We start from the raw sequence: 127,229 nt of genomic DNA, 5'->3' as shown, positions 1-127,229 counted from the left end.
ACAAACAAACACATCTCTCATTGTGATGTGGAAGGCGGCGGTTCTTGGAGAGGTGTCAGTTCTTCGCAGGGGAGCCGTGGGCTGGAGGGGCTGGACAGAGTGCTGTGAAACATGGTTTGCCTGTGCCTCGTTGGCTGAAGGGAGGATGAAATTCAGGCAAGGACCCATCTCAGGAGCAGATTTCAGCATGGAAATCATTACCCTGCTGATAAGCAGGAGTGGCTGTGGCTCAAGTCCCATGTTGGTTGTCTGGGGCAGCTGAGCCAAGCTTGCCTTGCCCTTGGGCTTTTTCCTTCTGACTCTGCAGTGTTACCACCCTTCCTTGGGTTGTTCTTAATCCGCTTATTCCGGAGAAATCCTATCTGCCTATTATTGTGCCCCAAATGCAAAAAGACTTTCTGTCTTTCCCAGGGTGGAAAAAAAATGTTTTCAAAATCCCCTACAAATGTTGTTGCCCTGCAACAGTTTTCTTCAGTCCCACAGAGGATGTTTTAATCAGAATTTTTGTCAGTGCTTGAGGCCGTCACAGGAACATGCCTGAACGCTGGTGGATGCTGGAGAGTTGGGGATGAATGGTGGATTTTGGGCAAGGAAGACCAGCTGGTTGGCCTGGCTCAGACTCTGATTTCAGCCACTGAGTGCCAAGGTCTGTGGAGATACCCCCTGTCTCGGCTTGTCGATTCAAGTGCCTTTTACTGACCCATGGTGCAAAGGCCCCCTTATGCCCTGGGTGTGAACACTGCAGGACCGGCTCCTGCGGGTCAGAGGATCTAGTAAATATATTGAACATGCTTAAAAAATCTTTAAAAGTAGCCAAACCTTAGCTAAACCTTGGCCTTTATTTCACTTAGCTTTTCTTCCACTGTTTCTGAAGCCCTTCAGAAGGGATGGGCTCAGCCCCGAGTCAGGCCAGCTGTGTCTGCCCACCTTTGCGGGGTTGTTTTGGCTGGCTGCCTTATCTCCCTTGTGACACCACATGCCCTTTCCTTCCCCCTTCAAGCTGCAGGGCCCTCTCAGAGCAGGGAATGGGTGATGATGTTAAGCAAGCCCTGTGTAGGCAGCCTGGCTATGGGGAACTGCTGCAGAGGCAGCAGAAGTGAAGCTGGGTGGAAAAACCCCTCTGTGCTTGTTGTCCAACTTCTAAACCCCACGTAGTTTTAGCTTAGCCTTCAAAATTAAATTATTAAATTTCCCTCAAAGCCAAAGGTATCAGAATGTCTGACACTTGGGAGTATCAGGGGGCAAATTTGATCTGCTGTGACACTGTTCACTGGCTGTAGAGATGGTCAGTGACTGCCACCATGTGCAGAGCTGACAGGCACCTCTGGTTGGGGCAGCACTCCCTGTTGTCGGCTCTTTTGTCTCAGTGTTTCCCTTCTTTCCACATCTCCAGACTGGGATCACTGCCGTGGGTGTGGATAGACACACCTGGGCTGATGTGCCCAGCCTGAACTCCCTGTGGGTGCTCACCCAAAGCCTTTTGGGACTCCCTTTGTGTCCCTTCCTGGCAGACAAGGCTGGGCTGCGGGTGAGCAAAACTCAGGCATTTCAGTTTTGCTTATCAGACTGCTTTGGGTCAGGTAACCTGATTCCAAAGCACTGCAAGGCTGCTTCAGAGGGTCTGTGCTGTGTATCCCACAGCCCTCACACTGTGGACACACTTCATGGTGTGGTGAGTACGTCCTTGTCCCCATGTAAGCTGAGGCGGCTCTTAACATGCCCTGGCGGGATCCTCCTGGATATGCTGGAGAACTCTCCTGGTTTCCATGTGCTGTAGAAAGAAAAAAAGAAAAATCCAGGCTGCTTGATTCTCATTCAGAAATAAGCAATAGCACAGTGGAGCATGGACAGACAAGGGCACACCACTGACCCCAGAGCATTGCTCTCTGCACCCAGTCCAACTTCTTGCTTCTCTTGGGCCAAGGACAAGCACTGGGGTGCTGATGGCCCCTGCTCTGGGTGTCTTTAAACACTGGGGATTTAAGCATGTGGACTGTCCATACAATGTGCTGATGCTTTTAGGTGTGAGGAACTGCAGAGGAGTGGGCTGGTGGGGAGTAGAACCTGCAGCTCCTTAATGTGGGATGACTGAGAATCACTTTCTGGGGCTGTTGGATGGCAATAAGTTGCTGATATAACCACGTACCAAAGTGCTGCTTGTCCACCAAACAGAGCCTGGGCTGCCCTCAGTTGGCCCCTGGAGTGGAGGGGACTTGTGCTGCTCACATCCAGTGGAAAATCTTCTAGAGTAAATCCTGCAGGTTGCAAAGTTGCTGTTGTTTAGATGGATGTGAGATAGTTCAGCCTGGAGCCAAGTTCAGCCCTGGGCTCTGCAAGTCTAAGGCACACAAACGCTGCTGAAGAGTTAATGGGAAACAGAGTGTGGAGCAAAACAAAGAAAGACCTTTTGAGGTCTCAGCTGCTCAGGGTAATATTTAGGTTTGGTGACTCTCTGTATCTTAGAGATGGGAATGCAGCAAAGCTCTTTCAGTCCAGAGTATACATGGAGCCCAACAAGACTGTGGACTAATATCAACAAACCTTTTGGAAAAGCAGATCCTGTCTGCTTCAGCAAAGCCGCAGTGTTATTTTTCTTTCAACAAATGTATTGAGACAATAATAATGCTGTGCAGATTGGTTGTCCCTGGCCTACATGATTTATTAGGAAGCAGAAACAACTGGAGTTGCTCAGAAAAAAACAAGCTTTGGACATGGGTATTTTTCTCTTCTTTTTATTTTCATTTTTTCCCCTTGATTTCCTCATGAACCAAAAAAGGGCCACCTAGTCTGGTCCCAGGAGAGAGGTTGCCTCCTTCCTTGCATTTCTTACTGGACCACCAACCCTGGGCTTCCTGCTTAGATCCTTCAGTGCTGGGGAGGAGGGGGCAGTGAAACTGTGCTGGAGGGGAGGCTGAGAGAAGGTGATACAGCCACAGAACAACATTCCCAGGCAGGAAAACAGAGCAGGCCTGGAGGAGGAGACCTGCAATCTGTTTCTAGCTGTCGGTGACTCAGGGACAAGTTGTTTCCTCTCTCTGAGCCTCCCTTTCCCTCTGTTTATCCTGTTTATTTAGTGCTAAAGCCATCCAGAGTGGTGGTGCTGGCCATGCCCCTGGAGCTCAGCTCAGACCTGCAGGTGCAATCAGAGCACAGGGGCTGGGTGTGGTGGCAGGTCCCGCACTGGTGGCCTCAGCTCCTGCTCCTTGCCTTGAGCAGAGAACATCTTTGCTTTAGAGTGGTTTATTTGCTGGCCAGGGAGCTGGGGGAAGCTCTCCAGCCTTGAGGAGAGGCAGCTGGAGGACGAGGCTGTTCCTCCACCACAAAAACCCTGATAAGTGGGGGATTCTGCTTGGGATGGGTGGGAGCATCTCCCCCCCATGGAGCCCCACCATGCTGGGGCTGAGCTCAGTTGCAGGTGGTCCCACTTGCACCCACGGCCCTGCACATCATCTTCACATCTTTCTTTTCTGGAAAGAAACCTGTGAGTTTGGTTAATAAAGTGTAAGGGGCTCCCTCACAGCATTTTGAGGCAGCAGGACCAGGTGCTCTGGCAGCAAACTGCCCGACTGAGTGTCTGCATGAGTAAGTGATATCATCAGGGTTTGCTTTGCGTTCAGAAATGACTAAAAAGATTTTCTCTGGTTTCTAGCTGACCCCGTGGCTCCCTGTTGGTGATGGGAGCAGGCTGTTTAGGTTTGAGTTAATGGTGCCACAGCCAGCCCCAAATCAGCCTCAAAAGCTGGAGATGGATTTGGCAGGTAGAGGGAGGGGGAAAAGCTGCATCCACTGCACCCAGCTCTCGCTGTTATTAAATCAGGGATTGCTGAGAATCATCTCTGATTCATGCTCCAGCTCAAACACACGTATTTCACATTTGTCTGAAGGGATTAAGTTTTTAAAGCTCCTGTCCTTCAGGCTGTGCTTTCCTCCTAGGGGTTAGTTAGTCCCAGCTCCCAGTTTTTGAGAAAGGCTGGAGGATTGGGGGTGATTTTCCTTTGTGATCTTCTTGTTTCATGCCTGGAGTCAGCACAAAAAGGAGTCAATGCAAATTAGCTATATTTGATTATTGCAGGGGGCTAGAGGAGCCCTGGATAATTGCTACATTTGGCTCCTTTTCTCTGGGGTTTCACTGACATTTCAGAGAGTAAACGAGTGGTTCCTTCCCCCTACAGATGTTTTCTGTTGGTTATAGCTGGGAAGAGACCATAGACGATAAATCCTTGTGCTTCTGTTGTGTTTTTTTCTGGGCTTGTTGAAATCAGTGTGGGGCACAGGGCTTGCTCAGCTCTGGATGCTCCTGCCATCGGGGTGAGCGACAGTGGGGCCTCCCTCCCTTTCTCCCAACCCCGTTTGCACAAGAGAGGAGGGAGAGAAAAAGTGAATCGTGGTAGCCTGACCCTCCCAATATTTTTGAATTTTCTGTGGCTGCAGGATGCCAGGTCCTGTCCGTCCTCAGCCCAGCTCCTGCCAGATGGGCTGAAGCACAGCCTGCCTGGATGAGCACAGTGGGCTCATGCTGGAGAGATGCCAGGAGGAATGGCATGGGTCTGGTCATAACCACCCAGCGTGCTTTTCACCCTCAAACTCTTTCTGTCAGCATTGGAAAACTGCAGGCACGGGGCCGTGTGGTTGAGAAGAAAAATCTCACAGGTGCTCCCCAGGCTGCTGGGCTCCTCCAGAGCTGGGAGTGGAGCTGTGTCATGGGGCCAGGGCTGCCTGTGCTCTCACTGCCCTTGCAAGAGACAAACCTGCACATCTGCCATGGCCTTGAGCTCTGCTTCACCCCTGGATCAGTGTTAAACACCAGCCAAACCTGCGTTCCAGACTGAGGGAAGGGAAATTCAGCTCTTTTTGTTGGCCCTGGGCAATTCCTCTCTTAATCCAGGCACATGCACATGTTTTGGGTACATCACAGGATATGCCTGGGCTCCTGTTTTTTTCCTGAGCTTCTGCCAGCAGCCTCCATGAAGCATCCATGCTTAAGGACATGGACAAAGTCGGAGCCTCAGCTGCATTTTTGGGAGAAAGGTTATGTCAAAATTGCCTACAGGTTTGTCTTGGATCCATGGAGAAGGTGCACAACCTTCACTGATGCTCTCTGGAGACAAAGGACCAACCAAAAGCACATGAGACATAAATGCTCTCTGAGTAAGGTCCGGCTTCCTCTGCACCACAATACAAAGGAAGAGGAGAATCCACAAGATCTTAAAATCTTTAAACACTGATGTTTTATAATAAATAAAGTCTAGATTTTACTGAACAATCTCCAAGTGATGAAGACTTACTTTGCCTTTGACAATGCAATTGGAATGGAGGGTAGCCGTGAGGCTGTTGCAGCCATTTGATGGTTTGCCCAAAGCCAGGAGCCTCTGCAGGCTGCAGCCCCACTCTCATACGCATTTTTCATGAGAAGGAAGCAGCCTGCAGAGGCTCCACGACCCAGGCCTGGTAGTGCTGTACAGCTTTGAGACCCTCAGCCAGATTGGAGGGGCCTTAAACCCCCAAAACAACCCAGTGGGGAGACAAGGAGTCTTTGAAGCTCCTCCAATCTGCCCAAGCCACAGAGTGGGGTTGTGAACCTTGTCTGTCCTTCTCTGTGAGAATGTTGCTTTTACAATTAAAACCCACGCAAACCCCCAGCCCTTGCTACTGCTTGTTACCCCAGTGAAATATCTGACATTTGAGACATAATGGGAAGTCAAAGAATGTGAGGAATTTGGTGACTCAACATAGAGTTTATTATAGCAGCCCCACCGTTTAAGCCCATGTAATGTAAAATTGTTTTACGGCATGTGGCACGGTTCTGTGGGTTAATTTATAAGCAAACAATTACTATTCAAATAGGGATTTTTTTTTTTTTCTGTGCCTACATAAACTTGTTATCTGTTTGGCAGTGGGGGATGCTGCGAAGAAATGCACATTTACATTTTTTGCTTTGATGTGATTTGCTTTTCCTGGAGCAGCTCAATGGTGCATTGATGACCAGGGCTCACTGCTGAACTTGACCTGGGAGTGGCGTGGAGATAAGCCAAATGTTAAGAGAAAAGGAGCCCTTTGTGTGAAGATGCCAGGATATTAGGTCTCACTTTTAGGTCACACACTTGTTAGGGGTTCCTTTAAAGTGATGGATTCTTCTGCTAAAATTTAATGATGTCCGTTAAATCACAGGGTCATGAACTGATGCATGTGCTGAAAATGGTTTGCCAAGGGACCATGAAGACAAGGCCTTGTGTCAGGAGACTTCCAAAGCAAATTGGATTTTCCACACAGCAATGGCCACGTTTGAAGGTCTGTCAGTGGCCTGTAAAATTCTCCACTAGTGATAACAAGACAGAATTGCCAAGCACTGAAGCAATGCCATGAGCATTTTAGAACAAATCACTCCCCTCTCAGGGCATAATAGCTTCTTGATCATCAGTCAAAGGAAGAACTATCCCAACCAGCAAACGGGCTGGAGGAAGCTGCTCCTGCTCTTCCAGGAGATTATTCCAGAGCTCCTGTGTTAAGTCTGCTGCGGAGAGCCTGGGGGTTCGTGAGAACATCAGTCTGGAGCTGAGCAGCTGGGTAGGTGGATTTTAGGCTGGGTACACAGAAAAAGATGGAGCAACTAGATGTTGACTTGTATGGGGCCATCCAGCTGGCCCTGCTGGTGTCCAGCCCCAGGACAAGCCCTGCTCAGACATGTCTGTGCTGAAGGAAAAGTGAACCCGTTGGGAGATCCTGTGTTTCTCTCCCTGCCTTCACATCATAGCTCAATTTTGTCCCATTTCACATTCCACTAATTTGAGTTGATTTTACAGGTAATCAAGCTAAGGCAAGCTGTTGGGACAGCAACCTGAATCATTCCAAGTAAATCCACAGACTAGCTGCCTGTGCATTACTGCTGCTGGTCCCAAGGCTGGTTTCTATCCAGTCTCACACTGGTTTGGCTGAACTGGTTTTAAAAGCAGTTTGGAGCTAAACTGCCTGTGCTGACAGTGTTCTGTGCTCCCCTGTGCCCTCCCTGAGCTGCAGCTTGTCTTGCCACCTCTGAAAGCAGAGGGAAGTTAAGCCCCATGCTCATCTGGTCTGACCTTTCAGCCGAGATCACTGTGAAAGGGGGCACTTCCTGATTTCTCACCAAGGGAAGCTGCAGGCAGACAAGTATCAGAGAATTTAGACAAATGAATGGCAGCTTTCTCATTCCAATGTTAGGAGAGGCAAGAGCTCCCACATGGGCCATTCACACGGGCACTGCTTCTCTTGGACCCATGCTGGACCAGGGAACGTGTTGGTCAGAACATGCTGACCACTGGCTTCTCCAGCCTGAGCCTGGATTGAGTGATGGAGGAGGCAGTTCTGGTTCCACCCAGTCTCTGAAGGATTTGATATATTGTACTGCCAAAAGAAAACAGCATAAATCATTCTGGAGTGCTCTGGCGCCCTTGGAAGGAAAGTGCAGTGAGGGTGGAGCAAGAGGACACGAGGGTGAATGCTGCCTTAGACTGGAGTGGTACAAAAATCCCCTCCAAGCTGCCTTCAGAGCTTGAAAGGTGGGTGGCTCTGTCGTGGTCACACCAAGTGTCTTGGAAGAGAGGGTGCCTGGGGAGTGCTGCTGGGGTGGTGCTGCATAGAGCCCAGGATGGCCCAGGGGTTCATCCTGTTTCCAGTGAGATGTGTGTGCATGTTTATGAAATCTAACTCCCTGGGTGATGTCAGGATGTGATGAGAAACTGGGTTATAAATTAAAGGAAGAAAAAAAAGTAGACCCCACTGTGGGTCAGATGATGGCAATAAATTCAGATAACAGCTCATCAGTGCCTCTTCCCTTGTTCTTGTATGTGTTTGCATTTTTTTTTCCAGTTGGGAGAAGATCTGGTGAGAAGCAGCTGTTTTTTATTCGTTCTCCATCCACATCTGATTAGATAGTCCTCCTTCTGCCCACTGAGACGTGCTCAGGAACTCTCCCACCCCCTCTGCTCACTCACTTTCTGGGGCACCAAGGAGTTTGGGACTGTTGGAACTTTTTTTCACAGGCTCACAGCATTTCAGAGGTACAAAGGACTCCTTCATGATCATGAGGCTCAGGTCCCACTTGGCCAAAGGGCATGGCCAGATCCTACAGTGGGGCTGTTTATGAGGTGCTGTGGGATTGGGCCTGGGAAGGCAGCGGTGGGGACATGCTTCTCTCCCTGACATTAATCTATTAATTTGATTTTGGGCAGTTCTGGGGCTCTGCAGCCCAAGAGGAGAAACATATCTCTCCAGGCTCTGTGAATGTGTTTACCACTGGGCCTGATGGAGAGGGAGCTGTGCTGAAAGGAAGAAAGTGGGTTGCAGTTTTGGACCAGTGGGAGAAGACAACCTAATGGTGAGGTGGGTAGTATGGGAGCAGGGAGAGACCAAGAGGCAGGGGCATGGGAACCCCTGAATGTATGGCTTCCTAAAGCCTAAACAAGAATATGGCAAGTTTCTGGCTTGTTGAAGCTAGGATGGAAACTCCCACTGGTGCCACTGAACTCCAAATCAAACCTTTCCAGGCCAAGCCTATAAGGTTTCTTCACACCACGCTACTGGGGGGCTCCCATCAAAGCGTTTTGCAGGCAGTTGTCTTCTTTCAGGAGACATGTGCAAGTGTTTCACTCAGGGCAGGGAGACTGTTCTGGTCCTGTCCTGTCTTTGCCTTCTCTTCCCCTCACTACACAACTGCTTGGCAAGATTTAGATGTCTGGTGCTTCTCTCTTCCTTCTGCAGCTGCTGGTGGTGTCCAGACCCTCAGTGCAGACACAAACCATTGGCAAGGGTGGTTGGTCATGGGATGGGTGAGCTCTTCACCAAAACAAAACAGAACCAGAGCTTCTCTGGTCAGCAGCCCCCCCGAGCACAAGGGAGCCTGAGAACTTTTCCTCCTTCTTTGCTGGGTGCTAGGTGGGAAGGGGATCTCCCGTGGCAAGTCTGAAGATGCGGTGTCGAGCTCCCGGTGCTGTGCCCGGGCAAGTCCCGGCCAGGCTCCCGTCTCTGCTGAGCAGTGAAATGCAGCTCATGTAACCCTCACCTGTTCACCTATGGCTCTGTGGATTTCCCTCAGGTACCCAAGTGAATTTCTGGGAGTCCCAGGTGAACTGGGGATTACAGATGAGTGGGGATTACAGAGCCCCCACAGCTGAAGTTCCTGGAGAAGAAGGGGATGTGACCCTCCCGTATGTCAAACGCAAACATGGAAATAATAAGGTGGGAAATGTTCTTGAACTTATCTCAGAAATGAGTTTTCTGTGGGTCAGCTTAAATTTCTGGCAAAAAAATTCACAGCTGATTTTATTCCAGACTTGTTTCCCCATTCCCTTTAATCCATGCAGCTCGCATGCTAAGAGCCACAGAGACAGTTGGAGCCCGTGCAAAGGATCAGCCAAAGTCCACGTGCCCCTCAGGTGTGTGCTGAGCCCTGGAGGGAGGGCAGGGGGGGAGAGCAAGGGGGGAGTCCCCCTGCCCAGGTGCTGGAGATGACAAAACTTGGCCGTGTTGCTGCTGCTCTGGCCTGCAGTGACCACGTAGATGCAAAACCTTTATCTGACTCTGTATCAACAAGCTCAGTTTCAAAAAGAAGGATGACTTGCTTTATTTTACCAAAGCTTTGCAAGACAGGGAGGTTTCTGGATAGGATCTGCAATGCTCAGGCTCAGGTATCAGTTGCATAATTTCCTGTGTTATTTCAATGCTCTTGTCTTTGTCCTTTTTTTTCTTCCTTTTTTCTTTTTTTTTTTTCCTTTTTCTTTCTTTCTTTTTTTTTTTCATGAGCTTCTTTGCATACTGGGTAAGTCTTATATAAGCATATGCTGGGCTGGAAAATTTTTTTTTTCTGAGTATTTTTTTTGGCAGGGAGCTCCTGGCACATGATACAGCACTCAGAGCCATCAACTGTAGCTGTGATACAGATGTTCATTGCCTGTATAATCTTTCTCATATCAAGCAATTACCCTCAGCCAATTTCTTTATTTTAAGCACCTTGTTGTGGGAACAGAGCTGTAAATGCATGGATTGCTGAGTTCCCTTATACCTTTTTACAGTAGACAAACAAAAAAAATCAGCACAGGGCCTCAGTGAAAATCAAACATGAGGGCTGTTCTAGATAAGAAAAGACAGACACTAACTGAGAGTTTAAAAAAAAAGTCCCTCTCAAAAGATACTCTGGAGAAGTGCCAATAGCACATAACTGCATGGAGACTAAATAAAACCAGGTGAGTTTCCTGCCATTGTGGAGTATCAAATGTGATTTCCATTTGTGATGGACGTGCTGTTTCTGCCAAGATCATCTGGAGGTTTTCATTTTAGGACTTATTATTTTTGTTGGCCTAATATAGAGCTACAGCCCAGAGTGCTAAAAGGGAACATTGCAGCAATGACATTCACAGCAGATGAGGAAAATGCCATTACCAGACCGAAGGGCTCTTCCTGGGAGATTTTTCTATCTCAAGTGCAGATTTTAGGATTGCTTTGAATGCAAAACAAATGGGAGAATATGATGAGAGGAAGCATTAGCACTGATCCTCACTGCAGAGGCACCAGGTAATACCCTTTCCAATTAAGAATCTGGCTCACTCCAAAAATATCATTGAAAAAATAGGTGTGAACCAGAAATGTAGATCAGGCTGTTTTGCACTTCTGAAGTGATTACAGGGAGGTTGGCAAGCTGCCCCACAGCAACAACAAAAAAAACCCCAATCAGAGAGGGTTTCACTCTCCCAGAGCAATGTGTAGGGCAGAGCAGGGCTGCAGGGTGTCAGGACATGGGGATCTGCCCTGGGTCCAGAGGAGGGCAACAAGGCTGCTGAAGGGCCTGGAACACAAGCTGAGGGATCTGGGATTGTTTAGCCTGGAAAAAAGGAGGCTCAGGGAGACCTTATCACACTCTACAACTCCCTGGAAGGTGTGGCTGTAGCCAGGTGGGGATCGGGCTCTTCTCCCAGGCAACCACTGACAGAACGAGGGGACACAGCCTTAAGCTGCACCAGCAGAGGTTTAGGTCAGACACCGGGAAAAAATTCTTCACTGAAAGAGTGATTGGGCACTGGGATGGGCTGCCCAGGGAGGGGGTGGAGTCACCATCCCTGGAGGTGTTTAGGAAAAGCCTGGATGTGGCACTCAGTGCCGTGGTTTGGTTGATGAGGAGGTGTCGGGTCATAGGTTGGACTCGATGATCTCAAAGGTCTTTTCCAACCTGGTTCATTCTGTGGTTCTGTGGGTCAGCAGAGCTGATGGCAGCACTAGTCCCATTCTCCTCCAGCTCAGCAGCCCCAGGATCTCTGTGCAGTCGCACTCTGAGGCTGTGCCCAGTGGCTGTGGGTCTGTGTTCAGGGAAGCCAACCAGTCCAGCTGTGCAGCTCGTGCTAAGTGAGCATCACTTGCAGGAATTTTGGGAGCAGCTCTTTGCTGTGGCTTGGACTGCGCTGAGTTCACTTGAACAAATGCTCAGGGGCTGCCTGGAGCCAGGCCCAAAGGGGATCCACTTACATGAGTAACAGGAATATGCAGTAAAAATAGTTAATGCTAATGGTGTTCTGAAAGGGGTATTAAACTTTCTACTTCAGGGCTAAGCAGTCTGGCTCTAAGAGGCCAGAATTAAACATAACTTGCTGGAAAATGAGTGCAGATCTGCTACTGGGTCAGGTGGTGGGAGCCCTGAGACATAATATTCTCCTGGAATCATGAATTTGGCATTTTCCAGGCTTTTGCAGATGGACTGGAGCTGATTTCTAAGCAGCAGTTGTTTACTTGTAAAAGTGTCATGTAACTGAATGACAACTTTCTTAAAAGAGATCTTTTAGAGCGGAGAGCTCGAAAGCAGGGGAGCCTCCCACAAAATCCATACCCTTTTTGGAAAATGTACAGGCACTCACATACCTGCCACCCCAGAAGCGTGTATGTCTCTGGTCTGTGTCTGCAGGTGTTGTCCTACTCCCACTGTTATGGCTCAACAGGAGTGAAACCACTTTCTTGAGCAAAGCCTGAGGCCATCTCAAGACTGCAGCACTGCTGGGCTCCCTGAGCCTGAGCCAGGAGGGCAGGTGCTGCAGGAGCAAGGACAGGAATGGTGACCATGGCCACGATGCCATAGCAGATCTGGTGGGACACTGGTTCTGGGGCTGGCCAAGGGGAAAGGGATCATCCCAGGAGAGCCATGGCTGCAGCAGTGTGCTTTGCACCCACCCCAGCACATCTGGGATCTCAGCACCCTCCCACCAGGCTGTTGCTGGGCCCAGGATCAAGAGGGATTATTTAGGTATTTGCTTGCTGCTCTGAAGTGGTTCAATTGTTTCTGGAATAGCTGAGTCTGAGCTGGGATTTTGTAGGGATTTTGCAAGAGCCTCTGTAATGGACAGAAATTCTCAAATGGTCCCGAGAAGGTTCTTCTGTCAACCATTGTCGACGGTGTTGCTTGGCACCACTTCCTCCCTTTGACAGATCGTGCTCTCTCTTCCAGAACTTCCACTTACAGGAGTCTCTGGCAGCCTGATGCTTCCTAGATAGAAACTCCAACAAGCAGCCTGTTCCATCTCCTCACCAGACTCATAATGTCATTTCTTCAGAGACGGGATCTCATCTGTTGCTCCGTCTTGGTTTAAGTTTGCAGATTTCTTTCTCCACTTCTTCACCAAACCATTCTTTTCTGCCCCTTTTGTTGGGAGATGTTTAAAGATTCTCTATGCTTCTTTCCTAAAGAGATGGTAGGAAATAGATACATTTGGAAATGTGGGTCTGATGGCTCTGATTTTGATTTTGTTTTCTTTCCCCTGAAAAGGAAGAACTACAAGGCAGGCTCAAAGCCAGAGGCAGGCTCAAAGCAAGCCAAAGGTAAAACATCCACAGCCCTCCCAAAATTAATTTCAGGAGAGAAATGAATGGATGTAGAGCAAGTATGAATTTGGCTTCTTGTTTCACAGGAATGCAAGAAATCGCATAGCTTAAGAAGGCCAGACAATGCAAACCTCACATAAATCTGGGGAGAAATTTAACCCCAAATGCTTGCTGACCTTCACTGATGTTCCCCTTCATCTCACCAGAATTTTATCCTTCTGAAACCCAGCCCCACCACTGGCAAATCTTCAGAGAAGTCAGTTCTTGCACAAACAGGAAAGCAGACTCCCTTCCCACTAATTTAGGTGGCATTTCCAGTCCATGGCCAGAGGACACAGGGGCAGGGAGGTGTGCTTGCCTTCAGGACCAGGCTTGAGGCTGGTCTGGAGTGGATTAATTTCTCAAGTGGGCAGCTCTAGCGCTTCCTGTGTGTCCAGTTCAGAGCCAGATCAGGGGTGAATTCAGAAATTTCATCTGGTTGTCCTGTGGGGAACTGATTTATGGTCCTGAGTGCTTCACTCCATGCCACATCCAGTGTTGTCCAAGGGCTGGACCCTGCCACTGACCTTTCTTACTGTATTTCTCAGAGACTGACTGGATGTAACTCAATCCCATTTCAATTTAATGATGTGAAATTAAACACAATGATATCTGGGGCCACCCACCCTCGATCTTCTCCTCTCTTGTGACTGTCACAGCTCCTGCAGCAGCATCTGAGATGATCAAAACTTGGGGATCACCGCTGCCTTTGATTTTTTTCTTGTGCAGCCAAGATGTAAATTGGTGGAGGCCATGCCGTAGGCAGGAGGAAAAGGTGAACTTATTTCACTTCTACGAGTTGGACAAGCAGGACAAGAAGGTGATTTTAGGCAAATAAGTAACCTGTAGGGATGGGGTGAGGACAAAGGCTGGAAGATGCTGATCAGGACTGAGGTGGGATGGTAATGGAGGCGAGAGTGATCGGAGGGACCTTTCCAGAAGCAGCCAAGGTGTCTGATGTGCTTCTGTAGCACTTTGCCAAACAGTCAAAAGGGAGCCAAAGCAAAAAGGAGCATCTGCTGCCCTCACACAGTCAAGCTGGCAAACTGGGCAAGCTGATGTGGAAGTCACAGGGGTGTCTTGGAGGTCCATTTTTACCTCAAGCCTTGACAATTAGGCTGTGCAATCCCAATTCTGTGGAGAGGCAGAAAGCAGAGCTTGTGCCCAGGAAATGGGCTGGAAAAGCTGAAAAAGGGACCAGTAGTGCCAGCTTGTTAATCTGAGGTGAGCTTAAATACAGGGTGGTGAAGGGGGCCTGGCACAGGAGCTGGGGGGCTGGGGGCAGGGAGCTGCCCTCCAGAGCAGGGCAGAGCATGTGCTAGCAGGGTATGGTGGGAAAGAGCCCTTCCCAATGTGGCTGACCTTGGCCAGTTCAGTGAGAATAAGCACTGGAATTACAGCAAAGAATTGGTCCTGATGGACCAAAAAAGCCTTTGGAGATGTTTTGTCCATGGAAGGAGTGCTTGTTCCCATTATAACCTACAGTACTTCTCCTAGGTGTAGGCCTTGCTGGTAATGTGCAGGTACATTATTCCTTTAATAAAGGCAAATGAGCACAAGGAATGTGTCTGTTTAATCTTCAGCTTGTGGAACCTGCAGAGAGTGAAATGGAAAAACGCTCAACTGATGCTCCAGACATCAGACAACAGATTTTCTCCACGTGGATCTGGTGCACACACCCAGCCCTGATATGCTTCCAAGAATCCCTGTCTGAGTCCTGGAAAAAAACTCCAACCACTCCGTGTTGGGAGAGGCCAGTTGAAGACCCAGGGCATGCAGCCTGTGCTGTTCACAGCTCCAGGTTCTGAATCATTTCCTCTATTCACGTGGTTATCTCTCCCCATCTGGGTTTGGGCCTGTCCAGCTCTCTGATCCCTTCACTTCCTGAGCCATGCAGGCTTCGAGTGCTGCCCTGGCTGTGCTGCTGTGGCCGGAGATGAGTCCTTGGGGGACTGCCAGCAGAAACATCCCTGGGTTTGGGAGAAGTTGGCTGTCCTGGCTGGATCCCTTGGGGCAGGGTTGGTGGAGGGTCTCCAGAGAGCCATCATGTACAACTCCATTTGGGAGAACAGAGAAACCTCCTCCCTCAGTGCTGGGTTTATCCCAAGGTGACCCCTCCAACTGCATGTATAATCTCTCTGACCCTGGCATACCTCTTCCTGCAGCTCCTGGACCCATGAGATGGACATAGCTCTGGGTGCAGAGGTGGGACAAGGTGGTGAATCCCCCAGCAAGGGGCAAGTGAGTGCTGGCCTGGCCCTGGAAACGGGGCTGTCTCCAACCCTTGCATAGCTGGCAATGCTCTTGCTGTTGGAATACAGACTACAAGTGGCTCGGGCTGGGATTTATCTGTTTCCTTCCAAGTCCTTTCCTCTGCTCACACCCTGGAGAGCTGTGAGGGCAGTAGGTGCACACATCCTGCAGACCCAAAAATACTCTGGCCGATGCCAGGAGGAAGAACTATTTTTTACAACTGATCAGCTGCCAGAAATCCTCTTCAGCTTCTCTGGCCTCCTCCTGTGTTGTCCAACATACTAGATGTATTTTGGACCATCTGGGTCTTCACTAGACATAAACAATCAGACCTTTGAGAACTGAGGTATCTCAGGAGCCAACCTGCCCTTGGCTGAGAAGAAAATGTTTGCACAAGGGAAAGTGAAAACAACATGCAAAAAGGTGAAATCACAGACTTCGGGGAAATTTGTCATTAACATCTTTGGGCTGCCTGGCAGTAATTAGCGAAGTGGCACAACCACACGGGTGATAGCTCTGCTGTGTTAGAGGTGAAAAATGGGCTGCTTGGGGGAAACTGAAATACACTCATTTCTTGAAACTGTTGGGTGGCGTGTGGAACAGGAGTTGCCCGCACCCACCTGGCAGGACCTGCCCCGCTGGGCTTATCGCCCTGAGCAGCAGCAGCACCACCAGTCCCCGGGCCAAGGGCGATTTTGGCTTGGCCAAAACAAATGGCAATTTCCCTTCTCTTTGCGAGTTTTAAAACATAGGTTGTCATGCAAAGGAAATTGTGCACGATGATGATGAATGGTTGTGAAATACCATTTGCCAGAAATATTTCTGGATTCTGCAATTTAGTTGCAAATTATAGAACATCGAGTGCAGCCTTATGGGGAGGATAAAACCAACCTTCCCCTGCTGTGCTGGGAGAATATTTATGACTATACCCTTCTTTTCCTTCTCCCACCTCGCTCCACAAAGACATTTTTAGCTCCGAGGCGTTCAGCCTCCAACAGCATGGCCGGGTCCTTGCTGGGATGAGCTGTGGTAGAGGAGCTCTGACAGCTCACATCTGCCGGCGGTCTGGCCCCACACCCCTTCTGAGCTATTTCAAGATGAGCAAAATGGAGTGGTTGGAAATTGTGGGTTTGTTCAGCAGTCTTGGCTATCACGCTGGATGGTGCTGAAGTAGGCATAGCAACAGGAAAGGAATGTTCCCTGTAAAAAGATAACCGTGCTTTGCCGAGGACGTGGAACAGTAAAGTTTGTTAAAGCAATCAGTATGTGTCATAATGTTTATTTAACTGAGAGCAGGGACGATGGAAAAGCGTTGCAGCTGTGGAGAAGCCCAAGAGTGCTGAGAGGGATGGGGAGCACAGATTTAGTAGCTGTCTTCCCTTGGAAAAAGAAAACAAGCTGTGCTATCAGGCAATCGATGGGGCAGACAGGGGGAGAGCACACAAGGTAGCTCCGGACTGCTGGCTCTTCTGTAGGGGTGAGGTTAGAGTTTTATTATCTGAAGTTCACTTTCAGGTTAACAGCTTTGAGGATGTGGTTGCAACTCTAAAGGGAACAAATTTTAATTCTTTTCTAAACATGAGCTATTTCTGTTTGAGGCAGATAACCTTTTTGGCTGTGTTCTTTGCCAGTGGTAGATAGAAAGATTGGAGCAGCAGAGTGACGCTTGAATTCCTCCAGCAAACAAAAGGGGAGAACTTGACACCACAGAGTCAGTGTGGGGCCAAATTCTGTTTTAGCCCATTTCCTGGGGAGCCCTTGCAAAGAGCAACTCTGGTGTGACTCCTTCTGCAGAAGGCCAGAGCAGGGCAGGAACAGGACACTTGGTAACTGGTATAGCAAGAGATGAAATCAAATACTAGGCCAGTGCTCTGGCAGTGGGATCTGTTAAGCTGCAGAGCAGTGCCAGGGGAGCCAGCAAACTCACTGGACCTGCTGCAAGACATAGACTTCCCCTGCTTCACCCCACTCCAAAACAGAAGCAGAAAATTTTGCCCCTTTTTTCTAACAAAATTAAGATTTCTTTTGGTCAAAATTGGAAATTATGTGAGTTTGGGGGTTTTGTTTTTCTTGCAAAGATTCAAACCCATTTTGGGAAACACAAGCCTTTCCTTCACTCTGAAAACTGAATTTTAATTGAAGGCAACATTTCCTATCAATGAGGGGAAAATATTGCCTTGGTTGTTCTCAAGCCAATTGAGCCTTAGTCAGCTGAATACTTGCAATATTCTGAACAGAAATAAGGCTGCATTGGCTGCCCAGGCACGAGCCACCCTCTTCCCACCCAGGTCTCATCAGTGTATAAATGGAGCCTTGCAGAGGCCCCCATTCCAGAGGCAGGACAGTGGCTCCTTCCAAACCTTCTCTCCTCCTTCCTCCAAACACACAGCCCCTGTGAGAGCCACCACTCAGCTCTCCCTTCATGGTGGAGCTGGCACGGATGCGTTTCCTCCAGGGATCTGCTGGAGCAGCTCTGTAATGCTCATTGCTTTCCTCCTGCTCCTCTCTGCCGGCTCAACATCTACCTCTGTAACAAACTCCAGGCTTCCTGGGTTGCCCACCAGAAAAAAACCATAAAGCCCATTCCAGAGACCAAATTGCCCATAATTTACATGCCTCTCCTCACTTTGAAACGCAAGACGGCTGATGATAACATCGGGAGTGACAGAAGTGGTATCTGTTGCTAATTACAAGCTGACATTATGGTCAAGCAGAGCCATGGGCCCCATCAAAAGCTTATTCAAAGTTGCTTTTTTCCCACTTCAAACACAGGCTGGACACAATGCCCGGCATTTTCCACCTTCAGAAAGAGCAATCCCTCTGAATTGGCCTGGCAGCTGCTTCTTCAGGAGAAAAATTGCTCCGAGAAGGACTAAAGGTTACAACAACCTGGTCTTCACATCGACTGAGCTCATCCTTTAATGGTGAAATTTGTTCATCTTTCATGGAGAAGAACAGTGACCATTTCAGTTCTAAAACACCTTTCCTTTCACAGGTCCTTTCCAGCTGTCCTAAGGACTCACCTGGAAATGGTCACCACATCCAGGTGTTTAACTGAGGCATGAAAGTGCTGTGGGGACCTGAGGCTGCTCCCTGTTGGAGCTGTACAGTGACTCCTGCAGTGATAACCCAGAGTCATGGGCAGGGAGCTCCGGCCTGTTGCTTTTCCCAGGTAAAAAGTGACAGAACGAGAGTAAGTGGCCTTAAGCTGTTCTGGAGGAGGTTTAGATTTGATGCTAGGAGAAAATTCTTTGTGGAAAGAGCTGTCAAGCACTGGAAAAGGCTGCCCAGGGAGGTGGTGGAGTCATTATCTCTGGAGGGATTTAAAAGATGAGTAGATGTGGCACTGGGGGACATGGTTTAGTTGTGGGCTTGGCAGTGCTGGGTTAATGGTTGGGCTTGATCATCTTAAGGGTCTTTTCCAGCCTTAATGATTCTATGATTCTATGATTCTATGATTCTATGATTCTATGATTCTTCTGCCTTGTGCGACCTGTAGCAAATCCCATTAAAAGTGGTGATTAAACTCCCATTAAACCTTCCCACTGTGCTTTCCGGGCTTTGCCACAGTCCAAAATGATTTTCTTCTTTCATCCTAAGGACAAACACACAATTGTCCCACCAGGCCCAGTGGCACTCATGGTCTCTGGTACAACCTTCTATTTTTTCTTGCATCCATTGGCCACGGCTGGATGCTGCTGTGTAGGCAGCAAAAATTCATCCTGATCATATTTCTACAGTGCCATTACGTGGAGTTTCATGGAGCTCCCCTTTGGGACTTTTCTGTTACCTACCATGGAAAAAGTGTCTTCACCCCCAGCCTATGAAAAACGGGTCCAAAAATAAGGCTTAGGAGACACAACAGTCAATGAGCAAACAGGTCCTGCACTGCAAACCTGGTTCTTGTAAAAACTAAAGGAGTTTCCAACCGAAACGTTGCACTGCCCCAACTCCACTGCGGGGAGCAGGGCAGCACAGAGACCTCTCTGCACCTTGCCTGGCCAGGGTAAACAGAACTCCTCGTGGAAAGACTGGAATTCTAATGCATTCATCTGCTTCTTAGATTCCTTGAAAACAGAAGCTGATACAATTTTCAGAGAAGAACAAGTACAGCAGAGGTTTAACCGGAGTAATCAAGTTTACTTGGCTTGAGAGCAGCCAGGCCTGGGCAGGAGCCCTGGGGCTGCCCTCTTGGAGGGCGCTGGCTTTCAAAGATGCAGTTTAATCATGTAAGAGCTGTCTCTGTGGGGAGGGCCAGAGTGATGCTGGCAGTCAAACTGGCACCTTGGAACAGCTTTCCTTTGCCTGTAGGCTTCTCTCCCCTGAAGCTGTGGGATAAAAGGGAGAATTCAGGCAGATAAGGACAAAGTAGCTCAGTGCTTTGTTTTGGTTTTTATGTTTTGTTTACATGTTGCTGGAACTTGTGACTTGCCGGGTACTGAAAATGCTGAGATTTTCCTAGAATGTGGCCAGTGTGAAGCAACTCTTGCTGTCCTGCCTTTCCTTAACCCAGAGCCCTGCTGTGGGTGATGGGAAGAGGCAGGAGCAGCAAGGAAAGGTTCGTGGTTATCTCTTACCTGGTTTAGGGCTGCAGGGAACGTGGGTGAAGGCAGTCAGCTTTGTGAGGAAGCAGCTGCCCTTTGCTGGCTTTGTCCTTGTCCCCAAGTGCTACAGACCCTCACAGGGTACAAAGCAAACCTCAGAGGCTGGAGACCTACAGCCACCCCTGGGAGAGAGAAAAGAAGTGATGAGTGTTTGCTCTCTTCTGATGCTACTCTTCTGGGTGATCTCTGGAAGCAAATCCCCTCTTTTTCTGCCTCTGAAGCATTTTTAGCAAGTACCAAACTTGTGTTTCCGCTGTTGCTTTTGGGAGAACAATGATGAACCGAGGCATCTCCGGTAGAGATTTTGGAGTGTTTAAAGAAGGGCAATGAAAATGGTGAAGGATCTGGAGAACAAGTCATGTGAGGAGACTCTGAGGCAGCTGGGCTTGTTTATCTTGGAGAATAGGAGGCTATCTGAAAGGTCATAAGGAGGTGGGACTGATGTCTTTTCCCAGGCAGCAAGCAATAGGACAAGAAGAAAGAAACAGTCTCAAGTTGCTCCGGGGAAGGTTTAGATTGGTTATTAGGGGAAAAAGGGCTATCAGCACTAGAACAGGCTGCCTAAAAGTGGTGGAGTCACCATCCCTGGAGGGATTTAAAAGACAGGTGGATGTGGCACTTAGGGACACAGCTTAGAGGTAGGTTGGCAGTGCTGGGTTAATGGCTGGACTCCATGATCTTAAGGGTCTTTTCCAACTTGACTGATTCTGGGATTCTAAAGGGAAATATTAATGGTGTTTGCTGTCCTGGGCTTTGGGAGCTCCCACCACAAAGCACCCCACTGTATGTGGAAAAACTGGGGGGTGTTTTATGTTGACCTGTACAACACCTAATGAGTGATCAGTGCTCAGCCCCACAGTGGAATTGCTCTGTACGGGACTGGTGGGTGCTCAGAAAAAACCACAGGCAGAGGGAAGTGCTTGGCTGGAGCACTGGCTGCTCCCTGTTGCTGCAGGGATGGTCACTCCATGGTGTGGGCAGAGCTGCCAGGGGAGCCCCTGCTGCACCAGGTCCCTTTGGGCTGGCTTGGCTCTGCAGCTGGCTTCGTGGGAGTGCTCTGGTGCAGGTCTCTGCACGTCATTCCCTCTCCATGACCACAAAAGCAGTTCTCAGCCATCCCTGGCCCCTGTGGCAGCAAACCCTGGTGCATACATGTGTGTGCACATGCTCTAGCCCAGAGCAGTGCTGGGAGCTCAGCTGCAGAGTCCTGTGATGGGCCACTGCTCTGCTGGGGAGGGGCTGGCCCAGGCTTGAGCTGATTCTGCAGCAGTGCAGAGATGCAGCACCTTGGCAAGGCAAGAGGTGCAAACTGTAAAACCCGGTGACCCCCTGACTGAGGGTTGCAGGAGGAGCTGCTGCTCTGTGGCAGGAGATGCTGCAGCCAGCTCAGGCAGCTGAGAAAAGCTCTTCTCAGCTCTGGTTTTGACTCAGTGGCTGAGTGAGAGAGGCAGGCTGGGCCTTGGTTAGCCTGTTTTTAGAACGGGGGAGATGCCACACAGCAAAAGGAAGTGTCAGTCCCTTTCTTGCAGGCTGTGGAGCCTCAGCCTCAGGATGCTTTGAGAAGTGTGGTGCACTTCACAGGCTGTGGAGTGGGGCTGCTGCAGGGCAGGATGGGTCCCTTCCAGTCCAGGTGATTTGAATGGCTCTGCTTTATGTCCTGAAAAGTATCTCTAGCTGTGGTTTATCCTTTCCCTGCCCCAACCCCATCCAGCTTGTCAGGCTGGGAATTTTGCTCTGTGAACATCTCTGCTGGATGTTTGAGAAAGCTGAAATGTCAGATTGACCTTTTGAGGTTTTTTTTTTCTCAAGGAAGAAGGTTTCTATACAATTCATGTCATGAATCAATCCAAAGGGATGCATTTTTCTGCAGCAGTTAAATAAAAGATCATTAAACCTAACAAATGTTTCCCAGCCTGCCGGCACTTTCACGAGCGTTCAGCTATAAATATGGCCTGTGCTTATAACAACATAAACAACATGCTCCTCAAAAGCAGGACAGGCTATATACCTCTTTTCTTTTTATTTTTAAGCTGCCCAAGAAATATATACACACATTCCTAATATGCTTACTTAAGCAGGAAGCAGACGAATAGTTTAAGATAATGTTTCAGTCTATTGTGAGTTATACATGCCCCAAAGATTGTTTCCTTTATGTAGTAATTTTTCAACCACAGAGAGAAAAAGCTGAAAAATCTTGTCAATTCCTTAACTGTAGGGAAGATTTGCAGGAATTTCCACTGTTTTTCCCTCTCAAAGGGATATTTGAGACCACTGATAAGGGGAAAAGGAGATTAAATAGTCCTAATTCTTTTCATGTACTATGGAGACTAATTCCTCTTGCTCTCACCACCATGTCCAGCAGACTGGCTAGCTGCTGATTTCCCCTGCTTGTGGGGAGATCTGAGAAGTGATATGAGTTTGAGGGCCTGGAGAAGGAGGGGATCAGTTTAAAGAAGGAAGATGCTTAATTTGTATGCAAAGTTTATTCTGGATTCGATCACACTGTAAGCTTCTGCTGGGCTCTTTTCCCCTCCTCTGCTGAAATATCTTTTGGCTGACATCACCAGCAGAATGCGACATCAGAGTGGGTTTAAAATGCTGCAGAACTTGGATGCTGGAAGCTGATGAAGCCTCATCTCTGGCAGAGTGATCAGTGGTCTGCAGGCACAGCCGAGGGAGACTGAGGGAACCTTCCTGTGGCATGTGGAGATGGGCTGGTTGAAGATTCTCTGTCTTTGAAAACCACCCCAGGTCGGACAAATTACTTGTTCTGTTCAAGTCAGCCTGCAAAGGAGAGGGTGACAGGAGCTGTCCCATGCATGCCTGTCCCTGGCTGGAGGGATGGGTCTCCATTGCCACGTCCTTCCCATGGTTGTGAGGTGAGGTCTAGAGAAATCCTCTTCCCATGCCTCCCCAGGGCTCTTTTGTGTTTTGTGCTTCCCAGGGTGCGAGAAATTCCCCCATGGGTTTCTGAGGCTCCTGCTGCACCCCAGCCCTTGGCACAAATCCTTGCCCTACCCCTGCCTGCAGCAAGGGCCGAGATGAAGACTTCATGCCAAAAGTTGCAAAATGAAAACCAGCCAACGGGCAGCTCGTTGGAGCCAAATTCTGCCCTTGGCCACGCTTGAGCACCCGTGTTGAATTTTATTTTTGTCTCCAGGTCAGTCAGGACAATTATTTAGCCTTTTGTGCACTGTGAGTGCTGCCCTGGTGGCTGGGGGAGCCCCCTGAGCTCGATGGGTGCTGGGACCAGGGGGAAGAAAGACAAACTGTTTAACTTGTGAGATGCTTAGATGGGCTACAAATAGCTTGGCTGGTGTGTATTCTTCCCTCTCATCACCACTGCGTGTCTGGCCCGGTGCCATGGGAACCCAGAGGGACAATCGTCTGCGCCCATGGCAACGCTCCTCGGGTGTCACTCGCCCTCAGCCCCTGGTGCTGAGCTGTTGTGGTGGCTGCAGACGGCAATGAAGGCAAAGAGGAGAAGCTTGGGACTCCTGGTGTCAGGAGTAAATTAAAGCTGGGTGAAGAATGAGGATCTGATGGTGGTTTCCCCAGCCTGGGATCCTGTCCTGAGTCAATGGGGACACTCAAAGCCTGAGGAGCAGCTTTGTGGGGTGTCCTAAATCTGATAGACAGCTCTCTGATAGGCAGATAAAAGGCAAGGATATATAAAGAAATAATTGCAACAGAGCTGCAGTCTAATTAAAATGGTGATTGTTGGTCAAAAGTGAGAAGAAAAATGCAGCCTGAGAAAAGGCACATGTGAGCAAACAGACAGGAGGAACTCTGATCCTCCAGCTGAGAGGGAAAAGGGGGTGATGGCCATCTCTGCACCCTTCCAGGACCCTGGGATTGGGTGGGTCCTGGAGGCTTATAGGCAGGACCGTGCAACCTACAGCTCACCCTTTGGAGCAGGGTTGTCCTTGGGGTCCGCCTTCAGCAGCGTGTGAAGGTGCCCACTCAGACCTCTCATAAGCAGGGAAAAATTGATTTGGGAAAGTGCTCCAGTGCCCAGCAGGGTCCATTTGGGATGCAGATGGGGATGCAGACTGGGGTCAGTGGGATTAGGGGTGCTCCAAAGACTGCAGAGCTTGCTTGCCCAGCTCTGTGGGTGGAGTTCTTTTAGGCTGCTACTCTTACAGCTTCCTTAGGACCCGCTGACCCCTCAGTGTACGGACACCTGAAGTGCCCCTGCAAGGGCTGAACCCAGCCTGAGGTGCTTGATGAAATGCCCCAGCCTTGTCCTCCCATCCAAACATCATCTTAAGTTAGAAAACAGCTTTATCTGTGTCCCTGGCACTGCACCACTCTGGATGTAGAGCCAGGCAGCGTCGTTTCTCAACCCTTTGATGTGGCGTAAACACAGCAGTGGGTGCAGTGACCCCAGCTCGGCTGGAGCCTCAGCAGGTTTGGCACATGCACTGTCCCCCAGCCAGGAGGGTCTGCTGGGAGGGACTGGGAGCTGCGAGGGACGTGGGACATGTCCTGCTCCCCATTTCCTTGGCGCTGACCCTGCTGAGGGCTTGGGGCTGCTCCCGGGAGCCGAGTAGCTGACACAGGGAGCAGCAACTGCACAGCCACTCTCATTAGGGCTGTTTGCTTTCCACAGTGAACTGTGTGTCACACTGAAAACTGATACTGCCGAGGGAAAACAGTGTCCTCTCTTCCCCCACCCCCTCGTGAAGGGACAGCTTATATTTACTTGTAAAGAGATACGGGTGATTTGGTGAAATAATAAAGAAGTTGTTAAAGAAGCGAAAAGTCCCAAGTAGGGAGAAAAAGTAGAGCTTTTATTCTTTTCATCACATTTTGTTTTAAGCACAAATACAAGCCCAGCAGCAAGGGACTCGTTGCTGAGGTGCCTGAAGGGTCTTGTGACCCTTGAGAGGAGGTGGCACAGGCAGCACGGGGCTGAGTCTGGCTGTCCTGGTGTGTGGATAAGTGAGTTGTACTCAGTTGTAATCCCATTGCAATTCCAGTGAGTGGACAGAGAGACGTTGAGATGTGGTTAGGATAAGTATCCAAACTCCCTGATCCTTACAGGAACATTAGAGCTGGTAAGGGGTGTTTAGCAATAAGTGGGCCATCTCTGAGGGTTTCTGATGCCTCGTGCTACTCCTCTGACAGGAAAGGGCAGGGGTTGGGACACTGGAAACCACTGGCAGCTCTGTTTGCATTTCATTCTTCACTTGTAAATGCTCTCCACAGAGCTTTGTTTGGAATCCTCCTATATTCAAGCCAAATTTTGCACAACAACAGTACCAGGACAAATTGAAATTGAGATGAAATTAAACACAGGAGTGACCTACAGCAAGCTGAAAAGACTTAGCTGAGCTGCACTTTTCCTCAAGGGTGGGTATGTCCAGCACCCTGGCACAGTGAGACAGGGCAGTGTGTGTGTCTTTATACATCTCTGTCTTTTTTTGCACTCATGTTATTCCAGTGCCTGTCTTCTGCTGATATCCTTTGGGTTAAGTGCACTGTGTTTGCAGTCAGCAACAAAGCTCAAAGGGAGCTCCAAGCCCTCTGTCCTTGTTTTGGTTTAGTCTAATTCACTCTAAAAGGCTATTTTGGTTGAATTTCCCTCTCCATGCCCTACCTACCCTCCCCTCTGCTGCTTCTGTCTGCTGTGCTCAGAGGTGCCGCCAGTGCTATCTCGGGAAGGAGCTGGAGTCAGTGCTCTGGTAAATTATCTCATGTTTGTTCAGTGTGAAGCATTGCACTGTTTCCAGCTGTATTGTTGTTCTTGGCTTGGAAGTTTCTCTCTGTTTTTTAATTTGAACCCAAGCCCTGGTTCCCTGACGACTGCAGTGGTCTGCCCGTGCACAGCCCAGCGTGTGCCAGCCACACAGGGACCTTGGTCCCGGCCAGAGGGCTGCAGAGAGGGTCTTTTGTCCTTGCTTGGAGTCATGAGGACACATGGTTTTGGTCAGATGGCCAAGCTACATGGCAAGGGACCGATGGATGAGATTTTGTCACGTGGTTCTGGCTCTGCAATGGACATCCTGCATGTGTGTGCTGTGCTTCAGAGGCTGTGATGTAAGGCAGGATGAGGATAAGCCCAACCTGTTATGTCAGAATCATGCAATGGAGAGGGGATTATTTCTCAGCAGTGCTAGAACTTTTTCATTTTCCACTGATTTTTCTTTTAATTTCCCCTCCCAAATCTTCTACATGGGTATAAATGCACAGAGAAGGCATTTAAGTATTGGGCTAAACAAACCATAAATCCACACCTTGAAGTGGAACCAATAAGTTAGTCACATCAGAAGGGTTTTAAACATATTTTGAAACTCAGTAAAGGAAAAAATTGTAGGAAGATTGTGCTGCCTTCAGCAGTGACACCTGCCAGCCCATGGGATGGGCACAGCAGAGTCCAGCAGAGCTCTGCATATGGAGGGGCTCAGGGAAGGAAAACTACTTGGTTTCTCACATCCAGCATCTAAATATAATGCACTTGGAATGATCCTCCTGCTGGGCTTTACAGATACAGGAATGAGAGCCCAAATGAGAAAAACATCGGGGTGGAGGTGGTGGGGAATTCTTGACTTAGGTTTAGTGAGGGAAAACTCTGGAATAAGAAAGGACTGTGCCTTTGCAGCAGCTGATTCAGCCTGGTATCCAGCCTGGAAGAGGATCATGGGTTGATTCCAGTACCTGGTTGTTAAAATGACAGATTTTTCCCTGGAACGCATTGCTCCTGACTGTCCCATTCACAGTTTATTTTACTCATTCATCAGTTCCAGGTGAACCCAGGTTTTTCCATAGTAGCTGGCCAGAATGGATTTTCTGAGGACTTGTTGAGATTATTTGATGTGAAGAAAACTGGATTTGACCCTAGTTGAAAGCAGATGGGACTGTATATTGATGGAGCAAACTAGCAAAAATTACAGGTATCAACAGCCACAGACAGATTCATTAAATCTTCTCAACTCAGATAAACACACCAAATTATTGGGATTTCAGAGGTGCTGGAATTAATGTTGGATTCAAAGCAGTATTGTCTCTGGAAAATAAGTTTAGCTTTGACTGTGAAGTAATCATGGGGTGCAGGTTCGACACAAGTGTTAATATTTTAAAAAATATTTCATTTGTTAGGAGCTCTTTGTTTCTCTTCTGGAAATGTGCTTGTCCTGTGCTGGCTCCAGGACAGCCCTGGAGTGAACCTGCACCCACTGACACCTGTTTGTCCTGGGTGATCTGCATGTCAGAACCCACCCTGGGCCTTCCTACAGGTTCCCAAAGTTCACTCTGGATTTATGCCAGAAAGATACACTTAATCCTCGGATTTCATTGGGGTTTCTAGTCAAGGCAGTGATGAACCCAGGCATGTAGAACTACTGTGGTGTCATCCCCGATGAAAGGCCTATCTGATTTTATACTAAATAAAAAGGTATTTTAATTCTTAGTGTTAAATGGCACAGGGGTGGGAGTGAAATTTATACAGTATCTTATATAAATCACCATTTGGCTTTCTCAGGCCTCTGCAGTCAGTGCTTGTGAGCTACCACTGCTCCCACAGCTACGCTGATGTCACTGGTGTTGCATATACAGGGACACAAGCAAAAGCCAGTTCATGATGAATTCCACCCGAGGACACAGCGAGAGCAGTGCCTGCCAACCAGAGGATGAGGTCATTGCAGGAATTCTTTACATTCTGCCTTCTGCACAGGGTGCCCGAGCAACGAGAGTAAAACTATAACAATAACCAACACATGGGAAGCTCTAAATGGCACTGGGGCGGTTTTTACTCCCCGTGATCTGCTCCCCAGAAGAAAATGGAGAGAATAAACTATTAAATTAGGTCCTGCCTTGGTGGAGACCATATAAACCCTTCAGAAAGCTCTGTTGCTCATTAGGAGTGCGTACACAGGGGGCTGCAGGGGCTCTGGCCCCAGCTTCATCCACACTCCCAGTGGTATCCACACTGCAGGCTGTGTGATGGAGGGGCTTGTGAACTGCTTTGAAGCTCTGCCATCCGTGCTGTGGCTTATTAGCCATAAATAAAAGTAATTCTGTGAGTTCTGAAACTCCTAGGGCTCAGTTTACCATTGATTGGTGTCTAGTGGCTCGTTGGAGTTTTATTAATTGTATTAAAACTATGGCATGAGCTCTGTTGTCCTTAGAAGTCAGAAAATCCAGGCCAGTATGAAATGTTGCTGGAATAGGTTCCTCAGGGTATGAAAATCCTGACCAGAGGTTTTCCCTCCCCAAGGTGGGGGGGCCTAACCTCCTCCCCTGCTCCCAGAGGTTTTTCCTGGTGTGCAAAGGATTGATTTTTATGCTACTGCCTTTCTTTCACTGGGGATATCAATCGAGCTCTCTTTCCTTCTACCCACTTACTTTCTTTTGCCAGAACTGAAGTAAGTTAATATCCCAGACCTGCACTCCTTGTTGGACGTGGATGACAGGCCCGAACACTGGATAGGACGGAGCAAGTGTGCAGTGTGACTCCATAAACCTTGCTTCATTTGGAAAGTGGGAGAAAAGACCTCAGTAATGAATCCGAATCCTTGTGATTAATGAACAGAGCCAAAGAGCCTTCATTTTGCTCACGGCTGTTCTGTGGGTGAAGGCTGTCCGTGTTTGACAATTTTATTATTTGCTGCTGTTTATTCTTTTATTTCTGGGGCAGGAGGCTTCGTAGCTCTTTCCATAGGTTTTGGAACCAAAAGAGACTTTAAATCATCCAGGCTGTGACCTCCTGTATAGCACAGGCCAGAGAATTTCAACCCTTATTGAACCCCATAACTTGCATTTGACAAAAGCGCATCTTCCAAAAACCCATCCAGCCTTGATTTAAAGGCAAGACGTGGTAGCAGCTTTGGGAATTGCCTAGAAAAATATGGCTTCTGCAGCTGCCTTGGTGTTTAATGTTATTCTGAGGAGAGGAGAGGAGTGGGAGGGGTAACAACCCTTGCTAGTTTTAATGCCTTGGCAGCTCTAGTTTATGACCTCGTGCTGCTGGTATTATTCTGCAGCTTTTAGCAGTGTTTCCCTGACCAGCCTTTGCTCTGGGTGTTTGTTATTCTGGGCACTGACATGTTTTGGGAGATGCCAGGTAAGTAAAAGCGTGGTGGGTCTGGATAGGTTGTTCAGTGAAGGTCTGACTTTTCCTTCTGTCTGGAATGGGCACTGAAAGAGCTGTGTGAACACCTTCTCACTGCGACACTCAAACCTACAGAAAGTCCATCGTTTCTCTTGTTCTCCAGGAAAAAATTAAGGCTCTGTCCTGCTCCCTGTCCTTGCAGGACTCTTATCTGCTTGGATCTGAGCTGAGGCCATGACTCCTTTTAGGGAGGTTCCTCCAACAGCTGCCAGATGAAAATTGCTTCAGTTCCTCCAATTGGGTTGGTTTTGAACCACTGACAACAGGGTAATAACTGCCTATTCCTATTCTTCCACCCAGCCAAATCCTGAGCTGGGCTTTCTTCCTTCCTTGTCCAAATGTTTGAATAAATGAAGCCAAGTTTTCTTTTTTTTTTTCTTTCTTTTTTTTTTATGAAATAATATTGCCTTGATTCATGTAGATGTTAAATAAACATGTAAAATAAACGGACTGAAGCGCGCCTGGATGTAAAGCTGAATTCCCATGGTCCTTGGCTTCAAGGATCTGCTCTCCTGACCTCTGTGGCAGGAGAGGATGCCTTGGTGCTCTGTGTATTTCAAATGGTCAGCCTGCTCTCTCCTTCCTTCTTCCATGATTTGTCTGGGAAGGGCTTCAGGACAAACAAGACCAGAAAAGAAATCCAGGAACCGGAGAGCTCCTGAAGCCAAATGGTCCCATGTCATTCATGTTTTTGGACCTTTACTTTTCAATGCTGTGGAGGTAGAAATGGCTTTTGCAACATCTCTCCTGCAGCCTTTGCCCCTGTTGTTTGTTCCTTTGGGAATAAGTCCTTTGTCTCTTGTCACAGCTCTCTTATGATCGCGCACTTCTCTGTTTCCCCTTGCTCTCTTCTCTCTTAAAACCAGGGAACCCAGGGAACAGCAATTTTTGGGGAAGTGCAGCTGATAAACAGACAGAAGCTTGGAAAAACCTCTCTCACCTCTACCCCAGACCTGCCATGGTGACCCTGGGCAGGTTCTTCCATCTTGGTTTGGTTCTTTTATTTTTGTCCACTGATCTGTGGTTATGGTCTCCGTGATTCCTTCTCTGCATGCTGGACTTTGCTTTCCGTGGGACGTTTCGTATTCAAATAAGTAATTTTATTTTCTTTTCACATTTTTTGGCACCACTCCCTTCTTTCTCTGAACTCATAAATAAAGCCTGCAAAGATTAAAGAGCCTGAGCTGACAGTGAAATAAGGAGCTGCATCACTTTTCCATGCTGGCCTATTGCTCACTTCTCCTTCCTGTACCTCTGCCTGCCCTCAGTTGGGGTTCCATGTAGCGCTCTGCTCTTTTTCCTCTTTGGAGAAATGTTCATATCTCCATGTGCTTCCCAAAGCCCCAGGCTGTGAGGGTGCTTTAAAAATAAATCATTCTATCACCCAATTGCTGTAGTGTTTAATTACCCCCTACTTGATGGAGATGTCTGGAAACATAAACAGAAGGGATTCCAGCAGCTCTCCCGGTGGCTGGATGTTTGAACCACATTGTGTGTTTCGTTCTCTGTGCTTTGCCACCCGTCCAACATCTGTGTGTCTCACTTCCAGCACAGGATTGCTCTCTGCACGCTCAGTTCTGCTGCAGTCTGGGTCTGCTGAGGACCTCCAACCCAGAAAGGTGGCAAAGCAGAAGGGGACTCTATGCACTTGCTGATCACTGCGCTGCTGAAGAGGGATGGGATTAGAAAGCACAGTGTCACCTCCAAGGGTAAGGGAGTTTCAAGCTCTCGGATATTTAGCTCTTCACACACTTAAATTTATTAATACCTTTTATCCCTTATTTTGCATGATACCTGAGTCTTTTTGCCCTCACCTGTGCTGTGCAAGTATTGTGTCCTCCTGCAGCTGACTGTGCTTCAGGCAATGGGCAGGAACAGGCATGCTTCATTTCATGACCTCACACAAACCAATTACCCCATTTACAAGCAGCATTATGCTGTGCTGAGTCAAAAGCCAGTTTTACAGCATTTTAACACCAGGAGTTAATGTTTCTTTTCTTTCCCTTTTAAGAAAGGAGCTGTCATTCATCTTTTCCCTTCTTTAAGCCTGGTAGATAAATCTGGTTTGACTTTTCTGGTGTGCCTTGGTGAACTCCTCTGCAGGTTTAGGCTGGTATATAATGAGAGAATTGGGGTTACCTTTCTTTCCCATAAGTTTAGTAAAAACACGTGTGGGGTTTTTTTTTTCTTTCTTTTTTTTAATTTTAATGCAAGTCATGGGCATGCAATGGTTATTGCATCTCTAATACTTGTGCTGATCCAGGAACGCTGCACTCTGAAGCATCTTCCAAAGTTCCAGATAGTATATTTGACTGTTTCCCTGAGACATTTGAGAGTTCAGAGGATTATTCAGAGTTTATCCAAACTCATTAGAAGCTCTTGGTCCAGACTGAGTTCTGGAAATTTCACAAAATTAGAAGCAACTAGTATGAGGTTTCCACTGCTCCTTGATTTTGCCAGAATGGAGCATGAAGAGATCAGCTTCTCTTGCAGTATTATGGCTTCAGGTACCTGCCAAAGCCAACAAAATACAGAGATGTGCAAAAATGCTGAAATAAAGCATGACAAAAAAATACGCTAGCTTGATGTTTTCTAACCTCAGTAGAGGGTTGGCTTGAGTCTGGCTGGTTCAGCTTTGGGCTGGTTGCTTCTTTTGCTGAATCCAAAACCAGAGGCCCTGGTGGACACCAGGAACCAAACCCTGATCATTGTGTGTCTGCTGCGAGCAGTGGCAGCGCCTCAGAAGCTGTGACGAGGACCTTCCTCTCCTCCTGTGAGGGAGGAACAGGAGATGACCTTGTCCAAATCATAAGGTCAGACCCAAATTTGGAGCTTGTTTTGTTTGGGTGTTTCTGCTTCCACCCTTCCAGCAGAACAAGGGAAGTGGGGCCGGGCTCCTCCTGGAGCACGTGTGCAGTGGTTGTGTTGGCTCTCTGGGGTACTTCAGCCCCCCAGATCACCTCTGTGGCAGCAGTGAACCCTCACACCAGGCCTTGCTTGCCTTGGCCAAAAGGGAGGGCTCCCAGAGCAGCCTCAGAAAGCCCCAGCTGTTTCTGCAGCCTGAGGAAAGTGTGCTGATGAGCACTCGATCAAATTATTGTCCTTTGGCCAGGGGTTGTCGTTCCAGCGTTTCTGCAGGCTTGCTCCATTCACCACGTTCTTGGCGCGATGGTAGCGGAGGTTGGAGGAGGAAGGAAAGGGATGCAGCAGCAAATCTCCTGGGATGTGTGGCAGGCCAAGGAAAACTCTTTTTTTCCATGTGCAATATTAAAGGTGGATCATTAACCCATTAGCCCTTGGCTGGCAGCTGTGGAGCTGTCACTTCCTTCCCTCCTCTGTCAGATGAGGAGTTCATGTGGAATGAGCATGCGTGGCTGGCAGGATTCCTCAGCTGGAGGTGGCGACTGGGCTGTTGGCGAACTGGGAAGTTATTTTTGACTCTGTCCTGCAGCTTGATTTTCTTTTCTGTTTGGTGTCAGGAGACTTTTGGTTTATTTAGCTATTCTCATTTCATTGTGTTTTGGGTGATGGCCAATTGCTCCCAGCTGGGAACAAACCAAGGTTTTCCTAAGCAAACCGAAGAAGGAGCATCAACTCGGACCTGCCACCTTCTACAGTGCATGCTCTGTTTTCCTCTTGCTCTCCATCTGGAGATTCCAGAAGTCTTTTCCACCTACACAAGCTGTGTCTGAGGGAAGCTCAAAAAGGAGAATTGATGCACAAAAAGTTGAAGCTGCTCCAGATGCAAGGCTCAGTGTTCATGCAGTGGAGGAGACAACCACACTCCACAGTGCCGTGGTGATAAGGGGGTTCTACCAAAAAGAAGGCAAAGTACCTATTAAAGCCAGTGGAAAATTTTATGGGGTATGGGATTGCTGAGTTTGACCCCATAAATATTCGTACTGCTGGCTTTGTGGTTTGATCCATGGATCCTCTTAAAAAAATTAGAACTTTCTTGAACAAGAGCTCCCTTTTTTCCTGCTCTGTTTGGTCTCTTCAGCTCCAGGGAATAGTTCTTGGCTTGCCTGAGCCTTCCTCCCCACTGTGGCATGGCACAACTCCCCTGTCAGCAGCACGCTGTTCTCATTGACTTTTATTATTCCATGGTCTAAATTACTGTGTGCTTTGATCTCCCGCTGGACTTGCTGCTTGGAAAGGGAGGGGAAAGGTGGATTTTTAATTTTTTTTTTCCCCACTCACATAGAAAGATCAGGCTACTGAAAGAGATATAATGGCAGGGAGAGACTGTGTGGTTTTGGAAGTCTTTTTGTAAAGAAAATGCTATAGATATGTAAGTCTCACAGAAGGATTAACTACTAGATTTTATCTGACCCCATGTCACAGTACCACACATCCTTGTGAGATGGGTGCCATGCTGCTGCCATGGGTGCTGTCAGTGCTGAGCAGAGAAGACAAATAAGATTTGGAAAGAGTCAAGGCTCTTTGTGGGTGGTAGGGGATGGACACCACTGTCACAGAATCCCAAAAGGGTTTGGGTTGGAAGAGACCTTAAAGATCATCCTATTCCACCCCCACCATGGGCAGGGACACCTTCCACTACCCCAGGTTGCTCTGAGCCCTGTCCAGCCTGCCTTGGACACTTCCAGGGATGGGGCAGCCACAGCCGCTCTGGGCACCCTGTGCCAGGGCCTCACCAACCTCACATTAAATAATTTTTTCCTGATATCTAGTCTAAATCTTCTCTCTGTCAGTTTGAAGCCATTCCCCTTGTCCTGTCACTGCAGGCCCTTGTAAGGAGTCTCTCTCCATCTTTTCTATAGGCTCCCTTTGGGTATTGGAAGGTTACAGTTTGGTCACCCCAAAGCCTTCCCTTCTCCAGGCTGAACAACCCCAGCTCTCCCAGCCTTTCCTCACAGCAGAGCTGCTCCACCCCTCTGATCATCCTGGTGCCTCTTTTGGACTCACTTTTGCAGCTCCATGTCCTTCCAGTGCTGGAACCCCAGGGCTGGAGGCAGCTCTACAGGTGGGGTCTCACCTGAGGGAAGCAGAGGGGCAGAATCCCCAGGGTGAGATTCACCCTGCCCTTAGACTGAAACTTGTCCTATGGGATGTGCTGAGTTGCTTGTGGGGATATTCTGGCAGAAGGTCTGGCTTTTCTCTGGCAGAAGGTCTGGCTTTGCTCTGGCAGGTCCTTTTGAGCTCTGCTCCTACCTTGTCTTGTTTTTCTCCCACCCCCACACCTGTATATGGTGGCTGCTCATAGCTTTTGCTTCCTGATGCTCTCAACAGGCAGGTGCCACCTCTTCCCTCTGCCCTGCCTGTGCCACTGGTGGTGGCACAGCTGCCATTGCTGTTGTGGCAGGGCAAGAATGGAGTTGGGAAAGACTTCACTGAGGTGACCCTTGGCAAAAGCAATGCTGGGGATGGATACTGCTGTCTCCACTACAGGGACCATCTCTGAGCCTGGGAGGCATTCCCTTGGCCTGCTGAGATAGTTTTTCACTGGAGGGACTGGCCAGGGCAGAATTGGTGCAGGAGGAAGGTTGGGAAAAGCACCTCACTTTCACACTTCCTTAATGTTCAAGGTGTTACATCCATACTGCCCTTGGGTGTTAACTTTTGTGAAGCAACTGAGCTGCTGAGGTTGCGTAAAGCTGACAGGGCTTTTGGGGGAAGATGTCTGAGCATGTGGAAGGAGGTGGTGTGTGTATGAATAATGAGCTCTGGTCTTGGGACTGGTAAAATTCACACGTGGTCCACATTGCCAAGGGCTCTGCTAGGAGAGCTCCCCAAATGCAGTCCTTGCACTGCTGCTGCACTTCCAAAGCAGTCGTGGTGGTGGGCAGTGCAGCTGGGGGGAGCGCTGCTCAGGGTGTTGGAAAAATGGCTTTGGGCTTGGCCAAGAGCTTCAATGTGTCTTGGAGAAAGGAGAGGAAGGATAGACCCCAAAGGATGTGTTTCTATGACCACAGCAACTTCCTCTGACCCCTGCCTGCTCATCAGCAGGCTAGGATGGTTTGAACCAGTGAGAATCACTCCAGTACTGCACGTGATGTCATTGACCCCTCCAGAGGCTCAGCACCACTCCACACCCTTTTCATCTCCTTGTGTCAGTACAGGAGCAGAAAAGCTTGAAGAAAGTTTGTACATTATCACATTGTAGAGCAGCTCCTCAAAAGCTGAGGTCCTAAAAGCAGGTAAGCCTTCCCAGGCTGGTCCAAAGGAGACATTTTTAAGCCTCAAGTAAAACAATGGGTCAGCACAGTAACGTGTCCCTCAATAAACCTCTGGTGTCCTGATACTGCTCTTCTGGAAGAATGAACATGTTTTCCTTATTTCAAGGATCCCACCATCCTCATCAGTCATGTCAAGCTTAGCCTGAGAGAGAAGTGGTAGTAACCTAAAAGGAGATGGCACCTCTTGCCTGGTTTGGATTCCCTGACTTTAGGTTGAATTCAGAGACTATGATCAAACCCCATGACAGAACTCTATGGACTGTTTTGAAAACAAACCAGGCTTTATATCTTGACTGTTCAAGAGTAGAAGCTAAACCAGTCTCTGGGCACTGCACTGCTGTTTGCAGGTCTGATCCCTGGAAGAACTAAATTTTCTTTATAAAACCTGGATTTGTGTATCACACAAATGCAGGGTCCTGTTCATTCTACAGCCCTGCAAGCAGAACCTGGGGCAATATTCACCAGAGCTGTCTCCATGCAGAGTTCCACCTCACCAGGAAGGAGAGATCCTGCATGTAGAGACATGAGTTGCTATATGAGATCACTCCTGAGTAAGGCCAATTAGAGAACTGACTGAGGTTGCTCTTTTCATCAATCTCCAAGGAAATGGCCAAGTACTGGAGATGGAAGAGGGATTCTTGTGCCTGGAGAACCAAGAAGGCTATGAATATGTGCCCACTGTGTGGAGAAACACCTTTTCAGAGAATCCCCATGTCTCTTCACATCTCAGCTACCAGCTGACGTCTTGGATTTCTTTTCACATAGTTTGTTGTCTTTGTGTATTTACTCAGCAGATTTTACTTCTTCAAACTCATGTGAGCAGTTCTCTACATGTTCAAGCACCTTTTAATGTAAGAGAACTGATCAGAGCCTCAAGCACGGGATTTACCCTACCATGGTGCCTTCCCACGCTCGTGTCCTTGAAGAGGGCTCAGTGGAAAACTGTTCCTCTTCACTCTTGACTTTTAATGTTCTTTTTCTCTTCTTGTGTTAGTGTCTGGTTGCTGTTCTCAGTGCTGTGCTGCTGAAGTGTCTGACAAAGGAAATGACACTGATGTTCATGTTAACTCTCCGAAGGTGTAAAAATAGATGGGTTGAAATTCTGCCCCCAAGAGCAATTCCTGTCCCAGTTTAGTGCACCCTTCTTCTGAGGAGACAAAACACATAATAATTATAAAAAGAAAGAAAATGTGTTGTTTTCCTGGACTTTGAAAGCTTTTGACCTTTGAGAAGAACGCTCTATTTATAGCAGCAGGACTGTGTATTTTTAAAAGCCTTGAGACACACATGTACTAAGGAGCCAGAGACGTTCTTTGGCTCCAACTTATTTTTTGACCTCTGCTAGATTAGTGAAGATATAATTTGCAACATGACCTCAAGAATCGAAAGTCTCTTTTTATTAAAAACTTCAGGAATAACCTCACTAGGGAGTTAGAACCGATGAATGCATAGATAAGAAATCCTCTACTGAAGCTCCTTTTGAGAATTAATACACAGAACAGATGAGGATGTGGATGTATTTGGGACAAAACTCATTCATTAGGCTGTACAGCTAGACAACTAAAAAGAAATGAGTTATTACTCACTTCTAAAAGATGTTTAAATAGTGTTCGTCCTGTATCTGTCTAAATTAGAACTATTGAGCAAAGTGTTTCAGCACATGCTCAAGTGAATACTCAAGCATTTTCGTGGTTTTGTGCAATTTAGGTCCAAAAGTGCCTATTCCAGTCACCTAGTTATATTTGCTCCCAGCATTGGCCAAAGAAATTTACCTCCTGGTTTTGTCATCTCCTACTTTGGTATATATATTAGAGAGACCCAGCCTCAGCTGCTGGAGATGGTGGTGTTGATCACCTTCCTGTTTTGGGCAGTTGGGGTCATACCACCTAAAAAAATCATTACTAAAAATAATTGTTTTGGTTTCTTTCCTCTTGCCTCCCACACTTGTTGCTCTGTGCTGGGAATTGTTTGGTGGCAAGGGAACTTGCTGATTCATTGCTTTTACTCCTGCAGCTGTACCTGACTTAATTAAGGTTCTAGTGCAGACAACTAAGCGGACAAACCTCACAGTGGAGGAGGGACGATGTTTTGTTTGCTCCCACCGTCACCACAGGTCTGTTAGCACTGATGGGTTTAGCTGGTCCCTCCTGGGCACGTGGCGCTGTGGTTTGCTGCAAGAAACCTTCGAGTGCCAAAGCAAAAGGGCAGAGTGATGCTTGCAAGGATCCGGAGAGCATCTGCAAAACCTAACAAGTTTGTGACCATTTACTGGAACGAAAATAGTGAGTCACTGTGGTAAGTCAGAAAATGGTTTTTGGACTCAAGCGCTGTTCCTTTGGAGCTTCTGAAGTTTTATAGGGAGCCAGGATTGAGAGTTGCTGTAAAAAGAACTGCACAATGCTGTGCATGCTGCATCTGTGGGTGTGTTCCAGGCCAGATTGGACAGGGCTTGGAGCAACCTGGTCTAGTGAAAGGTGTCCCTGCCCAAGGCTGGGGGGTGGAACTGTATGAACTTTAAGGTTCCTTCCATCTCAAACCCTTCTATGAAAGAAATGAAATGCAACATTTGGAGCTCACCTGAGTAATTTATGAAGCTTTGGCCACCTTGTCTTCAGGTGAACAAGGAAACATAGAAATAACTTTGAATGGGTCATATTTTTACTTTTCTATTAAGCAATGCTGTTAAATTAAGAATTTCTTAGTGCCAGCCACTTTGAACTGGAGACAGTCTTTCACTGTGTTGCTGCCTGGCCAAGACCCCACCCTAAATGAGCAGTTTGCACTGTTAGAGGCAGGGCAGCTACCTGATGGTGACGGCTCCTGCTGAGCCCTTGTGCATGTCTGCCGTGCAGCTGTTTGCCTGAAAAAAAAAGAAAAAAACCCCTGGTGCTGGAATGATACTATTCAACATGAGAACTTGGCAGCTGGGCATACCACCCACTTGGAGAGCTGGATGTGCAGCACTTGGAGTCCTCGGAAGTTGTGAAGGGCTGGGACTGAAGTGCTTCTCCGGGCCTGCGCTGATCCTCTCCTGGAGATGAGAGTTTCGCCGAAACTGAGAAGGGAGAGGGAGCACGAGGTGCCTTGGCCACACCAGCTTTTCCTGGCGGGATGTGCTCTTAGACTAAACTACCGGAGGCACTGTGGAACAGCGAGGAATCCTGGCGGGGGAACCTGAGCTTTACAAACCGAGGGCACAGCGCAGAGCAGTTGCCAAGCGTGTAATCTCTCCTTATTATCTCCCTAATATGCATCATCTGATTCACTGCCAGCTCTTGCTTCCGCCCCTCCGTCTCGCTACGCCCCCCCTTCCTGCTTGTGCAGAGATAAAATGTGTTGTTATAACTGTGAACGGGGCCCCTGGGACTGCTCCTGAAACCTTGGCAGTAAATCGCCCTTCATCTCTGCAGATTGCCTTTGACATCCTCGGAGTTTAAAACGTAAAATAAATAAATTATATTTATCTTTTATATATATAGATATATATATACACACACACATAAAATGTATAAAAATAATATAAATGTCACATTGCAAATCCAAACAAAAGTATTCAATGTTTTATGTTGACCATATGGCTTAGCAACACTGCGTCAGGGTTTCCTGTGTGTGCTTTTTACTATTTCCTCTCCACACTTTCTGTAATCTCTCCAAGACCTCTGGAAGCTCACATAAATGGAGATTTATCTCCTGGGACAATGTCAGTTGGTCCCAATTTTTGTTTCTGTTGTGGGTCATAGTGACAGAAGTACTGAGTGGGTTTTTGGGGTGGGTTTTAAATTTATCTATTTTTCTGCCTCCATCTGCAGACAGGTGTTCAAGGATGGGGCTGTGTGTGCACCACCCTTCCCTACTTCTATAATCCTGGGGAAGTGCTTGAAGTTGTGGCTTTTGGATCCAGGAGGCAGGTACCCAGAAGCAGCAGTGCTCATGAAATGCTGCAGGAATCCTGCCTTGTCCCTGGACATTAGGGGTGTCCTGGGGGGAGCTGGAAAAGAGCCTTATTGCTGAGTGTGGGGGCACGAGGCTGAATGGAAAACTGCTGTCATCTCTCTCAACCAAAGTGAGAAAAGCAATGCTGTGGTCTTGGACAAAACTGAAATGCACTGACCAGGGGAGAAATTCTGAAACTCACACCCCGGTAAGAGGAACAGCTTCACCTCCCTGTGCAGCACCATTCAGCATCACTGCAGAAAGAGGCCAAGCCACGAGAGAACCAAGGGCATGACGGGGTGTCCCTGCCCTTTCCTTTACTCCACAGTGTCCTTTCTGCTGCAATGAGCCTCTAGAAACCACAGAAAGTTGCAGAAACAGAAAATACAGAAGTATTGTTAAAAGCTACACCCCTGGTCCTGGTAGGTGGCGGCTGCTCTGCATTTCTACGTGGGGCAGACCAGCTCTAAGTGGTCCCTTTTGGCTTTGGTTTATAGCTCTGAGAACGCCTCACAGCATGCACTGCAGGGCCTGTCTCTACTCGATAACGGGGCCCTGTGAAAGAGTCATAAATCAAACCTGAAATCTGGCAGGTTTAATAATAAATCCCAAACTTGTGCCAGGTCTGTGAACTTTTCAGTGTTATGGAGGTGCTCTGAGAGTGAACCTGAGAAGTCTGGTGGTTGCAAGAGGAAAACAGGCAGAACTTGTCAGTTTTGACCCCAAATCAAGGAAAATGTTGTGGTTTTGGATAAGTGGGGCTTTGTGGTTTTTGTTAACCTGAGGCTCAAAGCAAATGTGTGGTTGTGAGAGGGAGAGGGGGAAAAAGAGCATGAATTTAAATGGGAATGCCTTTTTGTCATGTTTCTCACTGCTCTCACTTGGAAGAGGGTAATGCAAGGAAGTGGTGGTTTATCTCTGCATCAGGAGCGTAAATAATGCCATGGAAAGCCTATTTTGTTACTGTGAAGTTCACGTACAGATTCCAAATCCCACACAGCCCAACAGCTGATCCTTTCTGATCACTTTTGCTCCCCTCCCCCAGAGTCCCTTTGCACCACATCTCTGCTAAAGAGAAACAATTGATTCCGTGATGTGAGTTCAGATGGAGATTAGTCAGGGGCAGGAGGGTTCCTTGATATTTCTGGACTAATTTTGGGAAAAAGGCTATGTTTCCTGCTTGGACAACACCAGTGCTTTTGGGTGCAAAGTTCCCAGGGAAAATGCTGCTCCTGTGCTTTTTCTGTACCTCTTACAGCACTGCTGAACAAGCAGTCCCCACTGACGCCCCCAGACACGTCCTGTGAGCTTAGCAGAAGCCCCACAGGTTACAAGTTGAGGGAAAAATTGTTCCTGTGTTGTCTGATTTTTGATCTCTCAAAGCACAGCAACTGAGCCATAAAGTGGGATGTGGATTTTGCTGTCATGTCCGTGGCAAGAAATGGGTTTAAGATTAAAAGCTTCTCCTTTGGAGATCCCAATGCTTCTATTGGTTTTTAACAAAGAACTAGAGTCGTTGTTGTCCCGTTTAGTTGTTCTGGTCCCTGAGTTTCCCAGTTCTTACCCACAAGCTCTAGCTGAGAAATCACATGGACAATGTATCTGACTGGTATCTTGCTCCAGTGCTGCCTTGGAGAGAGATTCAGCATCTGATACCACTTGAGTCCTACTGGAATTCAACATTTTTTCTGGAGATGTGGGTTCCTGAGTGAGATTTCAATTCAGGCAGGTGCTCAGTGGCAGTTTCAAAGTGCCAAGGCTTTGTTCAACACCCTACTTGGAGGAAATCTCAGCAAGTTGTAAGTTGCTTCTAATGAAAATCTCACCAGGCATCTCTCTGTCTGTATCTCTTACATCTTGCATGACTTTAAGAGTTATTAACTTTATTGTTTATTAGCTTTTTTTTATTGCTCTTGCTCATGGGACACAACTGCTTGTGTAAGTCAATGCGAAATACAGACGTGAGCGAAATGTGCAGGGAAGTCCTTGGAATATGGGTCAGGGCAGAGGTGGCTAAAGGCTGAGGAGGAAACTTCCTGCTCCAGGGACAATGGCGTGATTGATGCACCCAAAGAGCTGATTTAATCCAGTTGAATTATTTCATCATGAGGCATAGACCCGCGATAAAGAGGCTTCCTCCTCTCTGGATTGATGCAGGGAGGCAGCAGATAACAGGATTAATGATCTGAGCCTGCGGTTCAGGTTTCATTCCCAGTCACAGTATGAATCAGATGTGACCCTGCTGCCTCAGTTGCAGTTATTCCAGAAGGGCAGGGGTTTAATGAAAGGTGGAATTGAGCCTCCTGATCTCAAGGAGACTGGCTTTCTGGGCATGATTAATTTTTCCAAGTCAAGCAGATCTTTTGGGCCAGTGAACAAGTCTTTGTTCAACACTGGCAGGGACGTGTTGGGAGGAGGAGACTTCCCTGTTCCCGGCTAGACCCCTTGGGGCCTGCTGGTCCCAAATTAGGATGTCGTTGTAGGTGATGAGAGGTTCATTTTGTCTGTGAGTTATATCCAATCTGCTGATGTTGGGCTGGGAGCCTTCATTAGGGTTGGAGCTGCACAATCTGGGCTGCATCCTTCATATTTGGGGTTTTGTTTTTTGCTCTGTTCTTTACTTTTTGTTTAAACTTGCAGGAAACATTTGAAGCAGAGGTGAGAAAGAGAGGGAAAAATCTTCTATTTCAGCCTAATTAGTTTTCTAGTTTAGTTTTCTGACCCAGTCGACTGTAGGGCTGCATGAAGAGAGGTCTGGAGCAGGGATGGATGGGCATGGGCATGTGGTGATGCAGGGACTGCTCCTTTTTGGCAGTGGATGTGTCAATGCTGAGCTGAAATGTCTGATTAGCTGTATCCAGTGAAGTCCTGCTGCACAGAGATGTTCTAGAGGCCTCCTGCAAACACACCTGGATTCCCTTTGCCCTCATCTCTTGGAGGTTTCTCCATCAGGGAGGACCCAAGTGGTGCAATCTAGCTGTTCCCAGAGCCTGGAAGGGAGCCATGGCTGGCAGGCTCAAGCCCTGAAATATGTATGTGAAAGTAAATAGTGAACACCTCCGACATGCAGGGCTGTTTGGATCCATGGCTCTGGCCTTGGCCTCCTTTCAGGATGATCAGAAAGTGGTGGAAAATATTTACACTGACAGATTGTGAGCAGCTGTTTTAATGAAGCATTTATATACTAGGCAAAATTTAAATTGCCCCAAAATGGGACACATGTGTTTTATAAATACACTATTATGAAGAAGTGGGGAGTGAGAGATTCTGCATCCAGAAGGCTAATCCTTCTACACTTATTTATTTTGACAAAGAGTTTATATGCTGGAAAGAAATGGTGTAGAAAGTGAACGTGGGGCTTTCCAGAATGCAACTATGCTTCAAAACTGCAGTAGAGGAGAGTTAACCTCTCTGGATCCAGCACATTGCCTCTAGATTCTGCACATCAGCCCATTTAAAAGTGATTCCACCCCAGCTGAGCAAGAAACACCAACCAGGTATGGACCCCTTTCAAAAGGAAGATGCAGTTTAGAAGATGGATTTGTTTTTGCTTTGGATCTAAACCCAAGCTTTGAAATACCTTCTTCTGCTTTCCTAGCAGATGAGTAAAGATGAGCAGCCTGACTCCAGAAGTCCTGCCATGTGTCAAATCCCAAAGTGAATTTCTTAGGAAGAATAGTCAATTGTTTGATGCTGGTGCAAGTCTGCTAGAAAACAAACTGAAGAAAGGTTTTGGGGCTAATATCCTCTTTATCTGCACATCAGCTTTGTGGCAGGTAGGAATGCAAAATGGCACTTTGGAAGGATTTCCTTTTACCACTATCTGCTCCACATCTCAGGAGTCTTCAGTTCATGGAAATGCTGGGGGGGAACACATGAGTGTGCAAAAGTGACATGTGCTCACTCTGCCAATTAAAACTGGAGCTCCTGCCTAGGAAGTTGTTGAGAGTTAAACTTTCTTATTCAAATAGCATGTGGCCCTGCTGGTCTGGGGAGGTTGTCATGGTTATCCCACATCAGCTGATGTCATCTCCTTTTCTGTAGAAATAAGTGCTTTTCGGCTGACCAGTTCAGGGTAAAGCTGTTTAAAATGCTAAGGCAGCCAGAGCAGCTCGCTGGGGTCTCTGCTATCAAGGAACATAAAAAAGCTGTGAATCAGACGGCACTGCTAAACTGGGGAGGAATTGATGGGGAAACGAGCATGGACATGCTTGGATGGGGCAGCCCCAAAGGTATTGTGGGTACACAATGGTGGCACTGAGGAGAACGGCCGAGATTGGGATCGCAGGGGGAGCTCATTGAAGCAGCTGAATAGACAGAAGGAGAAAGGCAGGCAGAAACATACAAAAGCACAGAAAAATGTTGTTTGCCTTGTGACTCGGGGATTTTCAACCAGGATAAGGGTGCTGAGTGATAAATGGCTTCGGGATGTTAAATGTCAGGTCTGAGGGGCTGGCATGTGTATGTCCAGCGTTTGAGCCTTGCATGAATGACACTATTTTGCTGGGGAGGAAGAGCCCTTTGCAGAGCATAGAACCTGACACCCACTTTCTGTCTAGCAGTGGTGGCTGAGCACGCAGCTCCCCGTGCAGCAAGCGGTGCTCGCTGGTGTGCAAAGGATGTGGAGCCTAAAGTTCATGGTAAAACTGAGGAAAAGACACAAGCAGGAGTTTTAAAAACTTTGGGGAGAGGGTGAAAGTGGTAAGCAGGGGCTGCTGTAGGGGTGTTTTGGTGTAACTTCATGCACGCTTATGACAAGGGCTTTTTCCAGCCCTGGATGTGGTTCCTCATGAGTTGAGAGCTCGTCTTCCACCTGGGAATGGCCGGGCTGTTCTTGTCATACAACTTCATGGAAGAAGCAAGTCTCATTGTGTTCAATTTAAGGTTGGATTTGATGGCCTTAAGGGTCTTTTCCAACCTGTGTTTCTATGAACTAGTTGAAGATGCTCCACCAAAAAAGCATGTGGTAGGGTGTTCTTGCATCTCTGTGCGTCTGCTTCAGAGGCAGGAGAAGACCTCGGACAAACCACGGCAGAAAGCAGATCTGATGGTTTCTAGGTTTTCTCTGGTACCCAGATGTAGGTATGGAAATGTGTTCAGTTCAGAGCTGGAGCAGTGCAGCTCTCTGAGGTCTGAGGAGGGTTGAGGAGACTTAGATGCTCTTTGGGGGGTCTGGAAAATACAGAGCTGGTGGAGTCTGAATATCCTCCTGATGCCTATTCCTTTGTGAAACAGGACTGAAATGTGCCATGAGGTTACAGAGTTCCGGGGCAGGAGTAATGAGAGGAAGGGACAAAGAAACAGGCAGTGCTGCTGCATATGACTCATTTTCTTTGTAATCTTGGCTGTAGAAATAACAACCCTACTCATCATTTTACAGACGCTTTTACAAACACTTAAACATGGGATGTTACTGTTAAGTGTTGACCAAAATGCCCTGAGCATGAAAGCTTCATTAATCTGGATGAAAACATGTAAAATGATAAGATAATCTGTGCTTCCAGCCACAGCACTGTAAACCAATCTCTTGGTTTCACACCACTGTAAATGGCAGAAAAAGATGCTTTTCTCTTTTTTTTTTTTTTTTTTTTTTTTTCTGTTATGGCTGAAGATCTATATCCAAACTCACTCTTTAGGGCTGGAAGATATTTTTTCTGTTACGTTAAAAAAATGGAGATCCAGTCCCTGGAGGAAACCTGATCAGAGACACGCTGGCTTCCACACACACTCCAGGCCTATTGATCTCCCCTGTCCCCTCTGCCCTCTCCGTCTCTAGGTTATGGAAACAATGTCTGTCAGCAGCAGCTCTGCTTTCTGTGCTGGTTATTAACTTTCTGGCAGAAGGGAGTCTGCTCTCCCTTTATGGGGTCTCAAGACCCACAACGAACTTAACAACCCAAAGGGAGTATCTCCAGGAACCACCCATTTTACACGAACCCCAGTGTTTTCTTAAAAAAGAATAAAGTCTCAGGACTCTTTAGTTGTACAAGGGTTGAACAAATCTGATGAGAGATGCACAAAATGTCTATCTAAGCCTCATGTTTGGGCAGGTATCTAATGTGTTTTCTTGCTCAGAGTGCAGCCTGCTGTCTGTTACCCTTTGTCTCATGACTTTGCACAAGAGAAAAGAATCATAATTTCAGCTACTGGGCAGGCAAATACTGAGAAAACTTTAACCTACTGGGACAAATTCTGTGAGAAACGAATTCCAGTGATTTTCTTTGCTCCCAAAGTTAAAGTTTGCTTCAGTGCCACTTTAAGGCACTTTCACCAAAATCCAAACCCTGTGCCAGTGTGGAGTGAGGAGGGAATCACAGCAGCTCACTCTGTAGTTCTCTGAATTCCTGTAGGGGAAATGGGGACATTGTCCTGGGGATTTTAGACCAAACTTTCAATCTCTGTGCCCCACATATGAACTATTAGTGGTGTTTGCTCTGACTTCTGGCATTGAACTGGGCTGTGTCCAAAGCTCTGACAGGGCCCCTCCAGCACTTCAATCCGCTCACACTTGTGCCTCAAAATAGAACATTATAGTTTTGTTTATTTGCGGGCAGCTCATCCTGCCCCTTCAATTCACACGCTTCTGCTATGTATTAATAACTTGCTCTTGATCTTAGAATAGTCACGGTGCTGGTGTATCTTCAGAGAGTTCGAGGGTCTTATTTTGGGAAGGCAGTTGTGAGTCCTATAAAGCAATATATCATAAAACTGAGCTGAATCTAGGGCAGCCCTTGGAGAAACTCGCAGAGCTTCTGAGTAGTGTAACATGCTGTTAAATCCCACTCTCTGCATCGCCAAGATGTTTCAGAAAAATGCTCACTCATTGTTTCCAGATTCTTTGCTTCATCTGAATCCTTTGTCTTATGAACACAGCATGTTTGCAGAGCTGATGTCCCTGGGTATTTATTTGCCTTGTGAGGGTCCAGCAGCCAGTGCAGCAGTTGCTGGGATAGAGGCGGTCTCTGCTGTCATCCTTGTTCTTGAGTTGCTTCCCCACTCGTTCTCATGTAGGGCATTCCAAGGAGAAATCCCTTCAGTGCTTAAGGGAAGCTTATGAAAAGGGGGAGAGAGACTTACTACATGGACAGATAGTGAAAGGACAAAGGGGAAACGGTTTTAATTGAGGAGAGATTTAGCTTAGGTGTTAGGAAGAAATCCTTCCGTAGGGGGGTGGTGATGCCCTGGTACAGGCAGCTGTGGCTGCCCCATCCCTGGCAGTGTCCAAGGCCAGGTTGGATGGGGCTGGGAGCAATCTGGGCTAGTGGAAGGTGTCCCTGTCCATGGCAGAGGGTGGAACAGGTTTAAGGTCCCTTCCCACCCAAACCATTTCATGATTCTCTGAAGTCAGCAGAAAGAACCCCACATTTATGTGGGTCTGTGGTAGCATTTGTGCAGTGCTTCCTGGCAGCAAAGGCACAGGGATGGGGATGGAGAGAGGCTGAAGAAGGCTTTGCTGAAAGCTGTGAGCCACGATGCCATTGCCATACTTGGGTTCAAGTCTGAATTTCCTACAGATTCCCTGGCTGATGCCTCAAAGGCTGCAAGTCCTCAGAGCAAATCTGGAAGCAGTTTGGTGCAGGCCGTTTGGTTTTAAGTAGAAACCAGGCAAAACTGTAAGCTGTTGACCAAACTTTTCTGGTTTCTGATCTCACCCAAACAAGCAGAAACTGAGAGAATGTCAATGTGAAACTGTGAGCCTAAACCTGAGCACAGCCTGTGTCTTCCTTGCTTATGTCTTCTGACAACAACGCTGGCATCCCTCCATGGTAAATCGTGTGGTGTCTTCATGTTGTAACTGGGGATTCGGCTGGATCACCAAATTTTAGGTGGCATTAAGTGGAGATTGGACTGGGGGCTTTGGAAAGGTGAAAGATTCTCTGTACCTGTATTGAGACCCTTAAAGTCTGGCTCCTCCTGCCAAAAAGCGAGTCTAATACATTATTTTATCAGGCTCTGCATTGGAAGAATGCTCTTGGCTATCCTTCCTTTGCTACCCCTTCAGATGGAACAGATGATATTCTCCCCACTCATTACACATGAGAAATTCCTGCTGGCCTTCCTGCTTTCATTTGTCTGAAATATTCCAATTATATAACATCAGTGCCTTGGCAAAGCATGCCTTTTGGAAACTCTACTCCCTCTGCCTAGGCTCCTCTTTACAGTGTTTCCTAATAGGTGTGAAATCTCCCTCCTTGCCCTGCAGCCTGTGTCAAAGTTGCTTTTCTATAAATTGCTGTGCGTGTCCCTGGACCTTGTTAGGCCACAAAGGCTGGGCTGTGCTCAGCCCTTGGGAGCTCCCTTGGGCTTGCAAAGCATCTCCTGTTTCAGCATCTGCCCTTCCTGTAGGGGCTGGCGTGAGTGTTCTCCTCACTTGCTGCCTTGTTCAGCTGAGGGTTCATTAGCCTGTAGTCCGTGGTTTTTGTGTCTGTTGCTACTTCTTGGTTCTGGTACCTGCTGAAGAAATGAAGTCTGCCCTATCTGTTAATCTATCCCATCCCTCCTGAGTGCAGCTAAGTTCAGTTACTGAAGGTAGTTCTGTCCTTTGCTGTGCAGATGTTCTTGAACTGTTTTCTCTTGCTGATCATAGAGATTCTTTTTGGGATTTTTTTGATTTCCTATTTACACTCTTTGCTAGACCTGTAGAGCAAAGGATTTACTCACAGTGAAACTGACTTTGTTTTCTATTTTTTTTTTAATGGATGTGAGCCAAGATCCCATGCATGGTTGAGCTGCCTAATTTCACTGATTTCACCCTGATGACATGGTCATTCATGCCTCTGCTACTGGAATCAGAAAGTGGGTGCTGGCAGGTCATCCCAGGACTGCCCTTGCAGAGGTGTGCTGTCCCTGCCCTGCCACTGCCCAGCTGTGTGACCTTGGGCCAGGCCCAGGGCTGGATGGGGAATACTGGAAGTCATTTTTTTCCTCCAGAAAATTTTGCCCACAAAGTTTCAGACATCAAAGATGAGGCCTTGAGGCATGACTGTAATCTCAGTAAATAAACAACCACAGGAATAATTTGGGTGTACTGTGCTGTTGCAGAGCAGTTGCAGTGTGTTTATGCTGTCAGTGAAGGCGAAAATAAATGAAAGTGGGTTTTTTTTTTTGTTGTTTTTTTGCTTTCTGTTTTGTTCTTGTTTAAATGGTTGGCTCCCCCAAGCCTCTGAGGAAGGCAGTGCACAGTCCCACAGCCATCCTGCTCCTACATCGACTGGCTGGGCATTGGTGAGGAAGAGGAAAGAAATCTCTTGTCAGCAAGTGAGGAGTAACCTATACTCAGGGGAAAGTTCTTCCTTAATCCCTAAAAGGATGGTTTATGGCTTGAAGGCTGCAGGCTTTGTAACCCTGACAGTCGTAAGCCTGCCTGGTGTAACATTAGGTGCTGTTGTCTTGACAATTAAAAAAATCCATCTTTGATTTCTGATAAGCAAAGGAACTTGAGCAAGCCGTGCGCCAGTGAGTAATCCAGACTGTCTGGTTGTTGTGCAAGGGCTGTGCAAGAAGATGCTGTGGCAGCAAGCAGGACTGTGTGATGCTGAGTGGTGCTCAGGACTTGTTTGCTGACAGAAGGGAAGATCTGATGAGATAGGCGGGTATTGCAACAGCGTGTGGCATAAGAGCTGCTGGTCCACACAAACAGCACTCCTACAATGGGTGTTTTGGAGAGATGTGGGGATTTTTAGAGCTGCTACAAGTATTTTCTGAAAATGGCTTTAGAGAAGCAGGGTCTTTTTCCTCCTGGGAGCTGAATGTGTTTGCAGAATATCCAGGCCAGGGCAGGCTGGGCTGGGGCTCAGGGCAAAAAAAGCAGGAATTTAGTCCTGACAGAGTTGGGGCAGAGGTTGGTGCTGCAAGGTAAGCATGATTCATCAGGCACAAAGTACACTGGAGATCAGAAAAACCTCACAAGATAGGTGCTCTGTAATTAATATTCCTCCAAGTCTCTCCTGTTTTCGAGCCTGATGGTGCCTTGGAAGTGCCTTTACCAGACTGCCACCTCAGGCAGGTGCTCTGCCATGTGCCACCTCTGATGATCATCCCTGGCATCTGATTCACGGGCAGCTTTGGGCCCTTGGTGCCTGGCATCTGCAGCTGACCTGCTGTTTGTGCAAAGAGAGGAGCAAGGGACAGCCACGGACTCCTCCCTTTGTACTGAAACGAGCCCAACACGCCTTTCTGCCACCACCTTCCAAGTGAGCTGCTGCCAGCCCTGTCTCACCAGCCTTCAGGGAACGTGGTCACAAAGGAGCTCCTTGCAGGAACAAGTGCAGTGCTGAGCAGGAGGTGTTTGCTTGACAGCACCCATAACATAAAACCCAGACATGAATTCTGCCCTTGTCTTCTGCTGTAGGGATTTATCAGCTGTCTTTTCAGAGTCAAATATTTAAGGGAGAATCCTTGCTGTTCTCCCCTGTTTTGGCCAAGACTGAACTCAATTGCGAGTAGAAAAAAGCCCATTAAAAAAGAAAGAAAATTTTGGGCTGAATCTGAAATTTGACATATATGCTTGACACGTTTTATTTATAATGTGCATCCTTTGAGCAGCAGGAGAATTGGAGCTGAACAAGGTCACTGTAGGTATTAGGCTCTAGTGCAGAGGAAGGTGATAATTTTTTGGCTTGGAGGAGTTGGTTGCACGGCTGGTTTAACAGCCTTCTATAACCTGCAGAGCAAATGTATTTGCTTTGGCTCCTGAACAACCTAAACACTTGGAGAGCTTTGGCTGTGCTGTGCACAGTGGGTTCATCTGCATTTGTGTCAGAGCTGTGTCAGAGTCGCAGCCAGTGGCTCCTCCAGCATAATCTCATCCTCATCTGCTGGAACAGGCAGGCAAATCCACCTGGGTGCAGAGGGCCCAACGATGCTGCACATCCCTGCAGCTCAACAGCCATGATCCAGCCTGACTTACACATACCTCACCCACCCTCCCTGCTGTAATTGCTCTTGGATACACCTACAAAGGGATCGAGGTAGGACTGGGATGCTCTGGTCTGAAACTCCTAAAGCCCCTGGAGACACTGCTGCTGTGCTGGTACTTGATAGCCAGCTCTGGAGCTCCTCTGAAGCTGAGGTTTGGCCAGCTGGATTGCCCAGCAGCTCCTGCCCTGGACAGTGTTGAGCTGGGTTGGGAAACAGCTGCTTGGTAAATAAGGAGCTCCCATCCTGCCCTGAATGGGAGGCTGGGGCTGGCCAGTGGTCCCCTCCTGTGCCCATTGGGGACACCTCCAACCCGTGGCATGCTAGTAAAGCTATAAGCATAGTCCTGTGGAGAGTGTTGTTTCTTTGCTTGTTTCTTTGCTCTTAAACAAATCCATGTGCTACCACTTCCTTTCCACTTTGCTTCTCTGAGCGTTCTGGAATATGGGTACCAAAGGCACGAGGCTTTGGGAGCAGCCATCAGCACACTGGGCTCCCTGCCTGCGGCCAGGGATGAAAGCAAAACGAGGAGTGGAGTGTGTTGAGTGATGCTTCAAGTTGCGTTTGTGTGCAGCTTTCCAAGACAAACACGAGCCTGCTTCCCTGCTAGCCCTTCTCCCTCCAGACTCCCAGAGCATGACTAGAGCAGGGGTAGCAGATACCAAAGGAAAGTGCCAAATTCATTATTTGACTTTGTCAGCTCGGTAAAACAGTCTGATGTTGGTAGGAGGTTATGTTTTCATAGAGAAAGCCTTGAAGAAAATAAAACAAACCCAACTCACCCTCCCATCCCGGGGCCTCCTGTCCCGGGTTTCAGGTCGGGGCCAAGGCTGCTGACTCATTGAATGTGCAGGTGCTGGAGCCTTCCCATGGGGAGCACCACCTCACCACCTGCCCTCTGGGACAGTTTTTAGGCTTTTCTTTAAGCTTTTGCCTTGATTTTCACAGCAGACCAGATCCTGGATCACCTTATTCTTCCGGGTGCAGGTCCACCAGTTTGCAGAGCATTGCTTTGCATCAGCGGCATGTGTCTGCTCCAGCACATAATTTGGCCCCGTGCCTCTCTCCTTTCCTTTTTCTGTACCACAGGAAGCAGCATTTATAAAATCCCTAATGATCCTGTCAGCTTTTATACATTTCCTGTCTTGCTTTTTAAACGAAAGAGGAAAACACAGCACTTTTGACCTGAATTACTTTGGATTGTGTTTGCTGGATGTGGTATCAGTCACTAGTCTGCTTTGCCTCCATCATCCGTGATGCCAGGGTGGCTGTGTCTGCTTCCATGTCCTTAGCAAAATCCTGGCAACTTCAATGTTTCCATAACAGCCCTTCTTCCTCCTTCTGATTCAGGGGGAATCTGAGTGAGAAAACTGCTTTACCTGTTGGAGTCATAGAGAAAACCTGGAAAACGTGAATCTTTGTCACTCTACAGACTCAGTACCAGCAGGCAAACAAATAGAATTTATGTTCTGTTCCTAGAGATGAAAGACCCTTCATTTTTAAGCTAAGATAGATTGGGGTTTGTGTAAATGTCTTGTTTGAGACCACAGGGCTGACCTACCCAATGCACATTCTGAATTACGTCTTTGCAGGAGACTGTCTGGTTTGACACATGCATTCTTGAGGCCATAAATGGATTTATTGGAGGATTCAAGAAGTCCTGAGAGTGCTAATTACATACCCGACGGTAGTTTTGAACCCTACATTAGTGCTGTCTCTATTTTCTGTGGTGCAGCTAACAAAGAGCAACCCAACCTCTGTTTTCCTCTGCCAACAGCCAAGGATTTCAGGGGTTTTCACAGGCAGCCCTCATCCACAGGGTGAATGGAGCCATACATGTGCAAAACTCCTCAAAGCCAAGGGTTGTAGAGGTTTGCCATTCTTGATGGGTGCTGTTGTGTTCCAGCAATCCATGCTCATCCAAGGGACCATGTCCCACCAGTGCTCATGATGCCTCAGGAGGCTGATTCCTGTGGCACCTTGCAGGGCATGGGGCAGGACAGGGGTTTTCTCCTGGAGCACTCTTTGGGGTGTATAAGAGCAGCAAATTTTGTACCTCTTCATGGCTAAGGATGGGGGAAGACTGGCTCTTGTATCCTCGTTACCTTGAACCTTCCCAAAGTTATTTCCTGAGCTGGTGGAAAACTTAAAAGCCCAGACTAGACATTAACTGCTGAACTGAAAGATATGTTATTCCATTCCCTCTCTTTGCTGCCTTGTTTTTTTCCTTCAGAAGGTCTCTTGGAATACCATTCCTACCCATAACTTTGTGAAACATGGGGGCCAAGTGCCTGGAAACTGTATCAGGCCAGCTTCTAAGCTGACTTGCAGGCAGCGTTGGAAATAAAAGTAATTCCTGTAGTCATTGGAGCTTAACCAGACTGAAAACTAGACTAAGTAAGCAGAAAAATCCTGTCCTGACTGCTATAAAGAGGCTTTATTCTATAGCAGCTATGAAATGGCAATGCTATAACCAGGTGTCTTGAGCAAGGAAAAAGTGGTTGAAGTGGTACATAAAAAATTTCAAGCTTGCTTTCTTCATCCAAAATAGGGAGCAAATGGCCAAGGATATCACCGGTTAAACAGGCTGTTAAATCAGCTTTGAGGGGAGCTGGATGCAGTTTCGGAAGGGGAAGAAATCAGGAGGACCAGCTGTGAGCTGGACAGTTCGCAGCTGAGATGAGGTAATATGGTCAAATATGTGCCTCTGCAAGTGAGGTTAGTTATTTATTCTCTTTAAAGACTTTCCTATGTCTACGCAGTCTGAAAATTATTTTTACAGTTAATACCAGCCTGGCCCAGGCCAGACTTGGTTGCTGTTGGTACTGCTAAAGCAGCAGAGGAGCAGCCAGATCTGCAGCCCAGCTCGGGGATCCTTTGATCAGGGTCTGTAGGATCCCCAGTGACCCAGAGGAAGCCACGAGTGCAGATTATCCTTATCAGGCACTTGAACTGAGGTCACATGAAGTCACTCAGAAAGCAGCTGGGCTGCTCCTGCTGTGTTTGACTCTATCAGTGGCCAAGAATGGGAAGATTTGGGGAGCTGTGCTGAGGTTACCAGGGAAGGGAATCCCCAGTTTACCTTGTGCTGGGTGGAGTATCCCCAGCTTGGTGCGGCCTCCCTGGGAATCACACCACGCATGCACAGTCTGCTCTTTCTATTGGTGTCCTAAGGTGCAGTTTTTTGTCTTCAGGACCAAGTGGAAGAACACCTTGATGCTTGTCCAGCCTGCTCAGCTCCACTGGCCTGGCTCTTGGGTGTCTGGAGCCCCCACGGTGCCCCAGCACAGGGAGCTGAGGAGCTCCAGGGGTTGCTGTGGTGTGAGCTGGAGCAGGGGATGGCCCAGTCCCAGACCATAGAGAGCAGTGGCACCCAACTTCTTTAAAACCAACACCAGTCTGTGGCACAGCACAGAGCCCTGAGACCCCAAACCTTGTTGTGCCAGTTGCCTTGTGCCTGTTGACCCCAACCCTTGCTGTGTGGCCCCCAGTGTTGGTGGGAGGCAGGCTGTGGGTGAGCTGAGGCCAGTTACCTGGTCTCTGCTGCCAACACAGGCTGTAGTGACCACTCCGGTGCACCAGGGATTAAATCACCTTAAATGCAGCCCAGAATGGGGTTTGACACCCACGAAGGGTGGGGAAAGCACCAATGCTGTGTTTTTATGGTGGTTAACAGCTCTGGTGCCATGGTCTGTGCTGTTCCCCACGTCTCTTTTGAGGAGTTTCACCACTCTTGTTGGAGCTGGGCTCCTGCCACCCATCGTGTCTGCTCCAGAAATAAGGGTGTAAAAGTGCAGGAGCTGGGCCTGCCTCACCCCCAGTGAAGGGCTAGAGCAAAGACAATGTCCGTGGTCATCGTGCCCACCCTCTGCACCCAGTGGAGATCAGCTAATCCAAGTCTAAGCTTGGGTTTTACACTGTGGAGAGTGAAAGATGGAAAAGATTGTTCTGTTGCTGCGTGTGCTCTCTGGTGTTGGGAAATGTGCTCAGTACCCTGTAAGGAGCCTTTCAGCAAATTTCAGACTTGGGTGAGATGAAAGGAGACTTCTGAGAAGCCTGGCCAAAAAGGGGAGGAAAAAACAAAAAAAGCCAAAAAAGAAATATTTGCTTTGAGGTTCTGCTTTGAGAGACTTGGGGTTATCTGGGTTTGCAACATTTAAATTAAGGGAGGAGTCAGAGAAATAAAAGACATCACCAGGACATTTTGATGCAAGGCGATTTCTTAACACACACAGATCACTCCTGACATTGGGAGATTTACCCACACTGAGCTTAGAGGCTGGAATTGGAAACAAACATCGGGGTGATTAGGTTTCTTACCAGCGGGTTTGGTTTGCAGCTCCCGATCTTACACAACCCAGTCTCTCCAGTGCCTCTGCTGAGCTTTCCATCACATGCCCCCCTCCTCCTGCTGTGCCTGATGCTTGTGTTACTCAATTTTGAGACCTCAAGAACACAGGCATCTATAATTCAATCCCATTTCCAGTTCTTCCTGGGTTCTTCAGGACCTTTTCCTTCCAGGGCTCCTTGCATGGGAGTCTCAGACAGATTGCTGCCTGTTTGTGGCACTGCTGGCTGCCGTGTCCCCTGCCAGCCCTGCCCCTTGTCACCAGCATGCTGGCATCAGTTTTGGGCTGCCTGGAACAGCACATCAATGCCCTGGAAAGCAGTGGGAAAACAGCAAAGAACATGTTGGAGCTTTATTTTTCTTTCTTGTTTTGACAACCTCTGGCAAGAATCTAGATGGAAACAGAGGGGCTGCAGGAATGATTGAGGAGGGATTTTTCTGTGTGGTGTTTTTCTTTAAGATAGGATTTGCCCAGAAAGCCACCCACCTGTTCAGACAAGGCCTCGATTGTGGTAGATGGTGGTGAACAACTGAGTGCCTGTGTTCCCCTCCAAGAGCCACAATTCCTGGGTTATTTTTAGCAGATTTGCGCACCTCTGTTTATTTGCTTTCCCTGGTGCACATTCCTCAGTCCCTGTGACTTCCTCCATAATGTGGTCAAAGCTGGAGGCAGAGGAACTTTCTGTGAGCAAATACCATTCCAATGGGAAGGGATGGGTACACTGAGTTTTATCCCAGCACTCATTCAGTATAAATCACAGTTGTGGGCTTCACCTCTGGGCATCCCTGAGTCCTGTCCTGTCACTGTGCAAATGCCCTGCCACCTCTCCTGTGCCTCTCGGGATCTTTTTGGAGCTTATAGGAACTGTGTCTTCATCTGCTTTTCATTTCTTTGGATGCTGCTGGGCTGTCAGCTTGTTTTGTCCTTCATGGCAAGCTGCTGCTCCACAAAGTCTTTCAAGACAAGGGAGGTGTTTAGTCTGCTGTGGGTTTTTTCTGTGCTCATCAAATAAGGGAGACAGTAACTGATGTCTTGGGGGTGGAGGGAAGGGATTTATCAGTGGAGAAAATCGGGCTGACCTGGAGGTATCTCATTAGATGTGGATGAGTCCTTAAGTGGTAAAAATAATTAGTCAGCTGCCTAAAACAAAATGCTCGTGGCCTTGGGTGTTGCTGTCAGAGCAATCGGTGTGGTCTCCTCACCACAGTCCCCGAGAGCCTCGTTGATGCTGCTGTGCATCTTCTCAGTGTGCCAGTGAAACAGGAAAGGAATGTCTTATCCTTGTCATGGGATGGAGCTGAGCAGGGAGGGATTGCTCTCTGTCTGCCCTGTGGGACACATCAGGCTCCCAAGGCCACCGTGATCCAACAGTTTTGGCTTGGCCTCTGTGAGCTGCCCAAGGTCATGCAGGAAAGTCCATCTCAAAGTGCAGACTTTCAGTGCAGGAATACTAAATTCCTTCTGTTTCCTGCCCTTTACTGCTGTTGCTGTTGCCTTGCTCCTTGGTTGGGTTCCTACTCTTTTTCTTTGTGATTGGGACATCGTTACTGATTTGCACAGGTAGGAAGGCTGTTGGACAATTCTGTTTCTTTTCATTCTGTATTTTCTCTCAGGGTTTGTGTTAACCCTTGATCTGGTACATTTTCAGTGTGAGCCTGAGCTCCTTACAGCAAGATCTTTGGCTGCAGCAGTGAGGCCACTTGGGAAGGTTTAGCAGTCTGAGGATCAGGTTTGAAGTATTCAGACTCATGAACGACAGTGGAAGTGGCTCAGCTCTTCCCTGTTTTACATCAGAGCCAGCTCCACTCGGTTACAGGGACACAGCACCTGGGCTGGGTCAGGTATGAGCAAATCCAGTGGGATTTTTCTTAGGAATTTCCTTGCTGGCCTTGGCAGACCTGTAACCATGCTGCTGTTATCACAGCCACTCCTCAGGAGATGTGTCCATTGGCCTCCCTGCAGCTGATGTTGGCTGATGCAAAGGAGGATCTTGGAAACCAGTGGTCTATGCGATATTCACCTCTGCCACCCTGCACACTTCTGCCTCCACACCCTGAGCTGAAATTTGCCATCTCATTTGCTGCTGTGCCCTCCAGCTGTCCCTGTGCCTGGCAGTTGGGTTAGAGCTGTGTGAAAAGGGAATTTTTTACACATTAATTTTTGTGGTGGACAAGCCCCAGAGTTCTGTGGGATGTAGTTAGGATGTAGACTGGCAGCCTAGGCCCAGCTTTGTTTGCAGGAAGGTTATAGGATCACAGGGATGTTTTTATTGGAAATGTAGTACAGTTGCACTGTCTGTAACATACATCGTGTGTGAGGGAATACATGGGGAAGAGAGCCAGGTCCTGGTAGAGCACCTCACTTGTTTCTTGTCCTCCTCTCAAGGCAAAAGCACCTTTTTCTGGGCTGGCTAAGTCCTCAGTGGACTTTGCATGTGGATGGGGACATCTGCTTTTGCTGCAGTTGGAGACTGTTTTTGTAAAGAAATGATGACCTCTCACATCTATCCCAACTGCTGGGTGGTGATTCCTTGGTGATCCAAGGCACAGGCTCAGTATCTAAACATGAAATGGTGTCAGGGATCCTGATGCTGCTGGGATAAGCCGTGTCTCTCCCCTCCTGCGACCTACCACTCCTTGCAGCAGCGGGGCTAGAAACAATGGGAGCAAATTCCCCATCCTGCTTTAATGTGGCTTGGCCATGAAACTATGTACACTCTAACCAGTTTGCTGCACGTTAAACAAACAGGGAGACTCCTCATTGTAGTGAAAGCACAACCATTAATAACATTGTTTATAATGTGCTTATTTGCTGATTTGGAGGTCAAGCATGTTTGACATTCCCACTGCTGGAAGGGGGCTGGTCCTTAGCAAGGACCTCTGCTTTACAGCGGACACTTCTCTGTTTTTGCAAACCACATCTACATGTTCCTGAGAAATGTTTATGGTTTGGAGGTCGCTGACATAGTTTTAAACATCTGCTCAGCTCAGAAAGGGAGAAATTGTAATTGTTTTTGCTATGGCCCTCCTAAGTGTCAGCTTCTTTCAGGCACAGTGATTCATGTGTCTCTCTCCTGCTTGCTGTGAACATGCAAACAGTGGGCACTCCAGAGCCAGCGAAGGCAAACAGCTCAGTACCTGCCACTTCCACACTGTCCTGAGGCCTCAAAGAAGGCTCTTGAAATTACATTTTCATGTGTGTGGGATGCCAGGCCTTGATGGTGAAGGGCAAGGGGGTTTTGCCTTCAGCCTCCAGTGCCAGTCAAACAAGGAAGATCTGGACACTCGTTGCTGAACTCCATACCTGTGGAAGGACCAGCTGGGAGGTCACCTGGCAGGCACTGTTTGTGCTGGCCATTGGTCCTGTGGAGGCCTTCCACTGCTTTAGCAGTAACAGAGACACCTTTTGAGAGCTGAGTGTGGTTATGGGAAGAGCCCTGGTCTGTGCCTGTGGTTTGGCTGCTGATTCATTTCTGTGTGATGTCGTTGAGGGTCTCTGCACTGCTGTCCTGGCTCAGAAGGGCTGTGGGTCAATAGGAAGAGATGGTGGTTGCTCAAAGCTTCACTTTCTTATGTTGCTCCAGAAGCTGACAGCAGGAATATCTCCCGAAAACTGTGCCTGACCCAAACGTGTTGGAAAGACGCTCTAATTTTTGTGTGCTGTGCCCTACGTCCTTCTCAGTCAGCTATATGGGACTGTGTTATCACTCAAAGCCTGAAGTGGACGTGGAGTTTGATGTGATGATGCCTCTGGAAAATGGCTGATGACAATGACATGATGAGGGATTTACAGAGGTAGTTTCTATTTTTTGAGAACACTGTTTCTCTGCACACCGTCACACAAACAAGGCAAGGGAAGCGGATGCATTATCAAACCTATGAAACAAACTGGGCTGCTTTACAAATGTGAAAAAGATACCCAAAGGCTGCCAAAATGCATTTTGGTGAGGAAAACAAGATGACAAACTGCTTTTGCTGTAGAGAGAACAGGCCAGGATTCAGAGTTGTGCATCTACCACCTCTAGAGAGGTGCATGCAGAAATCTGTGTCTCAATGCTTCTATAATGATCAGGAATAGACCGAAACATAAGTATGGGGTGCTCTGTCCTTTAGAAATCTGTCCCTCTTGTGGGTCCTACACTCAGAAATTCCAGCTATGAGGTTTGCCATTTGAAAAATCTTTGTAGAGGTGGGTGTGGAGCTGTGTGTCAGCCCATATCTGTGTTCTGGCTGGGCAAGGAGAGAAGCTTTGTCTGCCTTTCCTGCATTGTCAGGATTCTTCCTTTCAGCCAGGTGCTGATTTTCCAAAACCATGCAGTGACTCTGCCTGGAGCACTTGCACCTATGTCTTGCTGATCCCAGCCAGCTGAATACAAACCTTTCTGGGGCTGCAGAGAGGCTTGCAGGGTGTGATCACAAAAGACTTGTTTCTTTACAACAGTCAACTAAAAATAGGAAATGATGTAGACTCTCATGGCAGATTTTCAAGTTCTAAACAGTATTTGAATTTTATTTTAATCCTAGTTCCCCGAGGAGGAAAGGCTGGTGTGCTCATGTGGGGCTGTGTGTGTGTGTGTTTGCATGTGTTTGTTTATCCATCCACATTCACTCCTACGTGCTGCTTTTTGAGCCCCTGGACAAATTTCAGCAAAAAAGTGACATTTTGATAGTGTTCTTGGAGTCTATAGATCTCTAAAGTTGTGTGAAATACGCAGTTCAAAAGATAAAAAGCACTTCTATTAACAACCACAGCGAGAAGATTGACATCTAAGCTCAACCCTTAGTAGACTGCAGAGAATCCACATAGGGGGATGCTATAAATGCTCCAACCACAGAAGGAGTTTCAATCACAGCACATCCTTTATCGTGCACCAGAGAATCCAACCACAATGCAGAAATCCCCAGGAAACTACCCTGTGTTATTTCTGCTGCTTATAGAGCAACTCATCTGCTCTGTTTGTTTATTTGTGTGTTGGGTGTTTTTTAAATTTCGTGGAGAAGCCGCAGGGCATGACATTTTAAATTAGGATTAGATTGCTATAGGAAATGGTGAGAAAGGTCACAGAAATATCCCTGTCTTGGCAACGAAAGGCCTTTAAAACCACGTCCAGGCTATGCTCTGCTGAACAGGGTGTTGAAGATGTGCTCAGTCGAGGCGTGGGAACGGCGAGCAGTGTTCTGGGCAGCTTCTCAGGAGGCAGTGGGAATCTTTGGGAGGTTCATGTGGCCTGGCAGCACCGTGCTGTGTTCAGTTGCTGTGCTCCCTGCCATGCTGCTGCTCCTTCCCCTGGGTGAATAGTGCTTTGGGCAAATAGAGGCTGTCATAATACAGGGCCCAAGGGTGCACCAGCCTTTCATATGATAGTGATAGTGGGAGTCATCTCACCAAACTGTAGCTGCCTACAAGATATCCAAGGCTAAGTTGTTATTTTCTTTGTGATCAGAATAAATAGGTTCAAAATAGAGTAACTTCCCCCTGGAGGTGCTTCATCCTAGGACAGGTGGGGGCCCATCTGCTGGGGTGGCTGCTTGTCATCATGGACTTCACCAGTGCTCAGGGTGACTAGATTTGGTCATCTCACTTGTAGACACCCTGTTGAAGGCAGACGAACCCCACTCAAGCTGTCCCAGTTCACAGTGGTGGCTTAACCAAAAAGGGGTGTTTTAATGCAGGGCTTTAGTCCACCTCTACCAACGAGCTCAGCCTGAGACTGAGATCAAGCTGATGAGCAGATATTGCCACCAGCCGGTTGCTATGAGATGCCCACACTGCTCTGAAGCATCTGACAGGGTAGGATGCTGCTAGATGGTCCTACAGTCTGAGCTGTCTCCGAAAATAAAGTGCAATAGCTTCTTGAATGGAGATACCGTGATCAGGACAAGCAGGTGGTTGTGGGGGTGTGCTCTGAGGATGCTCGTGTCCTTCTGCTCACTAAGGGAGACTTACAGGTGTGCTTGATGCTGCTGGCTATGAGCATTTTAGCACTCTTCATAGTGACAGCAAAGGACACACATTGGAGATGATGAAATTCTAACTAGTAGGGGCTTTTCTGGTTCTTCTGACAACTAACAATGATATTTTTCTTTTATTTTCTTCTTTTCTCTCTGCTGATATTCTCAGCACGATGGGGAAGCAGTTACACTGCTGCTGCTAATCAAGCCCAGCTGATTCTTTCGAAGAGTTTCTGCTTGGAATTACAATGCTTTTCTTGTAATTTTATTACAAGAACATGGCAGCCTCTAGTTCTCCTTTTGCCATTTCTATCTGTGGCTGTATTTCCGAGTGTGGAGCTGTGTAACCGTAAGTACACTCGCTCTTTTATGGATATCTGCCCTGGTCTGTTTTCACTGTTTCTGTTATTTCTGCACGCTGTAAAAGTTATGAAACTTGAAGGAAGAAGCCAGCAGTGTGGCCAGTTCTAGGCAGAGATGAATTTTCTGTGTGGGGACTGGGGTGTTGGAAAGACTGACACTTGTTTTTGTAATAAAAATTGCTTTTGCTAACTCCAGTCTGGCTTAGTAATACCTCCACGAGATCCTTGGCAGTTCCAAATACCCTTTTGCTATGCTCTGTGCAATTGTTTATTTTATGGTGTCAACTACTTTGTATTGTTAGGACATCGTTGCAGGCCAATATTTTACTTGGCAAAACTCTTTGAGTCACAAGCTTGGGCTCTCTCAAAATTTCCTAGTGTGAGTGATCAGTGGAACCAAAGCATGCTCTGACATCTGTGAAGGGCTTGTGGGTAAAAAGGGGAATTAGCAAAGAGGTGATCTCAGCTGCCTGCACTTTGCATGCAGCACATGGGGTAATTGAACCATCCTAAAGTGCTGCAAGATGATTTTTGTGGATCCTCCCCAGTGCCTACAGCTGTGAAGTGCTAAAATGCTCCTCTCTCTGCTTTATTGGAGGCTGGAGACCAAAACCAGTTGGAAATTCAAAATGAAAACTTCTCCCTCATTGAATTGGTCGTCCCTGAGGGGTGACTGCACACCCTGGGTGTGTACACACACCCCGGGGCTCCCAGAGAGCCACCAGTGGCTTCAGTGACAGAGACGGGTGGAGAAGGATCTGGTGTTGAGAGGTTTGGTCTGGTGGAGTTTCTTTTATTACAAAGAACTGAAACTCTCGTCTGGAACAGGATGTCCTGACAGGTAGAGCAATGTGTGCTACAAACTTGGAGCTGGTGTTTGCTGAATGCTGAGATGGCTCAGCGTGGATGTGTTATCAGCACGCCCTTGCTCAGAGTTGGAGACTGTAGGAATGATCACTCTATTCTCACTGAACCCTTGGCATGTATCTTGTTTTTTGCTGTCAGTCTTGCTTCTGTTTGCTCTGGATGAGCCCTGTACCTACTGTTTTTCAGAGAAGTCACCGTGTCCTGGTGAACTGGAGCAGAATCCTGCTGCAGTGAGTTGCAAGGTGGAGTACACAGCACAGTGTAAACCCTCTTCTTCCCCAGCAGCTACGCTCCTCATGGTGCTCCTGCTTGTGGGAAACACAACTGGCCAAATCTCCTCCAGCTTCTCTGTTCCACAAGAGCTTCTTACCCAGTAAATGTTTTTTTCTCCTGTCTTGCCAAACTGTCTCACCACCAGCACTGGTACCTGTGATGGGACCGGGTGCTGCTTCATCCTGGTTCAGGTGGTCCCTGGCTGCAGGGGATCTCACAGACTTAAGGAAACTTGCCCTGTGCTTAGAGGTTTGGGGTCTGGAGACACCAACCACCAGCAGAGGAGTCCTGATTGTAGGAACGAACCATCAAAGCTCAGTTTTGTTAGTCAGAAGCACATCTAAGCCTGGAGTGCTCGAGAAGCAGAGAGTGGGTTGTTTTATCCCAGGAGAATTTTGTGGGTTATTTTGGCAGAGCACAATGGAAAAAGCACGGACTGTGGCTGCCTTTGCATCTCTTGGCTGTGTGGGTGACAAAATTTGCCTTCTGGCCTGCCAGGCCTTTTTGCCTTCATTAGCACAAACTTATTTTGGAGCCTTTTTTTTTTTTTGAAGTTTTTATTTTTACTTTCTTTCAGTCTCCTCTGGCTGGTCTTTGTCCCTGAAGCCCACATTGATGGGAGCATCCAGGAGATAAGAAAATGGTGAGTTATGTTTTGCATCATCTATGGTTGGAATTTCAGTGCTGCAGGGTCAGTTTTAAATTATCCCTGGAGGGTTGGTTGTGTTTTATAAGCTGGATGGCTTGGCTTGCAGCCGTTTGATTTTTCCAAATAGTATAAATCTATAGACATTTGCCTTTGGCACAAAAAAATCTCCCCACTTCGAAGTCAAGAATAATTATTTTCCCAGAGCCAAGGTCAGCAGCTGGATTCAAATAATGGGATGGAAAAAGCCACTCTTGTTGCTTTTCACATGATTTTTAAAAAGTAATTCTCAAAAGTAATCTCAGTGCATCAGCATCTGCCCCTTGCTCCCATGGTAGCCCTGACAGAGTTCCCTAACCCAGGTACAGCTCCCAGTATCCTCCAACAGGGCAGGAATTTCCTCTGAAGCTCCACCTGCAGCAACAAACACACAGAAGACCACAAGAAATGGTACACAGCCACTCTTCCCCTTGCCTAATAGTGGCCTAATAGTTTCCCTAAGATCTTCCAAATTAGTCTAAAAACTCACCATTCCTTTTTTTTTTTTTAAATTTATTTTTATGGTGAACTGGAACCAACATAGTTCACATCAACTGAAATCTTTCATTTACATTTCTCCTTTTCCAGAAGGAAATACTCTTTGCAAGTAACTTGCACTAAAAATGCCAGTTTAGGCATGGGTCCCTGGACAGCACTTTCCACCTGGCTCTGCATGGAGCACTTGGGATGCAGGAGGGAAGTGTCCCACCACTGGCCTGATGAGTGGTTTGGAGGAGAAAAATATACCCTGCATCTGTATGGGACATGGGCTGTATCTAGCCTGATTTTCCTTCTTGAAGCTATTGAGTTTATTAAGGATTATTATTTCAGGCATCCTTTCCCCTGCTACTGAAAGTCCATTAAGATGGAAAACAAACCCTTCTCTCTTTGAGCACGTGGATGGTTTTGGTCTGGACCAACTTGTGTCAGCGTGACATAACCCAAAAAACCAGTAGGAACCATTTGACTGAAGCTCTGCTGCCAGAAATATTGAAGGTTAAAATAATTCTTGGCAGGGTCTCCCTCCCCTGTGGATCCCAGGTGCTGGACATGCAGATTCCAGCTCTGCCTTTGCTGCTTTGGCCTCTTGCATGTCTGTGAAGGAATTCATGGCAGAGAAAGCAAAGGGTGAAGAGCTGTGGCTGAGGGGACAGGCTGGGCTGGGGCCAGCACACGTCTCCCTCTCCAGCTCTGTGGCTCCTCATGCTCTTGGCTCAGTATGGATTTAGCTGTGTCCTGGTGGTGCTGTTGTGCCTGGGCTTTGAGGGCTTTTCCTGGGCTAGAGCAGGAGGCACCTTGGGCTTCTCCACGAGCCAGGCCAGGATGCAGCTCCTTGCTGTGCAAAATGAGGAAAGTGGGCAAAAACCAGATCAGACAACAGTGGTGAGGTACAAAAAGGTTCTGTGCTGAAAACCACAGGTGATGGCTGAGGGGAGGTGGTGGGTATTGCTTGTCAGTCACAGGGATATCTTTGTTCCACGGAGGTGTGCTCTTTCTTTCCCTTTTTGTTATGTATGGCAATGCTGCAGGTGTTTGTTATCTTTCCTGCACAGGTAATGTGTTTCCCCCTTCAGCTTCCTCAGCACCAGTTATATTTCCTGCGTAAACATTGTTCTTCCCCTGCTAAAAACTGACCCCTCAGGCTGATGGGGGTATCAGCCAACACAACAGGCTCGAGGGGATGGGTGACTGAGGTGGCTGATGCCCCTGGAGACCGCAGGAAAGTAACCCCAACATTTATCATGAGCCTGAGTAATTCACTGCTTCTTTCTTCGCCTCCCTTCCAGATCTGTTAAATAATAGAAAAAAAGTACTCCTCTCTTCTAAGTTGTGCCAAGGGCTGGGTGATCAGGACAGTGGTAAATCAGGACAGTGTTGTCACAGTCACTCAGAGCTGAGCTGTTTTGTACCAGCTGGGGATGAGCCCCCAGACATCCACTTTGCAGCTTTACATATGGGCAGGTTACTTTGTAAAGTGTGAATACACTTTTCAAGTGAATGAAATCTCTTTGTGTAGAGAGCTTTCATATCAATGGATATATCATCTTCCATTCTAACACTTAATAAAACTTTCCATCTTCAAAGGAATCTCTGAAGATTTCCTGATGAAGACTTAAATTCCCCCTTCGGCAGCAAGCAAGTTTTTTAGTCCCATTTTACACAGAGGCAAACCAGCACGGGGGTGAAGGCTGACATTTTGGAAAGGTGCCTCTGATTCTGGGAGCATTCAGGTTTTATCCTCCGACATGCCAGGGGTGCTGTTACCATGTCACAACACAGTGTCTGATCTTCAGCTCATGCTGAGAAGTGGGAGAGTGATGGCAAAGCTGAGGGAGGAAAGGCAGTTTGGGTGATGGATACCCACAAGCCGTGCAGTTGCTCTTGGGATCATCATCCACCACGGATTCCCAGCTCACCCCAGAGCCTCCTTTGGGGCAGGGGGACCAGATTTGGTGTTCTCCTAATTTGTTTCTACACTGGCCATTGCCCTTTGGGCTGTTCCCTGTAATTCCTGGTATCAGCTGGGGAGCCCTCGCCCAAGGGAGTGAGGCTGCCTGGTTGTCTGTCCGTTTCTCCATCTCTCTGCACCTGGTGTTGCCATTCCTGCCTGTCCCGAGTGGGTGTGTAATAGCTCCCACTCGCATTTCACAGGCGCCCTGGGTGAATAAACAAGGTGAGGGCTGGTTTGGTCTGGCTCAGAGAGCCGAGATGAACAAACCTTCCTGCACTGCTTACACCAACCCCAGTCTCTGTGGGAGCCATGGGTCATTCCCTACCCAGTTACCCACAGAGTTTCACTGTTTGAGCGCCATAACCGAGTCATGCAGAGAAGACTCCAGTAAACACTCAGCAAAAGGGCAGCTCTCCCTCGCCAGTCCTAAGCCCAGCAGGGCATTGAGGGGTTTATTTAAGAGGCTGAGCAGGATATGTGTTTTCCACATAATAAGAAGGATGTTGGCCAGGTTTGTTCACTTCAGGCTGCCCAAGGTGTGCTTTTTTGTGGGCATGAGCCCCCCCCCCAAACCAAACGGGCACAGTCCTTGCCTTACAAGGTGTGCACTTGGTGTGATCTGTCCCTTGCTTTAAACCTCATCCATTGCCAATATTTCTTGGGAAACCAAAAGTTAGTACCAAGTTTCTCCCTTGTGGATGATCACTTCTGATTTCCCTGGGCTTTTTACCCGTGTTGGACTGACAGAAGTGGAAACAGGAGTAGGTACAGTTCCACGGGGGGCCACAGCTTCAGGGGAGTTTTGAAGAGAGACAACTGCAAAACCTCAACCCTGATTAAGCCACCTTGGCCTCAGGTGGTGCTTGTGGATTCTGGTGTGTGGGTACAGAGCACCCCTTCCAGCAGGCAGAGTGCAGCATGTGGGGAACCGTGGTGGGAGGAGAGGAGGTAGGGCTGGGGAGACCCAGGCTGAATCAGCAAACCATGGTGGGGGCCCAAAGTGTTCAATAAAGTGACAAAAACCAAAGCTAGTTGTGGGAAGAAGGCGCAGATTAATAGAAAGATACTTTGGCAGACAGAGGTTGGCCCAAGAATGGGGTTTAATCCAGTGGCTCTCCCATCACTAAAGCCATGGATTAAATACAGGATGGGGGAGTTGGTGTACAGGGGAGGCCTGAGGCATCTTGGGGTTGCCAGACTGAAGCAGCTTGTTTCAAGCTATGGAAGTCAGTCTGTCATATTCACAGAGATGCCAGGACCCTTTGCACTGAGTTATCAGGAACGAGCAGTTCTCTGAGCAGTAGCTTGATGTAGTGTCAGATAGGATATCAGTATCTGTTGGAACTAGAATTTGATTTTCTTTTTAGTGTTTTTTCTCCTCTGTGCCATCAAGGGTGAGGTCTGTGGGAGCAATTTATCTGTCTGCTGGTGCAAAATTAAGTTCAGATACTGGTAAATCTTCTCTTCTGCTCATAGGCCCACCTTTTCCACCCTCATAAACATTGAAGTAAATTCTCCTGTGACAGAAAAGACCAAAGAGCTGTGGAAGAGACAAACATTGGACTGGAACGACAGGAAGAAATGGTGCCACCCAGAATTAAGTCCAGCTTTGTTTGTCATTTTGGCCCCATGCAAATGAGTGGTAAAATTTGCATCAGCTTGGGCTGAGCTGAGATAAACCTTAATCCATTACAGATCGTAACTCCTTGCTGCTCATATTGTGAGCAGTGTGAATAAGGGTTTCTAGGCTTCAGGCAAGTCTGATCGTGGCTTGGATCACAGCTGCCTCACCGAAGCCAATTGCAAAAGTTATGTTGACTTCAATGCGACCAGGTTCGGGCCCTGGGGCAAGCCTGGCCCTTTAGTCAGCCAAGATCAAGTGTGATATTAATTTAATACCTGATGAATCACCTTGTAGGATATAATTTTTCCCATTGCAGGCAAAAGGGTGTATTTGACAACCCAATATGATCCCTCCCTGTTTAACTACTAATCCAGCTAAATCTTCTGGCAGCAGACATCTGAAAAACACTGGAAACTGCCATGCCACAAACGTGGAGATGTGCTGTAAAAATAGATTTACACTGAAATGCTATTTTATTACAGCAGTTGCTATAGTTTCTGGATCTGGCAGAGATTCCTTCCCCATAAACCCTGACTTTAAAGGGGGAGTGTTGTAAGTCAGCTGTTGTGATTCCCATTAGGCTGAAACTTGGCACCAAGTCCATCTGTACGTTAAACTCATCCCCTGCAGGTCTTCTGAGCTTTCTCAAAGTGTTTGTGTGTGACCAGTGTGCAGGAGAAATACCAGCCCAGATCCACTGACTGCTCTAAAAGACTCATTTCTGGGTTCCTGAGAGGCAGGAGCAGCCCTAAGAGCAGCCAAGGTCAGGAGAGACTCGGCGTAGGCGCAGCCGTGTCAGAGGGAATGCCACGGTGAAGGTCAACTTCATTATTACTGTCTGTCCCTGTTTTATGTATTATACCTCACTCTTTCCAAGGTGACAAAGTAGAAAATGAGAAAACCCATATGTGTTCCTGGAGCTCTGCTTCTCTGCACAACCTCTGTCTGTCCTGAGCAGTGAGATGTGGAAGATGCAGGGAAAAACTGAGAGCAAAGGAGGCCTTTGCCAGCCAGGTCTCAGCTCAGTTTGAGCTCCACAGCAGCAGGAGAGCAGGTGGGTGCAGAGAAATTCCCCATGGGCATGCCAACAATGCCAGGGAGAATCTCAGAATGAAGCACTGGTGTATCTTCCACCTCCCATGAGCTGCACAGAGGACCAGTGCTGGCCTCTCTGTAGAAGGCAGATGTTCTCTTGGGGCTTATTCAGAAGGACTGGAGGCCAAGGTGTGGACAAGACAGCCAAATTGTTGATCTCCTGACAGCAGTTTGCAGTCACTTTTAGTTATCAGGAGCCAAGTAAGGGTTTGTGGGGTTTTCAGTTAGCATGAAGCAAGTCACCACTAGAAATCTTCCACCTGTAGGCCAGTGTTCCTCATGAAGGTGAAGATGTGTCAGTGCACGATGTCAGGTGAACTAAAACCTGGGAGTGAATGATTTATTTGGGGTCACTGTACAATGGAGCTAAGCAGAAAATGCAATTATTTGGGTCATGGCCTGTTGCTGTCAGTTTGGGTCCTGAACACAACCTTGCTCGTTTTCATACCAAGGATCAGGGTCTGCACTGCTGCAGAAAGCTGTTGGTGGTGGAGGGGGCTGGGCACCATCCCTTGGGGGATGTGAATCCACACACAGCTCTTGGGAATCTCCAGCTTGGAGAGGCTCAGGTCGGGTCTGCCATGTCAGAGCTGCAGGGAAGGGAAGGGGCAGGAAGATCTTTAAAAACATCAGACAAATAAATAAATAATCCTTTCCATCCCCTGGTGCCTCTGATCCCACGTTGTGTCAATGCTCAGGAACCACCCACGTGGTACGGGCAGTGCTGGGGGTTCCTATGGCCCCAGTGCAGCCAGGTCACTCCACAGGCTTCTCTTTGAAGTTTAGGCAAGGTCTGGATATTTCTTTTCTCTTTTTCTTTTCTTTACTTCTCCCCTTGGAGGGACAAATGCTCTCGTGTTGTCTCAGAGCCAGCTGTGCTCTATGCAAACCAGATGCCCATCACTGACAGCTGTCAGGTGTTGCTGCCCCTGGCTGGCTTGTGCCATGATCTGTGCCTGAGAGGTCAGTTTGGGAAAGCTGAAGCTCTGCTCCAGTCCGGTGCCCATCCCATGGCAGCACCACGTCCTTGCCAAGGCACAGAGGCTCCACGGGACCCACATTTCTGCAGCATCTCCCAGAGGTGCCTCAGGTGGGACCCACCGGAGCCTGATGCGCAGCCGCTGCCTGGGGGAACAGATGCTTTCAGGTAAAGGGAGGGCAAGGATGCGTTAGTGAGGGAAATGCAAGACGGCCTATGGAAATCACTTGGCTCCTGCAGAGCCCTGAGCAGGCAGGGGACAGGAGGTGCCTTCCTCTCCCTCCTAAGCCAGGGTTTGCATATGAAAAATGAACCACATGCCCCGGTCCTCGCCACCAACGCCTTTCCTTGTGGCTTTCTGTGTGCTGCAGTTGCATTTTGCAGACATCTGGATTCAATAACCCTGCTGATACAGCCCATAAAATTAGAAACCGAACACTGTGGAAGGCAGAGGTCAGTGAGTGATTCATCCTGATATAATGTGCTGGGGCTGGAGCGCTCCATGACTCAGGATGGGGCTCTGCGGGACCCTGGGGTGCAGCGGGGCAGCCCCCTGCCCACGGCTCCCTGTGCTCTGTGAGGAGAGGTGGGAAAGCAGGGGGAGGCATTGGTTGCCTCCGGCATTTCCCTGACCTCCGAGCAGGAGTCCTGGCACCTCCCTCCTCCAAGAATCTCTGCGGCTTACAGAGGAAGTGCCGTGCATCCCCTTATTGGGGGGATAATCAAGGACTTGGAAAAATCGGGCTCGTTTCCTCTCCACAAACTTCTTGTGTAACTACAAAGCCCTGCTTTCCTTCTGGCTGGAAACGCAGGGCTTGAGCCTGCTGAAAGTCCCGTTTTGGGTGGAGAAGCTCCATGTGTGCCTTAGCTTACCCCTGCAGTGCGCTGGGCAGCGAGGCTGAGCTGCAGCCTGGGGCTGGTCTTCCCTGTCCTTGCAACGCTCTCCAAGCATCTGAGCCACCATCCCCCAGGAGAAGGAGGTGGCTGCAGTGTCCCCAGGCTGGACAAAGCCCTGGCTGGAGCTGGGTTCTGCCCGACAGGTTTCTTGTTGCCAGCTGGCATTGGTGATCTGTGCCCTGAGCCTTGGGTAGATGGTTTCACCACCCCAAATTCCTTCCTGCCACAGTGGCTGTGGATCATCACTATCTCTGGCCTCGTGTGGGGAGGTGAGAAGTCCGATTCCCTCTTTGCAGCACCCTGTGACTCCTGTCTCTGTGGTGAGCAGAGCTGGAGCTGATGTTCTGTTCTGCAGTGCACCAGCCCCAGGCTTGAGCAGGGACCAAGAGATGGGTGTGGGTTAGAATGCACATGGAGGGGGGTTAAAGCTCAAACTTTAATATATGTAAACAGATAATATATTAAAATGGAGAATGGAAGCAGAGAGAAGGGGGTGGAAAAGATCAGAGTGCAGAGAATAGATTTGATGCTGTTCTGCTGTGCAAAAATGCAGAAAGCCCATGGATACCCTCTTGCTGCAAGCACAGCTGTGCATGCTGGACGGTGTGTGCTGGATGGTGAGCACGTGTGTGCTCAGGATTTGCCTCCTGATTTCTGAGCCTCAGTGGTACTTGTTCACTTTGGTTCTCTCTGCAGCCAAGAGACAGAGAAACTGTCATATTTTTGTGGTGACAGCATGCAACCCGCTGTCTCCAGAGAGCGAAGGCACAGCCAGGGGGATGAAGGATTGTTTTCATCATCGAGCATGCAGGCAGTGACTCACACAAGGACGATGGATGGTGAGGGGGGATTTCAAAGCCAGGAGCAGAGCCAAAGGCTGAATCCTGCCTGCAGCCCTTACCTGCAGGGCTGCACAGACTCTGAGATGGTGTCCCTTGTGACCTAGGATGGAAGGGGGTTATGACCCACACGTGGGACTGGGCTCTTGCAGGACAGGATGGTCAGAGCAAGGACTGGCGTTCGGGCTGGTGGCAGCAGCAAGAGGCTGGTGATGTCACACCAGCTCAGACTGGGGATGAGCACTGGCCAAACTGGGGGGCAGGACCAGGGCTTGGTACCGCTGCTTTGGTTCTCACAGAACTCTGCAGGACCCAGTCTGGTGAGAGGTTTTCAATAATATTGGTTTTATCACAATGGTTCTCTGATTTTCACTTCAATCTCTTGACCTCAACACATTGAGACCACTGGTCCTGTTGGCCCGAAACCGTGTTTTCCTGCTACTCTGTAGCTGAGATGATAATCTCTGGAGCCACTTCCTGGGCAATTTTGGGGTGAATAATATCTGTGGTTTCCTTGTGTTTGCACAAGTATTTCTATTTGCAAACACACAGAGAAACTCTCAGCCCCTGCTACTGCAGAGAAGCATCTTAAACTTCCAAGAGCTGATGTCCCAAAGACTTCTCCTTCCCCCAAACCTCCAGCTGGGGCAAAGCTGTTAATCTCCCAGCTTGAGACACACTCCTTCACACCCGCTGTGCTAAATCCCTCGCCTTGCTAGGACAGAGCTTGACTAAAACCTGCAGGGTTTAGAGCCACCCGGGTGCTCTGGAGCAGAGGGGTTCTGCACCTCATGTTACTCCTCAGGGCTCTCAGGGGAGGAGGCACAAGACACATCGCCTGTGGGGCTGCCTTCCCCGACGTGTTTTTTGTGGAAATGGAGCCTTGTGGCATTGCATGAGCACAGCTGGAGCAGCAGCAGGGGATAATGAGATCCAGGAGGTGGTTTGCCTCCAGCCTGCAGGATCCATCCTGGTGTGAAGTCCTGGGCATGCTCCTCACCATCATTTTTGCTGTTGCTGGTGTGAGGGGGATTCTTTAAGGTTAGGTTTTTGTGCAAAAATGTCATCATCCGGTGCTGGGTAAATGAGTTACCAAGAGAATGTTTTGCCATGAGGCTCTAGGCTGAACTCAGCAGATTAAGCTGGGTGCTGCAGGCAGAGAGGCTCTTTCTGCTTCAGCTGATCACAGAATTTAATGCTGGATTGGCAGGTGCTGCAGTAGCCCGGACCTCAGCCAGGAGAGTGTAAAGTTTGGCTGCCTGAAGTGCTGCAAATTTGTGCCCAGAGTGTGCCTGGGAGCTGCCCTGTGGTGCCAGCTCAACATCCGTCAGCTTCAAGGGACAGCTCTCCATCACTTCCCCACCCTGTGCAGATATTGCTCCTTTTGAGGTGACTCTTAATCCCATCTAAATTTGCAGAAGGAAAGCTGATATTCCCTGAGGAGCCACAGGCAGGATCAAAGACGAGCAAGATTCTTATTCTGCAAAGTTTGGCTGGATTAGGCTCAGCTTTTATAAATATGCAGATCAAGTACCATGACCTGCATTTCATTTCAAGGATATTTTATTAACTTTATTTTTCTGACTTGTCATGGCTTGAGTGTGGCTTGGCTGAATGGCTTCAGACTGTTAGCAGCCTTGGCCTTGGCGTGAGCTTGTGCTGTTAAGTAATTTGCAATGGGTTTCTGTAACTACAAATGCTCTTACTTCTTCATCTTGTCACAGTCTGCATGGCAGATACAGATTTTTAAAAACCACGTGCCTGAGCCACGAGGGATTTGTAGAAGCTGTGGCTCAGCTGGGAGTGCAGGCATGGGCCACGCAGCCATCAGGACATCTGCTGGCAGAGGACCAGGCACACACTGGGAACTCCAAAAAGAAAAGTGGGGTGTAGAGCTCTCAGCAAGAGGATGGAAGCCCAGAACTGCTGAGAAATCACACCCAAGGAGTCCCAAATGATGCAGCCACAGTTGTCAGCTGCAGATGGAAAACCCCCGTGTTTATCTCTCTGCAGCAGAGTTTCTGCTCTGCAGTGACAGCTGCGAATGTTTTGGAACCTGCAGAGCCATGCGGAGGCTGAGGCACCTTTGCAGGGTGGTGTCTGGGGGGGAAACGCCCAGCCAGGGAGGAAAAACAAATTAAATAAAAGCTCTTGCTGTTTTCCTAATTGTTGCTGTTTCAAATAAAAACACAAACAAACCTCAGAGGAGTTCGTGGTGGGACAGGAGCTCAGTTTACTGTGCTGTAACCCTGGCTGGTTCCAGTAATGCTGCTCTTGGCACTGGCGGGCTTTGGGGGGAACAGGAGCAAATGGGGCTGTTGGGAGAGGCAAGTGCTGAAACAAAAGACTGTGCTGGCAGCTCAGTGGGCTGGAGAGGCTGTGGAGCCCTGGCTGTGAAGAAATCAGCTGCAGAGGGGAGGAGAAGTTAATTAGATGGAATAAATCACGTCACAGCATGTGCTGGGGTAGGGGCGCAGGAAAGCTGTGGTGGGTAAGGAGCAGCTGTTCATGGGGGGCAGCAAGGTGGGCAGCACGGCAGGCAGGGCATCCTTGTCTGGCCACACTGTCCCAGAACTGGGTGATCTGACCCACTGGCACCGAGGACACTTCATCAGAGCCAGGGGAAGGATCTGGGCTTTAGGTGCTGCAGGTTTAACCTCAAGGTACGAGGAAGGTGTGGGGATGTTTGGCATTTGGCAGGTCCAGCTGCCCTTCTCCTGCTGCACTTTTTGCTCGGTGTCCACCCTACAGGTGATGTGTGTCAGGGAGGGGGCCCATGTGACACAGGGGACTGGAGCCCCTCTGCCCTGGAGACAAAGCTGGGAGAGCTGGGGTTATTCAGCCTGGGGAAGAGAAGGCTCCAGGGAGACCTAAGGTGCTAAAGGAGCTCCAGGAGAGCTGGAGAAGGGCTTTGGACAAGGGCCTGGAGTGACAGGACAAGGGGGAATGACTTCAAACTGCCAGAGGGCAGGGCTAGATGGGATATTGGGAAGAAATTCTTCCCTGTGAGGGTGGGCAGGCCCTGGCACAGGGTGCCCTGAGAAGCTGTGGCTGCCCCTGGATCCCTGGAAGTGTCCAAGGCCAGGTTGGATGGGGCTTGGAGCACCCTGGGACAGTGGAAGGTGTCCCTGCCCATGGCAGGGGGCTGGAATAAGATGATCTTTAAGGTCCCTTCCCACCCAAACCATTCTGTGATGTGCAGGCACTGTGTGGGCTGAGAAGGCTGGCTCCTCCATGGACACTGAAAGCATTCTGCTTTCGTGTCCTGGTCCAGTCCCATGGAGCAGCCTGGATGTGGAGCACAGCAGGAGCTCCTTTATCCTGCTCTGGCTCTGCCTGGCCAAACCACACATGCTCTGAGGCAGTGCAACTCCGATCTGAATAAATAAAAAGCTCTTCCAATTCCACCCCCCATCCCTGCCTTGCCTCACCCCCAGCTCTGAAAGAAAAAGGAGAGTTCAGGAGTTTCACACAGCATCCAGTTTCAGGCAAATGTTTTCTGTAAAGCTAATTGAAAATGTTCCTCTCTGCTGTTCCCACTCACACGAGGCTGTCGGGGAGGTCAGGGCTGTGGCGATGCTCCTGTGCCTCCCTGGTCTGGAACTCAGTGGCCACAGTCCAGTACACGGTGCTGAGGAAGGTACTGAGTGATTACAGCAGGAGCTGGGAGGTTTTGTCAGGTCCTCATAAACTCTTGGAGCATTATAGCAAGTGCCCAGCCCCAGAGAACAGCCATCCCAAAGAATTTATGATGCAAATATTCATTGCAGACTTTTCAGGGGCAAGCATGAAATGGCTCAAATCATCGGGATTTGCATAGCACGAGCTGATTGGGATGTGTGGCTCCCCGGGAAAACGTTTTCAGCAAAGCCTCTCTCCCTTATCTCTCTCCTCTTTGATGCTCCCCTGGCTCAGCAAGGCCTTGAGAGTGCCCAGGCTGGGAGCCACCCCCAGGGATTCGCACTGGTGACAGTGCAGAAGGCAGTGGCTGATGTGTGCACACCACCAAGGGTCCCTGGGCTGTTTGGATGGGCTGGATGTGTCCACAGGCAGCTGATGGGCCCCCCTGCCTGGGTGCAGCCCCATTCCCTGGCTCCCCTGGTGCTGGGTTTGGGCACACACAGGGGCTGTGGCAGGAGCGCAGCTCCGTGCGAAGGCTCAGGTTTAGGAGCCGGGCATTGACTTTTGGTGAATTACCTTCATATTCTTAGTTCTCCACTTGCTCATGAGTGTCACAACAAGAGAGCCTGGAAAGACGCCCAAACACACCAGAAAGGAATCTAATTTCTTTTCGAGGGAGTTGCTGCAGAAAAACATTTGAGTTATTTGCTAAGCTCTAATAATGATACTTTACATTTGCATTGCAGCTTCCACCTAAGGGCATCTTGGCACAGCCGGTAATTAAACCTCCAAGTCCTTGTGAGTGAGACAAAGCCCTTTTCTAACATTTGACAGACAGCTAAACTTCGGGCCAGGGTCAGATTAAGTGGCTTGCTCGGAGATGTACATTGAGTGTGCAGCAAATCCAAAATCAAACAAGAGCCTTGCTCAGCCCAAGGAGACATTTGGGATTCTGCTCCCTCTGCTCTGCTCCAGTTGGCTTTTGTTAGCCTCTGTGGTTTGATGGCAGTTCAGAGACATCCCTTCTTGGTACTAAATGCAGGAAGGTCTTTTGTCAGATTTAGGCAACAAGGCGAGCTAATTGCAAATTCAGTTTTGGTTTAGAAATTGAATCTCAGTCTCCATCGCCTTAGCAGCCACAGAGGTATCTCTCAGGACTTTGCTCCAGCACTAGATTCATTTCAGGTCTGTTTTCTTTAGAGCTTTATGGTCAGTAATTAATGGTATAATTACACACCGACATAATGACAGCTCCTGACATGGCAGAGCTCAGGGGCAGGGCACTGAGTGTCGCTCCTTGTTTGCTCCTGTTTCTTTATTTTGGAGGGTGAAAGCTGGCAGCTCTGGGGTTTGCTCAGAGCCCAGCTCCAGTGGGGGAAGCCCTTTTGCACCAGTGCTGTGTCCAAAGGCACCAGCACCCCACAGAAACCCGCATGTTCCTTTGCTGTGCTGGCGAGTGTCCTGTCATTCCTTATTGCCCATCCGGCTCACTGGCCATCATCATCCCCTGGGCAAATCCTCAATGGGACAAACCAGTGGGGATCCAGAACACTTGGCCACCCTTTAGGGGCAGAGCTGAACGAGGCGGGGCTGTTTGAGCCGAGGGAGTTTTCTCTGTGCCTCTGGGCTCTTCCTGGGGTTTCCAAATTTTCCCTCCATGCAGCGTCTTGGCTGAACACAAGCAGACCTGGGTGGTGGGTGCCGAGTGCTCTCAGGAGGTTACACCGTGCAGGTACAGGCAAGCGGGGCATGTGATGGGCTCTGAGGGCTCTCTTTCCTGCCCTTGGCCATAGTTTCACTGGGTAGTGGTGCTGCAGCCACCTGGACCTGGATCTCCTCTCTGGTCCTCTTTAAACTTCCCCATCAAGCAGCGAGGACATCCACGATGAGGACAGGTCTCTCCACCCTGGATTATTGGGGACAGGCAGACCCCAGGGACATCTGGTGGAGTTATTTTAGGGTTTATCCCTACACTTGCTGCCCTAGGGATGACACTTAAACTCTGGGGTGTTTCCTCTGCATCCAAGTCATGCAGCCCCTATCTCAGCCTGCACATGGCCAGTACAGCCACCAGTGAATGCCCCCTGAGCCCTGACAACCATCAGGGCACGGCCAGGCTGGAGGAACACGGTTGCCCATGGATCAGCGATCAGACCTTGGCTGCTCTTCCATCCCCATCTACTGGCCAGCCTGGAAAAGAGTTTCCTGGGGAAATTTCACGTGGCTGCTCAGCTCCTGTATGGGTGTGTTGGGCACAGCACCTGACTCGGCGATCCTTGTGCCACCCCTGCTTGGCCCCGGTCAGGATGCTGGGACCAGTGGTGGGTTTGTCTGTGAGGAGAAAGCAGTTCACTCTGATTTTTGGTGGGATCTTGCGAGACCCTGCGCAGTCTGTACGCTGAGAGGGAAACTGCTTTGTGCTCAGCTCTCAGCTCTGATCCATGCTGGGTCTCTAACCCTCTCTGGGAGTTTCTTGTCCTCCTTCCTGTGCTGAGTTTTAGAGGAGAAAGTAATGCTGGAGGGCCAGGAGTGGGACAGCATCTCCATTGCCCTGGCCCACTGTGAACTCTACACACCTTCGGTCAAATTCTCTGCTTTCTCTGTATTTTTACAAAAAAAACCCCCCAGACTAGCAAAACCTTCCTGCCTCACTGAGAGGCTGCTGGAAACATGTGAGTGAGGCTGGTTCAATCTTGTTTTCTGGTCTCCTGGTTTGTCCCAGCTGGAATCAGAGTTATGCAAGCTGATGGCAGCAATGTTGCGAGGGTGTTTTACTGGTGGAGCTTGTTCCCAGAGGTGGGGATGGGAGAGGGACGCTGTGGGCACTGGGCAGGCAGCTGCAGATTGGCAGTGTGGTGGTGGAAAGTGTCTCCTTTGCAGGCAGAGAAGTTGGGCCAGGGTGATGAAAGAGGGACAGCAGCTGCACAGCGGCTTCCTGAAGAGAAATCACCTTGGAGAGGTCCTGGGGAACTACCACCAGCAGGTTCTGCAGGTTCCTGGCTTTTGTGGCTGAACCCCAGCCCTCCCTTGAAGGGCTTGGCTCCCCAGAGCACAGCACTGACCCCTGGTTTTAACTGGTTTTTTAATTTGGTTGATCTCTCCATCTCAGCACTTAGGGAGAAAAATCTTCTGGCTTTTGCAGACATAGATATGAAAGGAAGAGAAAACCTTGCAGCTCTGAGGAAAGAAAATCCATAGGTTGCTCCAACTAGTGCCAACCAGCAGATGCCCTGAATAATTTTGAGATCCAGATGCCACGGACTGCATTTGCAGTGAGGTCAGCTTATCCCATGCTGATGAACGGGAAGCAAGAGCTGTGCTGAGAGGAGCCACCCCAAACCCCAACCCAGCCACAGCCTTCTCTATGCTCCAAGACTGAGGCACAGCCCAGGCTGGTTTGTTCAGAGACACATCTGTGCTGTCAGGGCCTGCTTGGCCTCAATAAACTCCAAAGATTGCACAGCTAAAGCACAACCACTCTGATCTCGGGTCCAAGTTCAACTTCTCATGTTTCAGAGAAAAAAGGCAAGTCCTCTGAAAGACACAGCCAAAGCAGTGGTGCAGAACCCGTGGGTGGGTTGTGTGGTTATGGATGCTGGCTGCAAAGTTCGCATGGGTTATCCTAAAAGGATGATGTGCAGTTGCAGATGGGTTACCAAGCATCTACTTCATGTATCTACTCTTAGAAAAAGTGATCCGAGGTGGTTTCTGCTCCTTTGAGGGCCGATTCTCTTATTCTGCTTCCGCTCATTATGCAAATGCTGCTGCACCTGCAGTCTGCCCTTCCTCAAGGACAACTTCTTCCATTTCTAAGACTGTGCTGCTCTCAACAGGTGGTCAAACAGCCCAAGCCTTCAGTGTCCTCCTTCAGAGCACCTACCTGGCATCAACTTGGAAAACTGCAAGCCTTGCTCTGCTATCACAGCCTGTGGATTTTTTCCAAGGTCCCTCAGATTGGCTTGAAGCAGGTGCTGAAGGCTTAATGAAAGGTGTCCCCTAATACAACTTCCAAGTGTTTTCAGGACTACTTAGGTGCTGGGAGAAATCACCTTAACCAGAACCAGCTCTAGAGACCTGTGATGTGGGACTTGGATGGCAGAGAAAGTTGTGGCTGCTGATTTGCTCCTAAAGAAAGTTGGCTGTGGCAGTGCAGGGCTGTGGCTGCATTTTTACAGAATATAGAATATTTATGAGTTTGGCAGTTATGGAAGTGCCTGGGTTAGTCTGTGGAAAGAGGCAGGTGACCCTCCCAGAGGCCTTAGGAAGGTGCCTCCATCTGCTGAGTGGGGAGAGCCTCGGGGTCTCAGCAAGAGGGACTGGACCATGGGGGAGCACTGCTGTAGGAGGTCAGTACCTGAATAACTCCTCTGTTTCTCTCTGGTCATTCACCTTGCTGGGACCAGGGATGGGCCACAGCTAAAAGCTTTCAGAAATGCCTTTACCCTTCCCAGGAGTGTGCCCATGTCGCCACACTCCCCCACGGTAGCTGCCCAAAATATGTTGGGCCCTGCCTGCCACCCCAGAAGGATGGGGAGCCCTGCAAACCAAACCCAGGGTGAGGGTGTGTTTGTGTGAGCTCCAGCAGTGGTGGGGAATCACCACGGAGGCTGTGGTGAATCCCAGGGTAGGGTTGGTTATCTATCCCTTGATCTCTAAATGCACACTGAGCCCATCTGCCAATTCTGTAACAGAGCCTATCTTTACAATTATCTGTGATCCCCAGTGATATGAGACATTTAATCTGTGTCTCCTGACTTCTTGTCAGATTAATTACCATCAGCACAAGTGTTTTCTGCTGTTTTCAGGAGAATCCAGTCATGGGAAAGTGAAGAAACAGCTCTGCTTATTTCAGCAGGGCTGGAAGGAGGAGGGAGGGCACTGAGGGTCTTGTGGTGCTGCAGTGGGGCTTCTGCAGGTCCCTGCAGCCCATCCTGCAGCCCTGGTCGGACTTGATGATCTTAGAGGTCTTTCCCAGCCTTACTGATTCTATGACCCCATGGCTTTGCAGGCAATGTCAGCAGGATCACGTCTGGCTTGCCAACATCTCCTTCTCTGCAGGACTCCTTTCCTGCCCGCGGGAGCAGCGCCGCAATCTCTCCTGCTCACGGGGCTGAGCCCTTGTGCAGCACTCGGCCTTGGCCAGGAGGGATGGCTGCGCGTGGGAGGAGAGGGGAAAGGGAATGGGAAAATGTGTTTGGGCTCCTGGAGAATGGCACGAGGCTCTTCCCTCTTCAGTCTGTGGGCAGTGATAATTTTGGCAGCTGCTCCGGTGACTGCGTGGGCTGTTCTCGTGTGTGTGCGACTCTTCCTAGTTTCTCAGGCTGCAGCCCCCTCTGAAAGCGAGCTGAGGGGTGGAAACCTAATCCTGTGTGTGGGCGGAGAGCCCATCCCCGAATGCTTTTGGAATGGCCGCTGCCCGGTTTTTTTCTCAGTAAATCCAAAGGGATGCTCAGCAGTGGGGGATGCGGAGGATGTGGTACTCGCCAGGGATCTGGGCTGTGCAAAGGAGCAGAGAAAGCAGGGAGATGCTGAGGCTGTGGAGAGCAGCAAGGAGAGCTGCCAAGCCCTGCTTCTCCCAGCTGTCCTGATCAGGAACCCGGCGTGCTGGGACCAAGCAGCAGCACAATCTCATTTTCACGGGTGTCACCGGGCCGAGGCACCCCAGGCCCTGGCGAAGGGCACTGTCCCTGCTGTGTGTTGTGAGAGTGGCGTGCTGGGCTTCACCACCTCCTCCTCCCCGCTGGCTGCAGCCAAGGGATGTGATGCCTCCAGCCGGCAGCATGGCTTGGGGAAGAAAACCCCCTTGTGGGGTCATATGGTGTGCATAACATCAACCTGCTGCTGGTCCCTGCGTGGCTGCAGGCAGCTCTGGGTGGATGTGTTGGAGAGGATAAACTGCAGCTCACAAAAGACAAGCCTAAATTCACTCTTTTCTTCGGGTAGTGTCTCCCTTGAACCAATCCGTGGAGATGCTGGGGGGGAACAGCTAGCTCTGCATGGAGTGTGGGAAATGCCTGGCTGGGAAGCTCCTGAGGTTGGAGCCACTTTGTTCTTTTCCAAAAATTAGATAAAATCTAAGATATTTTCCCAGAAAACTCTCTGTCTCTTCCCCCCATCCCTGACAGAGGCTGCAGAGCAGAAATGCATTTGGAGCCCCTTGGGCTTTTCCCATTGAGCACTTGGTTTGTTAAAATATTTGGCATCAGGGTTCTTTATTACCTGCAATAAAAAGCCTCTGCTAATCTTTAACATGCAGTGTGTCAGAGAAAAAGGATTGCATTAAAAACCTGTTTATGGGAGTGTTACTAAAACTTGTAAAAAGGAGTAAAAGTGAATGATGACTGAAAAAACTTCACTTTGTAACAGCAAAGGTGCTGCCCAGCCAGGCAGTGCCCAGGAAAAGTGTAGTCCTGAACCCAAGGCTCAGTGCAAGGAGGAGCTTGCACTTTGCTCCCTCTCCACCTTTGATTTGCAGAGATTCCCAAGCCTGCTGCTTTTCTCCCCAGCAGTCTTAATTCAAAACTTCTTCAGCAAACCACCCTGGACACATGTCTGTGTTGAAGAGCACAGCCTGTCTGGGGGCATGACTGGAGCTCCAGCACTGCCCTGTCCCTCTGGCACTTGGGTTCAGCATTTAATGACAGCTTTCCCTCCTTTATGTAGTTTGGAGAGGTTTGAATGCTGCAAAATTAGGCTTTCCTGCAGCATTTAGGTTTTTACAACGCTGCCTTTTAACACAATACCTCAATGCCTTGTGGGTTTTGGTATTTTCATCTGTTCTCCCCACTACAGGAGGGTGGAACAGAGCGATGGGCTCTGGTCCCAGGGTGAGATGGCAGCACCATACCTGCTGCTTCAGTAACCTCATAAAAACATTTCAGTCCTCTAGAAGGACAATTTCATCTCAGTTTCTGTTCAAGACAAGGTCTGGGAGTGTCTGAGCTGTAATCGCATGGACATGCCTGTTCCCAGCACTCAGCTATTGGATTTCAGACAAGGGAGAAGAACAACATCAGGTGTCAATTTTTTTTTCCTGATCTTTCTGCTCCACAGACTATTTTTAATATTATTTTTATTGCGTTGTAGATAAACAGCAAGTGGATGAGTTCCCACGAGAATCAGGGTCCAGCCACCATTCACATCAGTTTAGCTGAGGGGGAAGTACAGTTGCATGAGAGACTCCAGTTCTTTCGTGCTGAAATTTCCCCTCTTTTTATGATTTCATTCTATTTACCAAAGCTGGTTCACATTAAGCCATGAAGCCAGTGCTGCATCACCCCATGGTGGGGGGAGGAGTGGGAAAGTGTTGTTTCAACAACTTTGTCACCCCAACTGCTGCTGACAGCAGCTCTCAGCAGGGCAGGGGGGTTGAAAAGGCTGCAGGACCCTCTTCTGACTTCCCCTGTGTGATTGTAGAGTGGGGCCAACGTGTTCTTGCTTTCCCCAATGCTTTCATCTGCAAGAGGGTGTTTGAATTGGTCCAAAGCAGGGTATTTATGGTAGCACTGATCTGACCTAGGCTTGGGAGATGCACCATGGCTCTGTGTCCCATCAGCCCTGGAGAAGAAGCTCCAGTGCATGTGTTGTGCTGGCTCATCCCCATCTGGGAGGGAAATGCCAGCTGCCTCAGATGCTTGCACAGGACAGGGATGTTGTTTACCTCATTGGCCTGAGTGTGACTTGGGCACTGTGAGTCTGGCCATGAATTCGACAGATCAGCTGACCTGCGGACATGCTGGCCTCTTCAGTGTGTGGTGAATTCCAGAAGGTCCCAGGTGGATACGCCCTGGGAAAGTGGTTTTTGAAGGACAGATGCTGTTGAGTGCTGGGACTGTGTGTGCTCGGGCAGGGAGACTGAGCATGAGGTCAACAATAGGATGTGTGTGACCCACAGGAAGTCTCCATCCATGTGTGATGCTGATGAATTTGGTGACAGACCCAGCAGACAGCAGCGTAAGGAGTGGGAAGGAGATGTGGGAAAGAGCTGGTGGATGCAGAAGGCATCGGAGAGCTGGAGCATCTTCTGCAACTGCAGCCAGGATAGCGTCTGGAAGTGGGACTGCTGCCATCTGGGGAGATGAGTGATGTCAGACAGAACCAGAGGGGACCCTACTTTATGTCACATCTGCCCCTGGGAGTTACAGCATTAGATCTGGAAGAGTTTCTTGGTTTTATGCTGGAAGCTGAGACCTCAGAGCAAGGACCCTGCCAGATGAGGCCTGGAGAGAAAAATTCTTTTCTGTGGTTGCATTTTTGAGAAGCCAAAAGTCAGAGGGTGGTTCTTCAAAGGCAGGCCCTGCTCTGCAGATGGGCTGCCTCCCACTCCCAAGCATCCCCCTCTGGTGAGCACAGACCAGGCTGGAGCTGCTCAGATCTGAGCTGCTGCCCCAAGTCATATGTGAGACAGCTGTAGGAAATCCATAGGTGAAGGACTGGAACTGGGATCTCCATGAGGGTGTTAATACGGTGTTTAGTGCAGGCTGTGGAGGATGAGGCTTTGGTTTAGGGAGCCCCAGCAGGGTTCTGGGGGGTGTTGCTCATCCCCTGTGTCCCTGGTGGGGGTGGCACAGCCCCGGATCTCCAAGGGATCAGTGGTTCATCACTGGGGCACCTTTTAACGGGATGGCAGCACTGCAGTGGTAGTGCTGTGTGACCCCATGCTCAGGGATGCTCAGACCTTGCCCTCTGGGCCTGCTTCCAGCTCCTGACTTGGCCAATGTGTCACCCTTTCTCGTGACCCAGGGGTGACACACGGGCTGGTTCTCTGCCCTGGGCACTGCCCTGCTCCAAGCTGGGTGCAGGAGCTAAAGCCCCGTGGATGAGCAGAGCCATGAACCTGCTCAACAGGAAATGCAGCCTCCCTATCTCCATGAAATCTGCTCCCCACCTCTTGGCCTGAGGCTAGGGCCGGGCCTGGGGGCATAAATAGATGGTAACTGAGGAAGTCAGGAGGTGAGATGAGAGCAGTCTCGGTGCTCTGGAGGGTGACAAACCTCTCTCAGGAGGAGTTTCTGAATGTCTCCCCTAGCTGCAGCATGACACCCTGCCTGCCGGACGGAGCGGAGGGAGGGATCCTGCATTTGAGCTCCTTCTTGTCCCTCCCCAGAGCCACAAGCTGGTGGCCCTGGGACTGTGCTCTCCATGTGTGTGCCCAAGTACCTGTGCTGCCCTTCCTGCCGTGGCCCCATCAGCACAGCAGGGCTGCAGACACGGAGTCTCCGTGTTTCCCAGTTATCCGCTCCCTGCCTGGCCTGAGTCGCCATCTCCTGGCTGCGAACCCAGCACAAGGTTTCGTTTCACACCTTGCAGCCTCTCCGTGTTTTCTTGCTGCTCCCTGCAGCTGGGAGATGCTTAAAGGCTCCGGTGCCTCCCTGATCTGTCTCAGAGGGGAGCAGAGATTTCCCCCTGCGTGCCTCGATTAAACATGGGATTTGCTTCCCGGAGCAGGGCAGAGGGTTGGTACCCCCCCAAACCTGCTCTGGCAGGAATTTATGGCACCCGCTGGGAGCTCCCCACCACCGTGTCCTCCCTCGGGGGCCTCCTGGCATCTGCTGAGAGGAACCAAGCAGCACTTAGGGCCCACGGGCCGAGGTGGAGTTGAATGCCTCCTTTGACACCAAGAACCAGACCGAAACTATGTCAACGGAGAGAGCCGGGGCGGCTTTTCCTGTTTTTCCTGTCGGAGGCTTTGAACTGTGTCCTGCAGGGTCAGCGCACGGGGAGACACCCTGGGCTGGGATGGGGAGGGTCTGAAATCCTAGACCCTGGGAAAGGGGAGACCAGTTTGCCTGGGAGAGCCCTGAGAGCCCATCCATCTCCAGGGCATTAGCCAGGAAGAAGAATTTGGGGGCAAGTAGTGACCCATGATTTATCCGAGAAGCTGCATCCACCCTCCATGCAATGCCATTTTGGGTGGTTTAGCAGCTATAGGTAAGAGTGTGGTTTGGAAGGGAAACTTTGAATGTCCCAAACTCTTGGGCATCTCCACACAGTGGTGTAACGTGAAGGGGACCCCATGGCTGCTGCCTGCCTCTGGGTTTGGGAATCCCACATGGATATTTCGGGATGTGCTCTAAGACACTCCCTGACCGGACCAGGCAGGTGGCCCCAAGTCAAGAGTGCAATGAAGGTACAGCTGAGTCTGTAGGGGCAGATTTTTGGGGTGGGGGTTTCCTAAGGCTCAGTGATCCGTTCTCCTGCTCTTGTACAGAGATGCCAGCGCAGGACCTCAACTCTCCCAGCTGTCAGTCCTGTGCAAAAGTGGGTAAAAGCTGCTGGGACATGGTGACAGCCCAGCTCAGGACAAGCAGGTACAGCCTTGGGGTGGCTTATTACACTGATTCAGTTCCCTCTACTGCAAGGGCTGCAGTCTGAGTTTATTGCTGCATAAACCATAAAGATACAAAAGCTGATAGCACGGGACTGTTTCTCCTGGTGTAGAAAGGTGTTTGATACCGCAGTTTGTTGTTCTGCTGGTGGAGCAAGGGGCAGGTCATAATCCCCAGCTTCAAAGGTGTCTGCAGGAGAAGCTGGGGAGCAGTGCTGGGTGGTTAAATCAGCTCTGCTAGAGAGGCTGGGCCCTGGGCCAGCAGCAGATCCCCCACCACTGAAAATGAGTGGGCAAAAGAAATTCTGTTTTGCTGTCCCTGAGTGTCTCAGGATTCTGCTGATGCAGATGAGTCAGTCCAGGGTTGTGGCTTTCTCCATCCAGGACTTACAGAGACACCAAGTCTCCTCTGGGTGGGTTCTCCCTGCCAGCCTCTGCCCAGTCTGGTTATTGCAGCAGCAAATGGATTTATTGGTGTCAGGTTGTGAGTTTTAGCGGCCCAGTGGAAACCCCTGCCAGGTCTAAGCTGGAGCACCAGAGTGATTTTTATTCTTCTGCTGACATCTAGCGAGTGAAAACCTGTAGCACAGTGTATTCAGTGGGTTGGGAGATCTGGATATGGGAAAAATGGGTCTGTTTCTTGCCATATTCATGGCCAAGCAGATATCAGCATCTGCCTCCAGTTCCTCTGTGGGAGCCTCAGTGACCCAGGTGACCACTAGCAAGGGGGGATCCTGCAGGCTGCTACTGGCTGGTATTTCCAGGTAGAGCTGCTGAAAATGAATCCTAACCAGCGTAGGAGGATGAATTTGAAGCGGATTGTCATCCAAGCCTCCTGCTTGAGGCGCTGTGTTTAATGGGTGGTGAATGTGCCAGTGGAGATCAGGAGCTGCTGTATGTCACAGAGATGTGTCCCCTGCTCAGGGCCCAGTCTGGGATGGCAGCTTCTCGAGGAGGCTCAGTGCTGTGTGTCTGTGCTGCATGGGGAGGAGAGGGGGAAAGTGGAGCACTCTTGGCTTTGGCTCCCTCCCCCTTATTCTACTTCTGGCCCGTTTCCAAAAGTTACCTCAGGTCAGTGAGTTCTCCTGTTAAAATAAGTAGCTTTTAATGTTTAATGGTGGTGAACGAAGCTTATTAATGTCAGCAAATATCCTGGCTTGGTGCTCCTGCCACCTGTCTCGATGCACAGAGTGTTGCAGGTTGCTGATGGTGCCCTGGACGTGGGATTGGGAACAGTGGCTCCATCTCCTGATGCTGCACGAGGGGCACAGAGTATCCTGTGGAGGTGACAGGACACTGCCTGCCCTTGGCACTGCCCCAGCACATTTCCCTCCCCGGTGGTTTAATCGTTTTTCATTTCCTTGTGTTTCTCCTCTGTTGTGACAGGAGCCCACCTTTTGGCCTGCAGGGCTGTTACCACTTTATCACCCTTTATCACCCCTCCAACATTCAACTTGCTGGTCTGGAGCACCCAAAATGACCCAAATTGAGACTTGAGACAGGAAGCTTTGCACATCCCAAAGTATCATCAAGGATGGAGTGGACCTGCCCCGTGTCCTGACTGGTCTTGTCCCTATGGCACCCACAGGTGGGTGCTCCTGGCCCACATGAGAGTGCTGGTGCCTTTTCCCAGCCTGGTAAACGCTCCTGCCACTCTTATGGGATGTCTGGTGGCTTCAGGGCTCTGTCCTGTCACATCACAGGATGGAGCCAAGTAGATGCTCCTCTGTCCTCGCATGTAAAATGGGCTTTAAGGTACAAAGTGCTGTGGGAAATCTCATGCTGAAGCTTTTACACTGCTGTTCACATGATTTTGTTTTGTACAAAACCTCTCAAATCTTGCCAGAAGTCAAGGTTTATTTCCCCAACCTGAGGGTATTTAATCCTCATCTCATTAACTTGGATTTTCATGTGCAATTGCTGAGGAGAGAAGACAACCAAAACATTTTGTATTAGGGAGCAGATCAGACATAAATTTATCCTGAAGCCATCCAAGATGCTTATCAGCATGTTTTTCTCTCTTCCCTAGCTGCATGAGCTTGCAGAAAAACTGGTTTTGCTTGGCTTTGGCTTTCTGAAAGAAGAAATGCTTGGTGGAGAAATTCCTTGGGTAGCACATCCCTGCTTAGGAGGGGTTGATGGTTTGAGCATGGGACAGGAGACAAAAAGCATCACTGCATGGGATCTAGCTGGGGTACCCTGGGCAATGGAAGGACTTGGATCTTGAAAAGGAGAGAGACTTTTTTCCCAAAAGTTTATGCAGAAAAGTGTCCTCTGAATGGGGTGCAACTTACTCCTGCAGTTAAAACCATCTGCTTCTTGCTTTCAGCCACAACCAGCTCAGGTTTATAAAATGTAAAAGAGGTGTTAAGTGTGATCATTAAGCCAAATCTCACACTCTCCCTCAGATTTTGCTGAGGCTGTACCCAGGCACAGGCTGTCTGGAGGCAGAGCACATCAGGGCGCTCGACCAGCCCAACACTCAGCTTTGCTCTGAGTAATGGGTGAAAACTAGCTCTGGTAAAATCTTTTTTTTTGCAAAATTGGGATGAACTCTGCTTTAAAACTGCTTGAAAACCAAACTTCTGCCAAAAGGAACTTTTGCCTAACATCACGTCAGCAAAAAATAATTGGAAAGGGCAGTTATTTTTTCCTATTTTGGTACTTTCCATCCACCATCCCCTGGTGATTCCTACTACCTGTATGAGGTTAGAAAGGAGAAAATGCCCCCACTGCTGCAGGTGTACACACCGAGAGGTGAAAGGGGGAAGGTTGAAATGGCTTGGAGGGAAGATTGGGCTGAGCAGGTTCCTTGCAGAGTTGTCCTGCCATAATGAGGGTAGGGTTAAGCCACAGCATTCCTGGGGGGTCTCAGGAGCTCAGGTATGGCCTCCAGGATAACAGCACCAGCTTGCCAGGCTTTGGGGGCAACTTAGAACATGTTTCTCCCAGGAGAACTGCCCTCAAACCTGAGGCTGGAGTGTCCATCCCTGTGGTGTGGGGCCATGAGGGACAAAGCTGGCCCAGAGGACATTGTTGGTGGGGAAGGCAAAGCAAAGGGTGCACCTGTTGGAATTGTAAAAAGAAGAAAGGCCCGGCTCCGGTGGGGGGAGAAAATTGCAGACCAAAACCAATGTGGTTGATAAGAGCAAGCTCCGTTTATTAGCAATCCAAGGGCACTTATATAGTATACCAGCTTGTTAACTCTTAAGTGGCTTAAAACTTATCAAAGTGAATTTCTACTTCTGCATAATTGGACTTACATTGGCAAGCTTCTACAGTTATGATTAAAAGAATTCAGAGTTCACCTCCCTTCTCTCCCAGTCTTACCTGAACAGCTGCAAATCTTCAAGCTCCCTCTTTGTTCCCAGCCCTGTTTTTTCTTCACACAAGAATTTTCTCATGGAGCGTTTTTCTCACACACAGGTCTTTTGCTTACAGGCCTATTGCTACAGTTCTTTTATTGATCCCATAATTCTATCAATGATCCATGCCCCTGATCCTTTAATAATTGCAACATGCACCCAGATTTGCCCTGTGCAGGCTGGTGTTGAAGGGCTCAGAGGAAGCAGCCAGTGCCCAGGAGAGCAGAAAGAATGGAGGTGGTGACATCCTGCACTTTGGAGCTGCCCTGGGGAACAGCGAGCTGTGGATCTGCTGGACCTGCAGCCCCTCCGAGGATACTGAGCTGACAGCCTGTGGATTGGAGCACTGAACTCTACACCCAGAAACCTGATCATGACTGATCAGCCCAAGTAAGTGAAGAGCAAATGTTTTCAAGTATAGCCCCAGGAGCAAGTTTGAGAGGCAAGCAGGAAGAGTGAGGTTTGGGAAACACTGGTCTCTGTCCTTTGCCTGTATGGATTTACTTTCTCCCCTCGGGAGGAGCAGGTCTCCACTTCTAAAAAAAGTGTAGGGATGGAAAGTTTAGTAAAACTTACGGTAAAAAGGGAAAACTTTGTGGTGCTGTGCTATGGATGATCTGCCCTGCACCTTCCTGGCTGCCTGGAAAGCTCTGCTCATGGGTGAGGGTCCAATGGCCTGAGTGTGAGTCCAGGCCTGCAGAACCTTACCCTGGCAGGGTTCCCTGTGCCTGCTCTTTTCCACCTGGCCTGAGATGCTCTGGAGCAGTTGGCAGGGCTGGACCATGCACCAGCTCTCCGAGGCCGGGCACTGACTGTCTGGCAGGTCTTCTTCCACCACTCTCCAGATTTTGGGTTTGAATCTCTTCCCCCAGCTAAGAGCTTGGATGGGATGGCTGTTTTATACTCCCCTTCCAGCAGTTTTTAAAGTCATGGATGGCAGGATTGCATTCGTACAAGGAACATTGCCTGAGTTCATTTATTAGCAGAAATTTTATTTCCTGCTGCAACATGCAAGATGCCTCTGATACAAGCATCGTGGCCAAAACCGGGGGACCTTTCTGTTTATTTTGTGTCTAGGAGTGCTGTGAACTCAGGAATTCCTCCATGTGGATGCTGAAGGACAAACTGTCTCTAAGCAGGTGAGTTGTGGAGTCTGATGCCTGTTTTTACTCATTTTTTGCAAAGTTGCGTCTGAGGGCACGTCTTGCTTATAAACAGCTCGCTGCTGTCACCAAGTGGAAAAAGCAAATCCCAGAAAATCGCACGTGAGCCAGGCTGGAACTCACCAGAGCCCACCAGGGCACCATTACCTTTCTGTGTGATAAGGTCACCACTTTGGATTTGCAGCATCCCACTGGCTGCCGTGACAGCAAGCACAGCAGGCTGGCAAATTCATGGATTTTTGTTTTTTTAATTAATTGCTAAAAGTGGAACTTTTCAGAAGTCCTGATAAAACTTCCCTGGAGAACGTTTTCCAAATCCAGGAGGGACTTTCTTGTCAGGCCCAGAGAGAATGAGAGACAGCCAGATAAAAAGGCCACGAACCCGCAGTGTGAGCAACAAAGACCAAACTCCCGGCCCATCTCACTCAAGACAAGATGCATGAACTCAGCATCCTGGTGAGTCCCCCAAGACCAGGGTCAGGCTGGGAGCTAACTCTGCTTTATCTCCTGCTGAATAATTCCAGGTCTCATCTTGACAGGGAATGGGAAAACCGTGGTGATTACAAGATGTTTTCAGGGCTGTTTCTTGCCCCACTTTAGTGACAGGCTGTGATGAGGTGTTAGCAGGTTGTGGGGTGATCAAAGGCAGAGGGGAGGAATTCCCCCTACCAAGAGGGATGCTGGGTCTCACTCCAATGCCACCTTAGAGCAGAGGGCAAGAAAGACCAAGGTTTTATGCTCCCCCACTTTGACTTTGTCCTGGTCTTTCTTTACAGTGATAAACAGCAGCAGTCAGCTGATGGTGATTTATTACGTGGAAAGCCAGAGCTTTATCGGTGTCCCTATCCCGGCTCCTTTTAAGTCTCCAGCAGAAATCCCAGCAAGATAAGAACTGGCTGGGTTTGTATCTACACAAGGTAATGTGGCTGAGCCTCATAAATCCCAGCAGTGTATAATATCACCCCAGTTTCCTCAGCAAAGGCAAAACTACTGGGTACCAGCAGTGATGAGGAGGAGGGCTTGTGCTGCCTGGGATCAGTGCTGGAAAGTGCTTTGCACCCCAAATGTCAGCAGAGATGGGACTCAAGCACGAATCTCATGGTGTGTTTAGGATGCTGAACCGGCCTCTCCCGGTGTCAGGCAGGAATAATTTCTCATGAAAATGAGAGTGGAGGCAGCCATGCAAAACAGCCTTGATGCCTGCAGGCGGCACGAGAGCGTGTCTGATGCGGGCTGGACAAGCAGCCCTGGGCTGCGTGCAGCTCTGCGGGAGCCACCTGCCCATCTTGGCATCATGAAGACCCTTCTGGTCTCAGTCCTCCATCCCTGTACGTGGTTGTGGGTTGGACGATGCAGGGGTGCAGGGCAGAGCACCCCGAGCCCCAGGCTGTCCCCCAAAGCGCTGCGAGGCTGACGTGGGGTTGCCCAGCGTGAAGCTGGAATCAGGCCCCACATCTGCAGGTGCTCACAAAATCCTCCCTCCTGTGCTGGCCAGCAATTTCTCATCCTCTGGACAACACAAGGAGCTGTTCCTGCACAGCCAGGGCCTGTTGTCCCAGTCCCCACACTGAGCGAGTCCCAGGTACCACAGCCCCGGTAGTGCTGGGCAGTGATCATCGCTCCCTTTCCTTTTGTTCCTGAAGAGACCTGTGCGATCAAAATGATGGTGTTTGCAACTGGACCACGCACCCATCACACCTCTGCCCCCCAGGCAAAGACAGGGAGTGATTTCCTCAAGTGCAGGTCCTGGGTTTGGTGGTTTTTTTTACTGTCCTGTGTTTTAGGGGGAGTTTGCTGAGAGATTCCCTGGAGATGCTGAGTGAAATGCCTCTCACCTGTCTTGGACACACACCTCTGTCAGCAGCGGTGCAGCACATTCCAGTGGTATCTGTCTCCTGCCACTGACTGCAGAGAAAGCCTCAGGTATTGGCTAAGGACACTTAGGAAAGAAAATCAAAATTAAATAAATGTTTATGGATTAAACTCCTTGGTAGGAGGCTCTTACAAGGGATTCAGTTTACTTTCATTCATTTAAGGAGAACTAAACTGAGTCATGGTCATTTTAATTCTGCTAAAAACAGTACAAAGAAGCAAAATGTGACTTATCTTAATCCACTTGAAAAATCAATTCAGTTTAATTTTCTTGAGTGTCTTGCATAGTTTGCCTTTGATTTTTCACATGTTAATTAGTTTTATTGTGGCTGACTGAAACCTAGCATGGCCATAGCTTCCCTCAGTCACAGAAAATGCTGCTGTGGCTGTGTGCAGACTGGAACGCAAAGCTGCTACGTTGGGTACCCAGGATGGAGGATGATCCTGTGTAGGTCCCATGAACAATTGCACAGGATCACTGTGGTTAGAAGGTGCCTCTGGAAGGTTCAAGTCCAGCCCCTCTGCTTAGAGAAGGCTCAACTGGAACAAACTGCTCAGGACCATGTCCAGTTGGGTTTGAATATCTGCAAGGATGGACACTCCAAAACCTCTTTGGGCAAATTTTTCCAGTATTAGACCATCCTAACACTAAAGAAAAAAGGTTTCTCTGATGTTTTAAACTTACTCTTTTCTATTTTTTCTGTTTCCCCCAGCGTGTGACACATAGCTGGAGACAACCAAAAAGTGACCATCACTGCAGGGGAACTGCTGCAAGAGAGGGAGCTGCTGTAAGAGGTCTGCTCTGGGCACCCAAAGTCACCTTTGCAGCCCCTTACACCCAGGGCCAGGACAGAAATGGGTGGGAAGCTGACAAAACTCCCTGCACACACCATGGCTCTTCAGCAGGGCGGATCAAGCTGAGAGCAGAGATTGGTGGAGCTGCACAGAGTGCTGAGAAACCCAAAATTTCCATCCCCCAGAAGCCAGCAGAGCCATGAGATAAAGGGGCTTTTGCAAAGCACTTTGCAGAGTAGGTGAATCCATCATCTCTTCATTCTGCAGGTGGGGGAAACGAGGCAGGACTTAAAGAAACGACTTGCCAGTGGTTACCTGGCAGAGAAATGCATCCAGGTGCCTGCTCAGCACTGGGCCAAGTCACTGCCTTTATCCCAGCTACTTCCAGCCTTGGGGCTGTGATGGAGAAATGCTTATTGTGCTCATAGTTTTAAAAAGACTTGGACAAAAGCCAGATTTTAATTTTTGATGGTTTTCCTGGAGAGAAAAATACCAATAAAATTCAAAAAAAAGGCCAAAACAAAGCCATTGGCTGTTGAAATCCAAATGTTTTAAGTTTACTCCCTTTAAACCTCTTTAGAAGTACATGAAATGGGAAAAGAAATTGGCTTTCTTATGATCCAATAAGTCATAGAATCATTAAGGTTGGAAAAGACCTCCAAACTGATCGAATCATAAAATGGTCCAACAGGATCCAGTGTCTTGGGGATGAAACTGGACAGTGGCACCCATTTCCAAAGTAAGGGCAGTAACAACAACATCCCCTAAGCAGCTCCGGGGTGGCTTTTCCACTGCCAAAGGCCAGGGAACGAGGGGCTGTGTAGCCAAAGGAGGAGCTGCTGTGGAGATGTGCAGGGTGTGTAACAGCTGGTGCTTAGAGAGGCTGTTTGGTCTGTGCTGTGAGAAATGCCAAATTACACAATTAAATCAGTCCCAGTTGGTTTTAAGCCTTATGGATCTGTATTCCCGAGGGTGGACTGATGGATTTACTGCTGTCTCACCAGTGCTCATTACAGGAGTGTTTTGTTCCAAGATGCTGGAGCAGAGGGGCTGTAAATCGCACCCCCATCAGCCCCAGCAGAAGAGGATCTGATGCTGTGGAGGGTCCAAAGGGAACAGTGTGGATGAAGCAGAGGTTTCCCACTGGCTCTGCAGCCTCAGGGGGCTTTGAAATGAGGATTTGAGAAGCACTGGGACTTAAGTGAGCCTTCAGCAATCCCAGGGACAGGGCAGAGCACTCTTCTCTCTTCTCTTCTCTTCTCTTCTCTTCTCTTCTCTTCTCTTCTCTTCTCTTCTCTTCTCTTCTCTTCTCTTCTCTTCTCTTCTCGTCTCTTCTCTTTTCTCTCCTCTCCTCTCCTCTCCTCTCCTCTCCTCTCCTCTCCTCTCCTCTCCTCTCCTCTCCTCTCCTCTCCTCTCCTCTCCTCTCCTCTCCTCTCCTCTCCTCTCCTCTCCTCTCCTCTCCTCTCCTCTCCTCTCCTCTCCTCTCCTCTCCTCTCCTCTCTCTTCTCTTCTCTTCTCTTCTCTTCTCTTCTCTTCTCTTCTCTTCTCTTCTCTTCTCTTCTCTTCTCTTCTCTTCTCTTCTCTTCTCTTCTCTTCTCTTCTCTTCTCTCCTCTCCTCTCCTCTCCTCTCCTCTCCTCTCCTCTCCTCTCCTCTCCTCTCCTCTCCTCTCCTCTCCTCTCCTCTCCTCTCCTCTCCTCTCTTCTCTCTTCTCTCTTCTCTCTTCTCTCTTCTCCCTTCTCCCTTCTCCCTTCTCCCTTCTCCCTTCTCCCTTCTCCCTTCTCCCTTCTCCCTTCTCCCTTCTCCCTTCTCCCTTCTCCCTTCTCCCTTCTCCCTTCTCCCTTCTCCCTTCTCCCTTCTCCCTTCTCCCTTCTCCCTTCTCCCTTCTCCCTTCCCTTCCCTTCCCTTCCCTCCCCTTCCCTTCCCTTCCCTTCCCTTCCCTTCCCTTCCCTTCCCTTCCCTTCCCCTCCCTCTTCTTTTCCTGGAGCTTCCTTCCTCCTGACTGTGTTGTGCTCCTGTGGGTGCACCACAGCTGGAACATCCCCAGCTGTGTCCAGGCCTGCGCTTGTCCTTCAACAAACAGGATTTCATGTAAGCGAGATGTGCTCCAGTTCCCTCCGATGTGGATAAAAGGAGAAACAGACACAAAACTCGTGCATTTGAGCTGTTGCAGACATGGCACCCAGCCACAGACCCAGCTCCCACATTCAGCTGCAAAACCAACTCCTGTATCCAGGCTCAGGCTCCTCATCCCCAAATTCCATTTCCCAGCACCGGTGTGTGGGTGCTCCAGGCTGCAGGAAGGGATCATGGTGGTGACACTGTGTGCAGCCCATGTCCCAGTGCCACAGCTAAGGGCAGAGCTGCTGGAAACTCCACCCAAGGCTGGCTCTGCTGCTCTGCTCAGCTCTCACTTGAGCTTGGCAGCCCATGCCTGGAAGTTACATATTTTATCCCCTGCATGCCAAGCTGCTCCATCCCCAGGCTTCGTTCAGGGATTGCCATGCAAATAAGCCCACTGCTGCCTCAGACTGTGATAATTAAAAGTGAAGTTGTAAAACAAGCAGCATCAATTTTTGGTGCACGTCCCCAGCAACACATGGTGATTGCACTGAGCTAGGAGACATTTCCAGCTACGCAGCAAACTCTAAATAGCCTGGAGAGAATACACGGGAATTTAGCTTGTGCAGCAATTTCAGATGTCAAAACAAGTTTCCTTGTTACTATGAAACTATTTGGACTTTGCATTTTTAATTAAAGCTTTTAATTATCCAACGGCATTTTATTAGCTTTTATGAAGACAGCTGCTTTAAACGCTATAAGCCAAATCTGTGCTCTGAAGCACTATTTGTCCGAGACAGGGTTTCAGATGCAAACAGCCTTCATCGTGAGTAAATGGGGTAGTTTAATTTAAACTAGAGTTTACTGTCCCAGCTTGATTGAAACCCTTTTATGGCAGAGCCCATAAACAGCCTCGATGGGAGCGTTTGTGCACCCACGGCTGGGAAGGGATGCTGTGCCTGTCAGCCCTTCCCAGGTGAGCATCAGCTGCCTCTGGAAGGGATTTCTCTGCCCACCCCACCTCCCTTCTCCTGTTGTTGTGTCTTTGAGCACTAGATTGAGACTGGAAGGTCCTGGGTGGAAGCCTTTTGCACCCCTGTGATGGGTTTTGAGGTGCCTGGTGGGTCCCCAGCAGTCCCCCTCTCCAGCACAGGAACTCCGGGGAAGTCACGGGGCTCTGGTCTGCAGGTCAGGCTCCAGAGCTGTTCTGCTGTGCTTGCTCTGCAACACTGTGAGCACACCTTTGTCAAGAAGCAGGTGGCACTTGTGGCCCTGCTCCTCACCTGAATTACTTATTCACTGGGATCATGTTGTTTGCAGCTGCAGTGTGGCCTCCCTTGGTTTACATCGTGACAAAGGTTGAAGAGGTTGTGGAAGCCTTTAAGTCCTGCCTGCGCAGGAGATCAGGCAAAGAGCAGAATCCCCATTGCAAGGGAAGAGCTGACAATCAGGGCGGGATTCTGGCTGGAGCACAGCCCCGTGCTGAGCTCAGCGCTCCAGTTTGAGACCTTACTCTTCATCATTGTCAAAAATCATCAAAACGTTCTAAAATCATCTGTAATTTGCCAAGAAGAAAGGCAAAGCAGGCAGCTTTTGAGCAGTGATGCAGGTCAGTCCAGAGACGTGGCAGGATCAGGGGCTGAAGAGATGATAGCTGTGCCTGAAGCTGAAAGGGCAGCTCAAGACCCCCTGCATGCATTTCTGTGTTAGAGGACAGGTCAGAAGCTCTGGTGCTGGCCAAGGCTGTTCTCCGCAGACCTGAAGCAGCTGCTGGTGCTGAACTTTCTTCTGCCCTCTTTTGTGTTTTGGGGGGCTTAAGGTGGGATTGGTACAGGTGGAATGTTGCTCGGAGGAGATGTCACTACCCTGCCTGGCATGTAGGGGCCACGGGACAGCGATGGGGATGCTGCTCACGGACACGTCCACAGGCTTGTGTGAGGGCTGGAAGATCAGGGAAACTCCTGCATCAAAGACATTCTGAGACAGGGCAGATCTTGCCCTAACAGCACCAAGGCTGGGAAGGAGACCCCAGGGCTTAAAATTCCCTTTCCAGCAAGTAGTTTTGTCCCAATACCAAACCACGGGGTTTTATTCACCCCTTGCTTGCCCTCTTTTGTTTCTTCTTCCCCCTTGGGATCTTTAAGGGAAGGTTTCCAGAAAAAGGTGCAGTATTCTGTGTCAGTATCCAGCCTTGCTGCAGTCTCTCAAGGGCTCCTAATGATGAAGATTTAATGCAAATCGAATGGACTTTTCATCTTAGCAGAAAAGTATTTACAGCCCATTAAGTAGATGGGAAAACTGGTCATTTTTTTTGGAGGGCAGCAGAGGAAAAAAAAATAGTGCTCTGTAAAAATGTGGCCACAAAAGGCTCTTAGCTTGAGAAATTTAGCCTGAGAAATTTATCAGCTTTGAGGATGGAAAACTCATCATTTATATATAAAAATATATCACTTTTAATTGCACATCCAACTTCAGCTTTACTCATTAGCTACTCACGCTACTCTGCCAAGTTACACAGTGGCGAGCTGGCTGGAGTATTTTATATGGCATTTCATCCTGGACCAGAAAAGTCAGCATATGGCTCCATCAGCCTTTGTTTTCTTCGGTCACAGGATAGGGAAATGAATTCAGGAAAATGGAGAAAGGCTGAGAGGCAGGACAGGAAGAGGAAGGGAATGCCTGGGAATGCTCTAATGCAGCAGTCAGGGATGAGCAGCTCTGGTGCTCGCAGGTGTCTTTGTGGCTGCAGGGCTCTGTGTCTGCTCCAAGGCCGTGTAGCAGGGCTGATGGTGAGCTATCAGACATGGGAACATCTTGGGTGAGGGGGGTTTTAAACCCCTTTAGGAGGTCTGACCCCTGTCCTTCCCCCAGTCACACGCGCATGCCCCCCCAACGAGTGCTTACAGCACCTTCAAATACCTCTGCTAAGGCCCTGACTCTGCTGGGACAGCCAATTTCTGCACCTAATCACTCTCACTTCTCAGACACTTTTTCTTAATGCCTTTCCTGAAATATGTCCATTTGTAGCTCCTGGCCCCAGCTCTCTCCTTGTTTTACTGTTTCCAGATCATTTGAATAATCCCCCTCTCTCCTTTGATGGTATTTCCCTGGAGGTATTTATAGCATTATCACACTCCCCATTTAATCTCCTTTCTTACAAGCTGTATAAAATTAAATTTCCCATCTCCTCTCCTCTGCCTGCTGTGCTCCTTCAGCTTTGTGTGTTTGTGGCAGCTTGGTTTGAGCTGTCTCCACTTCGGGGTGACTCCTTCCAGTTTGCTGCTGCTCCTTCCCCACTGCCTCCCTGTTCTTGGAGGCAGGAGATCTCAGTCCATTCACATCGAGTCAGCTGCAGCCCCCAGACCCTGTGGGTGAGGAGCAGGGGACTGCACCAGTGAGAATTTTTAAATTGAAATGCTTTTTTACCCTGTGGGTGAGGAGCAGGGGACTACGCCAGTGAGAAGGTTTAAATTGAAATGCTTTTTTAAGGGGCAAACCACATCTCTGGCAACAAAAGTCCCATAGGAAATGTCTGCTCTGTATTTTTGCATTCTGGAAGAAAAGTAAAAAAAAAAAAAAATTAAAAAAAAAATCCAGTGAAAATGGAAAATGGTTGATCATTTCAGAGCTTTCCCCAAAGAAGGAAGACCTGCACTGCTTTTTTTTACCTGGTCTCCCAGGCCAAGCTGGATGCTGCACAAAGCTACTGGAAGCCTGCAGGACCTGGGTTAGAAGCATGTGGCTTTACCTCTGCAATATCCCAGCTCCAGAGGTCTTGTTTCTTCCAGGTCCTTCCATGAGAGACATGATAATACTAATTTAATAGTAGCTATACTAATGATAGCTCCTTTGCAGTGTGGGGAAGCCTGAAGCCGTGGGCAGCAGTGGGGAATGGGGCTGCTCAGGGGACAATGCCTGCATCGAGATGGATGTGATCCCCCTCAGTGGGCAGAACCAGCTTACTGGGGAGAGGGAGAAGTAAACCTTTGAAATCCTCGTATCTAATCAGTAACTTTGGAAAGATGAGATAGCAGCAGCCTGATGCTGACAGACAGAAGGTTTTGGGTAATATGGGTAGATGAATACAGCTTTTTGCCTTGAATGTGAAATACTGCCTTCAAATAAATTTAAAAAAAAAATCATTTTCCTTCCCCACTTTCTGGCAGAGAAATTAGAAATGGGAGCCTGTGGACAGGGCCCAGTGGCAATGTACAAACTGAAGGTTCTTACTGAAACAAAGAGAGAATTTGTGGCTCCCGTGGCCGAGCCTTGGGTGGGACCTGCCTGGTTTTGTGGCACACGTCCCTCTTTTTCCCCCACTGGAAGCAGTGCTGGCCATGCACACAGCACTGGTGTCTGCAGGACAGGAGGCTGAGAGCTCTGCCTCACGTTCCTTTCTGGCTCATAGCACCCAACACCTTGTGCCACCCAGCGAACTGGGATTAATGGGTAAAGTTCACAGTAACATCATTGTTTTGTGGGTGTGGGATGCCGAAGGCAGCCCTCCCTTTCACAGTTACCTAACTGGCAAGAAATCAAGGGACGCTCAGAGCAAAAAGAAAAAAAAAACCCAACCAAACACAACAAACCTCTAAAAACCTCAAGTCTTGTGTCAAACCTTAAGTCAAAGGACAGAACAGTAAATAATGGGCCTGGTGACCTAGACTTGCAAATATTTACATTCCCTTGGCTTGGCTGATAGCAGGGCTTCCTCTCACCATGTCTCACCTAATTAGCAGCGGGCTGCAAGAATCCAGCAGTGGGTTCTGGCTTCTCTTTCACCTCGTTTGTAACGTGTGCCGCTCTCTGCTGGGCCATGCAGTTGGCATGTCAGGAATAACACGTGGGAAGGGTGTGTGGTGACACCAGAGACTGGCAGGACTCAAGTGCACCAGAGACTTGGGGGACGAGGACAAGTTTCCACAGCCACCCGAGGATTGCAGGTCTTGATCCCCCTTAGTCCTGATTGTAAAACCTGTCTGAGGGCTGCCAGAGATGCAAAGCTCACAAAGGACTGAGAGCTCCTTGATTTCAGCTGGTTGGATCTGTTCTCCTAATACAATATTGGCTGTGCCACTGCTTCCAAGCAGGCTTCTCTTTACTCCCTTTACAGTGAGTTACAAGCAAAACAACTGCCTGTTGTTGGAAAGCTGGAATAAACCCATCCTTCTCTACCTTCAGTGGCCTTTTCTCACTAGGATGCCAAGGAAAGAGCTAATGAGGAGTGACCTGGAGCAGCTGAGGGCCTGGAGATCCAACCACAAAGCTGTGGAGATGGACTCAGTGGTGCAGCAGAGCCCAGGCTCTGAGTGAGGCTGTGGAGGTGCACAGTGAGGAGGTGGATATGAGGGGACACGGCACGGACGTGGGAGCACAGGACGTGTCTGTGGCTAGCTGGGGTTTCCAAGAACGTTCAGCTGTTTTCCCTGCCACGTGTGTCACATAACTTCCTTTTGGCTTCTCCTCCCTAAGTCACACATTTTCTCTCCAGGGCTGACGGGGGTCTGTCCCCCTCTGGCTTTCAAAGGTGAGTTTGATAATGACATTTTGTGCAGTCAGAAAAGAGCCACATTTCCCCAGGGGCAGCCCAAGGACCTGCATTGAAATGGTGACCTATTGGACCTTCAGCTACTGTGTGCTGGACCCCACACAGCCCTGTGAATGCCTCTTTATCTTCCTTTGCCATGCTCTCTGCTTGTCTGGGCTGGGGCCTTGCATCATTCTTACAACACTCCTCAGGCTGACGTGCAGTGCCCTGAGCTGTACGAACAGGCACATGAGTGAATGTTATTCATGTCGTGTACAGCTATGTCCCGGGCAGTGTGTTCAGAAAAACCAGCAGAACGAAGCCCAGACAGCTTTACCCAAGGGCCATCCCCTCTTCTTGTGCTGCAGCCAAGGAGGCTCCGCTGGGGCTGTGATTTGTAGCCCACAAAAGCTCTCTGTGTCACACAGGGCATGGAGGAAGCTTCCCCTCACAGGGCAGTGGCTGCAGCGGCACAGCCACAGTGAGCTGGAGTCCTGGGCAGGAGCATCCTGGGGGCTGCAGCAGCTGGACACTGCTGAAGGTGTTGGATGCAGAGCGAGTCTGATCACTCCATCCCAGCCTCCCAGCTATGACATGCTTAGGTCTGCACTGCTCCTCACCTTTTGCAACCAGATGTTGCCAGGGAGCTGAAATCCTGGAGTGACCCATCCCAACAGCTCAGCTCAGCCAAAGGCCCCCTGCACACCCCCAACAACAGAAAACTCCAAGCAGAGGCATCAGCCATGCTAAAATCTGAATTGTCACTGCAACTCCTTTTCCTAAATTTGCAAGGCCAGGTTTTTGTCTTTCAATATTGAGTAAATTAAGCCTGATGTTGAGACATGCTGGCTTGGTGATAAATGGTGTGTTGAGAGATAGTTTACGGGGCCATCACGGGCCACTTTATCTGCTGCCACATGCAAGTTGCCGATTCATTCCTTTTTTATTTTCAGAGTTAATTTTTATTGATTTCTTCCCCTTGCATTCCCCCAGCCACAGAGAATGAGGGAAGAACAAACAGAAGTGGGTGCAGGAGGATGGGACATCAGTCAGACTGCACTTGCCACCCTGGGTCACTGGGTGGGCTGAGGTGGGAGGGGGTGCTGGGCACTGGTAGCTGCCCAGCTGGCTCCCTGTGACCTGTGTGACATCAGCTGCTGGCCCTGACTGTGGCTCCAAGGACAGCTCCTGCTGCAGAACCCATCCCCAGGCTGGGATGCACATCAGTGTGAATGAGGGCTGGGTGACTACGGGAGAGGGATGGGAAGGGGTTTGGATGTGGGTGATCCTGCAGCCCCACAGCTGCCAGCCAGTCCAGCCCCCATTTTAACACAGGGTTTAGAGTGGGGTGTAAAATACCAGATTAGAGGGAAAACATGATTTTTAAAGAAGGAACAAGAAAACCCCTGGATGGAGCAGGCACAGGGGGAAATGCTGGTGAGCAGCTTTTCCTTGCTGACGCCCCTCAGCCCTGTCTGGGTGCAGGGACCCCAAGCATGGTGTGGGCTGGGGGGAGACGGCTGGGCACCAGGAGGTCAGGGCCTTCATGAGGGGTCAGTGCCGTGGGGTTTGGGGCCGTGCAGGGGGGAAGGGTCCAGGGAGCCTTGGTACCCCCATGGGAAACATGTGGGGACCCCAGTGGCACGGGGATGGTAGAACGCAGAAGCTGTGGGGCACTGGGCTCCTGCAAGGAGTCCCTCCATCCCTGAGGAGCTGTGCCCTGCAGCAGCCAGGCTGTGGCAGTGACCATGCCTGTCACTGGCTGCAGTGCCTCACACTCGCCCAGAAACCTCACAGCAGCAGCTGCTGTCTTGTCTGAAGATGATCCCCATTCCTGTGGATTGTGTGGGTGGGTGCTGGTGACCACGATGCCACCTCCTCCCCGTGCAGTACCACCTGCTCTGCACAACTGATGGGAGGGCACAGGAGGAATCACTGCAATTAACCTCTGGTGCCCTGACTAATCAACTGGCAGATCATCCAAACTGAGCCCCACTGATCCTGGGGAGCAAAAGTGGGGGGAGAGTGGCCACTTGAGAGCACTGAGTGGCCTCTTCTCTCCCGTCCCCATGGACATGCACTTGCATTAGGGGGCCTGAGTGCTTTTATTTTGCTGAACCACTTTGAAGTGGAAACCAAATTGCACCTCCCGGCTCCCCTGAGCCCTGCCGGTTTTAATTAGTTCCATCTGATGTTCATAGGCTTCCAAGAAATAAATGTGCTTTGAAACTACTTTAAAAAGCCCGGTGGTGGCAGAGCACAGGGAGCTGTCTCAGCGACACACGGGGTGACAGGGGACACGTGGTGAGCACAGCTCTGCCTGCAGCCAGGCTTGATCTCCCCCTCTGGCCACGGAGATGGCTCTGCCGTGCGTGTTTTCCATGTCCATGGGCTGAAGTTTGCAGCTGGGTCCCTTTTTGTGCTGAGGTCAAGGATCGTGGAGAAAGATGCTTTAATCTTTTTGCTGCACAGGCATCAGTGCTCTTCCTTCTGCTCCTCCATCCACTCCCACTTTGGTCCAAGGTTTCTGTCTGTAGTTCAGTTTCTCAGCCCAGGCTGAAAGAAGCATTAATGAGAAAGAAGCTGTCTTGTTTCACTGCCTACAGATGCTTTCTGTACACAAGTCTTTGCTGATAAAGACATCATCATCCCTGTTGGGGCGTGGAATGATTTGAAAATGGAGTCCTAACTCACTGGATTAGCAGAAAAAGGCCACAGTCTCGCAGGAGCTCTGCTCACCAGAGTCCTTTGAAGCAACAAGGACAAAACCTCCTTTGAGGCTTGCACTCCCCTCTCCATTCCTATGCTGCATACAGTCCTCAGGACAAGCTGCCCAAGGAGGGTTTTATTCCCACATGTCTGAACTTTTACCTTGGTTTCCCTTGTTCTCTTGATAAGCAAAGCCAGTAAATCTTAGCAGTGTTTTCTCTTTTGATCTGGGGAACAGTGAGTTGGAGTATATCCCTCCTATCTTGTCGCAATTAATCTGCTGTCTTCTGTTCTGGTTGTCAGCTCTTGAGCTGCAGTGTGCCTGTGACTGGGGATTAGGTGAATGAGCTGATTGAGACTGCACCTCCAGGTCCTGCCAGTGTCCCAGTAAAATTCCAGGTGCTCTTACTGCAACTTGAGCTCGTCTGGCAGGGAGGGAACCACAGCCTTCTTCAGACAGCCCATCCCACGAGCATCCTAACCAGGCACCTCAGAGCTACCTAGAGGAACCAGACACGGAGGGGTAAGCCTCATCCTGCCACCACAAAATGAGTGTATTTCCCGTCTGCCTTCCCTCCATAGGGCACCCTTTGGGTTTCCCTGCTCCAGAGGGCCCTGGTGTAGCAGAAAGCTCCCACTGCTCTGGGGTGGGGATCCCCTGGAGGAACTGCTGCCAGTCTCAGTGACAGAGACTCCAGTGCTGCTTTGACTCCTTGTCACATGCTCTGGCTCAGGGCACTGGGACCCTCTACAACCCAGCAGGTACCACTTGTCACATCCCCAAGCTGTGGGGTGTCACACACTGACTGACATCCAGCTGCTCCAGAAGTTACTCTCCATATCTATGGAATGCTATAAACTCCACGTGGCTGCCTGGGCCCCTGCTGCATCCTTGGCTCCACATTTTACACTTTCCTACATTTTTACACATCCTGTTAGAACTGTCAGGCTGGGAGGGGTCCTCCAGCATCCTCTCCTTAAAATTCTCCCTCTCCCACACCAAGGCAGGATCACAGCCGGCCTCTGCTTTTGGGAGGATGCAGCTCAGCCCCCTTCCTCCTCCACTGCCCCTGCAGCATGTAGCACCCTAGAATTTGGGCTATTCCGCCCAGGATCATGCCCCAAAGAGTACAGATTAGCAGCAAATTTGTTTTTTCTGGACGTGCTGTTTGCCTTTCAGCTTTATATCTGTAGGTATTATGTGTTTGGGGTTTTTTAAAAAAATTTTTTGTCAGTTCAGTGCACTTGTCTTGGTAGAAGATCTTCTGTTTTGTTCGACAAGCACAGAAATCTTCCAGTGCTGCTGGAGCGGAGTCCTGCTCAATCACAGCCCATCTCCTGGAGTGATTTCCTCCAGAGAACTCTTCTGCTATCAAGTGTGACTGTGTGGTGTCACATTAGTGAGAGCTTTGCAGCTGTGGTTCCAGCTGCTCTTTCCCAGACAGCATCCTGTTTATGATTAAAAAAATATATGAAGCAACAAGCAGATTTAATCACTTGGTGTCCATGTTGTATCTTCAGACAACAGACTGGGAGGAGGAGAGGAGGCTCTAAGGGAAGTGTTTTAGAGCATGGTTCAGTGCTCTAAAACATTGTGTATCAGTTAATTATGCAAAAAAAACCCCCAAAAAAACAACCCCCAAACCCTTGGAAACATTCAGTTTTTACAACCAGACATTTTCATTTTGTTTTCAGATCTGGTTCAAGACCTGGAATTTGCTCTCTGAAGCCCTGGATGATCTACAAATCAATGCAGACTTGGGAAAGAATTGAGGGGACAGTGTTGGTTTTCTCTGAATTTATGTTGGTATTGACAACTCACAAATCATGACTCAGTGCAATCAGGGTTAATTAAAGGCAGCCTGAGCTGGTGTTGGAAATGCAGTCACCTAACAAGGAAATAGGAAACACCATTCTCTCCCAGCCTGTTGATTACTGTGCTTGTTTCTGGTTTGCTTCCTTAGCCCTTCCTCCACGCAGCTTGAAGTTTGATTTTAAGGCAGAGCAGTATTTCTTGCCTCTTGGTCTTGGGATTTTTTTCCTGGACTTGGGAGTCAGCAGCACAGTCTGGGTGGTAGCTGGTCATGTTGGTTTGCATGTCTCTGGGCTGTCACAGGAGCAGGTTCTCAGCCTGTTGGCATGTGGCTGAAGAGGAAAGGTAATGCCAGAGGATGCTGTGTTGCTGTGCCAGGAGCACCCAGTGGAAAACACTATTTACAATCCACTGGTTTGGTTGCTCTTCATGGAAATACCCTTGGGTGTTTCAGGGTCCCAGAGGGCTCCTTGCAGTTCTGTAGGTCCCAGCTCCCACAGGTGATGGATGTTGCAGCACTCAGACCATCAAATTAGTACCAAGTGTCTAAAGCCTCCTCTCCTCTGCAGTAGTTGTTCAGCCAGGGTGGACGGACTCTGTGATACGCCATTGAGGTAATTCTTCTCTTAAATACATATATTTATATAAGTGTTTTCATTAACATGTTAAAAGGAAAGGTTGGAAACCCTGAAATGGTGTTGTCATTTTTGGTATTGCTTAGGACTGAGTCTGTCAGAGTCAGTCACACCAATACTTTGAAAGAGCTGCACTGGGGATCGAAAGGTGCAAGAGAACACTAAGGCACTGCAGGATTTAGTTGAAGGCCACTGGCTGAAAACTCATTCTCTGGCAGTGAGATCTGCTGAGAACTAACACTGGTGAAATGTGAGGAGAGCCGAGGCATTGAGAGCTTTGGAATGTGACTTTGTCTGCAGAAGAACAGATGAATGAGTTGTGTTTTCACAGGCCACGTGTTTTGTGCTGTGTCAGGTCCTGGAGACCTGTGCCTTCAGGCTGCAGCTCAGTGCCTCATCATTTGCTGTGCTCTGCCTCTCTGCCCACAGTGCTGAGCTTAATGCCCCCAGCAGTGCACCAGGCACTATATTGGTCTCTAAATATATTAATAATCTTCTTGTTATGGGGTTTAAGTTTCGTTCTTTGGACAGAGCTCTTGTGTGGGTCCCATCCCGCTGAATGGGCAGCAGCCAGGGAGACACTGTGGCCCTCGTCTCTCATCAGCTTCCACAGGTCCTGGTGCATCACTGGAGTCAAGCCCAGCATGATTTGTACCAACTCCTGAGAGTGAAATGTTGCTGATGTTCTGCAGCTCTCAGCACTCTGCATGTGCTGTGGTCTGGTCAGCCCCAGGTGCTGAGTGTGCTGATCCCAGACATGTGGATTCCCTGGACTTCTCCCTGACCTGCTGGTCCTGCCCCTGTGTCTGTCTCTACCCACCTGACCCTTTAAGCTCTCTCAATCTGGATTTTTTTCCATCTTTGTTTCTCCTTTCCATGCAGATTCTCTTTGTGCTAATTAGCCTTGGTACAATACATCCTCCCAAACAGCTTGAAGCTATCTGGGAAAATAATTTGACTAGAGACACTTGAAATTTTTGGTAAAAGATGAGATGACTCGATGAGATTACACTGTTTCAGATATTAGTCCTTGAATGGAAAGATTTTTATGCCACTGCAGTTTAACCAGAATATTTTATTTGAGCTTTGATTTCAGCCGCTTTGGTTATACTGGAAATGTTGGCAAGATAATGCTGAGTCTTCAGATCAGAACAGAGCCAAATTTAGAAATCTCTTTCACTGAGGATTAGGTTTGTTTTTCCAGCAGTTGGAGGGTCTATCCAAGCTTTTGCCTAATTTCATTGGCTGGGCAGGGTAAGTTGCCCTAGCAAGTGAATACTGACTCTCACTGAAGTTTGCAAAACAACAACATTGTTATAATTAAGTTAACTTATGGTAAGACCTTGGTCCTAAGATCTAGTCAAATGAACCAACAAGAGGCTTGAACTCTCTGAACGCCACTGTCAGCTCTCTGTACGTTTGCAGACATATTTTCTTTTCTTAAAAAGTAGCTTTTCCTTGGAAAAGGTACACTGTCTTCATCGGTTTGGGAAGCTGGAATTGCCTCTTTGGAAGATGTTCTCTAATACAGTTTTGTAGCGTGCTGGTTTTGCTTTCAGATTCATTTCAGTTGCAATAATATTTTCACAGTTGCTCCTTCCAGTTCTGTTCCTTACAATCTGTAGATCTGCAGTGGATGGTGTCTCTAATCCTAAACAAAGCTCTTAGGCCTGTGGGCTTTGGGGTTTCGTGGAAGTTGCTTTTCATCACGTCTTATACAGCTATAATTTAAGAGCAAAACGCTGTGAATTCAGAGTTACAAAACTGATGCTCTTGCCTTTAATAAATACTTGATGCTGTGATTTAATGTCTTGAGTTGTTCAGCAAGAGCAGAGCAGTTACTGTGCTCTGCTCTGGATTACCAAAGCATGGCCTTGTACAGGGCAGCACTGAAGTATGTGCTCAGCTTCAGCCGCAGGAGGAATTGCACTGAGCTCAAGGCATCAATGCAGGTTGGAAGTGAAGCACTTGCTCAACTGCTCTGTGTGATCGGAACATATTAAATTTCCATAAATCAGAAATGCCCGTGTCCCACCCTTCAGCCCTGCAGGAACCTGTTCTTGCTCCTTTAACATTCATATTTTGCAGCGCCCTCTGATCCAGTGAGCTGCCCTGAAATGCAACCTTGCAGGGAGTGTCTCGTAACGATCTTCAACAGGGCATGCAGAAGCTGAAGAAGTTCAGATTTAAATTAGTCATCTATTATGCTACTTCTGCAGGCAGTTGCACATGAGCCCTCAATGTGGCCTCCTGTTAGGAAAGAAAGGAGCTTGTCTGCAAAGGTTTCCTCTGGGAAGCAGCGTGTTCTCCTGACTCAAGGCAAGCCTGCATTACACTTTGAAAAGCGTTTATTAAAATATCTTTCACGTATTCCTTGCCTGGGAGATGTGAAATCCTTTTCCTTTCATGAAAGGCAGCGGGATGGGGGGAGCAGGAGGTGACTGGTTTGCCTTGCAGCTCAGCTGGTAGACTGTCTGGAAGGGAGCCAGGGGGCCTGGGTTCAGTCCTCTGATAAGTCATCAATTTCTTTCTCACCAAAAACATCTGGTTTTGGATGCTGAGTTATGAGCTAATATTAAATACAAAAGTTTATAGCATCACATATATAATATTGTTGATTAGAAGCATCAAGTAAAGTAATTGACCAGAGGGGATTTGGTGTGAGCAGCTGGTAGAGCATCTGGAGGGGAGCCAAGGGGCCTGGGTTTAATTCTCAGGTCATCTATTTCTTTCTCACCAGAAACATCTGGATCTGGATGATGCAGAGCTACAGACTATTGTCTCATGCAAACGTTGCTGAGATCACACTTTATTTTTATGGTAATGTGTTTCCAGGAATATTTCCATTAAGTATTTGCACCCAGAGAATCCCGTAAGAGTGACAAGGAAAAAGTGCATTCCTGGCCCCTGCGAAAGTCAAAAGCAAAGTTTGTTTTTGTGGAGTTGTGGTTTTTAACCAGATTCTGCATTAGTGCTGCTATGAGTAGCCTGAAGCAAGTATTGAGTTTGACCCTGCAAACCTGAAACACAGCAAATTCAGTGGTTTGCCTGCATGATGGGTGCTGATGGCTGCCAGGGGGTGAGGGGCTATTGTGGCCGGGCACAGGGAGGGACTGGAGCTGCCTGTCCCAGGCTCTGGGCACCAGGTGTCAGGAGAAGATCACACGTGCTGGATGAGGCTTGGTGGCAGTGCCAGGGCTCCTGAGCTTCCCACAGCGCGGGACGTGGGGGATGTGTTCTCAGTGAGGCTTGCAGGAGGTGCAAATCTCTGCTGTCTGCAAATACTTTGGTAGGGGCTGTGATGTTGGATGGGGAAAAAGCAAGATCACCTGTAGAGCATGGTGCTGCTGCTCTCTGCTTGTCATGGAAACAGAATGGTTTGGGTTGAAGGGATCTTAAAGCTTATCTCATCCCACCCCCTGCCATGGGCAGGGACACCTTCCACTATCCCAGGCTGCTCCAAGCCCTGCCCAGCCTCGCCTGGAATATTTCCAGGTATTATCCTTAGCTCCTTTCCCCCTGTGATTGCTCCATCACACCAAGAGCGTGGAGGCCTCTGGTCTCTCTGTGGAAACAAAGGGTCAATCCTCCCAAGGAGAGAGGAAGCCCATTCCTAAAAATTTGCGTTTTACCCCTACTGCAAAGTCCTGCCTTGATTTCCCAGGCAGTGCTTGCTGTTGGCATCCAGCACCAGGGGTTGGATCTCTGAAGTGGCAAGCTCGCTAGCTGTGGTAAAGTGACACTGATTAGCAGGAGCTGCAGGTCTGGCCTCTGTGAATTATATCAAGGAGTTATTAATAACTTGACAACGAGTGTGATTTACAGGTGATCAGTCAGGATGGAGGTATGGCACAGCGCTTGGGAAAACTCTTCTTTTACACGATTCTGTCAACCTCTGCAGTTACTTTTTACTGGCCCTGTGCCTGTGCAACCTGCCAAAGTGTCTCCTGAGCCAGTGGAGAGAGGGCTCTGCATTACCTGTCCACTGGAGAGACCCGTGGTTGTGAACCCCTGCCTGGCCCACTCGCATTACTGGAGTTCATGTTGTCTCTTATTTAGCTGTCAAGCAATGCTGGTGTGAGAAGACACTGAGGAGGGAGCCATTCTCCAGTCCTTTGGCATTTTTGCCTTTATTTTCTTGGGAAGACAGACAGCCATATCCTTAATTATTCTGCCAGAATTCTCACAAGGGTCTCATCTCAGTTTTGGTAAAAGAAATAAAAGGCCAAATGGAAATAAAATATTAGTCTACCTGACTTTACCAGCTGAAATGGTTTAGAACACCATTACTAGGCTCATTCCTGTCCCTTCCTCTCAATAAAAATACCATCTAAAAAAAGAACCAGAATGGGACATTTCCAGAGGAATATTACATTTCATAAGTATGGATTTTAACAGCCAATCTCAACCAAACAACGCACTGTGTGGTGCCAGAAATAATAAATCAGCACAGCCCTCAGGACTGAAATGGAGAATTGCCTCTCCTCTTGTAGCCCTTTGGAACTTTAATCTGAAATATGCCATGAATCAAAGGATAACTTATTGGTACACAAGAATTCCCATGATTAGTCAAATCTGATTTCCACAGAGTCTGGCACTTTGCTGCTCATGGTGGCCAGAGCCAGAGAAAGGACCAAAAAGAGTTGTTAGCAGAGGAATGTTTGCAGTAATGTGTCTGCAGAGAACACTTAATTCTGATAACTTTCAGCATTTAGGAAGGACTTCAATACACCTGATCTTAGCCATGTAGGAATTGCTGCCTTTTTTGGTGGAGAGAGACACAGGAGCCTCTAGGAGGTAATTCACCCCATTCTGAGATAAATTAAGACTTGTTATTGATTTGGTTAGAGAAAATCTTGATGTTGTCTAAACGAAAGTGCCTCAACTAAGGCAGGAGGAATCCCAGTGGCCTTTTTCTGCCCAGGAGGGTGGCACTGCTGTCACAGCATCCTGCAAAGGTCTTGGCTATGGGGGTACCCACTCACATCCAGATAATTTCATCTTACTGGGAGGGCTTCAAGTTTTTGAGGGGACTGTTTCTTACACACCAACTGTCTTCTATAATTTGGGGCATATCTGATAGCTTCGAGGCAGTTGGGAACTTGTCTCCAATTTGTTAGTGCAGTGAAAATGGTCACACAACAGTTCTTTCTCATGAAGGTTTTGCAGAGTGGGAAAAGCCATTTTTGGGTCTGGTTCATCTGCCCTGCTCAGGAGAGGAGTTTCTAAGGGCATTTTCCCTGGTATTTTATTTTTTAATCCCCAATAGGGGATAGTTGGTGAGTTTGGTATCAGAGCTGCTCTTGTAGATGTGTCATGGCTCAGTTCATCTGAAAGATTCATTTTTGTGCACTGAGGAAGTGGAATTCACCTTTGCTATGCATTGTGCTGTTTTGAGCTGTTACATAATTGTAGGAATTGGAATGAAAAAATCATGATTTTTGCAATCACTCTATGTGATTATCTCACCAGAACTAAAATAATTCCTGTTCTTGGCTGGGAGTTGAATATGAATCTGCCTGTCCCCTTCCTATCCAGGCTGAAATAGTGCAGACAGGGTACTCCAGGGCAGGGTGTACACAGAGTGCATCTTATGTTTTAGTGCTGCTCTCACTTGGATTTCACAGCATTTACCTTTAGTTTGCTTATTTTGACCACTGGGCAGTGACTTATTTTTTTCCATAGCTGCCCCCAATGCCTGCATTTTTTCTGGTTTACAGAATTTTTTCAGGACTTGTTTGCTTCAGCTGCTTTTCAGTGTGCTGTATTTGTCAGGCTGAAATCTGCTCTTTATAAAGGGGGACGTTGATATTTTCTCCTCACTCACCTCCCTATATAATCACCCAGCTCCAGTGTGCCCCAGGCTGTGTGAGATCCCAATATTATCATTATTAACAGCACTCCCTCATCCCAAGAATGTGCAGCTACTTCCCAGCATAGCCAGGCAAGGCCAACCACGAAGTCAACAGGAGGACCTGATTATTCATGTGCTTAAGTGTTTGCAGGCACTGAAGCTTAGATTTTCACAAGCAATTAGCGCTGTTGTGTGCCTCGGCTTTGATGCTTCGTTCAACACGTTTTGGACGGGCCTGTTCTTTGCAGAGCACCAGCTCTGCCCTTGGAGCACCGGGCCCCTTTGGGCTGTCTGGCTGGGCCATCAGAACTGGAGGAATTTTCTGGTCAGTCAGCTCTTGGATTAAGAGCTCTGGCTGAGAGCTTGTCAAATGGTGTGTGTCTGTAAACGTCTTGGATGGATTGAGGCTAAATGAGTTATCCCTTACTCCTCCCTTTCCTTTCAGTAGAGACACCATTCCCTTTGATGCCTTTTCCTGGTCTTAAAATGAAGAGTCAAACACGGTTAGAAGGGAAAAAGGGATTTTACCTTGGTGTTTATTTTAAGGATCCTTAAATGCACACATCCAGGTCATATGCATCGAGATGCACCCCACAATGCCCACCCCCAAAAGATCTGGTCTAACACTATAGGTGTTACTAATTAGCAGATCTATCAAAGATTCCCCAATGAGAGGCTCGAGTGAGCCCCCCTCCCCAAGGAACCTTCCCCTGGATGGTTCTATCTTGGTTTACAGAATGTGTTCTGGAGAGGACCTTGGGGTCTGGGGCACACTGATCCCTGGCTACGAAGCTTCTGAGGAGTTTTGTCTCCTAGCTTAACAAACAAGTCCAAGAATGTAGGCAAAAAGCTCTAGGAATACAGAAGTTGTAAAAAGGTATAAAAGGGGTATAAAAGAAAAGGCAAAAAGATCATCATATTCATGTAATATAGACACCTTCTCTGTCTGTATTAGAGCAGATCTCCTTTATGATCCTGTGTGCTCTCATGGGACACAGTTGTCATTTAGCAGGCACTGTGGTGCGCTGACCTATTTTTGTCCCTCTCTAGACAACGTATCTGCAGATATTTATCCCTATTTCAAGAATTAAATATATATTTCAAAAGCAGTCGTGGAAATAAAGCACCGAATTTATTCTTTTCAGTTACAGTATAAAAGTACCACCTAATCTGTCCTTGCAAAACTCAGCTTGTTGGCCTGAAGACAATAACTTTGCAGACAAATTAATAAAATACCTTTTCTCTAAGTATGTATCCTGCACGTATGTCTTAACAGAGGAATTTCTGTGATAGCACTGCCAGGCTTGCTCAGACTGGGTGCCTGAACAGTTTTGGGGTGGGCACATCCTTGTTCAGCTGAGGTAAGTTTTACACTTGTTTAACTTTTAAAGTGAAGAAATCTTGGGTTAAGCTTAGAATTGTAGAAGGATTAAAAGGCTTTTGAAGGGGAGCTTATTGGCTGTCTGCTGGGAAAGGCAGTGTAAAAATGAGACCTGGGCTTGGGTTGTGTTTTGATCGAGAGCCAGTTTCAGGTGCTGCTGAATAGGATTTGAAAATGGGGTGTGACTGCTGACTGTACAGTCTGTGCAGCCTAAGCTAAAATAATGAAACCCAGGATCATGCAAATATTTCAGTGGGACTTGGAAACCTGAGCTGGATCTGGGCCCAGCTCTGTCGTGAGGAGCTGGGGCTGTCTTGTGGCCCAAGCAGAGGGAACCCATCAGGGGATTGTGTCGGGAACATAATGAGCTCTGCTTGATTCTGGATTAACTTTGGCTGGCAGTTAACATGTCAGGCATTTTGGCAATGGTGAACCCTGTTCCTTTTCTCCAGCCTCTCTCTTTAGGGCAGATTTCAACAAAAAGCGAGTTCTTTGTATGAGCTGAACTCTGTAGAAGACTTAAGGGCCTGTGGTTCAGATGCAGCTTTCCCCACAGTGCCCAGCAGATGTTCTGAAGTGCTTATGAACTACACAGAAGTGCTGCTGTTTTGAACTCCTGCAAACAGTCACCAGATTCACATGGGAAATTAAATGAGTGCAATTTTGTGGAGGGATACTGAATGTGGCTGCTAAATGAGCGCCACCAAAATAAAACACAACCAACAAGGGCTGTTTGCTGGAGCAGCTGGGGAGGGACATAAATGATAAGTGAAGGACGTGACGACTTGTGAATTGGCTCCTCTGATTGCTTAAAAACTTCACTTTAGAAAAAATCTGGCATTTACTGGGAGCCTGCAAGGAAGCCTTTGGGGTGTAGGGAACCTGGAGAAAGTGCTGGAGAGATGAGATTTGGAAGGCTGGTAGAGGAGCAGCAGGAACCAGGGAGATGTAAAGTAGGGGAGAGCCAGAGAGGAAGATCTGAAGCATGCTGGGGAGAAGGGGGCTGTGAGAGTAATTGGGATGATATCCAGGGGCATGGCTGTGACTCCAGGTCATGGCATCTGTGAGGGCCCCATCTACTCTACATTGGATTGTATAAATCCAATCATGCCCTTTAATGTTCCTTGCTGTGGAAGAATGCCAAGTGGTTCCCATTGCACGAAATTTCCAGGATTTTTGTGGTGCTTTTCTGATGTCCTGGGAAGTGCAGGCTGTCTCCAAGTTTGTATAACCTCAGCTTCTGCCTCTGTGCAGTTTTGAATCTTGCCTCCATCTATAATACCCAATTAGTGCTTTGAAGTATGTATGGGGCAAGAAACCAAATAACCTTTCAGGCTGTTGATAAATGGCTCTTTTATTGAATGGAAATCACTGCTTACAAAGGTATTTTCATTTGTAATGACTATTAAAAAAATACTGACAAGTTGCTTCTGAGCCATCCGAGCAATACTGAAATGACTTGTCACCTGTCATGTAACCTGTAAATAGGGCTCTAATCCTCTTAATATTTTTGTTATTTTTAATGCAAATTTGAAAAAGAGCATGACTTCATTTTTCCCCAGAAGCAACTTACAATATATTGACATGAAAATAGTTTTGAGGGCAATTTGGATTTCATTTTTGGCTGCTTTTGGTCCAACCCTGTTTTCTAGGAAGGAACAGTCAACACCTAAGCTGAGGCAACAAAGCTTGGTCCTATTTCTACTACTGAAGCTTCAACCTCAATCTTTTATTCCCCCGGGTAACTATTATAAACCCACAGGGTTTTTTTCCAGCATTGTTCCCTGACTGCTCAGTGGTGGGGAGAGGAGCAATGTGTCTGCAATGCACCGGGTTTTCCCTGGAAACAGGGGAAGGATTGCCTGGCCTGTGTGGTGTGGGCTCCTTTCCATTCTCATGCCCTTTGTGAATGTGAGAATTCCTTGCAGGGAATACCCACTTGACCATCTGGTTTATGTTTGGTGCTGCTGATAAGGAGGAGAATGTTTTGGAAGGGTCTTGTGGGAATCCTGTTCCTCGTGTTGATGCTGGTTTGGTTTTTACCTTTTTTTCTTTTCTATATTCCCTCTGTTCTTTACCCATATATTTGTAGCTTTGTAGCTTAGCTTCAGCATTTTTCTAGGCAGGAAGACCAAACACAGTCTGAGGTTGTTATCTTAGTTCTCCTTAGAAACCAAGGCTGAAAAGCAGCTTTTTGAGACACATTTTCATCAACAAAGTACAGACCCATCTGAGGAGGGGGGAGGACTTAGAAGGGGCTTGGACTGGGGGGGAATTGCATCAGTTCTTGTGCTCCTAATTGGTGCTTTTTTGTCAATTATGCTAATTTACTAAACTTTATAAAACTGTATGCACCCCCATGGGGGGTGGGCTTTTGTGGACATTTTCCACGACTGCCCTGGTGGCCTCCAATAAAGATCCACTTTTATATTACCTCCTCTATTAACATTATCTCCAAAGCGTGTGTTGTTTCATTTCTAGGTTGAAGAAGGCATCATTGTAAGCCAAACCCCACCAGGAACACTCTGGGGGCTGCAGGCGCTTCCTGCTGACCCTGAGTGGCCTCCCCAGGCAGGAGGAACGTGGAGGAGCTCAGTCTGTGCTGACCCAGCTCTGTTCTGGTATGGGCTGTGTCACAACAAGGGGCTCTTCAGTGGCATGATGAAAGCCACGTTCCTGTGAGTGCATAACCTGTGGACACAGCTCTGTAACATCGCTTTTCTGAACGTGATACAAATTGGATGCAGAGGCTTAGCCTCTTTGGCAACAGCTTTTTGAGGGTTATTATTTTTATTTATAGTATGATTTTGCTTGACTCCCTCATCTGAAGGCCTTGTATTTACCTTGGGACTGCTCTGGGATTAACCCCTTAAAGCTCTGTGTACCCTGACTCTGCCTGGTACCCAGGTGGTTGCACAGCTGAGTTGTGCGTCAGTAGTTTTCACATCTGGGTGGATAACAAAAGTATTCCCAGCTCCAGCAGCTGTAAATGCCACAAACCCTTGTTCTTCAGAGCATGAAGGAACCACTGCTTGATGAGGATTAGGAAGGAGTGTTTAGTACAGGCCTTTCTTCACCCTTTCCAGAATTAAATACCAATGGCCCGACAGCACAGAGTGGACAGCTGGTCCATCTGGGGCCTGACAGACTGCACAGATGGGCAGTGGCTCTGCAGAGGACTTGTTCTGCTGGGAGCAGAGCCACCACTGCTCCCTGCTCGTAGGGAGAGCAGAGACACAACACTCTTGCCCAAAGCAGCAGCAGCTTTCCCCTTAGTGCTGCCATGGAGTAAAATGGGATCGGAATCTCCTCATCTCACAGCTGGTGCTCAGGCTCTGGTGTTCTGATGTGAAATTGCTTTGATGCTCCTCTTTAGGATGAAAGGTGTGATTCTTTCTTTTCCCTCTGTGAGCTGACTTTTCTTGCTGGTGTCCTCAATTTAAATGGGACAGTAGAAACCCAGCCATGAGAGCTGAAGGATTTTATAAGCTGCAGTGAACTTGAATTAAAAAAGTGTAACTCATATTTGAGCAGGGAAGTTGAGGAAGGAAGACACTTGATTGCAACAAGAATTGATTTCCTCTACTTGCATTCCTGGCTATTTTTCCCTCTCCCCTGATGATTACAGGTACTGTATTTTGGGTTTAATTGGGAATTTTCCCACCCAGTACTGAAGTGGACTGAGATGTACACTTCCCACCCTCACATAATCACCACTGGGCTTTTCCAGGGTGGTTTGACTGTCTTCTCATTTCATCATCATCCTGCTTGAAGTGCAACAAAATATTTATTTCTTGAACTGTACTGGAGTGTGCACCTGAGCTTTTTATTCCTCAGCCGAAGCTGTGACTTCACTTGGGCTCTGTAATTTGTACACTTCAACAGTTCTTAACTTCACACCAAAGGCAACAGAAGGGCAAAGCTGGTGTTTGCCTCGCACTGATAGTGATACTTCAGGGCAGATTTTCCTTGGAGATCTCAAAAATTAAATGCTGTTGGCTCTGCTTCACAAGTGCTTGGTAGGGGCACAGAGAGATACTTTGCAGAGGATCACAAGACCAAGAGGGAATCCTTAGGGTGGGGAAGAGACTCCCCACATCCTAATCCTCTATCCACAGGGCCACAGTGCTCATATTGCGGGTGCTCAGCCTCCTGTGGGGCTGTTGTGGCACAGGGGTGCAAATAATTTCGCCTCTGCTTGTACTGATTTAACTCTGGTAGATCTGCCAAAGCCAGTAAATCTGCTGGGCTGGAACAGCCTGAAATGGGGAAAGATCTGAGGATAAACCTTTCAAAAAGTCTAGGACCCCTGTGGCCCCAAGCTCTTTGATAGCATCCTAAATTGGGTTTCAGCAGCCCAGCAGTCGGGAGGACACTGGCTGGATGACCTTGGGGAAACTTTCTCCAGGAATGCTGTGGGAAGTGGTGTCAAAGGCTTTACTCAGGTCTAGGCAGACACATTCACAGCTTTTCCCTCTCATTTTGTAGCAACAAAGTGATGACATCAGCCTTAGGTTACTCAAAGTTTTGAGCTAAAGGTGAAGGTAGGGATATAAATAATCTTATCTTTGTTTTTCAGCTGTCTTCTTACTTTTGCTGATCTATTTGTCCTCAGACCACCCATTTCTCTGCTTTACTTGGAGTAAAAGATGGTTTGGATAGGTTTTTGAATTTTGTCGTCTTTTTAAGGGGAAATTCACAGAGCTTTGCAGTCGTTTGTTTCTTGGATTTGAGCTGGTCTATGTCTGTCTCTCTGCGCAGCACCCAGGCTCCAACTTCCAGACACACGCACATAAAATACGGTCACCAAACAGCTGTTTAAACAATAACCACAGGGACAGCAGCAACGTTCGCAATACCAACAGGAGTTGTGGCCCCCAGCAAATTCAAGTTACGCAACTGATCTTGAATTCATTCATAAAAAAAGTCTTGAGTTTTGCAGAGCTAAATTACCACACGAGGCCAAGAGAGGGCTCCATTGAACTAGGTTTCCTTTACCCTGAATTAAGGGATTTGGGAAGATCACAAGGGAGGAGGAAGAACAAGAAAAGTGCAAAGGCATGAGAGAAAAGGAAAAAGAGAGCGAGAGGGGGAAAAAAAAGAAAATCTCTGATAATATCTAGTGTTCCATCTTTATTTTCTATAAGACTCTAGAAAAGAAAAACATGCACATAAATAAACTCTGTAAGTGTACATGAACAAGGAGCAAAAATGTAGCAGGAGGAAGAAGAACTTGTGGCTGGTGCTCTGGGAAAACAACTTTCCTGATGGAGAAAATGGAAAAAGTCAGAGAAGGCTCCAGACAAGGAAATTTGGCAGTGTCACATAACTGGCACATCTATGGTTTAGCACAAAGCTAAGTCTTTCTGTCAAGCAAAATGTATAATCCACCTTTAATTAGTTACAGCCACGTTTTCGCTTAAATTGGTAAGAAAGAACTTATGTTACTGCGGGTTGCCGAAGAAAATTTAAATGCCGAACTTCCCAACCATTTTTTAAAAATAATCTCAGCTCAGAGCCTCCTTATTTCCTGAAGCTTAAGGACTGTGATGATGGGACTGTTGGTTGCACTGTGTTGCTTTAGAATTTCTCTCTCTTTGCACAGTACAGTTGAAAGCATCTGATACTCTGAGGCAAAACCCACTTGGATCACAGAGAAAATTCTTCTACGCCTGTCTTTTCCCTTCTCAGAACCCCCTTCAAGGTGACAGCGCTTGACTTTCACAAGGATTTTAACCATTCACACTTTGGCACAACTTTAAAGCATTTCACACAGGTGCTCCACTGAGTTATAATCATTAAGTATGAAGTTGAATCATGCTAAACCATGACAGAAGTGCATCATTGTGTTTTGGGACACTTGTTCAAGGTGAAGAGCTCATGGCAGAACACGGCACAGCAAGGACTGCAGGATGCTGGTGGTCAACAAAAAAGAAAGCTGGAAGGATGTAAAAGGCAGCAGGCATTCAAGCTGCTGACTGATAAGCAAAAATTGGGGGAATAAAGAATGAAAGTCTTAGAGGAAAGACAGCCTGGATAGCCTTCAGGATCTCAGATTGGGTTTAGAAGGTCCTACAAATCCAGTGGAGGCATTTCAGGAGATGTTAAACACCACTGAAGCACGGGGTGGGAGAGATTTCCTTGGCAAGAGCACCACTGGTTTTCTTCTTGCCATTTAAAATTTCTAGTTCTATGACTGAGAGGTGCCGTTTAAAGCCTTGATGGCCCTACAAGGTGCCAATTCCAGCTTCACTGAGGTGCAGTCCAGCCTACTTAACAGAATAACCTTTCTATGCCAGCAAATGAAGAGTCTCTAATTGGCCTGTTGAGAATTAATCACTGCAAAAAACAATACAAGCCATAAGTGCAGCAGCTTTCTGAACAGCATTACCCTGATAACCCAGCCCCAGTCTGGGTAAGGACACTGACCAGGGATTTTAAAAGTCTTTTATAGAAAGCTTCGTGGACAGTTGCAGTTTCAGGAGCCCTTTGATCCAAGCATCAAAAATAGATGGAGAATTTCCTGCTGAAATGCCAGTCACAAGCACTGAAAGAACAGTCTGCTAACCTTCCACAAGCCAGACTGACACAAATCTCTTGCTGATTTTTAATTTTTTTTTGTTTGTTTTAGACCAGGTAACACGAAACTCTGAATTTTTCCTCATCCAGTGTGTCCACTGGGAAGAGGGGGAAGTATTCTGGAGGCCTTTTTTATGCATCAGGCCAAACATTTTTCCAGGTCTCTGAGGTCTGTGCTGCCCAGGTGCAATAGAGGACACCTGAGTGCAATACCAGCTTCCTCCCAGCAGCAGTAAGCCTCTGAGATAACACAAGCAGAGCAGCTGTATGCAAAGGAGTTCATTTTCCCAGCCTTGGCATTGTCAGCAAAAGAGGCCAACAAGAATCCCAGGCAAAGAAATTTATTAACTAGTGATGGGGATTTGACTTTTTCACATATACACACTGGATAATGTAAAGACAGTGTTGTAAAACTTGCTTTATCATGCTGACTTCCCATGTATGTATCACTTCTCTTTTTTGCCTTCTTTCTCTGTCCCTGGAAATTAACTCCCCGCTGTCTCCTGAGCACACTTCTAAGGATTGTCACGTTTGCTCTGTGCCAGGCAGTGAAGATGGAGCTAACACCTTAAAACACTGCGTTTCCTGCAGTGCAGCAACATTCATTACCTGTTTCTTAAATTCTGAGCTGATCTATGGGGCGTGGTGGTTGTCAGGGGTGAGTCCTTTCCTGGAGGAGCTGATCTTTGTAGTAGGTCTGGGAGCTGGGCTGTAACTGGTCTGTTAGCAGCAATCTGGTATTTTCAGCTCCCTGCACAGCTTCCCTGGTGTGGCCTCTTTTGTCTTTCTGAGCAGGTTGTCTCTGCTTCAGTGATTTGTTGGGCCCATTGAAAACTTGCCCACTTGGCACAGTGTTTGAATGTGGTGCAGTGATGGTGGTGAAGGTTCCTGCTGGGCTCTGGGTAAAGCCACCCCTGCTCCTGCTGAGGGCTTGAGTGCTCGGGGTGTTTGCTAGAGCTGAAAATGGGAAATGGGCATAGGTCGGATATGGGCAGGTTGGGGCTGCTGCAGCTGGGGGATCTCCTGTGCAGGAGTGATGCCACCAGCACAAGGAGCCCTCCATTCCCCACCTCTCCCCTGATGCTGTTGTTTCTTCCTTTGGGAGTTCAGCAGTCTGCAGGAACAGATCCCGCCAGGACATGAAGCTTCTCCCCAGGTTTGCAGGGAGAGCTGTCCCCTGAACAGGCTTGTTCCATGTCAGCAGCTCAGCCCGTGTTTCACTTGTTAGTGCAGAGCTTGACAGTCCTTCTGGCTCCTCATTAAGGGGCACACCAGGTCTGGTTGTCTTTGTCTTGTTCTCCCTTTTACTGAAGGACTCCTGGATCTGTTCTGAAAGAGGCCCTCGTGCCTCATTCAGGTGGTGCCTACTCAGGGTTGTGGGTCTGCTCACAATCCAGTGCTGCTGCTGTTAATTGGTGCTTAATGTCAGGGCCAGGAAACATTGGCTTGTCTCTACTTCTTTTTATTTCTCTCTCCGTTTATTTCCTCGGATATTCTTTCAGGTGGCAGTAGCATGTGTGGGGACACCTGTGCTGCCACCTTCTATGCCATCACAGGGGTCAGCCAAAGAACATTATTGTTATGCTCCCATCACTTCCAAACTCTGAATTTTCTCAAGCCCAGGAAACTCTTAAAATGCTGCTTGAGCAAACCTGCTGCTGTATCTAGCAAATCTTGGGATCCCTCACACAACTGCACCTTCCCAGCCTTGACCAGTCCTTTACCAAGTGGATGTGCCAGGTGCTGGGAAATCTGAGCCCCCCTTGGACCATTCACGTGCTGGGGGAGATGGCTCTGCAGTTTCCATGCCAGAGAGGAGATAAGCTGGTGTTTGTCTAAGACAAGGCATACATGAAGGGACACTGCCTTTGTACCAACAGGGATGTGGCTCTTGATTTGCAAAATTTATTTCTGTGTTAGCAATGGCACCAAAAGACAAGGAAACCTTTTTTTGTTTGTTTTGGTCTGACTCTCACTGTTTTTATATTAAAATAATAATAATCAAATCTTGCCAACTCTTGACTAAACATTCTGGTTCTAAAAAATACACTTAAAAGAATGATGTTGCCTCTGAAAAATTTAGCATAGTTCAACTCAGGGACACCTACCCTCATTTAGAAGTGAATTACCATTAGAAATTTAATTTCAAGTTTTTCCCTTTTTTAGAAGTGAATTACCATTAGAAATCTAATTTCAGGTTTTTCCCTTGGCAGAAACATTAGAGGTTCATTTGACCTAAAGTTGTGAAGGGCTTAAGTCCATGTGAATGAGCAAACTGTTGCTGAGCAGGATTTTTGGTAATGCATGGTCTAGTCCCCGTGCAGCACATGGTATTTGAGGTAGTGCAAATAACCCCAGATACTGTTTGGAGATCCATACCTTGTCCCTCAGCCCTCGAGGGTGTTTGTAATCTCAGCCCAAGATTACTCTCGTGCTCCTGAAATAACTCATATTGTTTCTCCCAGGGAAAAGGGCTCCTCTCTCCCTCCTCCCTTGCACCATTTGCAAACACTTGTGAAGAAGGAGGCAGCGTGGATTTATATTCTAATGGGGGGGATTTGGCTGTGGGACATCTAAATGAATACAATCTGATGAGTTTCATTAAGGCTACACCTCATTCTTTTAATTAACTTCTTGTTCTTGTCCTTGGTGAAGTAGTAATTATTTTTTAATTAGCCCAACACTGCATTGCAGAGCTAGCCAACCCTAGCCTCATCTTGGAGAGGTGTCATAAGAATTAAGTTAATTAGCTTGTCACCATCCCTGTAAAATATGGCTATGTTTGGCAAAAAGGAAGAAAAGAAGACCCTTTGCTGTTCCAAGGTTAATTAAAAACCACAGTGCACAGGAAAGAGGCAGATCCTGGGGTTTGGTGAGTGCTGTGGGTCACATCCTCGATGGGCTCAGAGGCAGAAACCCAGCGGCAGAAATCCCCTGTTCCTGGTGGTCCTCCTGCATCCTGGGACCACAGCACTGGCATTGTGGCTGTGGATGGAGAGAGCAAGTCCAGGAGCTGTGGCCAGCCTGGTCTGCAAAGCAGAGCTGTAGAATCATGGAATGGGTTGGGTTGGGAGGGATCTTAAAGCTCATCTCATTCCACCCCTCCCTGCCATGGCAGGGACACCTCCCACTGTCCCAGGCTGCTCCAAGCCCCATCCAGCCTGGCCCTGGACACTGCCAGGGACCCAGGGGCAGCCACAGCTTCTCTGGGATTCTGGATTCTCTGGATTCTGGCTGTGATTGTGGAGGTGGGAAGGAATCCGAGACCTGAGCCTGTCACTGTATGCTTTTCTGTGTCAATTCCGTGAAACTGCAATTTCTGAAATTTTAGCTGGTGAACAAATTATACTTCAGGTTATAGCTTCTCTCAGAGTCAACACCAGAGGGAAAAAACCCCCACAAACATTTAAGAATTTGTAGAACTCATCCATTACCCCCAGTTGTTTTCATTAAACTGAAAGAAGTTCTGAAAAATGAACTTAAGAGTTGAAAAATCTATTTTCTCTGTCAGACCCCATCTCAGTGAGAGATTTTTCACCACCTTTTGGCAAACTCTGATCTTTGCACACCCATGCTTCTACACTCAAAAGTATTCTGGTGTGCTGTGGCAGCTTCTTTGCCTTTCACAGAGAGTCCAGAGAAATCAGACTTTTTCTTCAAGCCTCGTGCTTATTTGACAGTTCAGCATGAATTGGTTTTTTTTAAAGACAATTTCTATCTCTTCTGATTGAAGAGATGAACTTGAATATATGATCTCTGAGGGATTTTGAGCTGTCTCCTAAATCTCTCCAGATGAAAAGGGCTCAGCTCTCTTTGCTCCCAGGGAATCCTAGGTGTGTTGCTAATTGCTGCTTCTCCTGGATGGACTCTGAAAGTTCATTAATCCTTTTCCTTATGTGGTTTCCCAGGACAAAAGGATGGTCCTGGCACCCCCCTGCTTGCCAGGGACAAGGAAAAACATTAATGAACATTCAGAGTCCGTCCAGGAGAAGGGTGCTAACCCCTTCTTGTCTGTCTGTCTGTCTGTCAGGTATGTCCACCTTCTGTTCCTTGGCCTTCTGTTCCTGTGGCATCTTTGAGTCAGTCTAGGAAAGATCAATAATACACAGAAAACATCCTTCTTTGGTGCCTTGTAGCTCATTGGCTTTATGGAATTTAGGACAAACTTCCATGGAGGGACTTGTACCATAACTTTCTGTCTGACAGTCCGCAAGGATTTCTTTAGCTCAGAGCTGAAGATATTTTTAAAAGAAACTTTGGATTATTTTAAAAGCTGGGGCTATTTTAATGGAAAATACTGATAAATACGAACATAATTTCACATAACATCTTTTTCCCAGAAAATTCTGACTCTTCACTGAAAAGCAATTATCTTTGATGAGAAAATGGAAAACTTTATGTCCAAATTACAGAATCATTCATGTTAGAGAGCTCTGTCACTGGGGCGTGTTGTTGTTGTTGTTGTGAAATCACAATTTCTGTGGGCAGCAGGCTGAGGGGTTTTTTTTTGACGAAAAATGTTATGTATTAAAATAAAAGTATCTATCAGTAGAGCTTTGACATAAAATGTATGAGCATCCCTGCTCTAGAGCAGCTGGCCACCATCAGAGACAGGATCCTGGGTAGACAAGCCCCTGCTCTGATCCAACAGAGTGATTTTTATATTCCAATGTAAATAATCATTTAAGAGGTAACTGTTTGGGGCTCCCTTAAGCTTTCAGCTGGGGGTCTGCAGGCTCTGTTTTTACCTCAGCAGAGAAGGCTCTTAGTTAAAAGCTGAAAGGGAAAAAAGAATTCCAACAACCCCAGTGGTCTCCTTCAGAGAATAGGGATATTAACTTCAGCTTTAATAAAAACATAATGTTAACTAATCTACTGTGAAGAGCTCCAACTGCAAACTGGAGCCATTCACCAGTGAAAAATTGGAAGGGGACTGAGAGTTGGACAGAACCTGCAGTCATTAGCTGCAGATTAATCATGAATTAAATTACTTCTGATTATGTCAATCCATCCATTGCAAGGATTGTACCTTTCCAGCATTTGGCTGCTGAAGGGAAGAAAGGGAAGCTCTGGCTGGATTGGATGCCTCACTGGGGTGGGGATAACTCGAGAAGGTGGGATGTGGGATGCTTGTGATGCACAGCTATTCTGCCGTGTTTGAAGAGGCAACACCTCCAGGGCTGCTGGTTCTGCCACTGCAAAGGTCCCTTTGAAAGTAACATTTCTCCTTTTGGATCCCAGAATATCCATTGTGGCCACATATCTCCAGGATATGAGACGTGTTTCCAGCAATGAGGTGGGATAATGATGTATCCCCAGGCTGGGTGGAGAGCAGAGGCATTTGTTCCAGCTAAACTTCTGGATTTAGATGAAGATCAGTCGAGGAGCAGTGGTGGGATCAGGTCCACTCAAGGCCTGTGCATTTGTGAATCAGGAGTTTTTCACTGGTGTGGAGCAGTCAGTCATGCAGAAGCCTTGGTGGTGTGTCAAGGAATGCTGGCTGTGGACTCCTGAAGTCTCTGCTCAAGTAAGAGTCACTCGAACAGCCTCCTGAAAAAGACCTGTTCCTCTGACATCCCATAAAATGCAGGCATTTTATTTGGTACAACTGGTTATATTTATTGGCCACATGGATCCTGTTGCAATACAGGTGAACGCTCAATCCAAAATGACAAGAGAGACTGAACAAAAAGCCTGTGTCCCATTCTTGAGAGCATCTGGACCTTGTGAACAGCCTTGGTATGGAACTCTGTTATAGTACTGGATAGCCTAATTCTAAAAATTTCCCGGCTTAAATTGGAGGGAAGTTTGTATTCATTCTGCTCAGATCTAAGGCTTTCCTTCCCCCTCTGGGATGTTCACTACTAAACATCAGTCTTGCCCGAAGACACAGAAAAAGGTGAGCTACCTGCAAACTTCCAAAAGACCATCCCAAATTGCAGGAGCAATAAGCAGAAATGGAATCCTAATTGCATGGTAATTAATACAAACCTTGACACTCAGAGAGCTGGGGGGTAATAACTGATCAAACACAGTGCAGGACATGTTAAGGCAATGCCTGCCTGAGCTATCAAACCTCATTGCTTGCAAGAAACACGTAATCCCTTTTAATCTCATTCCTTGCATTCCGTGTGGCTAGAAGGCTGGGTTCCAGTAAAACTGATTTTTTAGTTGATGATCAGAATCATAAGGGAGCTGGGAAAGTGCTCACAGGAGGAGACAAGGATCAGGGAACAGCCCAGGGCCAGCTGCTGATGGAGCTCCAGGCTTCAGGAATAGCTGTGTCCAGGCTTACCTTGCTAGGAAGTGAATCTCAGGCTTTGTAAAAAGCAAGAAACAGGAGTAGTGTTTTTTGAGGGGCCACTGGTGGCCCCCTCGAATGTGGCCATGTGGAAGTGGTGGTGTCTTCTGCAAGAAATTCCCCACTGGGGTTAGTAACGCTGCCTGTTGTCCCTACAGCCTTTGGACTGGTCAGCAGACAGCTGAGGGCGGGTATTCTGTAGAGGAATAGGACTCTAGATGGTGATTTTGTTTCAGCATGGTAAGGCATAGGGCTTTTTCTCTGTGAAGCAAACACACAAAATCACATTCATCCCTAACCTGAACATTTCCAGTTCCTGAGCTCTTTGGAATGGGGGGAGCTGATGTCAGAAATGCTGGCCTTCTGGAGTGATCAGTATGGGAGTGACAGGGCACAATTTAATAAGCCTGGAGGGAGGCGTGTGTTTCCCACTGGGAAAAAAATTTAGCTAGTACCTTTCAGAGTGCTTCCCTCCACACCCAGATTTATGGGAATGAGCAGTGTGGGCTCCAGGGAGGATGCTGTGTTGCTGGATTAGCCTAGATGTGACCAGGGAATACGCTAAATCCTGATGTACATTTGCTCGTGTCCAAGTCAGTTTGCATTTAGGAGCGGGGTGGAGGCTGAGGGACAAGTCTGCCCTGGTGAGCAGAGCCAGCTCTTAGGTGGTGGTTCAGGTGAAACCCCCATGAGCGACAAACTCTGGCTCTTCTCTCCAGACACTGCAATAGGTGGTGTAATGCGAACGCTTCCAAGATAGTAATTGAAATTAAAAAAAAAATCAATCCACCTCCACCTCTTGCCGTTTCCCTGTATGGCTCCCCAGGGACCAGTGGGGTTTTTGCTTGGCTTCAACCCTAATCAGTTTTCTTCTCTTTAATAATCCCCTGTTTGAGAATCCCAGACCAAGGATGCTGCTCCTGAAATGGTCAATTGTAGCTGTTTAGTCTCACTGAAACAAAGAGGTTCTTTGAATGATTCCAAGCTGACCAGAGATATTTCACAATTGGATCAGTCTGCAGGACTTAGTCTGAGGTGTTCAGAAGAGCTTGGAGGGATGAGAAGTACTTCTGGCAAGCCACTCTCTTGTGATAGCTCCACCTCATGCTGTGAGCAGCAGTCTGGCTTTTATTTTGGCTTGCAGGGCAGAATAAAAAATTAAATATGTAGGAGTTGTCACTTGTGGAACAAATTGAAGTTCATCTGGGGGTTATTTCATCCTCTTCATTAAAAGTAGGTTAGTCTCCAGCTAAAAATACAGTTTGGCAAAAGGGGAGTTGAAACATTCATTCTGGGTAATGCTGAGATTCACCATAGTGACCTTCCTTGGCTCTTCTCCAAGCTGATTCATTTTTTAGTGTTCTGTTTGCTGAAACCATCTTTTTCGTCTGCCCTGGCCTGTCTGTTGCTGAGCCCTGCAGGTGGGGTCTAGTGGAGACGCAGCACAAAGTCTGGGTTTGGTAAGGACTGTGACTTTTCAGAGGGCTATGTTAGATAAAGCCTCCTCTGCTACCTGGAGGTGCTGGGAAGGTTTTGTACTTGTAGCCTTCTTACCCTGTGAGCCACAGCTGGAGTGGAGTGGAGGGGAGTGAAGGAAGCTGAGGGTTGGTTGGTCATGGGATGTGCAGAGGGCTGCTCCACACTGGGACATCTTTTCTCCTGGCTCTCCATCCCAGCCTGTGTTCAGCTCCAGGTCGCTGTAAAGGAGGCACCTGTTCCAAGCTTCAGTGAAGGATTTTTTGTTGTTGTTGTTTTTTGGTGGGGAGTAGAGTGGAATGAGGAGCCCAGACCAGAGAGGCAGACAGTGATCTCTGCTCATGAGCCAGGTGAGCAATTTCCTGCTGTAGGAGCAAACAGGTCCAGCTGGGTCTCCAGTGGGGATAATTCCACTGATTTCACCCCAGGAACTGGCTCCAGAATGGCTGTTCTGCCTTTAGATGGAGTGAAGACTGGGATGTGTAAATCACATCATGAAATACTGCGTTAGTAAACCTCCTGTCATGTTTTCATGGATGGGGGAAAAGAGGGGAACATCTTTCCCCCATGATAAAATATTGCAGCAGACATCACTGATGGGGCTGGGTAGGGACAACAATACAAAGATAAGGACACTCTTCTCCCCCCCTCCAAGCACCTCCCTCACTTTCTTTTTTCTCTTCCCTTTTTCCTCATGTTTCTGAGTTAAGAGGATTTTTTAGGCACAGTAACGAGTTTTTGCTTTGAACTTGGAATATGCAAGCTGCAAAGAAAGCCCGTGGACTGTTCTTACTTAGTATGCCCAAATATGATTAGTGTCAGACTGTGAAATATCACTTCCTTATCTCTGGGAGCCAGCAGACAGGAACATTTCTAGGGATCACGGTCTTTTTATTTTTTTGGCAAAATGCCGACTTTGAGAAGGAGATGGTTTGTGTGCACAGTCTCTTCACTGGCATGATTCTCATAAGCCTCTGGAGAATCTCCGTGCTTCTTTCTCTCCCTCTCTGCTCTCTTTCACTCATTCATTCCTTACTTCATCCCTCATCATCTGCCTTGACACTAATTCATGATCAAGAGACACGATTTTCAAAACAGCAGCTGATTTGGAGTGGAATGCCATTCTCAGTCATGTCACTGTTTCACCTACAGCTGAGGAACAGCCCCATCCCCCTTGCTCCCCATCAGAGTTAGACTTGAAGAGATGCTTCAAGAAGATTCCTGGTTATAGGAATTAATTGTTTGGGCCATCACACAGGCTGCATTGTTGCTGTTTATCTGCTGACCAGAGCTGGTTCGGCAAGAAAAAAAAAAGCCCAGCCCAATTTATTTACATATTAAGGGTCTTGCATGTCAACATCTGCAAACTGTGGATAAAGGATTTGCATCTCCTGTAATTTCATGGATCTCTTCAGTGGTTTTATTGAAGAAAAATAGGAGAAGAGTGAAGAAAATTAGGAATAAAATGTTTTGCCATCCTCATTTCTTAGCAG

The 127,229-nt window shown here is 48.3% G+C and overlaps 2 long non-coding RNA genes across 11 annotated transcripts; both read left to right on the top strand.

Annotated features, from left to right (window-relative positions):
- Window positions 1-1,427: 1,427 nt before the first annotated feature.
- Window positions 1,428-16,369, top strand: LOC109145976. Of its 2 annotated transcripts, none has more exons than XR_005603369.1 (4): window positions 1,428-1,672; window positions 9,068-9,210; window positions 9,336-9,407; window positions 14,454-16,369. It is a non-coding gene; the product is annotated as an uncharacterized LOC109145976 (long non-coding RNA). The 2 variants fall into 2 exon arrangements; XR_002047729.3 differs by lacking the exon at window positions 1,428-1,672 and adding an exon at window positions 5,549-8,355.
- A 14,005-nt stretch (window positions 16,370-30,374) lies between these two features.
- On the top strand, window positions 30,375-92,690 carry LOC104695647. 9 transcript variants are annotated; one of them, XR_005603366.1, is made up of 10 exons: window positions 36,978-37,331; window positions 60,356-60,535; window positions 61,602-61,657; window positions 62,266-62,331; window positions 87,736-87,962; window positions 88,650-88,711; window positions 88,791-89,191; window positions 89,512-89,652; window positions 90,520-90,658; window positions 91,321-92,690. It is a non-coding gene; the product is annotated as an uncharacterized LOC104695647 (long non-coding RNA). The 9 variants fall into 9 exon arrangements; XR_002047727.3 differs by having other exon boundaries at window positions 36,979-37,331; window positions 89,014-89,191; XR_002047728.3 differs by having other exon boundaries at window positions 36,980-37,331; window positions 89,075-89,191.
- Window positions 92,691-127,229: the final 34,539 nt, after the last annotated feature.

The sequence above is a fragment of the Corvus cornix genome, chromosome 18 (genome assembly GCF_000738735.6).
Source record: "Corvus cornix cornix isolate S_Up_H32 chromosome 18, ASM73873v5, whole genome shotgun sequence".
Lineage (NCBI taxonomy): Eukaryota > Metazoa > Chordata > Aves > Passeriformes > Corvidae > Corvus > Corvus cornix.
Note: the sequence above shows the minus strand (reverse complement) of the source record. Positions and strands in the feature narration are given on the sequence as shown.